Source organism: Pristiophorus japonicus, chromosome 13 (assembly GCF_044704955.1).
Source record: "Pristiophorus japonicus isolate sPriJap1 chromosome 13, sPriJap1.hap1, whole genome shotgun sequence".
Taxonomy (NCBI): domain Eukaryota; kingdom Metazoa; phylum Chordata; class Chondrichthyes; family Pristiophoridae; genus Pristiophorus; species Pristiophorus japonicus.
Genome location: NC_091989.1, coordinates 48,752,999 through 48,897,177, shown reverse-complemented (window position 1 = coordinate 48,897,177; position 144,179 = coordinate 48,752,999). Strand labels below are relative to the sequence as shown.

General features: G+C 43.7%; 1 protein-coding gene across 1 annotated transcript; it reads left to right on the top strand.

Annotated features, from left to right (window-relative positions):
- Positions 1–32,494: 32,494 nt before the first annotated feature.
- Positions 32,495–98,054, top strand: LOC139278090 (pendrin-like; the record flags this gene model as incomplete). Its single annotated transcript, XM_070896747.1, has 20 exons — positions 32,495–32,718; positions 42,190–42,329; positions 46,512–46,622; positions 47,368–47,549; positions 47,657–47,821; positions 66,645–66,797; positions 70,015–70,097; positions 70,261–70,408; positions 71,805–71,918; positions 73,469–73,546; positions 77,698–77,793; positions 78,664–78,770; positions 78,870–78,939; positions 79,038–79,130; positions 79,227–79,322; positions 81,305–81,535; positions 89,890–89,944; positions 90,590–90,735; positions 92,142–92,225; positions 97,966–98,054. Coding segments are annotated over 20 exons (2,400 nt in total), but the record flags the coding sequence as incomplete, so codon positions are not given.
- Positions 98,055–144,179: the final 46,125 nt, after the last annotated feature.

Sequence of the window (144,179 nt, the reverse complement as noted above, 5' to 3'; positions counted from 1 at the left end):
ACTTTGAGGCTGGTGTAGAACTTATGCAACGAGACTGCTAACTTAATAGTGTCTCTAGAAGCACACCTAACTGCCAGAACAGGTCTTCAATTATACTAAAACAGGCTTCCTTATCTTTGCGCCAAATCAGTTCTTGGGCTTTGTTTAAACTATTCTGTCCATTGATTTTCAAATGTCTCCTTTGTCAGTGTTTTTGGTGGGCTAGTCAGCAGTAACTCGATTAGGATGTGATAATGTGCTATCACTGGTTTTGCATTGTTTTAGGATTGTCCAGTTTCCTGGCCACCTAGTTGGGCCTATGATTTCCATTGTGCTTGATTGGGTAATTTGATTATCTCTGAGTGGGCGAATTGGTGTTGCATAGTTCCCCCAGACCGTCTGGGATCCTTAATACATGAATTTGCTTCACAGAGGTTAGCCCCACCTCCTGTATTCGGTAACTCTTTCTCGCAGCCAAAATGTTGTAGAATTTTAAAATTGATATCTCCTTCCCATAGATGTTTAGGGGAGTCTCAGGCTTCTGTAATTTAGGTCCATTTTGAATTCCCTTTCCTAAAAGTCCAAACGCTGGGGGAGGGGGGGGGGGTCTCCATGAATGCATCCCCTTTTATCCCCTGCAGGCTTCGTCTCCCCCTTTAAACCTCATTTTAGAAGTCCAGAAAGGGATTCTTCTCCTTTGCAGGGCAAAGGTACCAGGAATCTTTGCGAAATATTGGTAAATTCTACATTTCCCCCTGTGATATCATACCACTCATGGTATTATCTGCCAGGTGAGCAAAGTTCCTGACTCCCAAGAGATAACCTTCCCCGTAAATTAACTAAACTCATACCCAAAATATGCATTACACTTCTGCACCATCACCATAGATACACACTTCCCTTTACAGGTACAAACTTTTTACATTGAACCCCCCTCCAAGCTGGGAGGGTGTAAATCACTACAATTGTATTTCACCACAGTTACATTTCATTTCAATTACATTATATTCACCAGCATGTAGGCAACGTACAACCACATTACAGAAGGAAAAAACATAGATGAAAATTAAACATGAATTGGTCTCCTGAGGTTTGTCCATCACCCGGTAATGTCTGGATCCTGCCCTTGAAAACTGCTCTCAGGCTGGCTGACACACAAGACAAACTCAAAACAATCATCTAAACATTACTGCAACATTAACCTTAATTCTAAACTAAACTTAAAAAGTAAAACGGTGCAGTCAGCTGCCTTAAACTAAAAATTAGAGCTATGTACAACCGCCACCCGTCTCCAGGTGGCCTGGTTATTCTCTGTCAGGCCCATGCCTTGTGCGGCCTGATAGCCGCCTGGATGCTAGGGTTTCCCCGCAGCCGGTGAGCTGGAGACCCTTGTCTCTGGGACAGCTCGTTGCTACTGCTCCTGTGAGACCCTCACCGCTGGGGGTCCCTAGTCTGAGCGGCCTCTGTACTTCTGATCTTTGGCCTTCCCTGTCGGGCTGCCCTTCTCCTTGGGTAGAATCGCTGAGGCTCAGATGCCGGTGACAACTGTATCTTTGGCCGTGGTGTACGAAGGGTCCTTCTCAGGGCTTCGGTTACTGGGGGTGTGTCCGAATCCCAAACGATGGGTGGGATAGCCCCTCCAGTACTGTAATTCACTGCCCCTATAGGTACGGTTTCTGAGCCTGCCACATTCCCTGTGGGCTCTCCACCGTCGGGGGCGGCCAACGGAGGGTCCCGTCCTGAGGACGGTTTATCCCTCATGGCTGCCCTCTGTGCTTGGCTGACCCTGGGTTGTACAGCTTGCACTGGTTGATGTGGAACCATTTAGTACGGCGGGGCAGCTTTATGGCATAGACCATCGGGCTTGCCTTGTCGACAATGCTGTATGACCCCATATATAATGCTTCAAAAACCCCTACCCGAGCATAGTTCCTCACCATGACCTGGTCCCATTCGTGGTGTTTGCTGGGTTCTAGCAGCAATCGGTTACTCTGATGCTGTCTGCCCATGTTACTAGCAGCCTGCCAGTGAATCTGTCTGAGGTGTTCAAACAGGTTCCTGACAAACCGGTCCCGGTTCACCTCTCTGAGCTGACATTCTGTGAGCATCGGGCTAGGACATGGGTGGGGGTCCGCATGATCCGGCCAGTCATGAGCTCGTATGGGGAATACCCCGTGCTCTTTGACTGGCTGGCTCGGATCCCCATGAGGACCAACGGTAAGACCTCCACCCACTTTTGGGGTGAGTCTCCCGTCTCCTTCCGCAGCCTTTCTTTAATGGTGCGGTTTAAACGCTCCATAATACCCGATGACTGGGTTGTGGGCAACGTGCCATTTTCCCTCAATGCCGAGCACCTTAAGGGTTACCTGCATTACCTGCCCGGTGAAATGGCTCCCCTGGTCCAACTCCACATACTGTGGGAGTCCCCACCGGGAGAACATTTCCCTCACTAGAATCTTAGCTGTCCCTAGTGTGGTGGCGGTTCGGCAGGGGAAGGCTTCAACCCATTTTGAGAACATGTCCACAGGACTAGGCAGTATTTGTCGCCTCCCTGGACGGTGGGTAGGGGCCCGATGTAGCCAATTTGGATTGACTGCCATGGTCCCTCTACCCTCCTGACGTGTCCTAGGGACACCTTCCTTTTCTGGGGGTCAGGATTGTTCGCAGCACACACCAAGCAGTTTGCACAGAACTCGCGGACGTCCTCCCTGAGTCCCGGCCACCATCCTGCCTGTTCCACCCGTTGCTAGGTGGTCTCAGGCCCGGGGTGTCCTGCTCCTGGACCCTCATGGGCCAGTTTTAGGAATTCCCTCTGGTGCTGCTGTGGCACGACCCATTGTCCCTCTTTAAACAGCATGCCTTCCTTAACGGTAATGGCTGCTGTGCCGTACGGACCTTCTACTCTCTCCTCTAGCTAGCGCATTCAGGACAGCTTTCAGGACCGGGTCCTGTGTCTGAACTGTTTTTAAGTCTGGGGCCAAAGCTATCCCTGTACTCTCTGCTGCCCTGTTCTTATTCCTGACCGCTGCTATGCGGCCAGTGTCATGGGGGTCCCAGAACTTTCCCGTGCAGGCACCTTCTTTGGCCAGTTTGTCAACCTGTTGGTTTCCCTCTGCACGGGGTTCGGTTTTTGAATGGGCCTTCACCTTATGTATGTAAACCTTTCCCTCTTCCCCCACCGCTGTCATGATTTTCTCCAACAGGGGCTTGATTGCCAGGGTCTCCCGTCAGCGGATGTGTATCCGTGACGGGACCAGATAGCCAGGTACTCTGTACATGAATTGCAGGTGAACATACTGTCCGAGCAAATCATGTACGGGGTAGGGAATTCCTTGGGGTGGGTCACCACATACATTACGGTGGACAGTTCAGCATGCTGGGCGCTCATGGTGCTGGGGAGCTTGATTGCCAGGGCAATACCTGTCCTTGGGTCATAGACTCTGCACCTGATGAGTCGCTCGCCAGCAGATACCATGCTGGACCCGTCCACGTAGATGTCCCAGCCTGTAGGGTGCAACCCCACCCGAAGGCCAATGTTCACCTCCCATACCCCTTCTATGGAGCACCTGTGGGCTTTACCTGGGTAGAATAGGTTGGCTGCGAGCCTTGGCTCGCGGGGGCCTTCTATTCTGAGGTCCATCTGGGAGAGGAGCAGGGTCCTGCGGGCACTGCTCACCAGCCCGTCCTTAATCCTCCCATCTAGGAGCATCTGAATAGGTGTGTGGTGGGTTAGGAGTGTTAGAGGAGACCCTCCCGTGAAGATCAAGGACCTTTTCACTGCCCATTGTGTGGCTAGGAGGTGTCTCTCACAGTTGGAGTACCCCTTCTCCACATCTGTGAGGATCCTGGAGGAGAAAACCACTGGTCTCAGCTGGCTGTGCCGCTCTTGAAGCAGCACTGAGCTCAAACTGTCCCCGCTGGCTGCCACCTCCAGGAAAAACTCCTTTCCTACATCTATCGCTCCTAAGGCTGGAGCGGTCTGCAAGTCCTTCTTGAGCTGATTAAATGCTACCTCGCAACCCTCATCCCAGTCCCACTCGACACCCTTGTGTAAGAGCCTGAGCAGAGGGACTGCGGTGGCTGCATAATCCTCAATAAAATCTCCAGTATCCGGTGAGTCTTAGAAAGGATCTTATACCCCTGTCACTGTGTTGGGGGCTGTTAACTCCTGTACTGCCTCCCTTCTAGCCTTGTCTATGGCCCTTTCCCCAGCGCACACAGTCAGCCCCAGGAATTTGACTTCCTTCTGGCCGAGCTGTGCCTTCTTGGGGTTTACTTTAATCCCTTCTTCTTTTAGCAGCTCCAGCAGTTTGGCCAGCAGTGGGCCATGTTCCTCCCCCTGATCGGTAAACAGTAGCAGGTCATCCACATACTGCACCAACTGCTGGGGTCTACTAAAGCCCTTTAAACAGTTCGCCATGCATTGGTGAAAAATGCTGGGGCTGTTGTGGAAGCCTTGGGGAAGACAGTTCCATGTGTATTGTTGGCCCTTGAAGGTAAAGGTGAACTTGTACTTGTCCTCCCGTTTTAAAGGAATGGACTAGAACCCATTTGAAATGTCCAGCACCGTGAAAGTGGTTGCGGAGGCTGGAATACTCCCAATGAGGTCTGCTACGGCTGCTACCGTGGGTGCACAGGCAGGGATATTCTTATTTAGTACTCGATAGTCCACGGTGGCCATCCATGAGTTGTCCGGTTTCTTAACCGGCCACAGTGGAGAGTTCACATGGGTAGCTATCAGTCTTAACACCCCTTGCTCTACCAATGATTCCAGTGCCATTGTCAGGTCTGCCTCTGCCTCCCTGGGGAAGTTATATTGCTTTTGTGGTCGGGTCATGGGGTCCCCTTCTACACTAACTTCCACCCCCGTTACCCTGCCACAGTCATGTTTGTGGGTGGCGAATGCTGCAAGGTGTGCCCGTACATGTGCCTGGTACTCCACTGGGTGTTACTGACCAGTAATTCCAAGTCATAACCCTCCTTTGGCTTCACGGTACACAACGTTCCCTTGGCCCCTTTTTCTGGGATCACCACCACCTCACCTTCCCTGTCAGTCCCTATGGCTCCCAATAGACAGTGGTTCCTGAGATCCACTAGGATCTGGTGGCTAATGATAAAATCAGCTCCCAGGATCCCTTTTCCCTTCTGCTCCCATTTCATCAGGACACACTTCCATTTGGTTTTGAGTGTCCCTAACTGAATGGTGAGCAGGATGGAAAACGAACCAGTTTGTTCATTGCCTGTGAGCCCTACTAGACCCCGTTCGATAGAGGTGAGGTAGCTGGGTTATCTGCATATACAAGGGTGCTGGAAGCACCAGTATCTAGCAGGTAGGTCCCTTTCACTTTCTCCACCTCCATCGTAACGCACGGTCTCTTCCAGGCATCGTACTCTAGGGAACACAGGTACACAGGCTGCGCTGGCTCTAGTCATGCATCTGGGTGGGTTGGAGCAGAAGGTTTTACCGTACCGGCTACTGCACCGGTTGTGACAGCTACTACTCCCTGTCCGTTTATGAGCGTCTGATATGAGTCGGGTGTTCCAGGCCAGGGCTGGAGTGGTCTTTTCCTTAGTCTCTTTCCAGGGGTTCCTACAGTCCTTTCTCCAGTGCCCACTTTTCCCACACCCAAAACACTCGCCCCCTTTGTGGGGAGGGTTCCCACCTTCCTGATGCCACTTTCTTTTGCCTTGGCTGGGTTTAATCTCATGGACCCTCCCTTTAGAGGAGGGCTCCTCTGTCCCTCTAGCGTTCCGGTAAGCCAGGGTCAACTGTCTGTCCACTGTCTCCTCAGTGGTTCTGGGATCTCTTGAATCGAACCAGACCTCGGCTCTTGCCTTTACTCCAGGTAAGCTGTTTGCCACCAGGCTGCGGAGCCAGTGAGCCAGCTCGTTAGGGTTCAGGTGGGCCCGGTCAAGAACCCCACTACAGGCCCTTTCATATACCGGCCACAACCTGTCAGCGAAAGCCTTGTGGAGTCTCCCCATAGAGCTGCACTGTTTTCTCCACTCGGGAGAAAGTACTCCCGTCGTTCATACCCATGGCCTCTAGAACCTCCTCCTTAACCGTAGCATACGTGTTTCGCCCCTTTCTGCTGTCTGCAGAGAGGGAATGGCACAGCTTGGTACCTAACAAGCAGAGCAACAGCTTAGCCTGCTCCGAATCATCGCACCCGTTAATATCCCCTGTGTGTTCCACTTCCAGGAAGTGCACCGAGGGATCCCACTGTTGGGTGAGCTTACTTAGGTGGCCTATCATAGCCCTCAGTTTTTGGGTGTCGTGGGGGCTACGAAGTTGCTTTCTAGGGGTCCTGCTGCCCCATTGGCGTCAGGTGGGCCAAAATTCTGCCGCCGGACCGGGTGCATTGGCCCTGGTTCCGGCCCTTCTTGTATTGGCTCGCCCGCTTTCCCCTGCTGCCAAGCCGAGTTAAAACTCGGGGCTGCCGGTGTTGGTAGTTCGCAATCCTTGCCTGCCCCGCACTCTGGTTGACACCCCTGCTGCTCCGGGCCGTTCCCGGGAGCTGCCGGTGGTGACTGAGGGGTTTCTCCTTGCTCTATCAGGTGAACCTGAGCTAAATCCAGGTTTATCAGACACACCATGCCTTTAGCCCGGGATAGAGCAAGGTTCAAGCTTTGGATCTGCTGCTGGCAGGGGCCGTGGTCTCCTGCCTCAAATTCCCTGGTACTGGCTACCTTATAGGCTACCTGAATGTCTCTCACCCTCTCCCCGTACTCTTTAACTTGCTTGGCGAGGCAGGAATTCTCTTCCCGCAATGCTAGTTCGCTATTCTTGGCTTCAATAATCTGACACTGTAAAAGGTCCAATTGGGTTTTGTACCTTTCTTTAGTGAGCTCTCTACTTTCCTTTAACTGCCCCACCGCCGTCCACAGCCTTTCCCTGACTGTGGCCCTTGCACTGGACCTCTCTTCTGCCTGCCTTGATACTCCCTTTAATTTCTCATTCTCCTCATCTAGAAGCCAGATCTGTCGCTGAAGGCAAATTAGCCAAATGGCCTTCTCTATCGACTTTTTATGGTCCTTGCTCTAGATCCATTGAGCTGCAGCATCTTCTTAGGATGCTCAGCATACAACAGATCGAGTACCCACTCCTTAGCCACATTTACCCTCTTAAACACATACGAGGAAATCCCCTCTTCCATTTTGCTTCTTTTCCTGAAACCAGTCTCTCTCTTATCACGTCCCTTATATCAGTGTCCCATCTTGATCGCCATTATGTAAGGGGTGGTTTGCAGAGGGTCAGCTTTCCTTTCTGACCTTATATGAGCGGTTCCGAATCGCTCGCACACCTTTGGTTCTAGACTCTGGAATTATGAAGGGACTGTGACAGACTTGGACAGACAATCGGTTTCAAGGTAGGAAGCAGGTATGGCTTTATTGTGTTTAAAAAGAAGTAAAAAGGCACATCTTTAATAACACACACACAATTTTAATACCAATACACACTGAGGAGTACAACACATTGAATAAAATGTCAAATTACAGCCTGTGGGGAAAAGAATACAGCTTTAACTCTAAATGGGGTAAAGAGGAGAATGCAGATACATTTACACAAGTTATCCCACCCTCCCCAATTCCCCTAACTAACTAAGTTATAGCTCTGGGGTTTCAGGGGCCAGGCTCACCAATCCCCTTTTGACAGTTCCAACTCCAGGGTTCGCCTTCGTTATCCACGTTCTGTATTCTGTACCGCTTGGTAGCGTAGGACCAGCTTGTAGAGTGGAAAATCTTCGGTTTTGTCAGGTTGGTTCCGGTTGACTGTTTGGTTGGTCGCGATGACCCGCAACTTTCCGATAGTCGTTTTGACAGCCTGTTTGCTGTCGTGGTGCTGTCCTTCTGGGTTTTAGGGATTCCTTTCGCCGATGTTTCGGGGTCCCACTTTGAGGCTGGTGTAGAACTTATGCAACGAGACTGCTAACTTAATAGTGTCTCTAGAAGCACACCTAACTGCCAGAACAGGTCTTCAATTATACTAAAACAGGCTTCCTTATCTTTGCGCCAAATCAGTTCTTGGGCTTTGTTTAAACTGTTCTGTCCATTGATTTTCAAATGTCTCCTTTGTCAGTGTTTTTGGTGGGCTAGTCAGCAGTAACTCGATTAGGATGTGATAATGTGCTATCACTGGTTTTGCATTGTTTTAGGATTGTCCAGTTTCCTGGCCACCTAGTTGGGCCTATGATTTCCATTGTGCTTGATTGGGTAAGTTGATTATCTCTTAGGGGGTGAATTGGTGTTGCATAGTTCCCCCAGACCGTCTGGGATCCTTAATACACGAATTTGCTTCACAGAGGTTAGCCCCACCTCCTGTATTCGGTAACTCTTTCTCGCAGCCAAAATGTTGTAGAATTTTAAAATTGATATGCTGCGTCCCATAGATTTAGGGGAGTCTCAGGTTTCTGTAATTTAGGTCCATTTTGAATTCCCTTTCCTAAAAGTCCAAACACTGGGGGGGGGGGGGGGGGGGTCTCCATGAATGCATCCCCTTTTATCCCCTGTAGGCTTCGACTTCCCCTTTAAAACTCATTTTAAAAGTCCAGAAAGGGATTCTTTTCCTCTGCAAGGGAAAGGTACCAGGAATCTTTGTGAAATATTGGTAAATTCTACATTCATTCTGGATGGATAGGTTATTTGAGATGAATAGGGATTGTAGGACTACACAGCATGCATATAAAATCCTTAAGACAAGATTTAGGTAAGATAAGAACATAAGAAATAGGAGCAGGAGTAGGCCATTTGACCCCTCGAGCCTGCTCCGCCATTCAATAATGTCATGGCTGATCTGATCATGGACTCAGCTCCACTTCCCTGCCCGTTCCCCCTAACCCTTTACTCACTTATCGCTCAAAAGTCTATCTCCGCCTTAAATATCTTCAATGACACAGCCTCCACAGCTCCCTAGGGCAGAGAATTCCATAGATTTACAACCCTCAGAAGAAATTTCTCCTCATCTGTGTTTTAAATGGGCGGCCCCTTATTCTAAGACTATGTCCCCTAGTTTTAATTTCCCCTATGAGTGGAAATATTCTCTCTGCATCCACCTTGTCGAGCCCCCTCATTATCATATAAGTTTCAGTAAGATCACCTCTCATTCTTCTGAACTCCATTGTGGATAGGCTTAACCTACCCTCATAAGTGAACCCCCTCATCTCTGGAATCAACCTAGTGAACCTTCTCTAAACAGCCTCCAATGCAAGTATATCCTTCCTTAAATACGGAGACCAAAACTGTAGGCAGTGCTCCAGGTGTGGCCTCACCAATATCCTGTACAGTTATAGCAGGACTTCTTTGCTTTTATACTCTATCCCCCTTGCAATAAAGGCCAAGATTCCATTAGCCTTCCTGATTACTTGTTGTACCTGCATACTCACTTTTTGTGTTTCATGCACAAAGACCCCCAGGTCTCTCTGTACTGCAGCACTTTGCAATTTTTCTCCATTTTAAATTATAATTTGCTTTTTTATTTTTTCTGCCAAAGTGGATAACCTCACACTTTCCCACATTATACTCCATCTGCCAAATTTTTGCCCACTCACTTAGCCTGTCTATATCCCTTTGCAGATTTTTTGTGTCCTCCTCACAATTTTCTTTCCTACCTATCTTTGTATCATCAGCAAACTTCCCATCTTTGTATCATCAGCAAACTTGGCTACATTACACTCGGAAATGCCAGGAAATATTTATTTTTAACAGATTGAGGCCATGGAGAGATTTTGAATTCAATGCAATGGACAGAGCGTTGATGAGATTGTCAAGGAAGGGCATGATAGGTGATCAAGATTTTGGATTGATTATCATGTGGGCTGTGGAATTCTGAATGTTGGAACTTATGTAGGATGGAACTTGAGAGACTGGCGAGCTGATGAAGTTTAGCCTGGAGGGGAGAAAGGCACAAAGGTTTCTGCTGGGATGGGAGTGAGGTAGAGACAGCTATTGGCAATATTTCGTATCCAGGAGTAAGGCGTCCTGATATGGACTGCATGTGGGGTTTGAAATTCAGTTTGAACAGAATACTCGGGTACAGTAGCACAGAGGTTATGTTACTGGACTAGTAATCCAGAGGCCTAGACTAATGATCCAGTGATGTGAGTTCAAATCCCACCATGGCAGCTGGGGAATTTAAATTCAATTAATTAAATAATCTAACATGAATAAAAAAGCTAGTGTCAGTAATGGTGAACATGAAACTACCAGATTGTCATAAAAACCCATCTGGTTCACTAATGTCCTTTAGGGAAGGAAATCTGTCGTCCTTACATGGTCTGGCCTACATGTGACTCCAGACCCACAGCAATATGGTTGACTCTTAACTGCCCCTCTGAAATAGTCTAGCAAGCCACTCAGATGTACCAAACCGCTTCAAAGAAGTATCGTGGACTGCAGTGGTTCAAGAAGGCAGCTCACCATCACCTTCTGGAGGACAATTAGGGATGGGCAATAAATGTTGCCCTTGCCAGCGATGCCCACATCCTGTGAAGACTTTTTTTTTTTAAAGCCTGCTTGCAGTTGTAAAGAGGATGACATCAAGGGCTAACTAACAAAATTTCAGGCGAGATCCAAAGAGGATGGCTTAATTCTTTCCCCTGTTGCACTGCAGAAAGTTCTGGCTCAATCATGACTTATCGTCGTGCTGTCTGATTGCTTGGACAACAATTTGTGGAATTCAGGCTAATGTTGGAGAGATGACAGTGGGATGAGGGCAGAGTTGGCTAAAGTAGACTGGAAACACAGACTAAACGGTGGCACAATTGAGCAACAGTGGAGGACATTTAAGGGGCTCTTTCATAGTGCTCAACAAAAATATATTCCAGTGAAAAAGAAGGGCAGTAAGAGAAGGGATAACCAGCTGTGGATAACCAAGGAAATAAAGGAGAGTATCAAATTAAAAACCAAGGTTAGTGGGAAACTAGAAGATTGGGAAAATTTTAAACGACAGTAAAGAATGACTAAGAAAGCAATAACGAAAGGAAAGATAGATAACGAAAGGAAAGATAGATTACGAAAGTAAACTTGCGCAAAACATAAAAACAGATAGTAAAAGCTTTTACCGATATATAAAACGGAAAAGAGTGACTAAAGTAAATGTTGGTCCCTTAGAAGATGAGAAGGGGGATTTAATAATGGGAAATGTGGAAATGGCTGAGACCTTAAACAATTATTTTGCTTCGGTCTTCACAGTGGAAGACACAAAAACCATGCCAAAAATTGCTGGTCACGGGAATGTGGGAAGGGAGGACCTTGAGACAATCAATATCACTAGGGGGATAGTGCTGGACAGGCTAATGAGACTCAAGATAGACAAGTCCCCTGGTCCTGATGAAATGCATCCCAGAGTATTAAAAGAGATGGCGGAAGTTAAAGCAGATGCATTCGTTATAATCTACCAAAATTCTCTGGACTCGGGGAAGGTGCCATCGGATTGGAAAGCAGCTAATGTAACGCCTCTGTTTAAAAAAGGGGGCAGACAAAAGGCAGGTAGCTATAGGCCGGTTAGTTTAACATCTGTAGTGGGGAAAATGCTTGAAGCTATCATTAAGGAAGAAATAGCGGGACATCTAGATAGGAATAGTGCAATCAAGCAGACGCAACATGGATTCATGAAGGGGAAATCATGTTTAGCTAATTTACTGGAATTCTTTGAGGATATAATGAGCATGGTGGATAGAGGTGTACCGATGGATGTGGTGTATTTTGATTTTCAAAAGGCATTCGATAAAGTGCCACACAAAAGGTTAATGCAGAAGATAAAGGTACGCGGAGTCAGAGGAAATGTATTAGCATGGATCAAGAATTGGCTGGCTAACAGAAAGCAGAGAGTCGGGATAAATGGGTCCTTTTCGGGTTGGAAATCGGTGGTTAGTGGTGTGCCACAGGGATCGGTGCTGGGACCACAACTGTTTACAATATACATAGATGACCTGGAAGAAGGGACAGAGTGTAGTGTAACAAAATTTGTAGATGACACAAAGATTAGTGGGAAGGCGGGTTGTGTAGAGGACACAGAGAGGCTGCAAAGAGATTTAGATAGGTTAAGCGAATGGGCTAAGGTTTGGCAAATGGAATACAATGTCGGAAAATGTGAGGTCATCTACCTTGGGAAAAAAAACAGTAAAAGGGAATATTATTTGAATGGGGAGAAATTACAACATGCTGTGGTGCAGAGGGACCTGGGGGTCCTTGTGCATGAATCCCAAAAAGTTAGTTTGCAGGTGCAGCAGGTAATCAGGAAGGCGAATGGAATGTTGGCCTTCATTGCGAGAGGGATGGAATACAAAAGCAGGGAGCTCCTGCTGCAACTATACAGGATATTGGTGAGGCTGCACCTGGAGTACTGCGTGCAGTTTTGGTCACCTTACTTAAGGAAGGATATACTAGCTTTGGAAGGGGTACAGAGACGATTCACTAGGCTGATTCCGGAGATGAGGGGGTTACCTTATGATGATAGACTGAGTAGACTGGGTCTTTACTCGTTGGAGTTCAGAAGGATGAGGGGTGATCTTATAGAAACATTTAAAATAATGAAAGGGATAGACAAGATAGAGGCAGAGAGGTTGTTTCCACTGGTTGGGGAAACTAGAACTAGGGGGCACAGCCTCAAAATACGGGGGAGCCAATTTAAAACCGAGTTGAGAAGGAATTTCTTCTCCCAGAGGGTTGTGAATCTATGGAATTCTCTGCCCAAGGAAGCAGTTGAGGCTAGCTCATTGAATGTATTCAAATCACAGATAGATAGATTTTTAACCAATAAGGAAATTAAGGGTTATGGGGAGCGGGTGGGTAAGTGGAGCTGAGTCCACGGCCAGATCAGCCATGATCTTGTTGAATGGCAGAGCAGGCTCGAGGGGCTAGATGGCCTACTCCTGTTCCTAATTCTTATGTTCTTTTATGAAAGCTGTCCCCATGGATATTGTAACCAAGTGGCAGCATATAGATAAGAAATAGTAGGGGGCAATGATAGAAAGTTAGAATCTATCAAAGGTGACTGGGCACAAAAGAAAAATAATTGCAGGAGTTAAGTTCTGGCTACATGGGGGAGATAGGAAATTGAACTATCTGAAGATAGCACCATAGGGAGAGGTGGTGGAGAATAATGATGTGGTTAACGATCAAAAGGAGGGTAAAGTATTGCGATCACAATTACAAGTAATACTAGAGTGGTCTCCTTGAGGTGGGTGGAATGGAAATTTAAAAAATAATCAGCTCTAAGTGAATGATCCACCAGGAAATGTTTGTACATAATTAAGGATGTCAGCTTGTCGGTTTTGCTTAGTTGAAGAGCTGCCTTCGACATGAAAGAAAGCAACAACTTGAATTTATATAGCATCTTTTACAGGACATTCCAAAGCAATTCACAACCAATGAAGTATAGTCATTGCAATGTAGGCAAACAGCAGCCATTTTGTACATAGCAAGATCCCACAAATGGCAATGAGATAAATGACTAGTTGATTTGTTTTTGCTGGCCTTGATTAAGGAATATTGTTGGTTAGAACACCAGGAGAAATCCCCTATTCCTCTGAGTAGTGCTTTGGGATATTTTACATCAACTTCAATTTAATATTTTATCCGGAAGGCAGCACTCCCTTAATATGGAACTGGTGCCAACCTACATTACGTGAGGTTTGAACTCACAACCTTCTAACTCAGAGACAGGAATGCTACCACTGAGCCAAGGCTGACTGTTCAAACAAGCCTTGCTGCAGGAAACGTTGGACCATTAAGGAACGCAGTGTTGTTCATGTTACTTATCTGCATTTGGCTATGTCAAGTATTGTATCTGTATATACTTACCTTAATTCTTCCAAGTTAATCCAGACACATATTGCTGTGATTCACAGGAATAATTCAGGGATACTGGTGCATCCATTAAACACTCAACCAGTTTATGTAACTTCTTCTCTAACTGGTGTTACTGGAATAGGGGATTCACCAGCTCCATGATTCTCTGCTAGTGTGTGCCACTGTGAAGTACAAGAGTTACTGAGATATTGTGAAAATTAGACACATGTGATATACAGGACTTTTATTTTAACATTTTCCATTTAAATTTCCTGTATTTATGCCAGTCACTTTGAAAAGCTCAAGATTGACAAAACATATGGCCTAGAAATTCGATAGCCCCCGAAAACGGCCGCAGAGATCGTGATGCGATAGGAACCCCCGCCTGTTCAGAAGACTAAATGCAGCATGTAATTTTTTTTACTTTGCATGACCGTAGCATTCAGACGAGCGCTGAACATGCTGCTGAGTGTCTGAATACACAGGAGGGGGCCCCAAGTTCGTGCGAAGCTTGCTACAATTAAAACTAGCCGGCACAACTTAAAGGCAGTCTACAACTCTTAAAGGTCTGCAACAGGTGGTGGCACTGCTTGTGGAGGCTACTATCAGAAAAAGGGTGCGTAATGGCACAACAGGCTCGAGAAAGGGCTCCAAGATTCTCCATTGCAGCATGGAAGGTGTTGGTCCAGGAGGTCAACTCCAGGAGAGAGGTCCTTTTCCCACAGGAGGTCCTCCAGGCAACAGATGAGTACACAATGGAAGCAGATAGTCTATGTGGTCAATGCCAGCAATATAGCCATGAGGACATGGACTTGGTGCAGGAAGAAGTTTAATGGCCTCACACATGATCAATGTCAGTGAATGCATCTTCAAATGCCATATCCCATCACCTGCACCACTAGCCTCACACTACTCAATGCACCACACCTCCATTACTCACCTACCAACGATCTCTACCAAACACATACCTCAAATTCATAGCTTCACCTCACTTGCACACAATTACCACTGCTTGAACATACTGTCAGCTATTCAACCATGACAGGCACATCACCCAAACACATTACATTGCACTTACTGACACACCTCCCTTTCTCTTGCAGGAAAAGGTGGCGCATAACAAACGACAACAGAACTTAACTAGTGGGAAACAGGCTCGCCTGCATCACCTCATCCGCTTGGAGGAGGCGGTGCTGGCGATTCTTAGCAGGGGCATAGCTGAGCCCGTGGCCAGCAGCGAGGCTGAAGGAATAGAAGTTTCCTGTATTCTCCTTCTCACATCCCATTTCTGCCTCATCTCACAATCTCTTCTGATTTACAATCTGCACATGGTGTAAGTATGCAGCTCTTGCTTTGCCTCCTCACCACAACCCTACCCTTGTACCTTTCTCATTTCAGACCCCCAAGAAATGTAGCCTGCCCAGCCTGTGGTCAAACAAGAGGGAGAGGAAAGTCAAGAAGAAGAAACAGTCACTCGATTTCACACTCCCGGCCACCAGCTCACATACTGGCACTCCGCGTACTTTAGAGGATAGGTTAGACGTGGGATCTGCACAGGGTGAGACACCGGGCATGAGTGGCCTGCAGCCAGAGCAAGGGGAAAGGGTAGTTCAGGCACCAGCTCCCCGGAGGGCGAAGTTGCACATCAGTTCTGTTGCACAGGACTCAGATGAAGATCTCGATGGAGCAGCCTACAGAAGAATGCTGATGGGTATGCATAATGAAATGCTTGGTGCATTGACAGGCCTGCCAGAAAGCCTGAATGCAATTTCAAGGAGCCTTGTACAGGGCTTTGGGCAGAGCTTGGAGCTCATCCTTCCCAGCGTGGAAGGGCTAGGCAGATCCATTAACACACTTGTGGACCCAGCCATCATGCCACTTCTGATAGCCGAAGTCTCCACTTCCACTGCAGAACAGGCACAAGCCACTCAACATCTGACTGCTACAATGGAAGCTCAGATTGAAGTCATGACAGCACAGACTGCTGCCATCATGGTTGGGCTTACCAGTGTTGAAAGGAGCTTTCAGGGTGTCACAGCAGTCTATACTCCAGCAGATTACTAGGATTGCTGAGGCGCTGCCCCTGGGGAGTGGCAGTGAATCTGTGGAGACCGACCCTGCTGTCCTCCGTCAGGATGACAGCATACGTGCACCCACTATTTCCACTCTGCCAGTGCCTCTCAGCCCAGACTGCTGCCGACCATGCAGTGCAGACCGAAGCCGGGCCTGCTAGGTCTCGAACTCTTAAAGGTCATCCTGCAAGGCAACCTGCAGTCTCCTCCCCCCCAAAATTCAGCAGCCTTCCACCAGCCAGGCTGCAGCTACTGTGGTAGCATTACACAGGATAAGCAAAGGCACACGCAGTCAGTCATTAAGGGAATGCACAAGGGTGACTAATTAATTTTTGATGTAATATTGGATGGATATATGGATAAAGTTGGATTGGAAAGTTTGCTTTGTGGTGGCTTTTATTTCAGCATTGTGGCCAAGATGACACTGACGGTCAGTAACAGAGGGAAGGTAAGGTGTGAGATTGTTTTTAAATAGGAATTGGTGATGCATTCGATCGTACTTCGGGCAGATGATTCAATCCCAGCCAGAAAGGGGCAGTCTAGGTTGCCTCCTCTCTTCCGCTTCCTCAGCTCGTGCCATGCGCCTGGTGGCAAGAGTTTTAACCTCATGATGGCCATTTTGTGGAGGATGCAGCAGACCACAATGAACCGGGACACATGCTCCAGTGAGTATTGTAGGGCTCCTCCAGAGTGGTCCGGGCCACGGGAGCATTGTTTAAGGATGCCAACGGTCTGCTTTATGATGTTTTGTGTGGTGGCATGCTGGTCATGTGTGGTTGGGTTGCGAAGTGGAGTAATGAACCAGGTGCTCAAGGGATAGACCTCGTCACCCAGTAGCCACCCTCTTGTTTGTTGTGGTGGCTCAAAGACTAAGGGAGCAGTGGACTGGCGCAGAATAAATGCATAACGACTGCTGCCAGGATACTGAGCGTTCACCATCATGATATGCGACCATGCGCAGTACATCAGCTGCACATTCAACGTGGTAGCTTTTTAGAGTTATCTAAAGTTGGTGAGGTGGCAGGGAGTGGTGCTGTGTGCAGAAGGTCTTGCTTCTGAATTTTAGAGTGGTAAACTCTCTGTATTTATATATGGTGCCCGCACAGCTAAGTCCGTGCAGTCGGTGGTGCCCTGCACCACTACCCTGGCAAAGCCACATGCACACTCTGTCTGCTTCTCTCTAGTCAGAGAGGAGACCATGAAGTCTCCTCTCATGGCATAAAGAGCTTCTGTCACCCCTCTTATACAGCAGTGGACAGCAAACTGCAAGATGTTACAGATATCGCCTGCTCTAGCCTGGAAGGATCCTGACGCGAAGAAAATCAGAACCATGGTCACCTTCACAGCCATCGCTGTCCTTGCCCTGCAGTGAGGGTGAAGGTCTGGTTGCAAGAGGTGGCAGAGTTCTGCGATCACCTCCTTTGTAAATCGCAGGTGCCTCAGACTCTGTGGTAAGAGAATTGCTCAGGGAAGACCCTAGGTGGGTAGGGCCTCCTGCTGAGAGCCCTTCTCCCCATCCTTCTCCTCCCTCTGCAAGCAGCTTGTCCTTTTCTTTGCTATTCTGCTGCATCACCCTGTCATACTGCAGGCCAAGGAGGATAACAACTGGAGCACCCATGACTGGGAGCAAGTGGTCTGACCAGAACCCTTGAATTCAGAAACAAGGCCGTCTCCACTTACAACATCACTCCCTGCAAACTCACCAACTTTAAATAACTCTTAAAAAGCTCCAAACAGTTCCACAAACTTTCACAGAGCCAGTAGAAATCAAAAAGCAAGTTACCTGAAAATTGTTGATGATCCCTTTACATATTGCTGGTGGGGGTTCCTTCCTGCTGTTGAACGCAATTTCAGCTGTGTGAGTTTGGAGAGGGCATTAGCTCCAGAGACAATGACAAAAATGACAGCACTGGCGTCAAAGTACGCTGTTTGACGTCACGATCTGCCTTACCATACTTCTTGTGCACGCTCCTAACGGCCACAAAGATGGCGTCCGGCCTGGCCCGCACCTGAAGTATACATTCGCTGCTCAGAAGCCATTTTGGTCCCAATTAGGCACCCATAACACGCAAACAACTGGTGTTACGGAACCAAATTTATCGGCTATGCTAACCAAAATAGTAAAAACATATTTTCCTTTCATACAGCTTATTTGGACAGTACGTTAATGTTTCTATGACACTGAACCTATATGGCTCTCCAACAGATTTGGAAGTTCCCTGTGGCAAAGAAGTTCAAAGCAGCTATAATGTTAACTGCCACCTGTAGAGCTGTTGGACTGATCAAATCAGTGTGCAGATCTGCAGTAAACAAGCCACAGACCTTGATAATAACCTATCATTATTCATCCAGCCAGAAGGACTCTAAAGTTCCCATTGTAACATTCAATTGTTTTATTAATGATTCCAGTGAGTTTTCTTCTACTACTGTATCACATACTCCATATGTTTATTCCTTTTTTTTTGTAAAAAAAACAATTTCTTGATATAGCCTTAAATATAACATAAGAAATAGGAACAGGAGTAGGCCATTCGGCCCCTCAAGCCTGATCTGACATTCAATATCTTCTTTCTCAACTCCACTTTCCTGCACTTTCCCCATATCCCTCGATTCCCTTAATATCTAAAAATCTCTCGATCTCTGTCTCTAATATATTCAATGACTGAGCCTCCACAGCCCACTGGGGTAGAGAATTCCAAAGATTCACCACCCTCTGAGTGAAGAAGTTTCTCCTCATCTCAGTCCTAAATGGCCGACCCCTTATTCTGAGACTGTGACTCTTGGTTCTAGACTCCTCAGCCAGAGGAAACATCCTCCCTGCATCTACCCTGTCAAACCCTGTAAGAATGTTGTATGTTTCAATGAGATCACCTCTCATTCTTCTAAACTCTAGAGAATATAGGCCTAGTCTACTCAATCTCTCCTCATAGGACAATCCCTCCATCCCAAGAATCAGTCTGATGAACCTTCGTTGCACTCCCTCCATGGCAAGTATATCCTTCCTTAGGTAAGGAGACTAAAATTGTACACAATACTCCAGGTGCGGTCTCATCAGGGCCCTATATAATTGCAGTAAGACATCTTTCCTCTTATACTCAAATCCTCTTGTAATAAAGGCCAACAAACCATTTGCTTTCTTAATTGTTTGCTATACCTGCATGTTAACTTTCCGTGATTCGTGTACAAGGACACCCAGGTCCCTCTGAATACCAACATTTCCCAATCTCTCACCATTTAAAAAATACTCTGTATTTCTATTTTTTCTACCAAAGTGGATAACTTCACATTTCTCTACATTATATTCTATTTGCCATGTTCTTGCCCACTGTCTTTGTCCCCTTGAAGCCTCTTTGCATCCTCCTCATAATTTATATTTCCATCTAGTTTTGTATCATCAGCAAACTTGGATATATTACATTTGGTCCCCTCATCCAAATTATTGATATAGATTATGAATAGCTGGGGCCCCAAGCACTGATCCTTGCGGTACCCACTAATTACAGCTTGCCAACCCGAAAATGACCGGTTATTCCTATTCTCTGTTTTCTGTCCATTAACCAATCCTCAATCCATGCTAGTATATTACCCCCAATCCCGTAAGCCCTAATTTTGTTTAAGAACCTCTTGTGTGGCACCTGATCAAATGCCTTCTGAAAATCCAAATCACCACATCCACTGGTTCCCCCTTACCTATTCTGCTAGTTACAACTTCAAAAAATTCTTAATAGATTTGTCAAACATGATTTCCCTCTTATAAATCTGTGTTGACTCTGCCCAGTATATAAACTGTCCAATATTGGACTGGGTTTTGTCTGCTTGTAAATTTGAGAGGTTGCTTATTTTTCATTTAACATAACTTGGGTTACATCAAACAAGAATTACACTGGGCTGTGTAACGGCTTTATAATTCTTTTCTATATTTCTTGACACAAGCTTAAATATGCCGTTTCCTAGTTTGAACTTATGATTCCTCATAATTTAGATTAAAATAATTTTCTGGATTTACCTTTTCCACACCATTTACTGTCTTACATATCTGTATAAGATCACTTTTCAGATGCCTCCTTTCAATACCTGGTTCTCTTGTGTCTAAGTGGCCAGAATAGGGCACAGCACTGTACTCAAGTGTGCTCTGACAGAACACATGGTGGTCTGTTTCCTTTTGCTCCTTGCCAGACCTCATTGGTGTCCAAGACCAAATAATGTAGAAGATCAAATTCTGTCATTGGTATCTGACATGTGAAAATGTAAGCATCAGTAGACAGTGAAAGGTAACCTGTTACATTCTGTCTGAGGAGTATTTCATTAAAGGACTTCAAAACAGAAGTGGACACTAGTAGGCTTTTGCCTGATCCTATCCTCACCCAATGTCTGCACAGACATACCTCTAGCAGGGGCGACTGGATAGCAATCAGGAGCAGGAATTCTTGCCCAATTTTCACCTCTCTGACCCAGAAGCACTGGTGGCAATTGTAGCACTCTGACTTTCATCCTGATATTAGCGGATGGATAAACTAAGATGGCTGAATGTCCTTCCTCATCCATAATTATCTTCTGACCTTGTGTCAAAGTGAGTTGAAATTTTAATAGATTTGGTTTTGGAACTGAATTAGTAAACGATGTATCAGACTGCTTTTCACTTTCTCATGGACCTAAGGTGATAGATAGAAATAATTAATTCATTACCAAGCCATTGAGAAACAGTTTGGATTCTCTTCAAAGGCATTTATCTATTGTGACGGGAAGCCTGAATTCTAACACGCTGATCACCTGAAGTCATTCAACAATGTACAAGTTTGCATATTAAACACGGCTTAATTTGCATCCAATTTTATTGTTGAAGAAGATATTGCGCTCAGAACAATAGGGGATGAGGGTACAAAGTGGCTGCATTGCAAATTGAAGGAGGGGAGTGAATTTTCAAAATGTCCTGGGGCACTCTCGAGCCAACAAACTCTTGCAAAGCCGCATTACTGGTTAAGAAATCTGCATTCCAAGTCAGCAATTCAGCCTGTTGTGCCTTCCGCAATTTACTGTGGAAACACTCTCCCAACACACAAGAATGTTGCAGTCATGTCTCCCGCTCTGTTAAACCTCTCACAATATCACCAATGGGGAAAATTCCTGTATGTCCTGGAGTGGTTTGTAGGAAACAGTGAGTGGGGGAGGAAGACCTCAAACTAGCAGGTGCACGCACCCCTCTGGAACTACCCACTCTGATTTGTTACCCTGCAGAATATTTCCCATGGTTGGCTGGCTTGGAGCAGCTTCAGTGCAGTTTGATATCACCAGAATGGGCAAGCAGGGAGGGAGACTTGGCTTGGTGGTAGTCCACTGGTAAGGAAATTATTTGGGGGCTAATTTTTTCTTCTATAAAAAAGACAGAGTATTTTGAGGGGGAAAAATCATTCTAGACGTTTCTTCTGTTTAAGTATGTGGATACTGAAAGATTAGCCTGCTTTAACTGGACATTAGAAACAGCCTTTGGAAATTTGTGAACTTTGTCCCTAAATAACGAACATGTCAAACCAGCACAGTCACATCTATGTTTTATTCTAATTTCTGGTACTCAGAAACTGAACCTTCTTGTTCATCATCAAGTTATCAAGAGTAATCCATTAACTAAATCTGTTAACTGTGGTGATGTCCAAATTTGCCTTCTAATGAGCAAGCTCAAGCTCCTTTTATCTACCTGTACATTTAAGTGAAAGACAAAAGGAGGTTCTCATATTGGTAGAAGGGTTAATGGCTCAAAGGGGTCCAAGCCAAAGAATGTTGCTGAACTAGTTTAGGATACAGCAACTCAACTAGTTTAGGATACAGCGACTGCACAAGTGACATTCTTAAAATAGATCCACCCCTTCGTGAAAAAAAGCAAGATCCTATTATCTTTTTTAACTTTAAAAATGTGTAGAGTTAAGAGCTCCTTATTATTTTCGGACTTGGCTTGCTGAAGTAAAGAGTTGGAATCAATGAGCAGCCCCAGGCACATAAGGTTTATTTGTATAGGTCGACCCCAGGACAACTGAATACAGCAGGTCTAAACACACGAATTTCAGGTACGACACTCTATATTTTTGTAGTGATCCCTCCCCTCTACTTTCATGGTTAACTGAAGAGCATCATTAAACATGAAAAACAAAATTTGATGACAGTATATATATTCAGAGATCACACGGTTATGTGTTGCTGTCCAGGACTCTTGTTGCATTGCTGATTTGCAGTGTATAGGGTGCACAGAGAGGAAACGGCCTGTGTGTTCCAAATAAATAAGCTATTTGTTTCTGCCAAATCTTATTCCGTCCATCATTGAATTTCAGAGCAAATAGATACTACTCTGCAAGTTATATGGACCAGGCAGTCATTGCATTACATTACGGTGACTCTACAGACAGTCAAGGTACAGTCCTGTTATTTATATGGTGTGACAAAAGAGATTGCGCATATATGGTTACTTAATCTATTATGTAAACAACTAAAATAAAACTGATCACTAATCTTGTAATATCTAAATATTGTGCTAAAAAATTATAATGTAAATGAGAGAAATTGATGGATAATTCTGAAATTACATTGTTGGTATCCTGCAAAAAGCACATTAGGGAGATAGTGCACACATACAAGTATGTGTGCTTCAATTGTTTGATACTTTATGGTACATTTTCAGATATATTTAGTGCTGTGAATTAAGAATGTGTTTTTATTAAGGATTTATTGAAAGAAAAACAATTGCCGTGATAAGGCAATATAGCACGTGTCTCTATTTGTACAAAACAATAGGATTTAAGAAAAACTTTTGTATCCAAACTTTGTTCCTTCGACTCATGTGCTGGTTCTTGCTAGATTACAATTGTAAAGGCATAGATAGCCCCCAATATCTCACACAGGTGGCCATGGTCATTTGAGCTTTGACACTGAATTTGACAGGCTAGTTCACTGCTGAGCCTAATCCTATTCTCACCTCTATCCACAATTTTCAGTAAAGGTTACTGGATAGCAATCAGGAGTGGGAACTCACTGACTATTTTTTTCTCTTCCCCAATCTATTGACACTGAGACAAATTGCATCACCCCAACTGCTGTCCCTGCTAAGATCATTAAACGCTGAACGTGACAAGGATTCAAGCTGGGACCTTCTGATCTGAATGGTCTAATGCTACATGTGGAAATGCCCAAGGGCAGATTAATGTACTGGACTATGGGACCACGAACAGGGACTCCAGCCAAATATACAATTATGTTTCACTTCAGCGTAGTATATTGTGATATGCTTTGCTTTATTATTGTTGCACTGCGTAAATATTCTACAGGCCTATTTCTTCATGTATGTTAACTACATGTGTTTTAGTTGGTTGAGGGAAAGGTGTTGTGGGGGGGCATGTGGGAAGAGCCCCAAATGTTCTTGATGCCCAGGACTCCAAAAATTCTTAATCTGAAAATGCTCGTACCAACTAGACAATGTGGGCGCTTGTTTTATTTTAACCTGTCTATTCATGATAATCATTATTGTGCCCTATCTGGGTCAAAACAGCCACATCGTAACTTCAAAATAGGGGGGAAAAATGCAAATGCACAAATTATTGGCATTGTAAAATCTATAGTATGGATTTGTTTTTTAAAAACACAATCATACAACAACAGTGTACATTTATATCACACTCCACTTGAGCAGAAGTTGTCTCAGAGTGCTTTATAATAAGGCGAAATAGGATTTGATGGGCACTGAACTTGGAGCAAAGGGAGAAAAACGGAGAGGCTCGGAATGGGCACAAAAGGTATAGTCAAGGAGGAGAGTTTTGAGGAAGTTCTTTAAAGTAGGGCAAGAGGTGGTATGGCAGACGGGTCTGGGTAGAAAATCCCAGCAGGAATAGAGAAAATGAGCATAGTAGCTGCACAAATTTCAGTCTCAGATCTTTACTTTGGTGTCTCACTTATTGTGATACATTATGATTTAATATGATGAGCTATTGTTAAATTATAAAATTTAGCAACACTAGTTTTGCAATAAAATATATTTTAGTAGGCAGGGACATACATATTTAAAAAAAAAAAGAGTATTTCATAGGTTGAACATAAATAGGAATACCCTCATGCACCTTTCAGAATTTCAGTTTGCTTTTGTGTTTCTTCTCCAATCGACAGGCCTTGTGTATACATTGTGTGCTGCCCACCTGCCATTGTCAATTGCTGGTGTCAGGGTTTAAACTTCTCCCTCTCCCTCTTGTCAGCCAAAAAAGAAAGGGAAGCAATTAGGAAGAGGCAATGCCAACCTCCATACATGGGAGTGAAAGTTCTGTTAAATCTATGATATCTCCATACTGAATAAAACCTTATCCTCCTGCTGTGTAGAGTGCAATAAGTTGCCTCTTTGAAGAACAAGAGGGAACAGTTCTGGTAATTGACAATGGCAACTTTAATCTGGTCATTTATTTCAATTGTACTAGTCAATTAATGTTTTCCCATAAAAAAATTTAAATATTGCACCTATCCACAAGGGGAAATCTCAAAGGCAGTCAAATTCTAAAATCTATAGGCCAATACAGACACCAAGACCTATAAGGATATCAGTATTTCCAAGCAAGTTAAAACTTATGGGGGTCAATTTCTGGCATCATTGGTGGCCGTTTTTATCGTGCTCGGCAATTTTTTTGGTGTAATCGGTCATTTGAAATTTTCCCCAAAGTTTTGGCGCCGGCGCCGACTGTCAGCACCAGATTTTTGGGTGCCAGATATTTTGCCGCTGGTCTGCATTTAAAAGGGATTCCACGCCATTTCTGGCCATTTATACCAGTTTCCCCAGCAACGATTTTTTTCAAAATGGCGCAGAGAGACCTTAGGCACCGTTGTAAAAAAGCCTGCCTTAAGTTAAGGAAATCGGTGCTGGCCCACTGCAATCCCAGGCCAAATGTCCTCCCCGCTCCCGGAATAAGTGTCTAATATCCCTTATTGGTGATTAGTATTTTCAGTTAATTTTGTGTACAAAACTACTGAAAATGTAAAATTTCTAAGTGTTGATTTGTAGTTAATGAATTGAGAGTGGGGGTGGGGTGGGCAGTGCAATGGAGGGGAAGAGGAAAAAGGGGGTGAAAATAAAACATCTTAATGATGCATTGTCATTCGTGTTCGTATTACCTTGCACAATAACTCCTGCTGAATGTAAATAAGGGGCCCTCATCAGTGCCTTTTCCATTGCCACAGAAGAATTTAAAGCAGCCTTGCTCAAAAATGCATTACTTAAACTTTTCACATGGGCTCTAATTTGCTGACTTCATTGATGGAGAAGATCTTTCTGTTTTCTGTTGCCCTGAACAGAAATATTCATGACTGTGCAGCGCAGTGTTTTATTTTTTCCAGCGCATGCACAGTCATTTTTTTTCCCAGTGCATGCGCAGTAATTTTTCGGCACACACTACAAGCGCCACCCCCAGAATTGTCTTTGGTTAGCGTGGCACTAAAAATAACTTCTGCTTTGTGGAAAATGATGTTTTTTTGTGCAAACGGGGGGAAAAAAACATACGTTATCGTATGTGGGCGCCAGAAATCGTGAATGTGGAAAATCGGGGCCATGATACATTAGTGAATGAGAAATTGTTGCAATATCTCAGTCATAACAACCTGATATCTGATTGTCAATTTGGCTTCTGGCTAAATCACTCAATTTGTGACACTGTCAATCTCGAGGTCCACTTGTGAAGTAATTGCTTTGATGCCCAGCATAAACTGGATAACAAAAGCTTACATTTATATAGCACCTTTAATGTAGAAAATTGTCCCACGGTGTAATCAGTCAAGAATGTACACCGAGCCAGAGAAAGATAACTAAAGAGAAAGAACAAACATACTTTTGTATAGCTCCTTCATATCCTCTGGATGTCCTAAAGTGTTTCACAACCAAGCAAATAAGTTACATGACTAAATCATTTGTTTTGGTGGTGTTGGCCAGAACACCAGGATAACATCCCGCTCTTCTTTGAACAGTGTCATCAGATTTACGTCCACCCAAGCAGGCTCACAGGGCCTCCACGTAACATCTCATCCAAAAGGTGGCACCTCCAACAATGCAGTATTTCCTCAGTACTGCACTGAAGTTTTAACCTAGATTATGTGCTCAAGTCCTAGCCGGGTTGGGGGAGTAAAAGTGTTAGAAATGATAAGAGAGCAGTAGAAAGGTCGACTACAAATAATGCTTTTCCTCCACCCTACAACCTGTCCGTGTTGATATCAAAGCTTATTGCACTGTGCTTCAAAACCTTTGTTTGGGATAAACACAATCATTATTTTTTCCTTTACCTTGTCTTCCCTCCTATTCTTTTCAGCCACAGTGCTGCCCTGCACATTTGTGCTTTTGTCTTGGTCTCTCAATAAAAGAATAAACAACAATAGAAATCTAAAAATTATTTTTTGCTATAGCTAGTGTGATAGACCAGGTAGATTTTTAAGGAACTAAGTGGGAAAAGAGACAACCGAGCACAACCGAGCATCAAAAATGTGTCAGATGTGTTAAATATATATTTTTACACATCAGCCATCACAAATGACGACTGTATTATATTTCCAGATGCAGTCATATTGCCTCAAAAATCTCTTAACAAGAGTACACCAATAAAATATTTGTTATGAGGAAATTGATAAATAAAATGTCTACAAGTCATAAAAAGATACACTTTAGAATCTACAAAAAAACAGGAAGGAACTATGTGGATATATGTTAAATCGTTTTGGGAAAACCATAAACACTTGAGCTATACTGGAGGACTGGAGGATACTCAATATTATCCTGATATTTAAGAAAGAAGTGTTTTTAGGCCATCAGAAATAGTCTGCTTGGATTTAGAAGGATAGGTAATTCTTCATAAATTTATAAAGGTCTATCCTATGAAGATAATTTACTTGGGTTTTCAGATGCTATTGATAAAATCCCATATGTAACACTTTTGAGAGTGATTAAGACTCCTAAATTAATTGCAAATTAGCTAAGTAAATTGAAAACTGGCTTGGCAATAGTAAATTGAAAAAGCTCTGTCTCACTGATGAATGGACTTCCTCAGGAGTTTGGTCATGCTAATTGCAACAGTGTTAGAGGAGTGGAACATTTGCCAGTGATACCAAGCTATGTAACTGGGTGACAAATGTAACTGGGTGACAAATATAAAGGAATTAAACAGCAACAAAATGATCTTGTACTTCAGAATTTATTTTAAGCACAATTTATCAGTCTAATCTTGATTTATTAGGGACTGAATTCATTGAGGATCATTAAAAATGGCAACGTGTTTTATTACATTCCTAAGTCTCCTCTCTTGACACAGCCAGATCCACTTATTTTTATTCCGGTTTGTACGGTGCACTGGTGAGAGAAAACAAGTTTATTAATGCAATGGAACAGATAAAACAGCACAATATATAGGCTGTTAGTACCAGGCAGAGCTTACTAAAATAGGTCATCTAAAGACATTTTTACTGTAGCTGTCGACTGCATGCTTCTCCTACTGTTGATGGCACCTAAAAATATAAAGCAAATAATCTTTGAAGTTCGAACACTACGAGACACATGTTTTTAGGGGTCTTATGATCTGTCTTTGGATTATGTGCTTCTGTTCTTCCCATGAAATGCATAGAGGCTATTTTGGGCACTTGCATCATAGTGCCATGACACAAGCACACATACAAACAGAACCAGCTTCACATCAATTCAAGAGCCGCCTACTTTACAATCGGGATGGCACGGTTCACAATTGCTTTATGGAACCAAGTCTCTATTCCACGAATCAGCTTCCTACTGGGAGAGAGCAGAATCAGAGGAAGATTGATCATAATATAAATTGAAGCAAGGATAGTCGTTTGATGGTTGCTCCCCAGCGAGCTGATCGACAAGGTGTAAAGATCTTAAAATATACATATTACTGTTTGATCACGTCACAGGCAATACACATAATCAGGGAAATCACAGAATTTCAAATCCCAGTGACAACTGCTGACAAGGCCCCCTTTGAGCTGTACCCAATGTGTTTATATAATAGAAGAACATAAGAAATAGGAACAGGAGTAGGCCATAAAGCCCCTCGAGCCTGCTCCGCCATTCAATAAGATCATGGCTGATCTAATCATGGACTCAACTCCACGTCCCCGTCCGCTCCCCATAACCCTTTATCCCCTTATCATTTAAGAAACTATCTATTTCTGTCTTAAATTTATTCAATGTCACAGCTTTCACAGTTCTCTGAGGCACAGAATTCCACAGTAGAAATGTCTCCTCATCTCTGTTTTAAATGGGCAGCCCCTTATTCTAAGATCATGCCCTTTAGTTTTAGTCTCCCCCATCAATGGAAACATCCTCTCTCTATCCATCTTGTCAAGCCCCCTCATAATCTTTCGATAAGATAGCCTTTCATTTTTCTGAACTCCAATGAGTAGAGGCCCAATCTATTCAACCTTTCCTCATAAGTCAACCCCCTCATCCCTGGAATCAACCTATTGAACCTTTTCTGAACTGCCTCCAAAGCAAGTATATCCTTTCGTAAATATGGAAACCAAAACTGTTATGTCTTCAGATGCTCTAATAATGACTCCATGAGGCAATGTGTTGTGCTTGAACTGTAGTGACCTTAGTCCATTTAATGTAACTCCAGAGTGAGGATCACACATGGTGTCTTGCCTTTTATATTAGGCCTGGCACACCTGTACAGGTAACCTACAAGTCTCCCACTGCAGTGCCCTCTGGTGGCACACCTTGTAATAGTACAAGCAGCAACCATGTAGGATACATGATATCACTCTCTCCCAAGCCCTAAGTGCAAATCGCCTTTGCATTGACTGTGCTCTGGGCTTAGCTCTATCTGGTTGACCCTTGGAGGGTCGTTTCCAACTTGGGTGAGTAGGTGGTATTTCGTTGGTAGTAGAGGTGCTGGTGGTTTCTGTTTGTGCATCCATGACCACTCCATTCTCTTCCCCGCCCCCCCACATACAGATTGTGCCGTTGGCTCATTACATTCATATCCAAAAAAAAATTGCTTTTACAGTATTGCATTTATGGTACCGTGGTGAGATACATAGTTGGAATATACTTGGAGTCAGTGCTGGGGTCAGCACCGGTGCGTGAGGACAAATGGTGCCAGAACTGCTGGATGGTGTCCAGGTAGTCTGGTTGCAGCGCGATGCCCAGTGCTGGCAGTGGGAACCCGGTTGGCTCAAGTTGCCTACTCGCGGGGCTTTTGCCATTGCTTCTGTCGTTGGGCAGGTTCACAGATGCCTGTGACCTTCCTGTCCTCTCCTTGCGCCCCGGGTCGCTGCTGCTCCCTGAGGAGCAGTCGTCTAGCAGTGCACAGGATACTGCTGACTCACTTGCCTGGCCATTATTTGGTTTGTGATCCTGGCTGGTCCCAGTCCCATTTGCAAGAACCATTGCAGGTGACCCTTCGTTCCCGGGTGTAGGGTCTGGGGGCTGCGCCTTAGCGCAGTTTGCTCTTTCAGGCTTGTGGTGGTTGGTGCCATCGGGTGCCCGAGAGGTGGAGCCGATCAGGGGGAGGGTATCGATACTGATGCCGGTGCCTTCCTGAGATCGCTTGCTCTACAGCTTGTATATATTAGCTGCTTGTGGCCACACTCCGCGGTGCATCACTCTGGTCCCAGGGACGCAGGCTACAGCATTGGGTACCTCGCTGGACCTGGCACTAGGCCTGGCACACCTGTACAAGTAACCTACAAGTCTCCCACTGCAGTGCCCTCTGGTGGCACATCTTGTAATAGTACAAGCAGTAACCATGGAGGATACATGACAAAAACTGCACGCAGTATTCCAGGTGTGGCCTCACCAAAACCTTGTATAACTGTAGCAAGACTTCCCTGTTTTTATACTCCATCCCTTTGCAATAAAGGCCAAGATACCATTGGCCTTCCTGATCACTTGCTGTACCTGCATACTATTCTTTTGTGTTTCATGCACATGTATCCCCAGGTCCCGCTGGACTGCGGCACTTTACAATCTTTCTCCCTTTAAATAATAACTTGCTCTTTGATTTTTTTCTGCCAAAGTGCATGACTTCACACTTTCCAATATTATACTCCATCTGCCAAATTTTTGCCCACTCACTTAGCCTGTCTATGTCCTTTAGCAGATTTTTTGTATCCTCCTCACGCATTGCTTTTCCTCCCATCTTTGTATCGTCAGCTGCACCCCACTAGTTACTGGCAGTTCTTTGTCCTGCAGTTCTTTACATACAAACTAGAGTCAAATTTCTTAATTAAAGAAACAAAGAGTGGTGGCAAATTTTTGCTACAAACTGAACCTAAACAGACTACAAAGAATCAAAATGGAATATGAAATCATTTCATTGTCATTCAATTAAAAAAATTTGCTCTCTAGTCATCATATGAACTCTTATTTATGTAGGCTTCTCAGTCTTGTTTCTAAAATGTGATCCATTACTTTGTGCAGGAGAGAAATGCAACCCTGTGCCAATTGAAAGCCAGTGTTGTCTCTTCACAAGGATGTAAAATAAATAACTACTTTGATCTCTTCTAATGGGCAAATGAAGGTGCTGAAAATTGCTTTTTGAACAGAATTTTTTTGGGGAATAACTTGAGAATAAACTATCAGCAAGGGTTTGTCGTTGGAGCAGTTGCTCTTGAACAGAAGAATGGAAGTTCATTAACCATTGTTGGTTGATAGCTGCTCCTTGGAATTTAGAGTTCACAGGTCACTAAGACTATCGTTGTACATCGTGAAAGCTGCTCTCTGCATCCAAGGACAGTGAATCCTTGCAACAACAGAGATTTGAAGATACCATCCTAGCAGCCAATGCAGATTCAGTGAAGACATCTTCTCCAATGTCTGAATCAAATTGGCCAAAAGCATTTCTACATGTCAGCATATGCAAATTCTACCTACAATACAATCAATCAGTGCTAATTTGGAATGACAATGACCCCAACATATTGTGCAACCACTTCAAGTGGACATAGTTCCAGTGTATAGATTAGATATTAATGGCTGTCAATACCCCAAATTGAGATTGAGTCGTTTACTATAACCTTCTGCAATGTCCCATTACTGTCTATTTATAATGGCTAACAGTTTCATCAGACCATACTGACAATGCTCTATCTGGAATATCCAGTTGCCCTTTTAACCCTGTTATATCTATACCATTTATTCAGAACCTTACCTCTGTGTGCACTTTTCCCATTATAAGTTCATATGTCTACATTTGCCCATGTAAACTTATCAAACTGCAATTACTGGGTTTGTTGCCATTGAGGTGGACATAGTTCCAGATATTAAATTTTAGGAAAAAGGAAAAAACTGCAAATACTGAAACATACATGGGTCAGCATCTGAGAAGAGAAAAGACAGGTTTGTGTTTTGGGTGTGTCCTCTTCAGATTTTTAGCAACATGATTCTAACTGGATAGCAACTGGTCAGTCAGTAATTTGACGACATATCTGTTAATACTGTCACCATCTGCGTTTATTTGCGAGTGGTGCTGGACCTGACAATCTCTCCTGATCCGGAGCAGACTGCTCTGTGTATATAATATAAATAAAGCCCAGAATATAATGAGCATATATAAACCAGCGGGAGATTGTGCCCTCTCAATGAAAGCACGCAACACCCAGAGAGGTTCAAGATCGCAGCGGTAAAAATTTAGTTTAAGGTTTTGAATACATACAAACACATTCGGCTATTTACCACAGCCAGATAAAAGTTTTGACGAGTTTATAATAAGAGATTAGAAATGTTTTACTTCACATACTGTGTATTTCGAAAGCTGTAGCGGCTGTTCCTCGACTGCTATTTTCACATAACGTTTACTTGTGGGTTTTTAATCAGTAACTGCTCATGGTTGTACAGCCTCGGAGTGAATTGGGTCGATAATCTGTCAAAATTATGTTTTTTTTTGTTTCAAGTCTTCAAATGTAAGAAAAAAATGTGACCTGTCCGGGAAAAACAATGCCCTGAACTAAAAAGACGCGAATTCATGTTGTGTTTTTTTTTGCTATGAGGTGATAGGGTAGGGGGTCACGGGAAATGTCATTCACGTGTTCTGCTTATTGGAAGGTAGCGAGTTTGTTTTAAACCCCGTCCGTTATGTATGATTTTTATGGGCATCACTCCCCAGACCATGGGCTGGGAGGTTTTATGAAGTAACTCGGGCAAGCGGCGTGGACATGCTGGCCAGTGCCAGTGTGTCTGGTGCAGGAGCGGGCGAGCTGTCCTCTGGGATTCAGCCTCCCCGGCTGGCTCTGGGCTGGATTAGCCTGTTGATGTACAAACCTCCCGCTATTACGCGGTCTCTCGGGGTATTGCAGACTTTCAGCGTTCTCTCTCTCTCTATATATATATATATATATATATGCGTGTGTGTATTAATTGGGCTGGGAGCTGTTTATCCGGAAGTGCTACTGTCTGTAAACTACACCAGAGACGATGCCACTTTGAGAGTTTAAAATCTCCGCCCCTTCTTCCTCCGGTAAAAAGGCATTGCCTTAGTGAAGGAAGTCCGGCGGTACATGAATGGATTACAATATACCAAGTCCTGAGTAACTTTTTTTTGTAAACTGAAGATCAGACCTAAAGGAAGAATCCGAGTTGCAAATCCCTTGAATCGCTGCAGTCGAGGCGGGGTACAGTCAATGGGACCTCCCTGGGATGACCATGCACATGGTTTGTAACCAAAGACCATTCTCTTTCAGTATCCAGCCACCTGTTCGGTGAACAAGACAGCGTTGGAGCCGCCGAAATGCCGACAGCAGAAAATCACAACGACAACTATTTTGTGGCCCGTTCCGTTTATTCTGAAAATAGTTTCCTGGAGGAAAATGAAAGAAAGGAAAAGGTCCCCAAAACGATACGTGACCGACTGGCTAAGAGGTGCAGGTGAGTGTGAAGGTTTTCCGGGTCTCGAGGCATCCAGTAAGTCGCTCCTTTCTTAGCCTCTCGCTCCATATTTAAACTCTCAGCGAACACTTCCCCTTACATTCAGCATCAGCACTGCGACGTCATCAACATTTGCCAGCCATGAGGTGAACACATTTTAAAAAAAAAATGTCAACTGAAAACCATACTCGAAGAAAGAAAACTGTTCAACTTGGAGAGGGCATGTTTCCAATCATCCAACATTGCAAAGCAGTGATTGTAAAAACTTAAGAGAACAGAATTTAGTTAACATAAATATGTCCTTTTTGGTCTAACGTTATAAATGAGAACTGCTGATTAGAGTTAAGGGACATCTACCATTTCTGCTACTGTCAATCTCTGATAGGAATCAAGACAAGTCATCTGGTTTCATTCCACATAACCACTATTGTGCAAATACACATTTGGAATTTATCAGCAACAACATGTAGAAAAACATCCCTTGGCACTTCATAGAGGTATAAAAATGGTGCCAAACCAAAGGAGATATTAGGAAAGGTACCCAACAGCTTGGTGAAGGAGATGGGCAAAGTGGTGGAGGGAGGGAAGTACACAACACAAGTATTGCACAGCTACAAGTGGTGGAGTAGGGTACAAGAGGCCAGTCAGAGGAATGAGAGTATAACTGCAGAGCATGGAAATGAATACAACAGTTAGGGTGCAGAGTGTTCAGAGTACAGAGTAGATAGAATAGGGCACCGACAACTACAGACCCACTAGTCTTCCAGTCCATGTGAAGACCGATGCAAAATACTCATTTTGTACCTCAGCCATATCCTTCGGCTTCACAAGAGATCTCTTTTTGGTCCCTAACTGGCCCCACCCTTCCTTTGTCTACCCTTTTATTATTTATGTTTATAAAAAGTCTTTTGTTACCAACTAACCTATTCTCATACACCCTCTTTGCCCCTCTTGTTTTCTTTTGCAGTTCTCCCCTGTACTTATGTATTCATTTCTCTCCTGTATTATGAGCCTGACATTTATTATAAATCTCTTTTTTTTCCTGTTTGATTTTAATCTATATCTTCAATCACTTTGGATGTCCTTCCTTTCCCCCTCATGGGTATTCGTACCCCCTTCCTTTCCCCCTCGTGGGTATGTGTACCCAAGCTACCTCTTCTTTGAATACCCCCCATTGCTCATTTACTCTCTCACCTGGCAATCTTTGATTCCATTTCAACTCACTGAAATTAGCCATCCTCCAGTTGAGTGTTGTTACGTTTGATTGTTCCTTGTTTTTTCCATAACTACTTTAAACCTTGTATTGTGATCACTGTTTCCCAAATACTCTCCGATTGAAACATGCTCCACTTGCCCCTGTTCATTCCCAGCACTAGATCCAGCATTGCTTCCTTCCACGTTGGGTTGGAAATATACTGATTTTAAGAACATTTATTTGTACGCATTTCACGAATCCCTCCCCCTCTGTGTTGCTAGCAGATTCACCCAGGGATGCAAAGTGCTCTTCTCATCATTTTGCACATTGGCTAACTGATGATTGTATGGCGGTGAATACCCTCAAATAAGGTGTAATGGTCTTGCACACCTCGAGAGGACCTTGAAGGTATTGATTGGAAAATACAAGGGACATCTGTCCCAAATGTTGATTCATATCTGGTACCTATGGATATCAACTTCTGTTTGGATCTGGTTCTCTGGGACTGTGCTGGGAAAGGCCAATGATCACTTTGGTTTCCCTTGTCTTGCTTCAATGACAGGGTGGGGGGGCGGGCGGGATCTCTTAAGTCTTTGCTCTGCCAAGCTGTGCCTCAGCTCTCAGTACTTGAGTAAGTGGAATACACCCCTATGGGGAGAGTCTGCCTACACTCCATGTGGTTGCTACAGGTGGATGTAAATTTCTTAATAGTTTGAAATGGAAACTCTTCAATGTGTGGCTGGCCAAATGAGTAAACAGCCTACTTCTGTACCTAGGTTCTGAATGTAGTTATGAAAAAAGTAGCCAGAATTTTTTTTAAAAGAAAATGTAAAGAAATAAGCATTTTCCAGTTTATTAAATACAGGGACAGAAACAGGACGTTGGAAAATAGCTAAACATTTGTGCACCGCACTCATTACAAAAAGAAAAATGTCTGCATTTTCAGATAAGAACATTAAAACTAGGAGCAGGGATAGGCCTTTCGGCCCTTTGAGCCTGCACCACCATTCAATAAGATCATGACCGTCTACCTCAACTACACTTTCCCGCTCTATCCCCATATCCCTTAATAAGAACATAAGAAATAGGAGCAGGAGTAGGCCACCTGGCCCCTTGAGCCTGCTCCGCCATTTAATAAGATCATGGCTGATCTGATCATGAACTCAGCTCCACTTCCCCGCCCGCTCCCCATAGCCCCTTATCCTCTTATCAAAAAATCTGTCTATCCCCACCTTAAATATATTCAATGACCCAGCCTCCACAGCTCTCTCGGGCAGAGAATTCCATAGATTTAAAATCCTCTGAGAGAAAATTCCTCCGCTTCTCAGTTTTAACAGGGCGGCCCCTTATTCTGAGACTATGCCCCCTAGTTTTAGTTTCCCCTATGAGTGGAAACATCCTCTCTGCATCCACCTTGTTGAGCCCCCTCATTATCATATGTTTCGATAAGATCACCTCCCATTCTTCTGAACTTCAATGTGTATAGGCCCAACCTGCTCAACCTATCTTCACAAGTGAACCCCCTCATCTCCGGAATCAACCTAGTGAACCTTCTCTGAACAGCCTCCAATGCAAGTATATCCTTCCTTAGATACGGAGACCAAAACTGTATGCAGTACTCTTGGTGTGGCCTCACCAATACCCTGTGCAGTTGTAGCAGGACTTCTCTGCTTTTATATGCCATCCCCCTTGCAATAAAGGCCAACATTCCATTTGCCTTCCTGATCACTTGCTGTACCTGCATACTAACATATTGTGTTTCATGCACAAGGACCCCCAGGTCCCTCAGTACTGCAGCGCTTTGCAATTTTTCTCCATTTAAATTATAATTTGCTTTTCTGGTTTTTTTCTGTCAAAGTGGATAACCTCACATTTTCCCACATTATACTCCATCTGCCAAATTTTTGCTCACTCACTTAGCTTGTCTATATCCCTTTGCAGATTTTTTGTGTCCTCCTCACAATTTGCTTTTCCACCCGCCTATCTTTGTATCATCGACAAACTTGGCTACATTGCACTCGGTCCCTTCATCCAAGTCATTAATATAGATTGTAAATAGTTGAGGACCCAACACCAAATCCTGCAGCACCCCACTAGTTACTGTTTGTCAACCGGAAAATGACCCACACTCTGTTTTCTGTTAGTTAGCCAATCCTCCATCCATGCTAATATATTACCCCCAGCCCTGTGAACTTTTATCTTGTGCAGTAATCTTTTATGTGGCACCTTATCGAATGCCTTCTGGAAATCCAAATACACCACATCCACTGTTTTCTCCCTTATCCACCCTGCTCGTTACATCCTCAAAGAACTCCAGCAAATTTGTCAAACGTGATTTCCTTTTCATAAAATTATGCTGACCCTGCTTGATTGAATAATGCTTTTCCAAATGTCCCACTACTGCTCCCTTAATAATGGAATCCAGCATTTTCCCAACGACAGATGTTAGGCTAACTGGTTTATAGTTTCATGCTTTTTGTTTGCCTCCTTTTTTAACTAGGGGCGTTACATTTGGGGTTTTCCAATCCACTGGAATCGCCCCAGAATTCAGGGAATTTTGGTAGATTCACCAATGCATCCACTATCTCTGCAGCCACTTCTTTTAAGACCCTAGGATGTAAGTCATCGGGTACAGGGGACTTGTCTGCCTTCAGTCCCGTTATTTTACCGAGTACTACTTCATTAGTGTTAGTGATTGTATTAAGTTCCTCCCTCCCTATAGCCCCTTGATTATCCACTATTGGGATGTTTTTACTGTCTTCTACCGTGAAGACTGATACAAAATATTTGTTCAACGTCTCTGCCATTTCCCTGTTCTCCATTATTAATTCCCCAGTCTCATCCTCTAGGGGACCAACATTTACTTTAGCCACTATTTTCCTTTTTATGTACCTGTAGAAACTCTTACTTTCTGTTTTTATATTTCATGCTAGTTTACTTTCATAATCTATCTTCCCCCTCTCTCTTTTAGGCATTCTTTGCTGGCTTTTAAAAGTTTCCCAATCCTCTAGTCTCCCACTCGTCTTGGCCACATTGTATGCCCTTGTTTTCAATTTGATACCATCCCTTATTTCCTTAGTTAGCCATAGATGGTTAGTCCTTCTCTTACAGTCGTTCCTTCTCATTGGGATATATTTGTGTTGCGAGTTAGGAAATATCTCCTTTAATGTCGGCCACTGCTCATCAACCGTCCCATACTTTTAATCTATTTTCCCAGTCCACTTTAGCCAACTCTGTCTTCATACCTTTGTAGTCTCCTTTGTTTAAGCTTAGGACACTGATTTGAGAACCAACTTTCTCACCCTCCAACTGAATTTGAAATTTAACCATGTTGTGGTCACTCATTCCTAGAGGATCCTTTACTACAAGATCATTTATTAATCCTGTCTCTACACAGTACCAGATCTAAGATAGCCTACTCCCTGGTTGGTTCGCAACATACTATCCCTGATACACTCTATGAACTCTTCCTGAAGGCTACCCTGGTCAATTTGCTTTGTCCAATCAATATGAAGGTTAAAATCATCCATGATTATGTTGATCTATGTCTTGAATATACTCAACAACTGAGCATCCACAGCTCTCTGTGGCAGAGAATGCCAAAGATTCACAATCCTTTTGAGTGAAGAAATTTCTCCTCATCTCTGTGCTAAATGGCTGACTAGTTCTAGACCCCTTAGCCAGGGGAACATCCTCCCAGCATCTACCCTGTCCAGTCCCGTAAGAATTTTGTAAACTTTAATGAAACCACCTCCCATTCTTCTAAACTCTAGAGAATATAGGTCTAGTTTACTCAATCTCTTCGCATATGACAATCCTCCCCATCCCAGAAATCAGTCTAGTGAACCTTCGTTGCATTCCCTCTAAGGCAAGTATATCCTTCCTTGGGTAAGGAGACAAAAACTGTACACAATACTCCCAAGTGTGGACTCACCAGGGCCCTATATAATTGCAGTAAGACATCTTATAATAACGGCCAACATACCAGTTGCTTTCTTAATTGCTTGCTGTACCTGCATGTTAACTTTCCGTGAGTCATGTACAAGGACAAATACGTCCCTCTGAATACCAACATTTTCCAGTCTCTTTATTTAAAAAAAAATTCTGATTTTCTATTTTTACTATGAAAGTGGATAACTTGACATTTCTCCACATTATATTCTATCTGCCACCTTCTTGTCCACTCGCTTAATCTATCTATATCCCTTTATAGCCTCTTTGCGTCCTCCGCACAGCATATTTTCTAACCTAGCTTTGTATCGTCAGCAAACTTGGATACATTACACTCGGTCCCCTCATCTAAGTCGCTATATTGATTGTCAATAGCTGAGGCCCAAGCTCTGATCGTTGCGGTACCCCACTAGTTACAGCCTGCCAACCTGAAAATTACCGATTTATTCCTACTCTCTGTTTTCTGTCCGTTAACCAATCCTCAAACAAAGCTTCTATATTAGCCTCAGTCCCATGAGCCCTATTTTTGTTTAATAATCTCGTGTGGTACCTTATCAAATGCTTTTTGACAATTCATATACATCACATCCACTGGTTCCTCCTTATCTATTCTGCTAGTTACAACCTCAAAAAAAACAAATTTGTCAAACACTATTTTCCCTTCATAAATCCGTGTTGATTTTGCCCAATCCTATTATTTTTTTTTTTAAGTGCCCTGTTACCATGCCCTTGATAATAGATGCTATAATTTCCCCTACAACTTATGTCGGGCGAACTGGTCTGTAGTTCCCTGTTTCCCCTCTCCCTCCTTTCTTAAATAGTGGGGTCACACTTGCTTCCTTCCAATCAGTGGGAATCTTTCCAGAATCTATGGCATTTTGAAAGATGACAACCAGTGCATCCACTATCTCTATAGCTACCTCTTTCAAAACCCTGGGATGTAGGCCATTGGGTATAGGTGATTTGTCGGCTTTTAGTCCCATTAATTTCTCCAGTATTATTTTTTTACTTGTACTCATTTCTTTAAGTCCCTCATTCTCACTAGACCCCTTGGTTCCCCTCTATTTCCGGAATGTTTGTTGTGTCTTCTACTGTGAAGACAGATACAAAGTATTCATTTAATGTCTCTTCCATTTCCTTATTTCCCATTATCATTTCTCCTGTCTCTCCCTGTAAGGAACCACTTTTACTCTCCCAGTAAGGAACCCCCCATCATCATCATAGGCGGTCCCTCATATCTAGGATGACTTGCTTCCACGCCAAAAAGGGATGAGTTCAGAGGTGTTTCAATGAAGGACCCAATATTCCAGATCCTGAACTAGATGGTGAAGGGTGGAAGATGCCTGTGCGTGGAATTTTTTAATGTGTGGTGGCCATTGCACACCAGCCACCACATGGGCTTGACAGAGCTAGGTCTTGATCCAGTGACAAGGATTAACCAGGATGATTGGAGACCAGCTCTGCTGCACGGACCTAGTGCGCGCACACATTGCAGTGTGGGCTGGCCCGTGCTGCCCCTGGGCCCTCGCCTCTCCTGGGCCCCAATCCCATTGCTCCATGATCCACTGATACATAGAGATAGAGTGACTACATTACAAATTAATATAACAGGAATCAATGCGTGGTAAGACAAAGAACTATGATCTCAGTCACCTTGAAAATCCATAAAGAGAAAATAAAAATGTTGCTCTTTGACACAGAGCAAGAATGAATTGGCATTATTCTTCGGTTTGTGCACTGATTGAAAACAAATTGTTGTACAGGGTTTGTTATGATATTACCCATGTCAAAGATGCAAGACACAGGGCAAAGGTTTAATGTGTTGCAGAGAAAGTGTCACTGCAGCAAAGTGGAAATGAGTTTCAATGGTCAAATCTTCATCCTTGAGTACGCTGAAAGTCAGTGTCACACAGTAATCACATTGCCGTGGCAGTGGTTGATAGCAGAATAGGAACTGGTCTAAATTCAAAACGTTGCTCTACATTCTAGTCAAAGATACTTTAATACCTAGCTGCCAGTATACGTTAGGAAATATTCTGCACTACAACAGTACAGATTTACGTTTGATAAAGGTAACCCTACACAATTACACACTATCTTTGTACGGCAGCTCCTTTTATTTACATGGAATTCTAGAAGCAGATAGTATCAGCAATCCAATACAGGTGGCATTGAATACTATACAGTTCCTTAATTAAGGAATTCTATAAAGTAGTTAGTATCTTGGTTCCGTTTCATGCACAGAAAATTGAACTGCTCCAGAAGCAAAATAATTGGTCCCAAGATGCGATAGTCACAGACACAGCGGCCTCGATTTTAACCCCTTTTAACTCTATGTCAGGAAGACGCCCATACAGTCGGCAGCAGATGCGAGGTGGGAAGTGCTGACTGCCTGAGGTAAGTGCTGGAGATTGGCTCCTTTTAGCACTCCTTGTGGGCCAAGGGGAGCAGGAGTACTCCCACAGGACTCACAAGGAAGTCTTCCCGCATCCTGGCCCCTACGGCCTCCCTCAAGCCCCGATCAGAACCTTTTCCCCCGCACCCCCCCCCCCCCCCCCCCCCCCCCCCCCCACCCCTCGCATCTGACTGCCAGGGACCACCTTCACATTCCTGGCTAAGTTGCACTATATTGTATTGCAATTTCACCCAAAATTGTCTTTGATTAACATACTTTTGTAAATATTACATGTACTTCTGCTTGTAAAATGTAAACATTATTTGTACTTTATTTTTTAAAACTGTTGTAGAAGCCAGTTGATGCCAGACTGGGATTTTAAATGAAACGGTGGTCTTTAATGTCAAGGGGATTGATTGTCATCCCAAAAAGGGAAACAACCGATGAGAATCATATCTTAGAAATATATACAAGTGACAATTATATTCTTGTGATGTGATCTTTTTTTAAATCAAATTGCATCTTTGTGGCACTTGGGAAAACTATTTCAGGGACATTTGAACATTGAAATGTTGCTCAGGCTCGATGGGCTGAATGGCCTCTTTCTGTGCCGTAGCCATTCTATGATTGGTGATGCCCCTTTAAATGAATAGTGTTCTTGTGTTTGTGTGTGCACGCGGGGGGAAGGGGCGTCATTTCTGGTTGGAAGTATTGTGCCTAAAAGTGGTCAATTGGTCAATGGTGACGGACTGTAAAAGGGATTGTGGCTTTTGGATTATTAGGTCGCCATGTGACTGACTGACTGTCACATGCGGGCCCTGATATTAACCGGTGGGCGGGGGGGGGGGGGGGGCAGGGAGCAAATAACCCAGCAAGGCTGGGGACTTGGAACAATTTGGGGGCAAATTCTCACCCAATAGTTGGCCAGATTGACTGCCTGGTCGGCAGGCAGGAACAGTAAGTAAAGAACCATGTTTACTTTTGCTAACCTCTTTTTACATACCTATAGAAGCTTTTATAATCTGTTTTCATGTCTTTTGCTAGTTTACTCTTAATCTATTTTCTCTCTTTATCAATTTCTTGGTCATCCTTTGCTGAAATCTAAAATCCTCAGGCTTGTTACCTTTTTTGGCAACATTGTAAGCCTTTTCCTTTACTCCAATACTATCTTTAACTTCTCTTGTTGGCCACGGTGGGGTTTTTATTCCTTAAGGAAATGTATACTTGCAAATTATTTCTTCAAATGTTTGCCAATGCTTATCTACCATCATATCTTTTAATCTAATTTCGCAATACACCTGAACCAACTCACCCCTCATACCTTCATAGTTTGCTTTGTTCTGATTTAAAGACCTTGGTTTTGGACTTAACTCACTCAAACTGAATAAAATTCGATCATAAATTGGTTGTGAAAGCAGAATGTTCTGAAGCAAAATATAACATCCATAGAGACACCTGATCAACTAAATCACAAATGAAAAATCTTGTGTGGCCAAACAGGTAAACTTGTCATCTGTGTTTGGCAACAGTTGGAAGGGAAAATATTATCTTGGACAGTAAAAATTAAATCTGTCAAATGAGGAAATAATTCTGAAATGCTATAGAACATTAAAGAAATCATGCAAAGAGTATTGGATCTAATTGTGGTCATTGAACATTCGGAAAGGTATAGAGGATGTGCAAAGGATCTAAAATTTAGAACATTAAGCCACGGAAAGAAGTTAAAATTATTCTCTCATTGGATGAAAGAAGGTTTTAAGTGGCAAAGTTATTTAAATAATAAATCAAGGAATCAATTATGTGGATGTCGGAGACAGTTGCGAGAAGTTGGGATTGCCCTGTATTAATTGGACTGCAGTGGTTTTGATTTGTCTGCATGTATTATAGCTGGTTATTGATTTTGTGTTTTTTTTTCTTTCCCCCTCCCCAGTTGCTCAACTAAAAGGGTTCTGGGTATAATTAAAGGCTTTTTCCCCATATTGGATTGGTTGCCCAAGTACAAATTGAAAAAATGGCTGCCTGGTGACATTATTTCTGGTCTGAGCACTGGTCTGGTAGCAACATTACAAGGTGAGTTTCTATGAAGAATGACACATTTTCTTTTTAACTTTACATCTTATTAGAATCCAAAGGAATTAATAGCGCTCCTGGTCTACACTTTTGTAGTTTCTGCTGTCACTGGTTGTTCATTTGACTGCAAGTGATAAACAGGGCAAAATTGCCCCTTTCTTATGGCCCTGTGATTGCCTCCGGGGGGGGGGGGCGCTAACGGGGCACAATGGCGTTTTCACCCTGGGAGGGAGGTGCTATTGTCCCGGAGGTTTGGGAGGTGCTGTCCCGGCAGCGCCACGCCACGCGATTAACGCCCCGGGATGGCGCACTACCGCCAATGACATCATCATCATGCACGCCAACCCTCACTGCCCCTTTCCGCCCCACATGGGAAATTGCCCCGCGGGTTGCGAGGCTGGACAGGATGCCTCTTAAGGGGGGAGGCCTTTAGCGCCCCGGACTGCCATCTTTATTTGTCAGCCGTCTCTTGCGTCTGCTCGCCAATCGCATCGACCAGACTGCCATCATGCAGCTTGGCACTCCGTTTTGGGTGCTGGGCTGCTGGCCCGGTCGATCACATCCCTCGTGGCCCAGTGGCAGCCACCCATGGATCTGCACAGTGCGCAGCAACCCTCCCTTTAATGGACGGGGGAAGGGCGTTGTAGCGCATTAGCGTTATGTAGTGCAACCTCGTAGCACTGGCCTGCTCTGCGCGGCCCTGGGCTCTCAACTGTGCTACCGCCTCGGGAGAGCCCCTCAAAGGAAACTGAGAATCTCCCAGACCACGCTCCGCTTCCTTTGAGGGACATACGGCCCAATTTCACATCAGGGGCGGGACCTCCATTCTGGGAGTGGGAAGTCCCGGCCCCAGAAGGTTACTGCCCCCAATCTGGGTGAAGGGCAATTTCTAGCCCACAGAAATTTGCCCCTCTTCACTGAGTAGAATCCATTAGTAATTTCAAACTTGTGAACTAAGACCAAATTCTTTGCAGTACTTTCTATAATTGAACCTTTAGTTATTGTCTCATTCTCTATATGGCACTGTTAAATACATTTAGTAGCGTAATAATATGACCCTTCCCCACAATTAGCCAGTTTTAAAAAATATATATATCTATTCTCGCACCCCCCCCCCTTAACCATGATGTAGCAAGTCTATCATCTGCTACTGAAGAGGGGAATCCACATTTAAGTGTTGCATTAATCATTGCCGATTGGAATTTTATTAAAAAATTTGCCTAAGCTGACAGAAGGACCTTTTTTTATGAGCCAATAAAATTAAGCTGGTCTTATTATTTTTAAATTACTGTGCTCCCAAAAATGTAACACCAGGATCATTCTCACCAACCAGGTAGTACGGTGGATGACATTTATCATCGTAGTATTTTATGCACTTTTTACTTCTTACAATAGCCGCATGAAGGATGTTAGAGGAAACAGATGAGTTTTAAAAACTTACTGAGAAGTAGTTGACTGGTCACCTGTCACTTTAATTCTCCACTCCACTCCCACTCTGACCTCTCTATCCTCGGTCTCCTACACTGTTCCAACAAAGCTCAAGGAACAGCACCTCATCTTTCGTTTAGGCACTTTTCAGCCTTCTGGACTCAACATCGAGTTCAGCAATTTCAGAGTGTAACCGCTGACAATCTTTGGCTCCTTTCCCCCACCCCACCCCACCCCACCCCACCCCCCCCCCACCCCGAGCCTGTTTCTTTGTTTCTCCTTGTCTCTAATGCCAGTTGGTCATTATCCCACCATTCACACCCTATCTTGACTAATGTTTTTAACTCCTGACTTTACCATTTCAATTTGGCCCATCATCCCTTTTATCTCTCTATTCGCTCCAGCTTTCCGCCCTATCACTTGTTCTTTCTTCCCCTCCCCCTTTCAGTGCTTGTTGAGAATGTGTTCTTTCTGAACACTCTCCAGTTCTGACGAAGGGTTGTCGACCTGAAACGTTATCTCTACTTTCTCTCCACAGATGCTACCTGACCCGCTGAGATTTCCAGCATTTTCTGTTTTTAATCCATATTCCAGCATCCGCAGTATTTTGCTTTTGTGTTGTTGTAGTTGACTTTATGGTCTGTATCACAGGCCCAAGTATTCCTTGTTAACAAAGGGATCTGAATAAAGTGGATTCAAATTTGGGAACCTATTTTGGCTTATATACTGCATTGGGATCAAACCAGCCTTTCTTCATGGTGTCTGGTCGAAAAAAGGTGTACAACTTGAAGGTAATGCAGCTTATAGTAGCATCACAGGAGATGCTGAGTGGAGGCCATGTGCTTCCCCATCGTGAGGATAGAGGATTAGAGATTACTCACCATAGGTTGCTCCTTAGCAACTGTTGTTTGCAGGGCTGCATTTGCAGAACCTGAAATTCGGTCACTGAGAATTTTCAGATGGGGAATGATGGTTCCAGTCATAAAATAAAAGAGAGAGAAAGTAAACCAGTAATATTTGAGCAACATCCCTCCAGATGCTGCTTCCCTGATCACATCCCTCTTTCCAATCTCACTATCCTCTCTGACGCCGAATGATCAGTCCTCGACAAAAGCCTTCGCTTCGTTCCCTTTGTCCACTCTTCAATCTCCTCCCCCCCCCCCCCACAACAACCACTTCCCTTCCCATGGCACCTTCCTGTGCAAGCGCAGAACATGTAACGCCTACTCTTTCACCTCCATTCCCACTGTCCAGGGCCCTAAACACTCCTTCCAGGTGAAACTGCAATTTATTTGTATTTCTTTCAATTTAGTATCCTGTACTTACTGCCCACGATGCGGTCTCCTCTACATTGGGGAGGCAAAATGCAGATTGGGTGATCGCTTTGCTGAAAGTCTCCGTTCAATTCGCAAGCACGATCTTGACCTTCCGGTGGCTTGCCATTTTAATTCTCTGTCCCACTCTGACACTGTCCACGGCTCCTACACTGTTCCAATGAAGCTCAGCGAAAGCTTGAGGAACAGCTCTTTCGATAAGTCACTTTTTACAGCCTTCCGGACTGGACATAGAATTCAACAATTTCTGATCATAACCACAGCTCCCATTTTTTTTACGGACAGCAGGTGCCGGTAATGAATCTGTCTTGCCACTTACCTCTAGACTCATATTTTGGGCCCAGATTTGGCCCTCCAGTTTTTTCGGTGCACCTCCGAGCTCTCCGCCGACATTTTACATCAGAAGCAGTGCCAAAAAAAATCCTTGCGATCATGGCCGATTCTTGGGCCGTTTGTGGAGCTGGCATGGCACAGAACAAAGAGAGGGGGGCGGAGCTAGGTCTTGGTGCAGAAAACAATGCCGGGACCTCTGCACGTGCACGCTAGAGTCTGCGCAATTTAAATGGCCATATTTGCAACTTTTGTTTCCTTACTTGTCCCATGCCTTGTCCCATCATTCCTTTTGTCATTTAATCTCTTCTGCCTTCCACCCTATTGTTTTTTTGTTCTTTCATCCTCCTTTCTCCCCCCCCCCCCCCCCCCCCCCCACCCCCTTTCTCTGCTTTGTATTTGCTTAAATCCTATTAGATCTCTAACTTTTGCCAGTTCTGACGAAGGGTCACCGACCTGAAATGTGAACGCTGTTTCTCTTCACAGCTGCTGCCTGACCTGAGTATTTCCAGCATTTTCTGTTTTTATTAAAATAGTGATAATTGGAAAAACTAGGCTAGAAATTCATAACTTTTACCTGGAGAAAATTTTGGTTCCAAGCGCATCAGACCTGTAAAAATGGTGTCTAGTGGATTCAAGTGATGTGACAGCTTTGCAACAACAAATCTCTTAATTTGGAAAGCAAATTGTCTTCTGCTTTGCTCCATAGTCACATGTTATATGTTTTTTCATTGGTTATACCAGCAACTAAAATGTCTTCATTAAGGGAGAGAATAGTAAAACAGATGTTAACCTTTTGTTGTGAAATAGCCATAAATAAATAAACTAAATAGGAGGTATGTATTTCTCTAGACTTTTACCTGTCCTTGAGTCACGTTTTTTGGAAGATTTCCTGCAACTCTCCATCGCAAATTTTTTCACTGATCCAATCAGAAATGTCATTAAGCAGGAGCGGGCCTCAAACCTCAGGTCTCGGAGATGAATTCTTGATCAGAATTATTTTGTCGCTTGCTATGAGGTTATAATATTGCATATTAATGATAAAAGCTAGTAATATAGCAAATGTCTCATGTATTTTTTTGAACTTTAGGTCTGGCATTTGCTCTGTTGGCTGAAGTCCCTGTTGGCTTTGGTCTCTACGCGGCTTTTTTCCCCATTCTGCCCTATTTCTTCTTGGGAACTTCAAGGCACTTAGCTGTGGGTGAGTACACTTTGTCTGAGTCTTTGTGCTCTTTTTACTGTTGTTCATACCACTAGTATGGGTGTGTTGCAAATAAAGATTTAAATGTTTCCTACATTTGCTGATGCATTTGGGAAATTATTAATGGACACTCTGTTCATGAGAGTGTTTGATCTAAAGCTGCTCTTTATAGGTATAACCTACGGCTTCTGCTTTAAAGATACTTTGTAGGCGGTACTACAACTGAACTTTTATTGGTTTAGCAGAAGTATTTTGAATTTTACTCGGTCAAATGAAACTCAGGTCGTCAGTTTTATACCCAATCAGAATGAGTCCACATCTAATAAAAGCCTACTTTTAGAGTTAGATTCATTACATGAGTGTTTGTGCACTTTGTCAATCAAATCAATGCACATACCCGGTAATGACATTTCCTGCGCAAGAATAGAAACTGAAATGTGAACATTGGGATGAGGCTAGGATGGTGCTCAATTGTCCATATGTACTCTCGCCATCTAGATAGGTTCATGTATGAAGAATGACAATGTGGGTAAGGTACCAGAGGGCACGTGGCATGCGTGGAACCTTCGTCCAGCATGAACTAGCACCTCCTAAGAGGGAAGGAGTAAAAGTTATATGGGTAAAAGGGAACTGGTTTGCATGTTATGGGAATGTTTCTATTTAAAAGCTCCCATCGTACCATCTCCGTCATATGTAATTGTTGTGTTCTGCTCATTTATACATTTATTTGCTTGACTTTGCGTAGGACCTTTTCCAATTACTAGTTTGATGATCGGGTCTTTGATTCTAACGATGGCACCTGATGAAAATTTCCTGATTTCAAGCAACATGACCGAACTCAATAATACAGTTGTGGATATTGTTGCCAGAGATAGCCAGAGAGTCATAATTGCAACTTCAGTCACTGTTCTTGCTGGCATAATTCAAGTAATGCACTTTTAATTGTATTGATATTTCTATTCATCAATAATTACAACATTTCATTATTATTTAAATTGCTCATGGTGATAACTGCTGTTTTCTTCAAATTTTAGCTTCTGCTTGGGATTCTACAAGTTGGTTTCATTGTTCGGTACCTCTCCGTCCCATTAGTGGGAGGATTTACAACAGCGGCTGCATTTCATGTTTTTGTCTCCCAACTGAAAATAGTTTTAAGTGTCCCAACACAGAGTTACACTGGAGTCCTTTCCGTCATATATGTGAGTACTTTCTTGTGCTTGTTAAGAACAAAGTCCTGTTTTATGTAAAGACGTTTTGAATATTAAGATTACAATATCAATTTAAATTGTGATGGTAAACAGTTATTTTGTATTTGAGAGGTATGTTTGCTGCAGTCTGTTTTTCTCTAAGTAAATTAGTTATAAGATGTACAGGAGTCCGAAGAGAATAACCTGCTCATTTTTAAACTATTCAAATTGCAACCATCACCTTTTTTATAACAACATTGTGATTTAAAAGCAAATTTAAGGTAATTCGAACTAAGCAGCAGTCTGATGTTCCATTCCTCATTTCATAAAAGACATGCGTAAAGCCAAACAAAATTGCCATAACAAGACACTACTAAGTGATGACTGAGAAATATAAATTCATAAGCCACAACAACAACAAAAGTAGCAGTCCATCGTGCCTCGTGCAATAAAGAAGCTGCCAGGCAACCATATGATTTGCCTATGCATTTCAAAAATAATCTAGCTGTTGCATATAGACAAATGGTTGAAAATTGGTCCAATTGAACCAAGTTGAAGCCATTTTCAGCGAGGAGACTCGACAGTGCTGGTGAATGTGGTCATAGAGAGGCAGATCCACATTTTTTGTTGGAAAGGGCAATCCTCTGACATGCAGAAAATGTGCCAAAAATATCAATATGTCACTGATCACATCAACACTGTCTCTGCAGAGGACCTGACAGGAGGTCCAAATGAAGCAGAACACAGGTATGAACCAAATATTATAAAGTTGGATTGCAGAACAAGTGTGCACACAAAGGGGAAAAAGTGTAATTGTAAAAGATATGCAAAATAATTGTATTGACACACAAATGTTGACAGGAATGTAACATGGAAGGAATGTAACATGGAAGGTATGTGAAGAGAAAATAGCAGATGTAGGTAGATTATATTCTACACAGCAATACAGGAAAAGCAATATACTGCAGAAAGGAAATTCCATGGGCCAAATCACGGTGGGTTGATGATTTAATGCAAACCAGGACCATATCGTCTGCCAGCAGCCAGTGAAAGGTTGTTGATTGCCCGTTATACACTGGGCACTTTCCCAGTGTGGGGGTGTGACATATGCACAGGACAACGTGGGATAGGGGGCCATGACCAGGTCAGGCATTGGGGCACCATTGCCAGAGGGGCAAAGGATAGAGGTGCCCAATTTTGCTTCTAAATTTAAATGTCGCTTCCCTGCTCAAGTGCTCCAGCTACTTTATGGAGGTTACATAATTTACATAAAATGCGAGGTCGAATGAGTCTTGTGCACTGGCTTTTGATCCTGTTTACATTCATTGCCTGCACTGGGTCAGTTTGGTATGTTGTAGGCCTCAGGCTTCCATGCCCAATTTTCTAGGCACCTGCCACCACATTATCAGCCCGCATATCTCTGTGTCCACTGCACTTGTATCAAGAGTTTTACCTTTAGCCATAATAGAAGGGCATTGCATGCAGGAGGCAACGTGTTATATGAAGAAAACATCACAGATTTATTTGGCAGGAAGAGTCTGGAAAGGATTGAGTGTAGGGATTGGGATGTTACAAATAAATCCTGGTCTGTTCCATATTACGATCAGGTATTCTGTAACTCTCATATATCTTCTTGTCTGTCCATCCACATGATGGTACACAAACACTTAATGATGCATGTAATGACAATCAGTACCACATTGGTAAGTATGCTCCTGATGTTCCATTTGCTCTCGTCATAGATCAGGCCATCACCTGCTCTCTTCATAGATTATGCCATCACCAGCAACACCTAAGGAGCACCACATAACTGAGCACAAACTGGCATCACCTCCAGTTGAAATGGGCACCAGCACAAATGTACACTGGGAGGTGGGGGTCAGTTGGTACAGGAAGAAGACCCAGTACAGAGATACAGACCTTCGCGGGCATGCTTTCAAATGGAGGTTGTAATAGTAGCAGGATGGTATTGAGGAGTCCCTTACCTCCCTGCACAAGAAAGGTGGTTTGGGTAATTTAGCACAATTCAACAATGAGATATCACCACATTTAAATGTGCTTGGATGGGCACTTAAGGTGCCGTAACCTGCAAGGTTACGGACCTAGAGCTGGTAATTGGGATTAAACTGGATAACTTTTTGTTGGTTGGCGCAGATACGATGGTAAGTAGTGCAGGGAATCGAATATGGCCAGGGTGATCTGGACTAGTTTCGATCGCCTGGATGGGTTGGAGAGGAATTTTCCCAGATTTTTTTTTTTCTCCAATTGGCCTGGGTTTTTATCTAGTTTTTGCGCCTCCCAGGAGATCACATGGCTCCAGTTGGGGTAGAATGTAGAATGTTTTAGTGTAAGGGGTGTCGCAGTTGGGCTGGGTGCTCTTCACCTTTACTCCATTGTTCATAGGTTTATATGTAACCTTCAGGGCTGCTGACCGAGGGCCGTGCGGCTCTTTGTTGGCCGGCGCAGACATGATAGACCAAAATGGCCTCCTTTTGCGCAGTAAATTTCTGTTTCTGCTTGAGTGATGTCTTGGGGAAAATCAGTTGTTTACATTGCAGTAAGCTATTGAGTATATGCCAACACCAGAGTATGGGTAATCCGGACATACGACGCTATTGGTACAGTAGGATGCTCACACTACCATGGAGGCTTTGGGATCAAAACTCCAATATCTAGTTATGATTGAGGGATTCCAGCGTCTCCAATGACCACAATTCTTTACTTGCACAGATCAGTGTGCATCATGAGAATATATTTTCACTGGGAGTAGCTCGATTTGAGCCATTTTGTATTCTTGTCATGACAAATTCTGAGCCATCCTGTGCCCCTGTGCAAATGACAGTCGATACTTGACTCAGAACTGAGCACCATGCAAGTACTGATACCGTCATCATCATAGGCAATATCTCGAAATCGATAAAAGTGAGTTCTCAGGTGGCTGTATAGTCCAATGCGGGAATTACAGTCTCTGTCATAGGTGGGGCAGACAGTAGTTGAAGGAAAGGGTGGGTGGGGAGCCTGGTTTGCTGCATGCTCCTTCCGCTCTCTACGCTTGATTTCTGCATGCTCCCAGCGACAAGAGTCGAGGTGCTCAGTGCCCTCCCGGATGCTCTTCCTCCACTTTGGGCGGTCTTTGGCCAGGTGCCGGTGAAAGATTGCACTTTATCAGGGAGACTTTGAAGGTGTCCTTGAAACATTTCCTCTGCCCACCTGCGGCTCGTTGCAGTGTAGGACTTCCGAGTAGAGCGCTTGCTTAGGGAGTCTCGTGTCGGGCATGCGAACGCTATGGCCCGCCCAGCAGAACTGGTCGAGCGTGGTCAGTGCTCCGAAGCTGGGGAAGTTGGCCTGAGCGGGAACACTGACGTTGGTGCGACTATCCTCCCAGTGGATTTGCAGGATCTTGCGGAGGCAGCGCTGGTGGTACTTTTCCAGCGCTTTGAGATGTCTGCTGTATATGGTCCTCGTCTCTGAGCCATATAGGAGGGCGGGTATCACTACTGCCCTGTAGACCATAAGCTTGGTGCCAGATTTGAGGTCCTGGTCTTCAAACACTCTCTTCCTCAGGTGACCGAAGGCTGCGCAGGCGCACTGGAGGCGGTGTTGTATCTCGTCATCGATGTCTGCCCTTGCTGATAGTAGGCTCCTGAGGTATGGAAAATGGTCCACGTTGTCCAAGGTTGCGCTGTGGATTTTAATGACCGGGGGGGCAGTGCTGTGTGGCGGGGTCAGGTTGGTGGAGGACCTTTGTCTTTCGGATGTTTAGTGTAAGGCCCATGCTTGCATATGCCTCAGTGAAAGTGTTGACGATGGCTTGGAGTTCAGCTTGAGTGTGCACAGACGCAAGCGTCATCCGTGTACTGTAGTTCGATGACAGAGGATGGGATGACCTTGGATCTAGCCTGGAGGTGCTGAAGGTTGAACAGGTTCCATTGGTTCTATAGTTTAGTTCCACTCCAATGGGGAGCTTGTTGAGAGTGAGATGTAGCATTGCAGCGAGGAAGATCAAGAAGAGCGTTGGTGCGATGACTCAGCCATTCTTGACCCCGGTCCGGACGTGGATTGGGTCTGTGGTGGATTCCTTGGTCAGGATCATGGCTTGCATGCCATTGTGGAGCAGGTGGAGGATGATGACAAACTTTTGGAGGCAGAGAAACTGAGCTCCATAGTCCTTCTCTGTTAACCATGTCAAAGGCCTTTGTGAAGTCAAAGAAGGCCATATACAAGGGTTGATGCTGTTCCCTGCATTTCTTTTGCAGTTGCTGCACGGTGAAGATTATGTCCGTTGTACTCTTTAGTGGACGGAATCCGCATTGCGACTCTGGGAGGAGCTCTTCAGCCGCAGGGAGAAGACAATTGAGGCGGTTTCTTGTGATGACTTTCCCAGTGGCCGACAGCAGGGAGATTCCTCTGTAGTTACCACAGTCAGACTTGTCCTCTTTTTTGAAGATGGTCACGATTACGGCATATCTGAGATCTCCTAGCATGCTCTCCTCTTTCCAGATAAGAGAGATGAGGTCATGCATTTATGTCAGTAATGCTTCTCCACCATACTTTAGTGCCTCGGCGGGGATATCATCTGCTCCTGATGCCTTGTTCTTGAGTTGACGGATGGCCCCTTTTCTACCTCGTGCAGTGCTGGTGTTTTGCTGAGATGGTGGTGCGTAGCATGCTGCGGGATTGAGTCAAGGACACTCAAGTCGAAGGCAGAGTCTTGGTTAAGGAGATCTTCGAAGTGCTCCTTCCAGCGGTCACTGACTGCCTCGGTGTCCTTAATGAGTGCCTCTCCATTTTTGGCCAGCAGTGGGGTGGGGCCTTGGGGCCTTGGGTGCTTGGGCCGTAGATGGTCTTGACTGCGCTGAAGAATCCTCACACGTCATGGTTGTCAACCAGTATTGCGCAAGCGGCAATTTCGCTCGTTGTGTGACTAGTAGTTGCCTGCGACGGTTCATAGGTTAAATATCAAATTACACATGAGAGAAATGACAGTATCATTAATGTTCGTTTAATACAGGAAAAGTACAAGATTCACTACTTATACTCTAATTCTTTGATACAGAAAAAGTATAAGACTCAGCACTTCTACTCAAAAGTTACTCAATACAAAAGAAGTATAAGACTCACTATTTCTACTCTTTACCTCTGCTTAACTCTGCAGAAAGGCATTCCAAAGGGTGTTCCTCTCTGCTCCAAATACTCTGTCTGTTCAACTCTGCTTAACTCTGCAGAACAGGCATTCCAAAGGGTATTCCTCTCCACTCAAAATACTCTTGTTTAACTCAACACTCTCATAGTTACCCAATTCGTCCCGGGTGATCAATCGGTCCTGACACTGTTCCTTCAAGGGTCGCTCCCTGCTTCTGTTGAGTGTTGGTCCCGGGTTCTCGCTATGGACTGTCCAAACTTGTCCATTTTTATACCTTTTTTGACCCTTTGTTAGCTGTATAGGTTGATACTAATTGCCTGCTTGTTTCTACAAGATGCAGAGACATTCTGCTGTTATCTCAACTTGTCTCTCGCCTCCAAAAGTTATTACCAAGTTGGGAGTCTCCCCTCCCATGTGCGACCATTATTTTGATCCATGGGATTCTTTCTTATCACCCCCCCCTCCTGCTGTGGCCACAGCTAGTCCTGTAATGGTGGGTAACTCCCTCCTGTCCGTTGGTCTTCAAACTGTTATTCCTAGCCTGATGTTTTGTTCGGTCATTAGCTGTTGCTGGAACTTTGTTAATTGGCATTCAGTATTTGGCTTTATTATCCCGTTACTTTCCCTGATGGTTACAACTCTACCTCATCCCATATCTCATTGACCCTGAGGTTAACGCCTGCTTGTTTTTTGTGCAAGAGAGCTTGTTAGTTTTTTTAGACCCCAGGTCTGAGCTAACTTACTTAATCCTTTCTGATATTTCCATATATTATGGTCCCTTTTAGTCTATTTTGTAACGTTCCTACTTGTACACATCCCAATTGTAACTCCAATCTACGTACCAACTTTCTCACATATGCTACCATTATTATTAATGCTAGAAAAATTATTGCTATCAAGATGACTGTAAGATGAGAGAAAAGTCTGATCCAGGGGTGAATATTCACATTCTCTCCCCAATTCCAAATCTCGTCCCACCAACTAGCGATCTTAATTCGGGTAATTTTGGCTTCAATATCTCTGGTATTTATTTCCACTTTTTCATAAATTCTGTAGACCAAATCTAATTTATTTCTGATTTCCGTTAAGTGTTCCTTTTGTAACTGGATATTGATGTCACTTCGGGCGAAGTAAGTTTCCAACTGGGTTTCAAGGTTTCCTGTATCGTGATATTAACTTGTCCTCTTCTTTCGATATTAATAACTTCCTCGTTCCCAATTCTCATAGGTATCAACAGGTGAGTGCAGATGCTTGGTTTGGGTATCGGGCAAATTTGGGTTCCGTAATGGTATGTCTTTTCGGTGGCAGTGAAACAATAAATCCCATTTCCCAAATAAGCACTCCTGCCGAATGTTTGGGCCTTCACATTCTGCATGGTCAGAGTACAGTTCTTAGCAGTGCTGTTCTTGAAACCACACTGGGCCTCGTTGGTAGGATCGATCTTGTATGGGCAGAGCACAGACCGGGTAGTTTGTCTGCATTGGTGCAGACTGGTCCCAGTCATTCCCGTCGGTAGATTTACCGCATATAGTTTCATATTGGTCAGGCCTGTCCATATTCCGTCTTGTATGGTTCTGACATTCCTTACGTCAAACAGTCATGCCGGTTTGGTTATTGAATACTGGTATCCCAATATTATTCCAATTGCTGGCGTTCCTGTTGGCCCGGCACATTCCTCGTTGAACCACACCTTGCAGCGTTCTCGCAATTGGCATCCATCTAAAGGATGGTGTTCCTTATTCGAGATCAGAGTCTGAATTCGGGTATTGTTAATCCAGGTGGGGACTTTCCCCTCATTGGCTTCCTGCAGGTTTTCCCGTAATTATTCTATCATCCAGTTTCCATAAATACCACAAAAACTTGCGCCTGAGTTTGATTCTCTGCTGTCTTGGTAGTATTAATTAATTGGTTGATAGTCTGAGCGTGGCTTTCCAATACGGTGACCATTCTTTTCTCCAGCTTACTACCATCTTTTTCTGCCTCCGCTACCTGTCTCTGATTATCATTTAAACTATTTAAAACCTGTTTTATTTGTCCGGTCAATCCTTTTATCTTGGCGTTCAAATTAGTAATATCTAAAGTATTGACTGTGACCATTCCTGCCCCATACGCTATGTCATTTATAATGTCTCTTTTCCGCCGACTCTTACTTTCCGTTTCCTTCAGCCCTATTTCTTGTCTCAACAGTAGTGAAGTCAAGTCCTGATACAATTTCCTTAAATTGTACGGGCACCAGTTGGGTAACTGAATATTACATGTTAAGTACAACACGTATCAATTCATACTGTACATTGTTATACACAACCTGATTAGTTTCTCGTAACACCACACCTCCCTTTGGTCCTGGTTCAATATATGGACATTCCCACTTACAGGGATATTACAATGCAAATTACAGTAATAAACACACACAATTCAAAATCATTAGTCCATATTTCAGCTGATTACTCCATTCGTTAGGTAGGTTCCAAAAATGTTCTGATTCGTGGTATGGGATTACTTTTGGCATATAGGTCCACCCTGTAGGATAATCAAACATAGTATCAATTGCTCTCCTTACGGAGTAGGTCTTCTCAATTTCCTCGAACCCAGGGCAGAGCCAGGCAAGGGTATTGGATGGTTTCTAGTCCAAGCAACTGTATTCCTTTCTCTCTCTGGGAACCGTCATCCTCATTTCCTTTTCCTGGCCGGGGGGGTGGCTCGAGGTGTGAGACTCATAGCTTCGAAATTCTGTGACAAGCCATCTGTTGGACTTGGTGCCGTTTCATTGTGGGAGGCGTGGGCTTCGTCAGGTGTCCCTGGGGCGGGTACCTGGTTATCTTCTGAATTACTACCTCCTTCTGTGGTGGCTTCCTCTGAACTACTTGCGGCCTCTAAATTTTGGGTAGGTGGCAAGATGGGTATTATACCTTGGGCTGGGATCGGGTTAGCTGCTGGGTTGGGTGGGACGAACTCGGTCTCCCCTGCATCTAACATGATGTGGTGCACCTGACTGTTTATTTTCCCAAAGGGTTTTAGCTGGTTAAGGTGGTGCCACTTATACTTCCCTTGGCCATCCATGACCTTGAACACTGAGGCACTAGCCTTTTCCATTATACTAAATGGTCTGACATATTTAGGGGCAAGAAAGGTTCCTTCCTTCTGTACTTTTACCGTTACGATTTTTAGTTCCCGTGGGTGTACCTTTCCATCAAAATAGGCCTTACTTTCTATGTTTGTTTCCCAATTTCACTGCGGTAGCTATTCCAACTGCTTCCAAATACTTGATCAAGTCTGACATGTATTTCTGAGGACAGGGAAGTTTTCTGGATCACATTCAAATCTAATCCCATGAAGGCTTGAACACCTCTCGTGACCCTTCCGGACATTAGCTCGTGGGGTGAATAGCCTGTAGAGGCTACCACTGTGTTTTGGATGGCCATTAATACATAAGGGAGGACCTTGTTCCAGGACGTGTGGTTGTGTTGCACTAATTTTCGTAACATTGTTTTTAATGTTCGAGTCATGCGCTCTACCACTCCGCTTGATTCCGGATGGTAGGCGATATGGAATTTCTGTTTTACCCCTGCCAATTGCATGACTGCTGCATAACTTGTCCCGTGAAATGTGTTCCCTGGTCAGAATCGATGCCCTCTGGCAATCCCCATCTGGAGAACACTTCTTCCATGAGTATTTTTGCATTTGTGGCGGCCAAATTATTGTTAGTTGGAAATACTTCGATCCATTTGGAGAATACGTCCACCGCTACTCGGATGTATTTCTTGCCACCGGGGCAGATGGGTAAAGGTCCGACATAGTCTATCTGAATTTGAATCCAAGGGCCCTTGCCCTGTCTAGTATGTCCTAATTCTGCCTGGTTTTTGTTCTGTGTTGGATTGTTCTGAGCACATATCAGGCAGTTTTTGACATACCTTTCCACTTCTTGCTGTATTCCAGGCCATCAGCATAGCTCCTTCAATTTGGCCGTGGTCTTATCTATTCCTTGATGCCCATTGATATCCTGGCATTGGTAAATCAATTCTCCCCTTTCTATCACCGGGGCTACATATTTGTCGTCTTTAAGTACTACTCTGTCGTGGAGCTGTAAATTTTGTCCTAGGTATGGTTTGGGACTTGGGTTTCCTAATTGTATGTTTTTAAGATCAGGGTCTGTAGCCTGGCTGGCTGTCAAGTCCAGTATAGGGTGGGTAACAACAACTGGTGCCATTGGTGTGGTTTTTACGTTTTCCAAAGGGTCCCATAATAAATCTGTACAGGTTGCTTCTTTTGCTAGTTCGTCCGCCATTCAGTTCCTAAGGGGGTATTCTTAGTGTGTGCTTTGACTTTGGTTATGACGTACGGACCTTGGTTTGAGGTGGCTGTATCAAAAATCAATTTTAAAAGTAGGGCTGTAGCTAGCGGCCTTCTGTGTGCGGAGGTGAAAACTCTAGCTTGTCCGATGGGCAGGAAATCAGTCAGACTGTTACAGGTGTAACTGCTGTCGGAATAAATTTGGACAGGTGTAGGGTAGTCTTCTGGGTGTATGACTGTGTCGGCGATCGCGCTTAGTTCTGCAATTTGAGCTCCTTTACTCCCTTCTAATTTAATTGGCGTCTGTTCTAAAACCTGTTTGCTGTCTGGGGTCATTTTTATTACTGAGAATCCTGTGCACTGCTGTTTGTTTATAATTGCGGAAGAGCCGTCCACGTAAATGTGGGTTTTAAATTCGACTTCGTGACTGTTGTCTCCTCCTCCCTCCCTTTCTGACTGAAAGGGACCATCTAAGGTACCTGAAGTCAGAATCTCGCACTGATGTGGGTCGCCGGGGTACAACATATTTTGAGCTAGGTTAGTGATCTTGGGCTGATATTGGACTGTAATGACCCGTCCTTGGAGAAGGAGGGTCCATCATGCGATTCGCTGGGAACTGACTGAGCCTTCCTTGAGATTTCCATCCATCAGCATTTTGATGGGGGTGTGTGATAAGATAATAAGAGGCTAAGCTCAATTATGGGGAAGAATTTATGAACCGCCCAAAAGACACTGAGAAGGTTCGTCTCACAGGGTTGGAATGTCGCTTCCATTGGTGTTATGACGTGTGAGGCGTAAGCTACGGTTGGGAATTTGTCATGATGGTGCTGTAACAGTACCCCCGAGAGGCCTGTGTTGTCAGCTTAATTCCAAACATTTTTTAAAAGCAAAGGCTTCAGTTCAATTTTTGTCACCGTGCTGCAACACATCAGTAGTCGTGCTTAGAAGAAAAAAAACAAAATCCATTGTGGCTTTTTTGTGCCAGCCCAATGGGTTAATTCATCAATCCTGATCCTCTTTCTGTTACTGAGGGAAACATCCACTCAAATTCGAAACTTAAAATTTTCTTAATTTTAAAATGCTCAAAATATTTACATTCAACTCTGCAAAAAGGTGTTGCTTTCTGAAGTCTGGTGCAGAGAGTTATCTTCCTTTTTTCACATTTTAAAAGTTTGACAAACACAACAATGGTACCAACAATCTGTAAAGCAACACCACGCATACCAATAGCATTCATTGCAATCCTTCTGTTTTCCACGCATAATAGCATTCCCTCCCTTTTCTCCACTGGTCACAGATTCTGGAATTGGTCAGAACATTTTTTTATTTTAAAATACCCAATATATGTGATTACCTCATGTCCAGAACTAGAGGTTTTCACACAGTTTAAACCAACCAAAATTCCACCATGGCCATAATGAAAGATTGGTTTTCACAAGTTAATTAACCTCAAATTAATTCAAACCAATTTCAAACTAACCAGTGCCAGTTGAAAAACTACAGACAAATAAACATCTACGTGGTTTTTAACTTTACCGTTCACTCTGAAGCATCGCACACAATCCATTTCATAACTTTTCAAATATCCATAGTAGCAAATTCGATGTTCTATCTTCTTAGATTCATAGACATGCTTTTCTATTTTTTTCATCTCTTAAACAGACGGCTTATTACTGTAAACCACAAATATACATTGCCATGCTTTGTACTTCCTTTTGGATCCCGCAGGGTCCTTCTGCTCACCTTGATTCACTTTTTCCTGAAAACTCTTGCTGTCAGATTTCAGATTTTTAAAACTGTTTTTGCAGCTACTGAGGATCTGCTTCAAGTTCACATCCCCCAACTCCGGGTTACCCTTATTTTGTTGGAACACTTGAGGGCCATCTTCCCCAAAAGCATGCATACCACCCTTTTGCACGATCAGTTTATTTTCCGACTCATCTACTTGGTTTTGAGTCTCTGCACTTTTGCCTCATTTTCTCTTCATTTTGCTTGTTATTCTCTGCCATAGTCATACTAGAGGTCAGATTTAATGTATGGAGTTTTTAAAATCGTTTTGGAGAGTCTCAATTTGATTAACTTGCTCTGCCAATTGAAGCCTCAATCCCTTAACTTCGGCTGTCAATTTTCCTACGTCTGTCTGAAGTCCTGATTTTCATGCTCCCATTGATTTTTGTGAAGTTTTGTTAGTCTCTCTGCTTAAGTAATTCTGCATAACATGCTGCCATTAAGACACATTTAGATTCCCTCTTTTCTTTTTTAGTTTTGTCAAAGAATGAGTCTCCTCCGGGAAATCCGGGTGAGCTCATTGTTTCAAGCCACCTCCTGACATATTCGATCAGGGTCTGGTTAAACTGCTCTTCCCACGACTGGGAGCTTCCACCTTTTCCTGTCATTTCTCTTCTGTCTTTCTTAATTAAATTTATCTTAACTCAGCAAAGTCCCATCTGGGTCGTCAATGTTGGGCAAGCGGCAATTTCGCTAGTCGTGTGACGGTTCCTGAGTTAAATATCAAATTACACACCAGACAAATGACAGTATCGTTAATGTTCATTTAATACAGGATAAGTACAAGACTCACTAACTATAGAGTATACGTACTCAATACAAAAGAAGTATAAGACTCACTACTGACGTGGATAGAGAACTGGTTGGCAGACAGGAAGCAGAGAGTCGGAATAAACGGGTCCTTTTTTAGAATGGCAGGCAGTGACCAGTGGGGTGCCGAAGGGTTCAGTGCTGGGACCCCAGCTATTTACAATATACATTAATCATTTAGATGAAGGAATTGAATGTAATATCTCCAAGTTTGCAGATGACACTAAGCTGGGTGGCAGTGTGAGCTGTGAGGAAGATGCTAAGAGACTGCAGTGAGATTTGGACAGGTTAGGTGAGTGGGCAAATGCATGGCAGATGCAGTATAATGTAACTAAATGTGAGGTTATCCACTTTGGGGGCAAAAACAGGAAGACAGAAAATTATCTGAATGGTGACAGATTAGGAAAAGGGGAGGTGCAACGAGACCTGGGTGTCATGGTACATCAGTCATTGAAGTTTGGCATGCAGGTACAGCAGGCGGTGAAGACAAATGGCATGTTGGCCTCCATAGCTAGGGGATTTGAGTATAGGAGCAGGGAGGTCTTACTGCAGTTGTACAGAGCCTTGGTGAGGCCACACCTGGAATATTGTGTTCAGTTTTGGTCCCCTAATCTGAGGAAGGACGTTCTTGCTATTAAGGGAGTACAGTGAAGGTTCACCAGATTGATTCCTGGGATGGCAGGACTACATATGAGGAGAGACTGGATCGACTGGGCCTGTATCCACTGGAGTTTAGAAGAATGAGAGGGGATCTCATAGAAATATATAAAATTCTGACAGGATTGGACAGGTTAAAGGCAGGAAAAATGTTCCCGTTGCTGGGGAGTTCCAGAACTAGAGGTCACAGTCTAAGAATAAGGGGTAAGCCATTTAGGACCGAGATGAGGAGAAACTTCTTCACTCGGAGAGTAGTTAACCTGTTGAATTCTCTACCGCAGAAAGTTGTTGAGGCCAGTTCGTTAGATATATTCAAAAGGGAGTTAGATATAGCCCTTTCGGCCAAAGGGATCAAGCGGTATGGAGGGAAAGCAGGAAAGGGGTACTGAAGTTGAATGATCAGCCATGATCTTACTGAATGGTGGTGCAGGCTCGAAGGGCCAAATGGTCTGCTCCTGCACCTAATTTCTATGTTTCTATGTTTCTTTCTTATACTCTATTTAACTCTGTTCAACTCTGCAAACAAGGCGTTCCAAAAGGTGTTCCTTGCCGCTCAAAATATTCTATTTAACTCAACACTCTCATAATTACCCAATACGTCCCGAGTGATCAATCCGGTCCTGACACTGTTCCTTCAAGGGTCGTTCCCTGCTTCTGTTGAGTATTGGTCCTGGGTTCTCGCTATGGACTGTCCATACTTGTCCATTTTTATACCTTTTTTGTCCCTTTGTTAACCATATGGGTTGCTACTAATTGCCTGCTTGTTTGTACAAGATACAGAGACATTCTGCTGTTATCTCAACTTGTCTCTCGCTTCCAAAAGTTATTACCAAGTTGGGAGTCTCCCTTCCCATGTGTGACCATTATTTTGATCCATGGGATTCTTTCTTATCACCCCCCCTGTGGTCACAGCTGGTCCTGTGATGGTGGGAAACTCCCTCCTGTCTGTTGGTCTTCAAACTGTTATTCCTGGCCTGACCATTTGTTCGGTCATTAGCAATTGCTGGAACTTTGTTAATTGGCATTCAGTATTTGGCTTTATTATCCCGTGACTTTCCCTGATGGTTACAACTCTACCTCATCCCTGATCTCATTGACCCTGAGATTAACGCCTGCTTGTTTTTTGTGCAAGAGAGCTTGTTAGTTTTTTTAGACCCCAGGTCTGAACTAACTTCTTAATCCTTTCTGATATTTCCACAACCAGCTGTTGGATCTCCTGTGCTTTCTCCACCCACCATCTATTCTTTAGGTCACGGCTTTTTTGTTGGACCCTCTGCCTTTATCCGCCTGTAGAGCTGCTTTGCTGCTCCCATAGAAACATAGAAACATAGAAAATAGGTGCAGGAGTAGGCCATTCGGCCCTTCTAGCCTGCACCGCCATTCAATGAGTTCATGGCTGAACATTCAACTTCAGTACCCCATTCCTGCTTTCTCGCCATACTCCTTGATCCCCCTAGCAGTAAGGACCTCATCTAACTCCTTTTTGAATATATTTAGTGAATTGGCCTCAACAACTTTCTGTGGTAGAGAATTCCACAGGTTCACCACTCTCTGGGTGAAGAAGTTCCTCCGCATCTCGGTCCTAAATGGCTTACCCCTTATCCTTAGACTGTGACCTCTGGTTCTGGACTTCCCCAACATTGGGAACATTCTTCCTGCATCTAACCTGTCTAACCCCGTCAGAATTTTATATGTTTCTATGAGGTCCCCTCTCATTCTTCTGAACTCCAGTGAATACAAGCCCAGTTGATCCAGTCTTTCTTGATAGGTCAGTCCCGCCATCCCGGGAATCAGTCTGGTGAACCTTCGCTGCACTCCCTCAATAGCAAGAATGTCCTTCCTCAGGTTAGGTGACCAAAACTGTACACAATACTCCAGGTGTGGCCTCACCAATGCCCTGTACAACTGTAGCAACACCTCCCTGCCCCTGTACTCAAATCCCCTTGCTATGAAGGCCAACATGCCATTTGCTTTCTTAACCGCCTGCTGCACCTGCATGCCAACCTTCAATGACTGATGTACCATGACACCCAGGTCTCTTTGCACCTCCCCTTTTCCTAATCTGTCACCATTCAGATAATAGTCTGTCTCTCTGTTTTTACCACCAAAGTGGATAACCTCACATTTATCCACATTATACTTCATCTGCCATGCATTTGCCCATTCACCTAATCTATCCAAGTCGCTCTGCAGCCTCACAGCATCCTCCTCGCAGCCGAATTGGGTTGCTGCTTTAAGTTCAGAAATGCCTTGTGCTTGCGGCTTATTAGCTCCTGGATCTCCTGGTCCTTCTCGATTTAAACCGGTCTTGGTGTTTCTTGGTTGAGTGACCGAGCATCTCTTCGCAGGCGCTGATTATGGAGGCCTTGAGGGCAGACCAGGCATTGTGGGCACTCTGTGTCTCTGTCATCGAGGGTTGGCAGTGAGGCGCTGGCTGTATAGGGCTTTCTTAACTGGGTCTTTGAGTGCACCAGCGTTGATTTTCCTGCAGCATTGTTTCTGTTGCTGTTGCTGTTTTGGGGCTTTATTGATAATGACGGAGTGGATTAGACGGTGGTCCATCCAGCAATCGGCTCCTGTCATAGAGCGCGTGATGTGCACATCCTTGCGGTCCCTCACTCGGGACGATGACGTCGTCAAGCAGATGCCAGTGCTTGGAGCGAAGGTGTTGCCATGATGCCTTGTACCTGTCCCTCTGACGGAACAAGGTGTTGGTGATGACGAGGTCATGTTCTAGGCATTTTGTCAGGCGCAGGGTACCGCTGGAGTTGGTTTTCCCTACCCCATCTCTGCAGATCATGCCTCCCCAGAGGTCTGTGTCCTAACCGGCTCTGGCATTGAAGTCGTCGAGGAGGATCAGCTTGTCGTCCAAAGGGACTCGGGACAGGGATTGTTCGAGGCTGGAGTAGAATTCCTCTTTGGCCTCATCTGTTGCCTCGAGTATTGGGGCGTACGCGCTGATAACTGTGGCGCACTGGTTCCGGGCTAGGGTGAGCCGGAGAATCATGAGACAGCCCACCAGCTCATTCTTGATGGCGAAGCCAACTCCATGGAGGCTGTGATCTTCCTCTGGTTTGCCTTTCCAGAAGAAGGTGAAACTTCCACCTTGTTCTTTGAGTTGGCCTTCCCCTGCCCGCTGGGTCTCACTTAGGGCGGCGATGTCAACGTTGAAGTGTCTTGAGTTCCCGGACAATGATAGCGATGCAATGTTCCGATCTGTTGCTGTTGGGATTGTTCATGAGGATCCTGATGTTCCAGGTCCCAAACTTTATTTTGAAGGGTGGAAGATGCTGGTGCATGAGTTCTTTTAATGTGGGGTGGCCATTGCACACTGGCTACCACATGGGCTTAGCAGAGCAAGGTCTTTGTCCAATGGCAAGGGGGTCTGAGACGACTAGAGACCAGGCTCAACTGTGTGGGCCTAGTTGCCTACGGTGGGGTGTGAGCCGTAAACTCAGCCCTTTGCTAAGGTGGTGGGAGATCTGAGGTGTGACGAGGGGTGGGGATGAATGACCTGGAGCCCTGCTCCATTTTAGCTTCTCGAAGTGTCGTGAGAGAAGTCAGAGTACTGATAACCACAGCAAGTACACCACCTGAGATTCCTGGCATTGCTTGTTATCATAACTATAGGTAGTAGGCCTTTTGCATTTCCTGCAGCTCAACACTGGCTATTTACCTATTCACCAGCACTAGTCTGTCAATTAGGGGAATATTCCGGTTTGAAAGGCACTTGCACAACTAAAATAATAACATGACAGCAAAACGCATTAAATAGGTACATTACTAATACTGCACATTTTAATAAAAATTCACAGTTCCATTTATAGGCTGTCAAATTTCATTGTGCAAAAAAGAATGCATCAGTTATCTGAAAGCCAAACAAAATAAATGCATTAAAAGGGATTTCAAATTTGGCCAGAGGAAAAGAAAAAAAGGTCCAGTTTCAGAGCTGACTGAAAGAAATGTATAATGAAACCCCCATGCACCTGTCTCCCAGCTTACAATAATTGGTCTGTTGCTTCTTGCTAATGTCGATGTAGTGAAGTATGTGGCAATACACAGCTCCGTTACTTGCTTAATAGAATGGCAAAGTGGCTGACTTTATAAATGTCCCATCTGGATATCTGGATTTGGGATTCTCAATCCTGACTGCAAAGGATCTACCCCTCGAATGGTCAAATCCCCTACAACTAGGACATTCCATTTTCTCTCCCCATCCTCCCTGGTTCCTGCTCAATGGTGTTGTGGTTAGCATTCTGGCTAACCTCCCTGCAGCCTTTCATCCTCATCCTCACAGGTAGCAAGCACCTTGTACCTACAGAACCAGTGCCTACAGGACCTCCTTTTCTACCTCCCCAAGGATCGTCATGCCCTGCTGACTGACGGTCACATACTCCCCTTCCTGTACCTGTGCTTTCATCTGGGTGTGACTGTACTTTGGAATAAACTATCCCAATAAATCCTCCCCTTCCCTTGTGTGTCAGAGTAACTCGAACTTGAACTCCAGCTCGGAGTGCCTCGAGGCAGATATGTTTCTAATGGGAATAGTCATCCGGCACTTTCTCCGTGTCCATAAACTCACACTTACACTTACTGCTGTGCCAACATGTTGCCTGTACTGTCATTTCTAATTTATTTATTTTAATTTATTGTTAACAGTAATTTATTTCTTGAGCTAATTAGTTGGAGTTAATTTGATTTCAAATTAATTACACTCACATATTTATGCATATTCAATATTTAGGTTTATTTGCTCATCTAAGGGATATTATCCTCTTAATACTTAAGATAAATAATACATTAAGCACTTGGCTCGAATTCCTTGGGCTCTGCCAGTCCTTAGTTTTTGCTGACTGACGTCACTTTGAGTTTTTCTCTTTGTCTAGCAACTGCCCCTCTCTGCTGCCGCTCCTTTTAAACTATTACCACTGGGGGTTGCCGTACTTTTTAACTACTGCCTCTCTCTTATTTAAGACTTATTATCAAGGTAATTCTTAAGGTGTCAGCTTTTTGAAGCTGTTGGGTCAGCTTTTGCTGGTTTTTTAGGTTGTCATATTTGATTGATACTTGTCACTGAGCCCTGCCACATCCACGCACAATCAGAAGACCTCGTGGGGAACCAGGTGGATTTGCTATAGGAAGGCCTGTCTGGCACAGTTGTGACCTCTTCAGTTCAGCATAAGCTTGAAACGGTTGACTCATTATTTGCTTGTGCAATCTCCATGACTACATTTCACTCCCAATACAAGCAATCCACACTTGCGTACATAAATTGGGGCATTTCAGATTTCCCAGAAAAGCGAGGAAAACAGGTTTTGGAAGAATAATAAAAACACATCTATGACAGCATTCATTTTTTCTCCTCAAATTTTTGCTCCTTCCATCCATTCCTGGAGGCATCGACTCTGTCACTTTAAGAGTTCAGTGGCTAGCAGTTCTCCACCAGTACCATGCCCAACTCGCCATTATTCATGCATTAGCATTGACTGTGGTGAACATCACATCCCAGTCTAGATCTGTTATTGCCTGATGTCCATACATCAATGAAATTGCATATCTGCCACACTTTACAATGAATTAATTACTTGGAAAATTAGGATTTTTTTCTATTCCCTCCTCCCCCTTCCCCCCCCCCCCCCTGGAGATTGATGGGGGTGTGGGGGAGAGAGAAGAGATATGTTTAACCATGATGGTCCAGCCATTGTGGTGTGAGGTAGGCTTGATGGACCAGCTGCTCTTTTCCTGCCCATCATAATCATATGTTTGTATCTATTTTTGTTCATGTTGGTTAAGAGAGAAAGATTGGATAGTACATCAGGAGAACTCCCTGCTTTTCTTCAAAATACACCGTGGAATCTTGTATGACCAGCTGAATAGGCAAATAGGGTCTAGGTTTACATCTTAAAGACAACACTTTCAACAATGCAGGACACCCTTAGTGCAGCACTAAATATGTATCCAAGTCCATTGTGGGGTTAGAATCCATAACTTTCTGACTCTGATGAATGCTACCAACTGAAATGAGTTAGCATAGTACGCAAGCTTAGTCAATAGCCCCTTCCCTAACCCACGTGTAGGTTCCAAACTGCTATCCTGGCTGAGATGCAACCTTTGTTATAACTTCTGTTTTTAAAATTTATTTTGCAGACTCTTATTGACATATTCCGTAACATTCGACAAACCAATATTGCAGACTTGGTTGCTGGCTTGATCACCTTTGTCGTGTGTGTAATTGTGAAAGAAATCAACAATCGTTTCAAAGACAAGATTAAAGTGCCTATACCTATTGAAGTGATTGTGGTAAGTAAATTATCTATGGTGAAACCTAAAGTATTTTAAGGCAATCACATTGGTGATGGTGAAGCATCAGCCCTTTTTTTTTTCCCCTTTCTGGTTTTTGGTCTTCTCTCCTGAGGGCACTGATATTTGGTTTCTCTGCCACAGGCAGAATAAGAATGAATAAGAGGTGTATGGTATCCCAGCCACGTGCCTCTATTCATAGAGCCGGCATTGAATATCATATATCATCATCATAGACGGCCCCTCGAACGAGGATGACTTGCTTCCATGCGTTCACAGATGTTTTGATGAAGGACCCGATGTCCCAGTCCTGAACTCCAATTGAGGGGGTGGAAGATGCCTGTGCATGAATTTTTTTAACGTGTGGTGACCGTTGCACACCAGCCACCACACGGGCTTGACTGAGCTAGGCCTTTATCCAGTGGCAAGGGTAAACCAACACGACTGGAGACCTGCTCTGCTGCATGGATCTAGTGCGCATACATATTGCAGTGTGGGCTGGCCTGTGCTGCCCCTGGGCCCACTGCTCTTCTGGGCCCTGTACCCTCATCTGTCGCACCTCCGTCACGATCTCTCTCCGCTCCTCTGCCATAAACATTCACCGCATCTCGCCACAAGCACTCGCCGCTCATCCGCCTCAACCTTCCCACTCCTCTGTACCTGGGCCCTGCCGATGTTCCTGCCCACGCTCCAAAATGTCGATCAGGGTTTTGATGACGTCACCCAGTCGCCCATCTCAAAAACGTTGCACACTTGGAGCAGCTTGCTCTGGAGGTTGAAGTGGTATGCCGCTCCAGCTCTTTTATAGTCCGGCCTGCAGAGCTGTTCTAATTAGCGGGGATCTGATTGAGGTTTATAAGATAATGAAGGGAATAGACAGTGTTCCAGCTCACTGTTTATTTCAACTAAATAGGTTATCATTGAATGTCAGCAGACTATTTAGCTATAGAAGGGTTAATTGGGTAATCTAATGCTGTTCTCGCATGATCTTTATTGTGATCCAACTGCCCAAAAATGAACAGGCACATGCCTGATTTTTATTACTTCTAACCCAGGGGACAGTAGTGTCAATTTTATTGCCTCACCTGCTCTGTCAAATAAATTAAGTCCTTGGAATTGAGCCTGAAGGCTTGTGATCTGTTTGGTTTAGTACTACACATTGCCAGGGAAGCTTAAATATATGTTTCCTAAACCAATTATTTCAAGATTGAATTCAGTGTGTTCTTGCTGACTTGCTGCTACTGAGGGCAATGTGGTGTTGCAATGATCCACCGTTTATTTTGCAAGACAGTTTCCACTGCATGGACAGAGATAAAACACTTGCCTATTCATAAGTGTTGTTTAAAAGTTGCAATTCGTGCTTTTACCTTTTGGGTGGAAGATTTTTCCCATTGTTTGTGCAAGGCACATAAGGACAGAATTTACTTGCCTATATGACAGTTAAGCCTTCTGCCTTTCTGGGAAAAATAAGAACTTGCATTTATATAGCACCTTTCACAACCTCCGGATGTCCCAAAGCGCTTTACAGACAATGAAGTACTTTCGAAGTGTAGTCAACATTGTCATGTCGGAAATGCAGCAGCCCACTTGTGAACAGCAATGAGATAATGACCAGATAATTTGTTTGCTTTTAAGTGATGTTGGTTGAGGGATAAATTTTGGCCAGGACACCGGGGAGAATACCCTTGCTCTTCAAATAGTGCCATAGGATCTTTTACATCCACTTGAGAAGGCCAGTGGGGCCTCTGTTTAACATCTCATCCGAAAGATGGAACGTCCGACAGTGCAGTATTCCCTCGGTACAGCACTGGAGTGTCGGCTTCGTTTATATGTTCGAGTCTCTGGTATTGGACTTGGACCGTCTGACTTGAGACAGGAGTGCAACCACTGAGCCAAGGCTGACTCCTTCATAGTGGTTACCTTCACCAGAGATGTTACTTCTTGGTGTCTACACAATTCCAGAAACATTAACACACTTCTTTTGCCTTGGTGTTGTCCATACTTGGGGCTGACACCAGAAGCAGCTGAATAAAGTACACACACACTGACATTTCGCACTGGGATATTAGAATAGGGCATTCTACGATAGTCTGAAGGGAGCAAGGAAGGACAAGCTACCTTAGTTATTGCTGTCCATTGCTTCATCAACAGGGCAAGATTCTTAGCAGTCATGAAGAAATAGGTGGCTTTGAACCTTCAGTTGCCTTGACTGCTGATTATCAGATGTAAATAGATTCTTGTGGAAAAGAACAGAAAAAAGTTTGAAAAATATAGTGTGAAAATTTCCTTGGTCATTTTGCTGGATTCCTGCCGTAACTCCAGGAGGAGGCCAGTAGAATGGCTTGGAAAAGGACCGAATTTAAGAAACCCCTTACTAAACCAGCCATATCCGGAGGGGCATGACCTCCCAACATGGGATCCTGCTTCCCTCTCCATAAGGGATAGGGTAAGTAACACTGGAGGCTAATACGTGAGGTCAGTTAACACATGAAGGGCAGAAGTGAGTCCCATAGGGAGGGAAGGCTCCAAGATGGGGAAGTGGCTTGGACCTCCAAAGCTGGGTAAACTTTTTTTAACATTTCCGTATTGACTCCATTAACAGGGAGGCATGTGGGCATAGTGGTATGGGTGCCCATTGCCTCAATCTAATCAAGTGCCCTCCCACTGACCATGCAAATTCTGCTGGGGTCAGCACTGGTGGACCACAATCTAGGCATAACTATCATGATCTGGGTTTTTAAGCCTCATATATCTTTATTAATTAACTACCATGCAGGGCCAAGGCCCATAAGAAAAGAGTAAAATAGATTGTGTAAATCATCAAGTAGTGGTTATGTGGTACAAAAGCAAAAAATGCTTGAAATACTCAGCAGTTCAGCAGCATCTGTTCTGGCGAAGGGTCAGCGACCTGAAACGTTAACTCTGTTTCACTCTCCACAGATGCTGCCTGACCCGCTGAATATTTCCAGCATTTTCTGTTTGTTTCAGATTCCAGCATCTGCAGTGTTCCGCTTTAGTGGTTATGTGATGTCGGGCATGATTTTTAAGTCTGAAGATGTAGGAGAAAAGAAAGACTGAGGGACATTAGAAGTTTCACCGTTTTGAGATCCTGGTATAGAATGAGTTACAGATAGAATATGATTTAGTGAAGATGCAAGGAGGAGTAACAATCTATAAATGTGGTTGATTTTTAAATGCAAATGCTTGTTTGTTTCAGACTATTATAGCTACAGGGATCTCCTATGGTGCTAATTTGGAACAGAAATATAATGCTGGAATTATTAAAACCATTCCAACAGGGTAAGAAGATAGAATTCATGATTTCTACATCCTTTTTAAAAGTCACAATTCTTGTCTTAAATTTTAAGTATGCTGTTTGCGTTCTTTGTTACAGACTCTAGAATTTTTATCAGATTGAGTTCAAAAATACTTGAATGATTTCTTTTTACATTCATGTACACAGATTTTTAGCACCAATGTCACCAGATGTGAACTTGTTTGCTAAAATCGGAGCAACGGCATTTTCCATTGCATTAGTGGGATATGCAGTGGCTGTTTCAGTTGCTAAGGTATTTGGCGCCAAACACGACTATCCCATTGATGGAAACCAGGTAAGAGAAGGTTTAAATACACCATCAGTTAATATTTGGTGTCTGAGTCACATTATAAGTTAAAATGGCTATAGTTTGCATGCTATCTCATAAGCATTTAGCTCCACTTGGGTTGACTAGACAATGCCAAAATTAGTCAGCAAGATTCGACTGTGTTTCTATAGTTGAAAGTTTTGTTAAAGTTGAAAACTTGTATTTGACCAATGTGTCTACCTTTTTACTGAGTCAGAAATGAAAAAAAAATATTTTGACATTATTGCAGTTTTACAGAATGTAATTATTTTGGATAGTAAATCATAGTGAACCAATGTCCTGCATGATGGAAAGGAAATTCAGAAATCAAATGGCTCCTCTAACAGCAGTTTGTGACTTGAAAGTGATATTAAGATGATGCGTCACTCCCGCTAGACGAGTTAAATTGGGTAAAACTTAACGTTGGCAGGGGCATACAACGGACCAGCCACCTGTTATATTCCCTTCCCGATTATTTTTTTTTTTCCTTTCCGTTTACAGGTAGGGTGTATAATGGGCAGCAAATCCACTACTGGCAGTTTTATGCCCCAGCTCAGAGTTCCACCCATAATATTTTCATCTTGGAAAAAATAAGAAAATGGATTTGAGTGACAAACATAAATTTAATTAGAAAATAAGAACCGGGCTGAAATTCTACTGTTTCTGCTGCTATAACTCCAGCAGGAAATGGATGAAAACCCCAGATTTTTTAGCCCCTCCATATCCAGCAATTAGAGAGCAGTTGGCGGAAGGAACCAAAGCCCAAGCATCATGCTGGGGTAGGGGCTACAAGTTACACAGTGCCTCCATTCATCTTTGGGCTGCTCCTTGAGGCCTATAGACCCTCCGGTCTATGGAAGATCCTAGCACAGACTCCACCAGCAGCACTTTTTGGTTCCATCTCTATTTTGAGCACCTTTTATTGGTGGAGTGTCCTGAAATTGAGATAGGAGGCAAGAACACCCCACCCGTCTTATTTGCTCAGTTACATTTTCCTGCGTCTGCTCCGGGCCTGGGCCCAGTTATGAGTTAAATTTGGACCCCATGCAATGTCGTAGAACTTGAGGCCTGATGCAAAGGGTCTCTATCCCACTTCCTCTTCATTGCACCTGGGAATGAAGTCTTCCCCAAGTGCAACAAAGAATAGATTCTATCCGCACATCTCTTGCTGCAGATTTGGGAATAATTTAAGAATATTCCAACCAGAATGCAATAACTGAACAGTCATTTACTATATGCATTGACAAAACATATTCTTCAGAAAAGGAGAAAAATTTGCTTACAATTCAGTGTCCTTTTTGAATGTTGTATCAAAGTGGGGTATATGATTGTTGCTGCTGTATATCATTTGCATGTATATTTATATAATTGTGGACTCTTCCAGGAATTTATTGCTCTAGGAATATCCAACATTTTTTGTGGCTGTTTCTCAAGCTTTTTGGCAGGCACTGCTCTGTCCCGTACAGCAGTACAGGAAAGCACAGGTGGCAAAACTCAGGTAATAAATGAACGTGGATGCATGTGTATTTATATTAGGCCAGTGAATCTCATGGCCACTTTGCTCTTATAACAACAGTGATTTGCTGGGCCAGTTCAGAGGGCATTGAATTAACCACATGATGGAGTGAATGAAGAACTAACATAGCAAGTGAAGTAATGTGGTTGATGGGTATATGGACTTTTAATAGGTGTTTATAAAGTACCACACAATAGACTAGTTAGCAAAATTGAAGCACATGGGATTAAAGGGGCAGTGGCAATATGGATATGAAATTGGCTAAGAGACAGAAATCAGAGTGAAGTGGTGAATGTTTGTTTTTCCGACTGAAGGGAAGTATACAATGGTGACACCTCCCCCCCCCCCCCCCCCCCCCCCACCAGAGGTCGCTATTGGAGTCATTGCTCTCTTTGATATATATTAATGACCTGGACTTGGGTATACAGGGCATAATTTCAAAGTTTACAGATAACACGAAGCTCAAATATAATAAACAGTGAAGAGGATAGTAACCAATTTCAGGAGGACATAGACGGGCTGGTGAAATGGGCAGATATATGGCAGATGCAATTTAACACTGGTGTGAAGAATAGTCACACGAATGAGGAAAGGCAATATAAACTAAATGCTACAATTTTAAAGGAGGTGCCACAACAGAAAGACTTGGGGGTGCATATACTCAAATCTTTGGAAGGTGGCAGAACAAATTGAAATTGCTGTTAAAAATGCATATGGGATCCGCAGCTTTATAAACAGAGGCATAGATTACAAAAGCAAGGAAGTTATGCTGAACCTTTTATAAATCATTGGCTTGGAGAGGGTGCAGAAGAGAGTTACGAGAATGGTACCAGCGATGCAGGACTTCAATTACGTGGAGAGACTAGACAAACAAGGGTTGTTCTCCTTAAAGCATAGCGGCTTTAAGGAGAAAATAAGAGGAGATTTGATAGAGGCGTTCAAAATTATGAAGGGTATTGATAGAGTAAATAAGGAGTAACTGTTTTCAATGGCAGAAGTGTCGGTAACCAAAGGACACAGATTTCAACTACTTAGCAAAAGAATCTGAGGAGACGAGAATTATTTTTATGCAGCAAGTTTTTATGATCTGGAAGGGTGGTGGAAGCAGATGAAATAATAACTTTCAAAAGGAAATTGGATAAATACTTGAAGGGGAAAATCTTTCAGAGCTATATTGAAATGGAAGGGAAATGGGATCAATTCGATAGCTCTGTCAAAGAGCCAGTACAGGCTGGATGGGCCTAATGGCCGTCTTCTGTGCTGCATTATTCAATGATTCGATGAAAGGACTTGGAAAGAATGTCTGTCGATGATGGTGAAGCAAATGTTTGTGATTTTTGATTGGCTGTGCTTTGTGCCTTATGGACACGTCAGAAAAGTTCTTGTATCTTGTATACACATCTTGCCCTGTCAATGCTCTGTACCACCACAGGGCTTTTTTATACACACAGATGTTTTTATATATTACACTGCAACAGAAATTCTACCTGTTAACATCAATAATTCAAAATTCACACATACATTTATTGCAGATTGCTGGGATTTTAAGTGCGGTAATTGTGATGATTGCCATTTTGATAGTTGGACAGCTACTTCAACCTCTGCAAAAGGTAATCTTTATTCTTTCATGGCATGCTATGTATATAAACTATGGGGCTGATTCAGCAGTGGTCTGCTACGAGAGGACACCATTGCATTTCGGGAGTGCATCTCACTGAATCGAGCAAGCTGGCCAGCTTGCCTGATTTGTGAAGCTCTGAATTCAGCAATGTTAACATTTTCTGTGCTTTCTGCCAGTATGTGAGAGCGTCATTATTACCTCCCAACCCCCAAACTGACGTACTCTCATTCAAATTGGTCCCACAGTTCAGTCTGATTCTTTTGGTCTGCTCACACCATAAGGAGTGCACACCCACAGGCATTTGAATATCTAGCCTTTGACATTTGGCTTCTTTGTGGTTTGTTGCCTAAATTCCAGACACCTTCCACCACTAGCATAGCTCTAGACAACCTGTGGTTGTGAAGGTGACCACACTGTTAAATTTCTGTGTCACCAGATCCTTCCATGCCACTGCTAGAAACATTTGTCAAAGTGCACTGCTGCATTAAACAATTGACGGAAGCTTTGTGTGCCTGGGAAACAGTTTTATTATTTATTCATGAACTGGAGGAAGCAACATCAGAGGCCACAGCACTGATCGATCCGAGTATTTTCTGAATGGTGAGAAGCTAGGAACTGTGGATGAACTGAGAGATTTAGGGCTCCAAGTACAAGAATCACTAAAAACTAGTGGCACAAAAAATAATTAGAACGTTTAATGGCATGGTGGCCTTTATCTTAAGAGGGTTTGAATACAAATGGTGTTATGTTACAGCTGTACAGAGCTCTGGTTAGACCCCATCTGGAGAACAGTGTTCAGTTCTGGGCACAGCACCTCGGGAAGGATATATTGGCCTCGGAGGGGGTGCAGCTTAGATTCACCAGAATGACACGGGGGCTAAAAGGATTGAAATATGAGGACAGATTACATAGACTAGGCTTGTATTCCCTTGAATATGGAAGATTAAGGGGTGATCTAATTGAGATATTTAAAATGATTTAAAGATTTGATAGGGTAGATTGAGAAACTATTTCCTCTGGTGCGAGCATCCAGAACAAGGGGGCATAATCTTAAAATTAGAGCTAGGTTCTTGAAGGGTGATGTCAAAAAGCAATTTTTCACACAAAGCATTGTGGAAATCTAGAACTCTCTTGTCCCAAAAACCTGCTGATGCATGGTCAAATGAAAATGTTAAAACTGAGTTTTGATCGAGTTTAGTTAGGCAATGGTATTGAGGGTTACGGAACCAAGGAGAGAAGATAAAGTTAAGATACAGATCAGTCATGATCTAATTGATTGGCAGACAGACTCGAGGGGCTGAATGGCCGTCTCCTGGTCCTATCTTACAAGGTGGCTGTTTTCCTTAAAATGCTGAGCCTCAGAGTACACAACCCTATTGCATTAGTGAAGAGAAAAGGGTTCTATTCCATTCATGTCCAGGTGATTTTTGACCACAAGAACTGAAGCATACAAGTGAATATTTGCTGGCAGTCGCAAAGCCTCTTGTGTGCCCATAGTCCATCATGCCACCATTATGTAATAGAGCAGGCAAACTGGACAGGTGGCTGCTTGGGGATGAGGACATTCACTGCAGCCTGACCAATGACCCCATTGGGAAACCTAAGAACAGGCGCAGAATGCATTTACAGCGAAGCTTGTGCCTTAACCTGAATTCTGGTGGAGTATACCATTGACCTACTCAAGCAGATATTCCACTGTTCGGACAGGTCAGAGACTTCATGTGCTGTAACCATGGCAACATCTCCTAAATCATTAGACAACTGATGCAAAATTCAGAAACTTGCCATTCACAGAGGTGTAACCATGTAACCGAGGATCAAAAGGTGTAGGATTGGGTGGCAGAAAAGAGGAGGATGAAGAGAAAATGGCTGAAGGCATTTTGCAGCCAGTAAGACTTGGCGATCCACCTAGAACCCTAATCCATTTCCTGCATGAACAGTCCTAACATATTAAGCATAATACAGTTGTATGTCAACAACATGCCTTCTATTATAATCAACCCTAAATCAACTACTATGCATGCCTATAAACCTAATATGCCCTTCTCCGAGAACTCTCAGGATTACAGTGCAAGCAATTTATTTCCCCACTTGTTCTGTGTATTGCTATTACTGTGTGTTTTGCTGGTAGTTTGTATTTGTAAAAGGTACACTTGTACGCAAATCCTATCTAATTTACAGCTTCTGAGTGCTATCTTAGTGGGAGGTGGCAGCCTCCTACTCTTTAATGGGGGCCCTTGTGTGGTGGCTGTGATCCTGTACCTCTGATCCAGCACTGGCTAGCTGCTCCATCTCACTACCAAGCACTTCCGGAGTCCTTTGAGGGGGTTGGCTGGGTGTGGTGTTGACTGAAGAGAGAAATGCTTGCTCTATGCTACTTTTTCTCCCTGCCCTTTCTTCCCTTTTGTTAGCCAGCAGGCAATCCTTCAGGATGAGCAGGGAGCTGCATGAGAATAGAATGATTGTCGCCGCTGAGGAATGTGAAGCCCTCCATCAGGTTTCTTGCAATCTGATTCCCTACCCTGTCGAATTCGGAATGGATAGCCCTGTTAATTGGAACCCAGATCTCAACAGTTGCAATCACAGCTTTGGACCTCTGTCCTTCAATGCACCCCTGCGGAGGCCCGTAAAATAACCATCCACTCCATGATAGACTGTAGCTTTCTAAAACCTTCATGTCCATCTGCAGATTCTCTGACATACATGCAGAGCATTCTCGAAGGACGCATCAAATCCTTCTGCCCTTTAATGGTCTCTCTTCCACAGGCTGCCCCCATCTGTTATAAAATCCTGGTCCTTGCAACTAATGGGTGGGGGGGGGGGATTCCATTCAGCAGGTTCCTGCTCCTCTGTTGACATCTCCACTTGCTCCTCCTTTATGCTGTGTGTTTCATTAGTTGATTCCTCCTGACCTCCTAATCTGAATCTGCCGAGGTTAACTGGTAGCTGCAAGCTCAGTAATATGCTGATGAGATGGGCCAACTTCACAATTGTCTTTATAAAAAAAAACGACAAAATAGAAAAGGATATCCTTTCCCGTGAAAATCATTGTGTCCTTTGCAGTTGTGACATAAGCACCAGGGACTTATTCAAATTATATTCTTGAACAAATCTTGCAGATTCTGGTGAGCTCAAGTTTGATTTTATAAGTAATCAACTAACAATATTGTTCAGACTTGTGTTGCACAGATCTCGCAAAGTAATCCCAGCGCCAATTTCTATTCCAGGATCACTTTCTATTTGCTCTCGGACTATTATTGCATTGTTGAGAATGAATGAACATAACAATAAATTGGATTTTCATATTGGTAATTAGTTACTTCCATTTATTTGATATAAAACTTCATGTATACCTCTACTTTCGTTTCACCTAGCCATACTGGAAAGGTGTTGCTAAAAATAGACTGATCATAATTCAGCTTAATGGTTTTGTGTTTTGAAATGTACAAACGTAATGCGGGCAAAAGTGCCCCTTTTTTTTAGGTCTGTTAGCACCCCCCCGCCCCCCTCCTCGGAGGTACTAACGGGCTGGAGGAGATTTTTCGCCCGGGGGAGGGGGGCGCTACCGCTCCCGGAAAATAGTTTGGGAGTACGCCCCGTGGATAGCACCCTGGGCCACCGCACAGCTGCTGATGATGTTATTGCCGTGCGTGGTGACGCTTCACCGCTCTGCGCCGAGCCCTTGCTGCTCTGCGGGTCACTAAGCTGGCCAACATCTGCTTGGGGCGCTGGTTAAAGGGGAAGGTGCTGGTGCCCCGGACCGCTGTGTTTTGTGGATTGCCAACTCTCTGGCCAGCACAACGATGGTGGCTCTAGTATCTATTTTGAGTGTCAGGCTGCAGGCCCAGTCCAACGCTGCCTTGGTGGTCTAGTGGTGGCCATCAGAGACCTTGCAGAGTGCGCAGCGGCCCTCCCCTTTAAGCTTGACTGACTGCCCCGGGAACCACCCCCAAAGGAAGTGGAGCATGTGGGATTGCGCTCCGCTTCCTTTCAGGCGGTAAGTCGAATTCAGCGGCTGGGGCGGGACTTCTGTGCCGGGCGTAGAAAGTCCCGCTCTCAGATGGTAACCATCCCCAATCGGGACGCAGGACAATTTCACCCCCAATATTATTTCATCTGTTTTCTTAACTAATTTCTCAGGCCGTACTGGGAGCAATTGTCATTGCCAATTTGAAAGGAATGTTCTGGCAAACCTTTGATGTTCCAGGGTTGTGGAGACAAAATAAAGTTGACTGTGTAAGTAATTAACTAACAATACTGTTCTTGTAAAATACTGCTCATTAGAAAATGTACAACCTTCATGTTCAGTTTAAGAATGTGACAATACTGTTATGGAGGACATATTTTACTTATTATTTAATGGGAGTTGACATTTTGTGTAGAAGTTCCCCTTGTTGTGATACCATGATTAGGACATATTGCACATACACTTCGATTTGTGACATCACTGCAATAGAGCTTCAGGATATCCCATCTTCTTTCATATGGTAGTAGCAAATCAAATGTCAATATCCAAGTTGGATATCCAGGCCAAAGCTTCCGGTGTAACAGTGTGGATATCTTGTAAGCTGCCTGCAAATATCCTCTGAGGGCAGTGCTCAATGATGTGCTCCAGGGTCGGATAAGGAGCTCCACAATCGCATAATCTTCCATCTATGGCTGAAGGTGGCAGCGTCTGCCATGACCAGTTCTGAGGCGGTTGATGGTTGTCCACTGTTTGCAAGGAAGGTTTGATCCTTCAGTGTTGTACTGTGGGGTCATATGGAAAGATCTTGCACATGATTTTTCCACACCCAAGCTACATCTAACCAGCAGAAAACATGCCACAGAGAGGAATTAGTGAATTTACACTATTTGGAATAGTATTTTGAAATTATGGAGAAATTCAACTGCATATACCTTTTCTTTTAAGCATGTATTGTGCTGCAGAGTGAACCAGTAATGATGTATTTGTGTGTCTTTTCTATTGTGTATGTGTTACTGCAGTAGTAAAATGATTACAAGATTTGCAGCTCACTATTGACCAATTAAGCAGTGTTTCAAAAGCCAAGCCTGTAGTTCATTTAAAAAAAATATGCTTTAACTTACTGTCTTGCTTTTCTGTAGCTGATCTGGGTTGTAACATGGATTGCAGCCATCCTTCTAGGACTAGATTTTGGGCTTTTAGCTGGCGTGTGCTTTGAACTTCTCACTGTTGTGCTTAGAGCCCAGTTGTAAGTATTTGATTTGCATCTTACTAGAATGATACATTATTTTATTTATCACTTACCAAATGGAATCTTCATCTGTTCAATTCAATGATCATTTTCCAGCCCTGCTTCTGCTGCTCTAGGGAACGTACCAAACACTGACATTTACAAGAACTTGAAGAGATACAAAAATGTAAGAACAAGTCTGTTTTTAATTAGGTGTCCTAAAATAAAATTCACACTTTCCTCAGTCTAATGAAAAAATTTTTTTTTTTTCTGGCTATTGCACAGCTTGCTGAGCCATCTGGAGTGAAGATCTTCAAATTTTCTTCTCCCCTATTTTTTGGAAGTGTTGATTTTTTTAAAGAGAAACTGAATGCTGCCGTGAGTAAATTCTGCAATTGTGTAACACAAAACTGTTTGAATATTCATTTATTTTTATTTGTGTTGATTACTATTGTATGAATGGAATTGTTTCAGGTTGGATTTAATCCAGTTCGAGTCTTTCTTAAGCGAGCCAAAGCATTGAAGAAGATTCAGTTGCTTATAAAGAAGGGTCAGTTAAAAACAACAAAGGTGAAGACATGTACTTTGTGTTGTATTTACAGTTATAATCCATATCTAAAATAAGGGTCCATTGTAGCTGTACAATGACTTTCTATCTCTTCATTCTCCTCAATTTTGCTGCTGCTTTTGATGCTGTTGGCCATTCCATCCTTCCCTACTGCCTCTCCTCTGCAGTCTACCTCAGTGACATTACTTTCATCTAGTTTTGCTCATACTGTCATAATGTAGGCACTATATTAATTGTATATCAATTGGGTGTTAATTGTATTCAGGTCAGGTATTAATTGGGGAGGCTCAGGAAGTGGGTAGGTACAAGCTTATCTTAGGGGGTGCACAGTATATAATGTGCGTCTCTGCAAATAAAGGCTTGTAAGCAACTAAAGACTAGGCTCTAGTATTTGATCCTTCGCCACCTGGCTATCTGACTTTTACATACATTGCTTCCAATAACTTCTCATCATCTTCAGTCACCCTGCCATATATATGCTAATGACACCCAGCTCTTACTCCTCAGTCAACGACTCTAGCTATTCTATCTGGATGAGCCAGAATTCCCTCCTACTTCAAAATATTATAAAATTCCAAAGCCATCCTGACTGGCTCCCACCAGCACCTATGTGTCGCTGTCTCTGATTTTCACTTTGTCAACATCCAGAAGTATGGAACCTTAGTGTACTGTTTAACCCCAAGTTCAGATTCCCTTTCACACCTGCCCCATTACCACGATGACTTTCTTCCACCTCCACAACATTGCCTACTTCTAGCCAATGTTTCCTCTAATGGTGGCTGCACAGTAATGGGATAGGTCCCACACAGACCACTCACTGGCGTATCCATTGTTAGTACCGCACATGTGCAGAAATTTAAAGAGATTGTACAGTAAAAGAAACTGGCCACTTTGAACAAAAAGCAGCTTAGAGGGAACATTGCTTTCTCCAGCCCCACAACCCCTCCCCCTCCGCCCCCACACCGAGATGTCTGCACTCCTCTAATTCTGCCCTCCTGAGTATCTCTGATTATAATCGCTCAACCATTGGTGTCCGTGCTTCTGTTGCCTAGGTCCCAAGCTCCGGAACACTCTGCCTAAACCTCTCTGCCTCTCTACCTCTCTTTCCTCCTTCAAGACGCTCCTTAAAACATACCTTTTTGACCAAGCTTTTGATCACCTGTGCTAATTTCTACTTATGCGGCTCGGTGTCAAATGTTTTATCGCATAATACTCCTGTGAAGCAACTTGGGACGTTTCACTACGTTAAAGGAGCTATATAAATACAAGTTGCTATTGTTGTCTCCATTACCTCAACTTCGCTGGCACTTCCCTTGCTGACTTACCAATTCATTCAAAAAGCTGCAACCTCTTTTCTCAACTGCACAAAGTTTTGCAAGGCCAACCTCCACTGGCTTCCCAAAGTTGACTTAAAAATTATCTTCATTACTTCCAGATTTCTCCATAGCCTCACACTGCCGTACCTTAGTGATCACCTCCTGCTTTATGTACCACATGCACCCTCTGCTCCTCAAACACCGGGCTTCTACATGTCCTTGGTTTAGCATAGGTGGACACTCATTTAGCCATCCCTGCCCTCTTACCTCCACCTTGCCAGCTCCCTCCCAGCTTTGAACAACCTCCATAAAACTCCTATCCAGACGTGCCTTTGATTTACCCTCTATTTTTCCCCTGCCTCATTGGCATCTACTGCTTTTTGCGCGTGATCTTGAGCATCTTTTTTAGATGTCTCCTTGCAGGTGAAGAATGCGAGTTATTGCTGAATTCAAAAAATACCTGTGTTGTTTATATAGGTTATACAAAAAAGATGCTTAACTTAGTTAATCCATATTGAGTATATGCTAAAAAATAAACGTTCATGATATAGCAGTTTAAAGAAAACAATTTGTCTGTGTTTTTATGTGCTTGATACATGTCACAATGATCTAAGTCATTAGTTGTCCAGATGATATATCTTTTAAAAAAAATTGCTCATTATCTTTAGGATGGCATTGTAACTGATGGAAGTGTTTCTAATGAGGCGTTTGAAGATGACACGGAAGCTCAAGAAGAACATGAACAGGATGTTCCAACAAAGGAAGTGGAAATTAATGTCGACTGGAATTCAGATCTCCCTATCAAAATCCTGGTTCCCAAAGTTAACATACACAGCCTTATTTTTGATTTTAGTGCAGTGTCATTCATTGATATTGTAGGAGTCCGAATCCTTAAAATGGTGAGTAAATAGTTGTTGTAACTAGCGTTGATACAGAAGTAAAAACCAAAAATGCTGGAAATGCATCATAAATCAGTCAGCATTTCGAAGAGGAAAGCTTGGTGTAGAATCCAGCACCTTATGGAGACTACATCTGAAAAACATTTAAACCTTTCTCTCTCAGATGCTGGTGTGTAATTCAGTAATTTTTGTTTTAATGCAAATTTCCAGTGTTTGCTTTTTTTAACCATATTGTTATAGTAATGTTTTAGGAATAACCCAATGGATCGAATAGATGTTATTGGTGCATCACTCCATTTTCAAATTAGAATGTTTCATTGCTCATTATCTCCTTCCCCTCTTCATATATGGGTAGTTTAACTAAAAATATTTGAGAGGGAATCTTTTGACTTACTCCTAATATGCAGTCTCAGGCAGCCCAATACCTGCTCGCTCAAGTCTTCAACATGTGCTGCCAGCAGGTGAGGCTCGCTGGAAGTGAGAAGTCATTTTTATATTTATTCAGCAATCCAATGTTCACATTGTTGAGCCGTTGTGGAAAGGAGCCTGGCTCAGAGTTGGGGCTACAGCACTGATCCCCAATCCTCCGACCCACAACACTTCAAGCACAGCTCAACACTGAGACTTTATCATACACATTCTATTTCAGCATCTGCGTACAACTATATTTGTACTAATGGTAATCATTATCATGGAATAATCATCCTTTTGAACAATATTCTAATAGGAATATAAGCCCATGAAATAGGCCATTTGGCTTATTGAGCCTGCTCTGCTATATTGCTAGCCATAGCAGCTCTTAAATAATAATTTCCCTCATCCTTTCTACATATCCCTTATTAACCTAGAACAAAGAAAGAGGTTCTGCTAAGGGATTGTGAGCAGCTAGGGGCTAAATTAAAAAGTAGAACCATAAAGGTAATAATCTTTGGATTACTACCTGAGCTATGAGCAAATTTGCATAAGATAAATAAGATCAGAGAGATGAACACGTGGCCCAAAGACTGGTGTGGAAGAAATGTGCTTTGATTCATGGGGCACTGGCACCAGTACTGGGGTAAAAGAGAGCTGTTCCATTGGAACAGACTTCACCTGAACCAGGCTGGTGTTAGTGTCCTGCCGAATCAAATAACTAGGGCTTTAGAGAGGGCTTTAAACTAAACAGTGAGGAGGAGGGTTCAGGAGTGGAAATTAAAAAAAGTCAAAGAGCAAGGAGAAGGCAATAGAGCAGGGTAATGGTGGGGGAAATGATAACTAGAGTGTGACAGGAAGGGATAGAATGTATAAAAATAAGAGTGTATCAGAAAGTGGGGTCAAAGCAAGGAATATGGTAAAAGACAAAATTAAAAGCTCTTTATCGGAATGCACGCATCATTCGTAACAAGATAGATGAGTTGATGGCACAAATAGATATAAATGGGTATGATCTGATAGCCATTACAGAGATGTGGTTGCAAGGTGATCAAGGCTGGGAACTGAATATTCAGGGGTATTTGACAATTCAGAAGGATAGACAGAAAGAAAAAGGAGGTGGGGTAGCTGTTAATAAAGGATGCGATCAGTGCAGCAGTGAGAAATGATATTGGCTCAGAAAATCAAGATGTAGAATCAGTTTGGGTGGAGATGAGAAATAATAAGGGGAAGAAGTCACTGGTGGGCGTAGTCTATAGGCCCCCTAACAGTAGCTACACTGTTGGACAGAGTATAAATCAAGAAATAATGGAGGCTTGTAAGAAAGGTATGGCAATCATGGGTGATTTTAATCTTCATATTTATTGGGCAAATGAAATTGGCCAAGGTGACCTTGAGGAAGAGTTCATAGTGTATCCAGGTTGGTTTCCTTGAAGAGTACATTGTGGAACCAACCAGGGAGCAGACTATCTTAGATCTGGTACTGTGTAATGAGACAGGATTAATAAATGATCTCATAGTAAAGGATCCTCTAGGAAAGAGTGAATGGTTGAAATGGTTGAATTTCAAATTCAATTGGAGGGTGAGAAAGTCATCAGTGTCCTGATTCTAAATAAAGGCGATTACAAAGGTATGAAAGCAGAGTTGGCTAAAATAGGGAAATAGATTAAAGTGTAAGACAGTTGATAAGCAGTGGCAGACATTTAAGGAGATATTTCTTAACTTTCAACAAAAATATATTCCAGTGAGAAGGAAAGACTGTAAGAGGAGAGAGGATCATCCGTGGCTAACTAAGGAAGTAAAGGATGGTATCAAATTGAAAACAATGGCTTATAAAGTGGCCAAGATTAGTGGGAGACTAGAGAATTGGGAAATTTTTAAAAACCAGCAAAGGACAACTAAAAGAATAATAAAGAGAGGGAAGATAGATTATGAAAGCAAACTAGCACAAAATATAAAAACATAGTAAGAGCTTCTCCAGGTACATAAAAAGGAAAAGAGCGGCTAAAGTAAATGTTTGGTCCCTTTTATAGGATGAAACTGGGGAATTAATAATGGGGAACAGGGAAATGGCAGAGACTTTGAATAAATATTTTGTATCGGTCTTCACAATAGAAGACACTTAAAAACATTTCAATAATGGATAATCAAAAGGCTATAGGGAGGAAGGAACTTACAACTATCACTAAAGAAAAAGTACTCGGTAAAATAATGCGATTTAAAGGTGGACAAGCCTTCTGTACCTGTTGGCTTACATCCTAGTCTTAAAAGAAGTGGCTGCAGAGATAGTGGATGCATTGGTTGTAATCTACCAAAATTTCCTAGATTCTGGAGAGATTCCAGCAGATTGGAAAACCGCAAATGTAAAGCCCCTACTTAAAAAAAGGAGGTAGACAGAAAGCAGGAAACTATAGACCAGTTAGCCTAACATCTACATTGGGAAAATGCTGGAGTCCATTATTAAGGAAGCAGTAGCAGGATATTTGAAAAACATAATAGTCAAGCAGAGTCAGCATGGTTGTATGAAAGGAAAATGGGTAATTTTCCGGTTGGAAAACTGTAACTAGTAGGGTGCCCAGGGATCGATGCTGGGACTTCAACTATTTACAATCTATATTAATGACTTGGATGAAGGGACCGAGTGTAATGTAGCCAAGTTTGCTGATGATACAAAGATGGGTGGGAAAGCAAGTTGTGAGGACGACACACAAAATCTGCAAAGGGATATAGACAGGCTAAGTGAGTGGGTAAACATTTGGCAAATGGAGTATAATGTGGGAAAGTGTGAGGTTATCCATTTTGGCAGGAAAAATAAAAAAGCAAATTATTATTTAAATGGAGAGAAACTTACAAAATGCTGCAGTACAAAGGGACCTGGGGCATGAAACACAAAAAGTTAGCATGCAGGTACAGCAAGTAATCAGGAAGGCAAATGGAATGTTGGCCTTTATTGTAAGGGGGATTGAGTATAAAAGCAGGGTATTGGTGAGACCACACCTAGAGTACTATGTACAGTTTTGGTCACCTTATTTAAGGAGGGATATACTTGCATTGGTGGCAGTTCGGAGAAGGTTCACTAGGTTGATTCCTGCGATGAAGGGGTTGACTTATGAAGAAAGGTTGAGCAGGTTGGGCCTATACTCTTTGGCGTTTAGAAGAATAAGAGGTGATCTTAATGAAATATATAAAATACTAAGGGGGCTCGACCAGGTAGATGCAGAAAGGATGTTTCCCCTTGTGGGGGAATCTAAAACAAGGGGACATAGTTTCAGAATAAGTGGTCACCCATTTAGAACTGAGATGAGGAGAAATTTCTTCTGAAGGTCATAAATCTGTGGAATTCTCTGCCCCAGAGAGCTGTGGAGGCTGGGCCATTGAATATATTTAAGGTGGAGATACAGATTTTTGAGCGATAAGGCAATAAAGGGTTATGGGGAGAGGGCAGGGAAATGGAACTGAGCCCAAGATCAGACCAGCCATGATATTAAATGGCAGAGCAGGCTCAAGGGGCCAGATGGCCTACTCCTGCTCCTATTTCTGTTATGTTCCCAGGTAAGTATTCATCTTCCTTTTCAAACACTCTAAATTGATGCGATGTAGTTTCATCCTGGGTTAGTGCAATCCATATTCTCTCTAACACGAAGAGCCATAAATAGAAGATGGCCACTAATACATCCAATAAGTAATTCAGGTAAAATGTCTTTATCTAGAGAGTGGTTAGAATGTGGAACTTGCTACACATGGAATAGTTGAGGCGAATATCATAGACATATTTAAGGGGAAGCTATTAAGTTCATGAAGGAGAAAGGAATAGAAGGTAATTTATAGGCCCCCAAATAATAACTTCACGGTGGGGCGGGCAATAATCAAGGGAATAATGGAGGCATGTGAAAAAGAAATGGCAGTAGTCATGGGGGATTTTACCTACATATCGATTGGTCAACTCAAATCGCACGGGGTAGCCTGGAGGAGGAATTCACAGAATGCATACGGGATTGTTTCTTAGAACAGTATGTAACAGAACCTACAAGGGAGCAAGCTCTTAGATCTGGTCCTGTGTAATGAGACAGGAAAAATAAACGATCTCCGAGTAAAAGATCCTCTCGGAATGAGCGATCACAGTATGGTTGAATTTGTAATCCAGATTGAGGGTGAGGAAGTTGTGTCAGAAACGAGGGTACTATGCTTAAACAAAGGGGAGTACAGTGGGATGAGGGCAGAGTTGGCTAAAGTAGACTGGAAACACAGACTAAACGGTGGCACAATTGAGCAACAGTGGAGGACTTTTAAGGAGCTCTTTCATAGTGCGCAACAAAAATATATTCCAGTGAAAAAGAAGGGCGGTAAGAGAAGGGATAACCAGCCGTGGATAACCAAGGAAATAAAGGAGAGTATCAAATCAAAGACCAATGCGTATAAGGTGGCCAAGGTTAGTGGGAAACTAGAGGATTGGGAAAATTTTAAACAACAGCAAAGAATGACTAAAAAAGCATTAAAGAAAGGAAAGATAAATTTCGACGGTAAACTTGCGCAAAACATAAAAACAGATAGTAAAAGCTTTTACAGATATATAAAACGGGAAAGAGTGACTAAAGTAAATGTTGGTCCCTTAGAAAATGAGAAGGGGGATTTAATAATGGGAAATGTGGAAATGGCTGAGACCTTAAACAATTATTTTTCTTCGGTCTTCACAGTGGAAGACACAAAAACCATGCCAAAAATTGCTGGTCACAGGAATGTGGGAAGGGAGGACCTTGAGACAATCACTATCACTAGGGAGGTAGTGCTGGACAGGCTAATGGGACTCAAGGTAGACAAGTCCCCTGGTCCTGATGAAATGCATCCCAGGGTATTAAAAGAGATGGCGGAGGTTATAGCAGATGCATTTGTTATAATCTACCAAAATTCTCTGGACTCTGGGGAGGTACCAGCGGATTGGAAAGCAGCTAATGTAACGCCTCTGTTTTAAAAAAAAAAAAAGGGGCAGACAAAAGGCAGGAAACTATAGGCCGGTTAGTTTAACATCTGTAGTGGGGAAAATGCTTGAAACTATCATTCATTAAGGAAGAAATAGCGGGACATCTAGATAGGAATAGTGCAATCAAGCAGATGCAGCATGGTTTCACGAAGGGGAAATCATGTTTAACTCATTTACTAGAATTCTTTGAGGATATAATGAGCATGGTGGATAGAGGTGTACCGATGGATGTAGTGTATTTAGATTTCCAAAAGGCATTCGATAAGGTGCCACACAAAAGGTTACTGCAGAAGTTAGAGGTACGCGGAGTCAGAGGAAATGTATTAGCATGGATAGAGAATTGGCTGGCGAACAGAAAGCAGAGTCGGGATAAATGGGTCCTTTTTGGGTTGGAAATCGGTGATTAGTGGTGTGCCACAGGGATCGGTGCTGGGACCACAACTGTTTACAATATACATAGATGACCTGGAAGAGGAGACAGAGTGTAGTGTAACAAAATTTGTAGATGACAAAGATTAGTGGGAAAGCAGGTTGTGTAGAGGACACAGAGAGGCTGCAAAGAGATTTGGATAGGTTAAGCGAATGGGCTAAGTTTTGGCAGATGGCATACAATGTCGGAAAGTGTGAGGTCATCGACCTTGGGGAAAAAAAACAGTAAAAGGGAATATTATTTGAATGGGGAAAAATTACAACATGCTGAGATGCAGAGGGACCTGGGGGTCCTTGTGCATGAAACTCTTTTGAGTTTGAAACTCTTTTGAGCTCCTTGTGCATGAATCCCAAAAAAAAGTTAGTTTGCAGGTGCAGCAGGTAATCAGGAAGGCGAATGGAATGTTGGCCTTCATTGCAAGAGGGATGGAGTACAAAAGCAGGGAGGTCCTGCTGCAACTGTATAGGGCATTGGTAAGGCCGCACCTGGAGTACTGCATGCAGTTTTGGTCACCTTACTTAAGGAAGGATATACTGGCTTTGGAAGGGGTACAGAGACGATTCACTAGGCTGATTCCGGAGATGAGGGGGTTACCTTATGATGATAGATTGAGTAGACTGGGTCTTTACTTGTTGGAGTTCAGAAGGATGAGGGGTGATCTTGTAGAAACATTTAAAACCATGAAAGATATAGACAAGATAGAGGCAGATAGGTTGTTTCCATTGGTAGGGGAGGCTAGAACTAGGGGGCACAGCCTCAAAATACAGGGGAGCCAATTTAAAACCGAGTTGAGAAGGAATTTCTTCTCCCAGAGGGTTGTGAATCTGTGGAATTCTCTGCCCAAGGAAGCAGTTGAGGCTAGCTCGTTGAATGTATTCAAGTCACAGATAGATAGATTTTTAACCAATAAGGGAATTAAGGGTTACGAGGAGCGGGCGGGTGAATTCTATGTAATGTCATTCTTTGTGTGAAGAATTTTTACTGGATTTGCTTTTAATGGGTTTAGTTTTATATTATACGATTATGTTCCCTTGTTCTGGATATGTTTAAGGAAACAATCATTCCATATCTACAATTTTATTAGCTTCATTGGTTGCACACCTCCATCAGATTGCCTGTTAATTTCCTCATCTGCATGGATTATAACACACGTTTACCTAGTCTCTCGTAACGGCTCAGTCCTTTTCAGTCCTAGGTATAACTCCCCAAAAATTAATTGCTGTACCTTTTTCAAGGCCTATATACTTTCTGAACATAATCCAAATGAGATGTTTATATTCCATAACTCTTGTGATGAAGCTCAACATCCCATTAACCTTTTTGGTTAACATTTAATGCCTTATGTACCTGGTAATTCTCCATTTAGATTGTATTCCCATTTTCCACTCTTGCATCCAAAGTGTGTTTCTCACTCTTTTGTTCTGTTAAACTGCATCTGCTATCTTTCGACCTACTTGCTTAATCTAGGTCGCGTTTATTTCCAACACCAGATTTCTGATTGGTCATGTTAGAGGACAAGATTTGATTTCTGATTTGGTCCCCTGAAGGACAAGACACACCCGGCAGTTTATCTGGAATATGTAATTAGATCTTGACTGCCTAAGTAATCGACTACTTTGCAAAGTGTAATTCGAGCCATTCTGATTGCTTGACCTTAGACATCACCGAGCTCGCATAGAACAGACGGGGCTCACCCTCGCGGGTTAAGACCTCCCAACTTCCAAACAAGTTCCTTTCCCCTTCTCCCCCCACCCCTTAGCCAACAAGTTCCTGACCTTGTCCAGTCCAATGATATCACTTGCCACACATGCACCAAACTTTCTGAGAAATGAACCAGGTGTAGGGGAGGAGAGGGAGAACATGGTACAGGTGTAGAGGAAGTGGGATTGGAAAAACATGATCCGTCTTACCATCTGGATCACATTCTCGCTCTCAACTTCTCTTTCCCCTCCCCTCCCCCCCCCCCCCCCAAAAAGACCTGGATCATGTTCTTTCCCACTGTGCTCTCTGTGCTCTTCTCAATCCTCCGCACCCCCGAGTCTCTCTCTCTCTCTCTCTCTCTCTCTCTTTTTCTCTCTCTCTCTCTCTCTCTCTCTCTCTCTCGCCCCACCCCCTGAGTTCCTGATCCCTCTCTCTCCCCCCCCCCTCTCTCTCTCTCCCCCACCCCCCCCCCCCTCTCTCTCTCTCTCTCTCTCTCTCCATTTTTTCATCCCACCCCACTTCTTCGATCCTCTCTCTCCCTCTTTCTCTTTGTAGATTATTACAAACTGCTTTTCTATGCTGATCTATAGATATTAAGGAACTAATCTATAAAATCATCAGTGTTATACAATTTTATTTCTCTGGTGAATATAACAACGACTTGTATTTAGAGTGCCTTTAACGTAGTAAAACGTCCCAAGCCGCTTCACAGGAGTGTTATAAGACAAAAAAAAATTGGCATGAATACATGAATTTTTCCTTGGCAGTATTTAAAATGTATTATGTTTTCAGGTTGCCCCCTGCTGACCTGTTCCTGATTATTATTTATTGCAGGTTATCAGACAATTTGAACGAATAGGCATTAAGGTGTATCTGACAGCATATGACGGTAACTGATTTTCATAACTCTTTGTCACTTACTCTTAGTGTGTAAATATTAATATGAAAAAAATGTTTGATGGAAGAAAGCTTGTGATCAGCAAAAGAAATAACTTTTCAACAAATTAATGGCCGGGATTTGTGGTCAGCAGCGAAGCAAAGGCGTTTCCCACTAGCCCCAAAGAAAGCTTGTGATCTCTGTGGCAAGAAGTTTGCCTTTTTCAACGCACAAGTGATTTCCGTGCTGTTGTAGTGGGGATTCCCTGCTGCAATTTGCTGTGATGGCAACAAGCTGTCTCAGCAGCCAATCACAATGCAGAATTCTCACAGACCCAGAACCAGGAAATGAAGAAGCTGCTTTTATTCTGACACCAAGAAATGTTAGAGAGCAAAACAAAAATTGCAGCTCTCGCATGGGCATAAGGTAGAACCTGAAGAATCATGAACACAGTTTAAAAAAATTTTTTTTTAAGTTGATTTAAATTTTTATCATGGGAGGAAATTGACACGCCACAAATTTAAAATTAGTTTTTTAAAGGCTGTTAAAACACAGATTACACCTAATCCAACAAGGCCTAACATTTAACAAGGTATTTAACAGCGATATTATCACAGAAAAACCCAAGTTTAATATTTTTATCATTCTAAATTTCAGACCACATTGTGAAGAAAATGGAGAGCTGTGGCTTTTTTGATGACAATGTTAAAAAGGACATCTTGTACCTCACCATCCATGATGCTGTTGTTTACATACACACTCAGACAATGTTTAGAGATATACAAGATCCTATTTTTGAGAAGGTAGGAGAAAATTGTATTTTATTAACCGATGGAATTCTGGTTCTGTCAATAGGAAAACGTGTGGCAAATCAGAGAATGTGTTGTAGATCACATGAACTGTTTACTTCTGAAACCTATTGCATGCAAATCCTGATCAGAGTCTTCCATGATGTTGAGACTGCCTTTCCCCTTCTGTTGTCACAGAAATGCTCAGATGATACCATGCAGTCCCAAATTATGGCAGAAGGTCTCTTGATAGCACTGTAGGTGCAGAGGTATCTGAGTGCTGTTGTAGGTCACAGTTTTCCTCAGCCTCTTCTACAGTGTGAGAACAGTGAATGCTGAATATTTTCACCTCACAGGAGGGGTTGCAGTAATATTCCTTTACTGTTCTAATGGGAGCACATCCAGCAGGTATTTGGGGATATGGAGGCAAAGAATGGTTAGGTTGGGAGAGGGACAGGAAAGTATGTTGAACTGGAATTCTGCAGGGTCTGCGTTCATTATTCTTTTTGTGTTGTGCATTTTGGACCAAATCCTGCAAAATGCAGACATCCCTGTCGGGATCGGAGCAGTGCAGAATGTAGAGGAAGGAAAGCTGAAACCCAATGCAGAATTCAAACCAGCCAATAGCAGAATTCTTCCCGTGTCCCTGGTACCTGTGGAACTGTAACAAGTAAAGGAGGAGAAAAGTGAAAAAAGCAAGAGGTTATTCTATGTACTGGAGATTAATGTCAGAGAGTAAATGCTTAGGCTAAAGGGCTTATGATTCAGCAATCTGAGTCTAAACATGGGTATGTCAGGCATGGAGGCAATCCCATTAACCTTGTCTGAAGAGTAGCCAATCATTTTGTTTCAATTTCCCAGTATCATTCATAACTCATGCCACTTCTGATTAATCAGGAGCCCTTATCCATTCCTCGGAAGTTTTCTCATCAAGTGGAAAGGTTCTGTCCACATCCTGCCACTTCTTGCATTGTCTGAGACTATACGAATTTTGTAATGACATTGGGAAGTATTTACCATGATGTTGAGACTGCCTTTCCCCTTCTATTGTCACAGAAATGCTCAGATGATACCATACAGTCCCAAATTATGGCAGAAGGTCTCATGATAGCACTGTAGGTGCAGAGGTATCTGAGTGCTATTGTTAATTGAAGTGTATATGACCATTATTTTCTGGAACATAAATTCATATTATCTGTTGTGCTCACCAGGAAAAAATATTCTTGCTACGCTGAGTATGAGTTTAGTAAAAAGACACAAAATACTAAATATATTGTGCAGTGTTGGAAACAGTCTCATCATTTCCGTCTGGTGTAATAACCCTCCTTTGTTGTGACATAGATATCAAGATTTACTACCTTTGCTGTTCCATAATTATACAATTATGCTTTACTAATTTGTTAAATTATGTTCCTATTTAGATATCACTCATGCAAGAATCAAAGGAACCAATTCCATTATCGGGGCTGGAGGATGATGTGGAAGAATTAGAAGATCAGAATCAGGTAAATGTTTGGTTTTAAAATGTTTAGTTTATGGTGGCACATCAGTCTAATGTGACATGCTGGAAGAAATGTTGCAGTATATGGTTGCCAACCTGTGTCTCATGAGCTATATTTGTCTCTCTCGAGTGGGTTGTGTCATTTATTGAACTGTGGCTCTTTATGACTTTGAATGTGCCACCCTGTCAGTTGTCAGGGCCTGCAGTACACATTTGACTTCTAAGCAAGGTGGCCACAGAACAAGTAAGGTACCGTATTAATACTACCATGAGCACAGGCATGTACTTGTGATAATGAGTTCAACTGAGATCAATAGATTTTTGTTCGATAAGGATATCCATGGATAAAGGCTGGGAAATGGAGTTGAGGTACAGATCAGCCATGGTCTTAACAGATTAGCAAAACTGGCTCGAGGGCCTACATTGCCTCCTCCTGTTCCTAAACAGCAATAATGGCCTACGGATGCTGTTACCTCGATTATAGATGCTGCATGGTAATTATATGAGAATGAATGAGTCAGGAAACTGGGAGAAAGAGACCAAGTAATGAGAGACAGCGATTTGAGAGAGACCGATTTTAGAAGGTGAGGGGTGGAAAGAGGTGACTGAGAGATGGGGGAATGAAAGAAGGGAAAGTGAAGGAATGAGCAAGGAAGGGACTGGGGTACATAAGACACAAATTGAGGCAGGAAATGAGAAAGGGAAGGAAATAGAAAGAAAGTAAAGCATGACAGAATAAAATACAATTTCAAGAAAACAATTGGAAAAAAGCATACCGAGAGTCATATTCTTGTGCTGTCTTGCATGGTATATTTTTATTAATTGTAGTTACAATGAGAATATCTGAGAATACTGACTGCACTATATTTAAAACCTGTTGGGATAAATAGTGGTCATTTTGCAATGTCCACCCTCTTGTCAGAAGGTGGACATTGGAAATTAAGCCTTGCATGGCACATCATTTTCTGGCAATTTAAACAGAAGTTTATATGCAGTACATGACTGAATTTCTAACATTTTCTCTTGGCTGCCAGTGCCCGTCGCGAGCACAAAGTCAGATAAATGTGCCTAATATCTTTCTCTTGAACTTTGAAAGGTTGGCCAAGCTGATGTATGAATCATGCCAATTTCAGTAGGTTTCACTCTACATATTTAAGCAAGGTGATTTGAATCCAATAAGCACTTTGTTCAACAAGAATCCAGTTGTGGCAGTAGCCAGTTTTCTGATTGGCATTTGTCCATGGCTAGACTCAATTCATGGGTGGCTGAAAGCTGGAGCAGTATCTCGGTTATCTCTTAGATGAAGTAGAAGAAACAAACTACGCTTCATTAATTTATAAGATCTTAACCCAGGTGGCTTTCTGCTACATTACCAATCAGGAATGCGTGTCTCAAGATGGTTTTCCTGCATGCTTGGCTTCCAAGCCCCATTGTTACAGCAACAGTGGGGATCGAGTGCTGAGTTCTGAATTTCCCTAGTGGCTCCATGTATAAAGGCGACATACAACCACCACACAGACAGAGGTCCTTGATTAGATTCCTGATCTGTGATTGAGGTAGCTGATCTCAACCAAGGTAGTAGTAGATCTTACAATTGGCTTGTGTACCCTGGGCCAGGGAGAGGGAAATCATCCAGGATTCCTACTGCTGATTATTACTCTAGCCCCAAGTTTCGACATGATTTGCTCCTGATTTTTAGGAGCAACTGGTGTAGAACGGAGTATCTTAGAAATCGGAATTCTCGCCATTTAGTTTGCTCCAGTTCTAGTCAGTTAAAACAGTTTCACTTTGGAACAGAATTTTTTTTTCAAAAGGGGGCGTGTCTGGCTACTTACGCCTGTTTTCAAAGTTTCGTCAGTGAAAACTTACTCCAAACTAACTTGGAATGGAGTAAGTGAAGATTTTTGTACGCTCGAAAAAACCTTGTCTACACTTTAGAAAATCAGGCGTAGGGAATGGGGGGGGGGGGTTTAAAGGGAAGTTTACAAACATTAAACACTTCAGTTTTACAAAAAGAGTCATCATCAATAATAAATGATAAATACATCAATAAATCAACCAATAAATCAATCAAAAAAAATTAATCAGAAATAATTTATTTTTAAAAAAATCAATAAAACAAAACATTTTCTACTTACCGACTGCAGCACCGGGAGCCCTCCAACAGCGTGCTGGGATGCCCCCCTCAGTGTGTCTCTGTCAGTGTCTCTATCTCTCTGTCTGTGTGTGTGTGTGTGTGTGTCTCTCATTCTCTGTCTGTCAATGTCTGTGTTTCTGACAGCGAGAGGAGGGGGGTAGAGGGAGAGAGGGGGGGGAGCAGGGGGAGAGATGGGGGAGCAGGGGGAGGGGAGGGATGGGGGAGCAGGGGAGGAGAAGGGGGGGAGGAGGAGGAGGGGGGAGGAGGAGAAAGGGGGGAAAGGAGAGGGTGAGATGATGGTGGGGGTAAAGGAGAAGAGGGAGGGAGGCTGAACGGGCCGGGCCTGGCTGGGCCCGAGACTTCGGGCAGGGCCCATCCCCAGCACCAGATTTACAGGTAGGTGGCGTTGGGTTGGGTCGGGGGGAGCGCGGGTCGGGTGGTGGGAGGGAGGTCGGTTCGGGTCGGGGGGAGGGAGGGAGAGGGAGTTCAGGTCGGGTCCAGTTGGGGGGGGGGGTGGGGGGGGAGTCGGGTCGGTGTCTGGTCCGGTCCGGGGGTGTGGGGAAGCGGGTGTCGGGTCCGGTCCGGAGGCGGGGGGGGGGGAGCAGGAGTCGGGTCGGTGTTGGGTCCGGTCCAGAGGCGGGGGAGTCGGGTCCGGTCCGAGGGCGGGAAGCGGGAGTCGAGTTGGGTCGGGATGAAGCAGGAGCTAGGGGCTGCGTGCTTCGGCCCCTCCCACATAGTTTTGGGCGCCTGGAGCTACTGCACATGCGTGTCCACTGTAGCGCGCATGTACAGAGGTCCCGGCACTGTTTTCAGCGCAGGGACCTGGCTCCGCCCCCTACAGCTCCTGCTGCGCTGCGCCGAGCTGCAAACGACCTGCATGGAGCTGGAGAATCTGGAAGTTTTTTTTAGGCGCACTTTGTGGCACGAAAAACGGGCGTCCAGGTCGGGACTGCGCAGTTCTAGGCGCGGCTCGAAACTTGGGCCCTCTGACTCTGATAAATATATGTATCTGGACATTGGGTGAAGACGGGACCAGGTTTGTGTTCCCTAGAATTTAAAAGATTAAGGGGTGATTTGATCAAAGTTTTCAAGATATTCAGCAGAACTGATGGGATAGATTAAGAGAAATTATTTCTGCTGGTTGGGGAGTCTAGGACTAGGGAGGCATAGTCTAAAAAAAATTAGATTTAGACCTTTCGAGCATGAAATTAGAAAACCCTTCTACGCACAAAGGGTGATAGAAGGTTGCAACTCTTCTGCAAACAGCAACTGTTAATTTTAAATCTGAAATTGATAGATTTTTGTTAACCAAAGATATTAAGGGATATGGGACAAAGGCAGGTATACGAAGTTAGGTCACAGATCAGCCATGATCTCATTGAATGGCGGAACAGATTTGAGGGGCTAACTGGCCAACTCCTGTTCCTATATTCGACTGTGATGCCTTTAAAGTTGAACTGCGTAGTTTTACACATCACGAATGGCCTACTCCATCAGGTACAGATGGTATCTATGGAACCATACCCCTGTATGATTCAATGAGAAAAATGTTAAAGAATCTTTGCCAAATGCGCAGGAACTGCTGATTTAGCTGATATTATGCTGAGCTGGACTTTGGGGGCCTCAACGCCCCTCGGTAGGGCAGCTATTGCTGGACAGCAAACTGAATCGAGGTTTCTGCTTCAGTTGCTTATCCAGTGCTACCTGCAGGAAAGTGTGAGTTGGATTCAATCAAATGTGTAATGCCCTCTATAGTAGAATAGCTTGTCAAAACTCACATTTGAAGGACAACCACCCGAGTGAGTTATCAGCCTATCTTTGAAAGGAAAAAAAGTGAAGTGGCCCATACGATAAACTCCTAAGATATCTTCCAGTTAATGCACTAATAGAAACATAAAAACAAAGAAAATAGGTGCAGGAGCAGGCCATTCGGCCCTTCGAGCCTGCACCACCATTCAATATGATCATGGCTGATCATGCAACCACAGTACCCCACCCCTGCCTTCTCTCCATACCCCCTGATCCCTTTAGCCGTAAGGGCCACATCTAACTCCCTTTTGAATATGTCCAATGAACTGGACTCAACTTTCTGTGGCAGAGAATTCCACAGGTTCACAACTCTCTGGGTGAAAAGGTTTCTCCTCATCTCAGTCCTATATGGCGTACCCCTTATCTTTAGACTGTGACCCCTGGTTCTGGACTTCCCCAACATCGAGAACATTCTACCTGCATCTAACCTGTCCAGTCCCATCAGAATTTTATATGTTTCTATGAGATCCTCTCTCATTCATCTAAATTCCAGTGAGTATAAGCCTAGCCGATCCAGTCTTTCCTCATATGTCAGTCCTGCCATCCCGGGAATCAGTCTGGTGAACCTTCGCTGCACTCCCTCAATAGCAAGCACATCCTTCCTCAGATAAGACCAAAACTGCGCACAATACTCAAGGTGTGGTTCACCAAGGCCCTGTGCAACTGCTCCTATACTCAAATCCCCTCGCTATGAAGGCAAGCATGCCATTTGCTTTTTTTGCTGCCTGCTGTACCTGCATGCCTACCTTCAATGATTGATGTACCATGACACCCAGATCTCTTTGCACCTCCCCTTTTACTAATCTTTAGTAAAATTTAAATTAGTTTAGTGGATTAGGAATCTTTCTATGAACGTGTTGTCCAATAGAAATCGCTGATTATGTTTTAGTTACATGCTCCTATTTTAATAGAAAGCACTTTACACACAATACAAGTAAATGTTCTTCATGAAGTTCACGTGTAAGTTTAATTAGCAAACATCTACCACCATTATTTCTATACAGTCTTTCTCTTTCACCAAAGTTAGGAATTCTGCCGTGAATTTATCCGACACAACATATTTTAATGCAGCTTCTAAGTTTTTATCTAGTGGCTGCAATTGCTGCTTTGACTTCATCGAAGTGATTACTCTGAATGTTGATTTGTACAGTAAGAAGCGCCCGACCTGCCCCTGTTCTCCTCCTAGAATGCGATTGGATGCTGCTTGCCCTGTGCCGCGACATGCCTTGCTCGAGCTGCTTATTGTTGGTTGGGCTTTCTGTCTTTGATGGCCTGGAGCAGTAATTCCGATTGGTCGAGCTGACCATGATGACCGCTTCCCTCTCCATACAATGTTGCTGGTATTTCTGTGATGTTGAAGACCAGTGTTTTCACTCCTGTTGCACATTATTTTAGCAGATGACCAATAAGCAGTAACCAAGGAATGATCAAAAAACACTTGCACACTGATTTTTGCCTTACCATTTTACCAACAAACGCACAAAGATTAAAATACACATGCATTCGCTGTGTGAATCTGATTTACGATCACACGCCCAACAATGTTCTCTATTGCTCATATATTTTCTTTGCCAGATGTGGCAAACTGCATTTTTGGACTCCTCAGTAGCTACACATGGCTAACATTGGACGAGACTGTTCCAGGAAAGCAGTTAGCAGACATTAACACCTTAGACCATCGCGGCTCTGAATGTTCCATCTGTTCAAATTTTAATGTTTGCCATTTTTGGCTATTGCAGTTCAAATTACTGCTCTGAAATAGACTTGTAATGCTTTATTTCAAATTATTTCTCCACAGGGCCACAGTGGATTCAGCTATTAAACCACATCCATCCAGATGATCCTGAACAAATAGAATTCCCAGGGCACGTATACATGGCGGTTATTCAGCATGCTGTTGTTACGAATTACAGTTTCAATGCTGTTTTCCATACCATGCAGCTATTGTGCTATCATACAGTTAAAACATGAATGATCTTTGATAAAAATCTAAATTCTCAATCTATTTTTATATATACAAAATGCATGGAGATCTTACCTTATTATTCCTGCAATGGTGACTACAGATTTTTATCTGGGATTTAAAGCAATTCATTGTTTCTGGTGTTTTGGGCACCATTTTGTATTGATACTAGGGGCATGATGATAACAAGCTGGAGTAGTGCTACACCATAGGACAGCCTGAAATACCCGGGAGTCGTGTCTTACACTTCAGCTAGACCTAAAACATGCAAACCATTCACACATTGCCAGAGTCCAGTTTACATTGCTCATTTTCTGTCTACAGCATAGTAACTGCTTTATTTTCTCTCACATTCTGAACATAAACTAATACTGTATTTTTATTATTTTGTGATAATCGAACACTACTCCATATTTCCTCCACTATCTTTATTGCAGTACTTGTAGTAGCAGATCATTTTAGGCCTCACTATAACAAGGTGCCAAAATTAACCTTGCAGTGCCATTGGACCAACATTAACACTTAGTGTGACGTTTAACCAATCATATCTCACCAGACTGTCTGGAATCTTGCCCTCCAAAAGTTTTGTTATCTGCATATTATCTGTTTACATATACTATAAGCATCTGATTTTATAAATATAAAATAATTCCAAATCCTTTTCTACATTGCACATTCATTGGATTGTTCACACTTCAGACATTTTCTATCATAATAACTGAATTCAAAACTCCATAAAACACATATAAAAGATAATATATGTGCATTGCACATTGCTGGGTATTAGAAAAGAAAATTATGGAATTATTGAAACTTGACTATATAGCTGATATTTTTCTGATTACACCAAATATTTTATTTGTTAGAATTTTCAAAAAATACTTAGCAACCCTTGCAGGGTTAATGTGAATCTCAGTAATATTTGTAGTTCTCCTCAGTTCATCTTAAATAATAGAAATATCTCCTTAGTCATACTGCAGGTGAAAGATACAATAAAGACCTCGAAAATATTTTGGGAATAAAACTGTTAATTTGGGAACTTTTTTCTTTGTTACTGGTAATGGTTGTTGAGGGTGGAGGTAATGGTTAGTTTTCCTTTTTGATGGAAAGCCTAAATGTAGCAGCTGGTTAAAGAGGAACTGTATTGTGTTTGATTTTTTTAAATTTCAAGTTTACCCACACAATAGAATGCTAGATGTCCTGAATGTGCAGGAGCATCATAATCAAACCCAATACTTATTCTTGGCCAAATACTGTGAGAAGTTTTATAGCCAAGTTATGGAATAAGAGCCATCTAATTGGTTGCCATCTTTTTAAGAAGACTTTGTATAAAAGAAAAGATGTTTACTTTGTGGTATAAAAGAGTAATGTTTCAAGGCAGCTGCAAAGAACTTTATTTCTTGTGCACAACTTGGAACTTTTAGTAAGAGACAGTAATGTAATCCAAACTAAATATTACAACCAATATACACCTGCAGCAAGTTATGCACAGTTAATAGCTGGAAAAACAGATCACATGCTCCTAAGCCTGAAAAATGTAAAAGACAAGAATATGGTTTTTCAGTCTCGATGTGAAGGACCCATCAATCTGAAGTGTTAGCAGCAGATACACTGATCACATCGCAGGGCATTTAATTATAAAACCGGCTGTTTCAACGCTGTGTGACTCATTGTTAAGATATGATTTACAACATTATATGGAATTCTCGGCGCACCAACTTCCAAAGGACATTGTAGAGACGTCAAAGAACAGTATTTAGGCTTACGATAAGACCGAAAGCCTTAAGATATAAAGAGAAATTCAGAGAGCTGAACTTATTTTCATTCGAGATAAAAAAAATTGAGCAGGCATATGGGATATCTTGAAATGATGATGGGCATGGAATATAGATCGAAGCACGTTATTTAACGTGATTGCAGAATTGAAAGATAGGAGTACAACATTAACAAGTCTTGAACAAAGTTACAGAGTGGACAGTTTTTTTTTGTTGCATAGCATGATAGGTAGGTTGACTAAACTCCAGTAAAAGCAATTAGTGCCCTGTTTATTACCTTCTTTAAGACGATCAAATATACCGTGGAAAACAATGGGCAATATGTTGATGGGACCATGCATGGGTCAACTTTGGAGGAGTTGCGAGTGTGAGTTTTAAGATTGAATTCATATTCTGCACTTTTATTTGATTTGCCCTTGGGGCTTGGGAGAAATGTCAGAATATTGTCCACTTGGAGGTTTCTCCATTGTTTGGTTGGCTGGATAGAGTCCATGGTGGAGCAAACGGTACATGGCGGGCTGGACAGTTGAAAATCATTTCCTCCTTTGCTGTCCTTTTGTATTGAGTTTGGGGAAGTGGTTGCTATGACTTATCCAGCTTTGCCCCTTATTTCAGTAGCTAAGTTAATTCCTTACAGCAACCTCTGGTCTTCATTTCTGTAGCGGAACAATTGCATTTACTGTCAAATACCCTTTTAAAATGTTCTTATTAAAAAAAAATAAAGATGTTCTGATTCAAGATATGAAATGAATATCTTAATTTAATCATTTTGCAAGCAAGTTAAATAAATATTAAAAATTTCTGAAACTTAAATTTTTCTGATTTTAAACATTTTTTGGACAAAATATCTTTCTTGGGTTAAATTGGTTTGATTAAATTTAACATAATTAGTGCTATTATATATTACTTATTTTAAGATCCAGATCAGGTTTCATCAAATGTGCTGTTAGTGAGAATTTTCAGCATGAGGATCAAGCGATACCAAATAATCATTTGCATGCTCGGGGTAGTCAAGAAATGTTGGTAATGTTTGTTGATGAATGCTCTATGTATCCATTATACATCTGTCCACTTTCTTAGTGAAAGTGTTAATCTGTTTAAAATCGACTGGTTAACACCTATATTAAAACAGTGGACAGAGGAATGTCATAGTATGTGTTGAGCTTTGGTCTGTAATGTTACCAATTGTAATTTCTAGGCGTATATGAATTTTGTGCTCTGCAAGACGTTCAGTTCCCTCACATTGCTAAGCTCTTAATGTTGCGTAAACTTTTTTAGTTAGATCACTGTTGGAAATTTCTGCAGAGGAGTCCAGTAGGTAAAGGCCACAAAACTATCCATTATTTTAACACTTGTACCAACTTGGTTCATAAAATAGCACGTTTTACCTTTAATTGTAGTAAAATATTAGTCTACAGCTGATAATTCAAAGATAATTTTCATTGTAAAAATTTGAATTCTCCAATAATTTGAATTTAGTATCGTAAATAATAGCAACCTGGGAATTCAGTGCTAAATTTGAATCATCAGGTAATATGAATTAAGAGCAGAAGACTGTAATTGTATTGGCTGTGACCCTTCCAGGAACAATTTGATGTAATACTATGATTGGACACAATGGGTTCTATACATAAAATAATGCATATTAAAGTTTGCCAAATGTTTGATGTAAGTAAACATAACTATTTCAGTATGTTTTAATCACATATGACATGAATGGGACATTGCATATCTCTCTAAGATATAATAAATATTTCATTTTTGAAGTGTACAGCTAACAATCATTTCTGAATGATTTGCTCTGTCACTTATGGAGACCTGTGTTGTGTATCCCTGCTGCTAATGACATGTCCTCTGTTATTGGTATGAATACAAGTATGCAGTGCGATGCTTCTTATTAATGATGCTAGAGAATCCTGTTGTCAAAAGATTGATTGTAGGTTGTTAAGTACAAATGAATTGTCTTTTATAGTAAAAAAAACTGTTTTAAAAAGGTAAAGGATAATTTACAGAATTTGGGTCAATGTAAAAAAGGATTGCTATCCTTCACCTAGAATTATCAAAACTGTCTCCAAATCACACACTGTCCATTTCATGCCATATGTAATTAAAGCATTTTGAAATAAAATTATGTTTACTTACAGCAAACATTTGTCAAATTTAAATATGCATTATTTTATGTATTGAGCCCATTGTGTCTAATGGAAGTATTACATCACAAATTATTCCTGCAAGGGCTGCACCCAATTCAATTACCATCCTGATGGACACCTTTGGGCAGAGCTCACTTCCTGTTTTTATTACTGTCATAAAAATCTGTGCAATAAGATACTAAATTTAGGAACGTTCAAGAACAGGTGTCTTACTACAGAACTAAATGTCATCATTTCTACATTTGATGCCCTGAACTCCTTGATTAAGTATCTTTCATCTTAATGTTTTGATAAACAGATAAATCCTTGTGCTGTTATAACAAATTTGTTTGATGTATTTTTGTATAATCATGAATAAATCAGTTACACCGAGTTGAAAACATTGACTTATTGGTGTTTATTGAAAGTTTTGTATTGGATTAATTGCAAAAGTATTAACAATTCAGATGTAAATTTAGATTAATCTTTTTTTATCCAATTCCTGTCACTACTATGATCTCTTAATTATTTCATTACTTTGATGCTGACTCTTACTGATTCTGTCCTTTTTGTGGTTTCCCATCTTTTCATAATTTCACACACTGATCTGAAACACTTCCACCTATCCACATTTTATTTTCTAGTTTGTCAGCGATATGCTTAGGATTCAGCACAGTCAAGAGCAGCTGATTCATCAGCACACATACGTTTTACATACGGACAATGAGGGACAGGTAAAGACCCTCTGGTCCATCGAGCCTATCCTACACAATTGTGATTCTTGTGTATCACAATATATACGCTCCATCCCACCTGAAACCATGTGATTTCCTGGGAGAGGCACAATAACCCAGGCCAGTTTGCGGGGGGGGGGGGGGAGGATGATCTGGGAAATTCCTCTCCGATGTAATTGACATCACAGAGATATAGTTCCAAGGTGACCAAGGCTAGGAACTCAACATCCAGGGGTATTCAATATTTAGGAAGGATAGACAGAAAAGAAAAGGAGGTGGGGTGGCGCTGCTGGTTAAAGAGGAAATTAATGCAATAGTAAGGAAGGATATTAGCTTGGATGATGTGGAATCTATGGGTGGAGCTACGGAATGCCAAAGGGCAGAAAACGCTAGTGGGAGTTGCATACAGACCACCAAACAGTAGTAGTGAGGATGGGGACAGCATCAAAAAAGAAATTAGGGATGCGTGCAATAAAGGTACAGCAGTTATCAAGGGCGACTTTAATCTACATATTGACTGGGCTAACCAAACTGGTAGCAATGCGGTGGAGGAGGATTTCCTGGAGTGTATTAGGAATGGTTTTCTAGACCAACATGTCGAGGAACCAACTAGAGGGCTGGCCATCCTAGACTGGGTGATGTGTAATGAGAAAAGACTAATTAACAATCTTATTGTGCGAGGTCCCTTGGGGAAGAGTGACCATAATATGGTAAAATTCTTTATTAAGATGGAGAGTGACACAGTTAATTCAGAGACTAGGGTCCTGAATTTGGGGAAAGGTAACTTCGATGGTATGAGACGTGACTTGGCTAGAATAGACTGGCAAGTGATCCTTAAAGGGTTGACGGTGGATAGACAATGTCAAACATTTAAAGCTCACATGGCTGAACTTCAACAATTGTACATCCCTGTCTGGAGTAAAAATAAAACTGGAAAGGTGGCTCAACTGTGGCTAACAAGGGAAATTAAGGATAGTGTTAAATCCAAGGAAGAGGCATATAAATTGGCCAGAAAAAGCAGCAAACCTGAGGACTGGGAGAATTTTGTAATCCAGCAGAGGAGGACAAAGGGTTTAATTAGGAGGGGGAAAATAGAGTATGAGAGGTAGCTTGCTGGGAACATAAAAACTGACTGCAAAAGCTTCTATAGATATGTGAAGAGAAAAAGATTAGTGAAGACAAACATAAGTCCCTTGCAAACAGATTCAGGTGAATTTATAATGGGGAACAAAGAAATGGCAGACCAACTGAACAAATACTTCGGTTCTGTCTTCACGAAGGAAGACACAAATAACCTTCCGGAAATACTAGGGGACCGAGGGTCTAGTGAGAAGGAGGAACTGAAGGATATCCTTATAAAGCGGGAAATTGTGTTAGTGAAATTGATTGGATTGAAGGCCGATAAATCCCGGGGCCTGATAGTCTGCATCCTAGAGTTCTTAAGGAAGTGGCCATAGATATAGTGGATGCATTGGTGATCATTTTGCAACAGTCTGTCAACTGTGGATCAGGTCCTATGGACTGGAGGGTCGTTAATGTAACACCACTGTTTAAAAAAGGAGGGAGAGAGAAAATGGGTAATTATAGACCGGTTAACCTGACATCAGTAGTGGGGAAAATGTTGGAATCAATTATTAAAGATGATATAGCAGCGCATTTGGAAAGCAGTGACCGGATGTCCAAGTCAGCATAGATTTATGAAAGGGAAATCATGCTTGACAAATCTTCTGGAATTTTTTGAGAATGTAACTAGTAGAGTGGACAAGGGAGAACCAGTGGATGTGATGTATTTTAACTTTCAAAAGGCTTTTGACAAGGTCCCACACAAGAGATTGGTGTGCAAAATCAAAGCCCATGGTATTGGGGGTAATGTACTGACGTGGATAGAGAACTGGTTGGCAGACAGGAAGCAGAGAGTCGGGATAAACGGGTCCTTTTCAGAATGGCAGGCAGTGACTAGTGGAGTACCGCAGGGCTCAGTGCTCGGACCCCAGCTCTTTACAATATACATTAATGAATTAGATGAAGGAATTGAGTGTAATATCTCCAAGTTTGCAGATGACGCTAAGCTGGGTGGCGGTGTGAGCTGTGGGGAGGATGCTAAAAGGCTGCAGGGTGACTTGGACAAGTTAGGTGAGTGGGCAAATGCATGGCAGATGCAGTATAATGTGGATAAATGTGAGGTTATCCACTTTGGGGGCAAAAACATGAAGGCAGAATATTATCTGAATGGTGGCAGATTAGGAAAGGGGACAGGTGCAACGAGACCTGGGTGTCATGGTTCATCAGTCATTGAAAGTTGGCATGCAGGTACAGCAGGCGGTGAAGAAGGCAAATAGTATGTTGGCCTTCATAGCTCGGGGATTAGAGTATAGGAGCAGGGAGGTCTTACTGCAGTTGTACAGAGCCTTGGTGAGACCCCACCTGGAATATTGTGTTCAGTTTTGGTCTCCTAATCTGAGGAAGGACGTTCTTGCTATTGAGGGAGTGCAGCGAAGGTTCACCAGACTGATTCCCGGGATGGCGGCACTGACATATGAGGAGAGACTGGATCAACTGGGCCTTTATACACTGTTATTTAGAAGGATGAGAGGGGATCTCATAGAAACTTACAAGATTCTGAAGGGACTGGACAGGTTAGATACGGGAAGAATATTCCCGATGATGGGGAGTTCCAGAACCAGGGGACACAGTCTTAGGATAAGGGGTAGGCCATTTAGGACTGAGATGAGGAGAAACTTCTTCACTCAGAGTTGTTAACCTGAATTCCCTACCACAGAGAGTTGTTGATGCCAGTTCATTGGATATATTCAAGAGTGAGTTAGATATGGCCCTTGCGGCTAAAGGGATCAAGGGATATGGAGAGAAAGCAGGAAAGGGGTACTGAGGGAATGATCAGCCGTGATCTTATTGAATGATGGTGCAGGCTCGAAGGGCCGAATGGCCTACTCCTGCACCTATTTTCTATATTACTATGACCCATCTCGGTGATCAAACTAGTCCAGGAAATCACTCTGGCCTTTAATTCTCTATAGTACCTAACTTCTATGATAGATTGGGAAGATTCATTAAAAGGCATGATGGTGGATAGGCAATGGCTAATATTTAAGGAACGAATGCATGAATTGCAACAGTTATAGATTCCTTTCTGGCGTAAAAACACAAAAGAAAAAGTGGCCCAACCATGGCTAACAAAAGAAATTAAGAATAGTATTAGATCCAAAGAGGAATCATATAAAGTTGACAGAAAAAGTAGCAGGTCTGAGGATTGGGAGCAGTTTAGAATTCAGCAAAAAAAGGACCGAGATTGATTTAAGAGGGGAAAAATAGAGTATGACAGTAAACTTGTAAGGAACATAAAAACCGACTGCAAAAGTTTCTACAAGTACGGAAAAAGAAAAAGATTAGTGAAGACAAATGTAGGTCTTTTACAAGCAGAAACGGGGGAATTTGTAATGGGGAACAAAGAAATGGCAGAACAATTAAATAAATACTTCGGTTCTGTCTTCACGGAAGAGGACACAAATATCGTCCCAGAAATGCTCGGGAACCAAGGGTCGAGTGAGCAAGAAGAATTAAAGGAAATGATTAGTTTCTCCAACACTATTTTCTTACTAATAATGGGATTGAAGGCAGATAAATCCCCAGGGCCTGATGATCTGCATCCTAGAGTACCAAAAGAGGTCGCCATGGAAATAGTAGATGCATTGGTTGTCATCTTCCAAAATTCTATAGATTATGGAACAGTTCCTCCAGATTAGAGGGTGGCAAATGTAACCCCACTATTTAAAAAAGGAGGTGGAGAGAAAACGGGGAACTACAGACCAGTTAGCCTGACATCGGTAGTAGGAAAAATGCTGGAGTCTATTATAAAAGATGTGATAACGGCACACTTAGATAATAGCAACGGGATTAAACAAAGTCAACATGGATTTATGAAAGGAAAATCATGCTTGACAAACCTACTGGAGTTTTTTGAGGATGTAACTGATAGAATAGATAAGGGAGAACCAGTGGATATAGTGTATTTGGATTTTCAGAAGGCCTTTGATAAAATCCCACATAAGAAAAATTTGTGTGCAAAATTAAAGCACATAGTGTCATGTATCCTACATGGTTTCTGTTTATACTATTACAAGGTGTCACCAGAGGGCACCGCAGTGGGAGACTTGCAGGTTACCTGTACAGGTGTGCCTGGCCTAATATAATAGGCAGGCCATCAGGTGTGATCCTCACTCTGGAATTATCAATAAAGGACTAAGGTCACTACAGTTCAAGTACAACACATTGCCTCGTGGGGTCATTATCAGAGCATCCAAAGCCATAACAATTGGCGACGAGATTACAGACCTTCACGCGAAAATGGCTACCCTTGGTACGTTGCAGCAGTTCGCCGATGGTGATGATTGGGACGCCCTTGTGGAGAGGCTTGACCATTTCTTCACAACAAACGACCTGGCAGGCGACAATCCGGCCACACTGGCTGATAAGCGCAGAGCTATCCTGCGAACCAGTTGTGGGCCCACTGTCTATGGCCTCATCAGGGACTTGCTGGCACCAGCGAAGACATACGAGGAACTTGTAACGCTGATCCAAGAGCAACTCAAGTCCCAAGAGAGCATCTTCACAATCAGACACCGATTTTACACCCACCGATGGCCCGAAGATCGCGAAATATGCTGCAGACCTCAGGAGGCAGGCGGCACCGTGTGATTTCACCGACCTCCTCACCGAAGCACTGCGGGATATCTTTGTCATTGGAATTGGCCATGAGGGCCTTCTTCATAAGCTACTGTCTGTGGATACCACAGTCACACTGCAGAAAGCCATCTCCGTGAGCCAGGCATTCATGACCTCGACCTGCGACTCTAGGCAGATGACTCATCCTCAGGACTCAAACCTGGCAAGTACTGTGCACAGAATGGCACCTTTTAGAGGTTGGACTGTAGAACGTGAACCTTCTTAGGGAAGAGAGAACAGGTCCCCGAGTCCCTTAACTCAGAGTCCGCTGAGAGGGGCTAACCAAGTAGCTCCATGCTGGCGTTGCAGAGGGAATCACAGGGATCACCAGTGCCGCTTTAAAGACTATGCATGTAAAGGCTGCGGCACAAAAGGCCACCTCCAGTGAATGTGTAAAAGAAATATGACTCACTGTGTTGATGAAGAATCTGCAGATGGCCATGAATCCAGCGCGGATTATGAAGCGACAGTCAGAGAGGCAGCACAGCCCCACGATAAGGTATATGGCATGTTAACCTGCACCACCGAGTGTTCCCCGTTGAGGTTGGAAGTCGAGATAAATGGCGTTCCAGTCTTCATGGAAGTGGACACAGAGGCGAGCCAGTCAGTAATGAATCAAGAAGCCTTTGCGAGGCTATTGACAATCAAACTGAACGACCCAAGTTGGTCCCGGCTCAAGCAAAGCTGCGCACCTACACCAATGAACTTATCCCAGTCGTTGGTAGTACGGATGTTAATGTACTCCATGATGGGGCATTGCACAAGTTACCTTTATGGATTGTTGCAGGAGATGGACCAACACTACTCGGAAGAAGGTGGATGGAGAAGATCCATTGGAGTTGGGAAGATTTCACCCCTCCAGCGATCCGACGTCCTCCGCGCTCAGAGACAAAGCAAGCCCTCACCTGAGGGTGGATCAGCACAGCACCCGAGGCACAGACCACCCAGCACGACTGCGTGGAGGTGATCCAGCTGAGACAACCCGAACACACCTTCCAGGCTCCAGTGACAAGACTCCGGAGGAAAAAAATCAGATCCAAAGGCGACTTCCCAGCTTCGGTGGCAGAACCTGGAGAGAAGAGGGTCACCGCAGTCAACATCATGGATGGAGGAAAGATGGTGCCCAAACCATGAGGTGATGCGCTGAAGGAAAAGATGGCGGTGGCCAGATCACAAGGTGCAGCGCTGATGGAGCAACATGTGGGGCCAAACGGAGAAGAGGATTGGGGTAAAGGTAGCAAGGCTCTCTTAAGGGAGGCCTGCAACCCACCACACTTAAAGGGACAGTTCCACATTTTCAATCAATGTAAGAGCAACTGTGAGTTAAATGTAAAATGTGCAATTGATGATCAGAGTTGTGTAATGTAATAAGCAAAGAAATGTCATGCAATTGCGATCGGATCTGCAGGTTATTTACAATGAGTAATGAAACGTAGGATTTCAACTGCATTCTGTTAATGCAGCGGGTAGATACCCATCGGGAACACACAGGCCAGCAAGCAACCCAATGTAGTAACCTGCGTCCCTGGGACCAGAGTCATGCACCATGGAGTGTGGCCACAAGCAGCCAATACTTACAAGCTGCAGAGCAAACGATCTCAGGAGAGCAACGGCACCGGTATCTATACCTTGCCCCTGATCGGCTCCACTTCTCAGGCACCCGATGGCACCAACCGCCACGAGCCTGAAGGAGCAAACCGCGCTAAGGCATAGCCCCCAGACCCTATCGCCACCAAGGCCATACCCGGGAACGAAGGGTCACCCGCAACAGTTCTCCCAAATGGGACCGGGACTAACCAGGATCCCAAACCAAATAACGCCCAGGCAAGCAAGTCAGCAGTTCCTTGTGCACTGCTAGATGACTGCTCCTCAGGGTGCAAGGAAAGACAGGGAGGTCACAGGCATCTGTGAACCTGCCCAACGCTAGGAGCAACGGCAAAAGCCCCGAGAGCAGGCAACTTGAGCCAACCGGGTTCCCATGCCAGCACTGGGCACCGTGCTGCCACCAGCCTACCTGGACACCATCCACAGTTCTGGAACTAGCTCGTCCTCACGCACTGGTGCTGACACCAGTACCGACTCCAAGTAAGTATCAAGAATGTACCTCACCAGTCGAATGTACTTGCCTCACAACTGTACCACAGATGTAATGATGTAAATGCAAATTTTTTTTCTGGACATGAATGTACATGAATGTAATGAGCCATCGGCATCATCTATATGTGGGGATGTGTGTGGCGGGGGGGTGGGGGGGGGGAGAGAATGGAGTGGTCATGGACACACAAACAGAAATCACCAGCACTCTACTACCAACGAAACACCACCCACTCACCCAAGATAGAAATGACCCGCCAAGGGTCAACCAGATAGAGCTAAGCCCAAAGCACAGTCAATGCAGAGGCGATTTGCTCTAAAGGCTTAGGGGAGAGTGATGTCATGTATCCTACATGGTTACTGCTTGTACTATTAATAGGTGTTCCACCAGAGGGCACCGTAGTGGGAGACTTGCAGGTTACCTGTACAGGTGTGCCTGGCCTAGTATAAAAGGCAGGCCACCAGGTGTGATCCTCACTCTGGAGTTATCAATAAAGGATTAAGGTCACTACAGTTCAATCACAACACATTGCCTCATGGAGTCATTATCAGAGCATCTAAAGACAACACATAGGATTGAGGTAATGTATTGGCATGGATTGAAAATTGATTAACTAACAGGAAACAGAGAGTAGGAATAAACGGGTCTTTTTCAGGATGGCAGGCAGTGACTAGTGGGGTACCACAGGGATCAGTGCTTGGGCCCCAGCTATTCACAATATATATATATATATATATATATAAATGATTTGGATGAGGGTTCCAAAAGTAATATTTTCACGTTTGCTGACTACACAAAACTAGGTGGGATTGTGAGTTGTGAGGAGGATGCAAAGTTGCTGCAAGACGATTTAGATAGGTTGAGTGAGTGGACAAACACATGGCAGATGTAGTATAACATGGATAAATATGAAGTTATCCACTTTGGTAGGAAAAACAGAAGGACAAAGTATGATTTAAATGGTGATGGCTTGTGAAGTGTTGATATACAGAGGGACCTGGGTGTCCTTGTACACCAGTCATTGAAAGCAAACATGCAGGTGCAGCAAGCAGTTAGGAAGGCAAATGGTATGTTGGCCTTCATTGCAAGAAGATTTGAGTACAGGAGCAAGGATGTCTTACTACAGTTATACAGGGCCTTGGTGAGATCACACCTGGAGTATTGTGTGCAGTTTTGGTCTCCTTACCGAAGAAAGGATATACTTGCCATAGAGGGAGTGCACTGAAGGTTTAGCAGACTGATTTCTGGGATGGCAGGACTGTTGCATGAGAAGAGATTGGGTCGAATAGGCCTGTATTCACTAGAGTTTAGAAGAATGAGAAGGGATCTCATTGAAATCTATAAAATTCTGACTGGGTTGGATAGACTGGATGCGGGGAGGATGTTTCCCCTGGCTGGGAAGTCTAGAACAAGGGGTCACAGTCTCAAGATACGGGGTAGGAAATTTAGAACCGAGATGAGGAGAAATTTTTTCAATCAGAGGGTGGTGAACCTGTGGAATTCTCTACCACAGAAGGCTGTGGAGGCTAAGTCACTGAATATATTTAAGAGAGAGATAGATAGATTTCTAGAAACAAAAGGCATCAAGGGGTATGGGGAAAAAGCGGGAATACAGTGTTGAGATAGAGGATCAGCCATGATCATATTGAATGGCGGTGCAGGCTCGAATGGCCTATTACTGCTCCTATTTTCTATGTTTCTATGTTTCTGTAAGAGGTGATCGCCGCCCCAGCCAGAAACAGGTCCAGTAATCAGATCTTGAAGAACCATTCCCCAGCAAAGAGTGAAAGAAGGAAATTTAGTAAGACAAACTTTTGATTAATACTTCCCACTTTAATTTTCTTTAAACTCACCTGCTGGAGGTCCCAGCATTGCATATTATTCCCTGATGATTTGGAACGTGATTGCCATATTCCCAGACTTCTGACTATGTCACATTTCAGCTGCTTGCTAGGAGTACAGGTTTGATTTTTGCTCCCTCTCTGTCAGCAAAATCTCCCTCCACTCAGGGCTATAGTGTGGGGCATCACAGTGAAAACCTATGTCCTACCACATTGGTATAGAGTTGTATAAAAATACTCTGCTACTGGATTGTCAAGCAGTGCATCTATTTTATAAAAAGGAAAAATCTGCAAATGCTGGAAATCAGAACTAAAAAGAAAACATTGCTGGAAATGCAGGTTTGGCAGCGTCTGTAATGATGGAAAGTTAATGTTTTGGGTATGTTCCCTTCATCGGAACATGTTCCACTTTTTTTCTTTTACTCATCCTTTTTACTAAGATCTTTTATTTCTTTAACCTATCCTCCACGTTCAAAGGTATTGGCTCTGAAATTGCGGTCAGAGGCATACCTCCGGATTACGCCTCCGACCCCCAAAACATTTCCGAACTTATCCCCAGGCTGCGGAGAGTTCGGGTCTAGGCCTCCAGGTGTATGCCTGCATAAAGGCCCCTGATCCCAGGGACACAGGCGGTTCGATTCTCCAATCACATAGGAGGATTCCATTGCAATCCCCTAATGATATACAATGGAATCCCCAAATAATTAAACAATTTACACAATTCCAATAAATTCAAATGTTCTGATTTTCAAATTTAATTAAAAGTCCCTTCATTACTCCAAGTACAACAAAAATTTAACTTTAAAAAAATTATTTTTATCCAGGCCAATATTTGCATGAACTCTTGTGCATCATTTTTAATTTTTTAATTTTAATACATAAGATTTATAGTAACCCTTATGCTGATGAAAGCAGGCCCTATACCTGCTTTTATCAGCCATAAGAGTTTCTTGGGCAATTGCTGGGCAGTTGTTGAGCAAATAGTCCAACTCTGCGTCAGTGAAATAGACTTTACTTTTGGTTCGGTATACTCAGCGTACGCCAGCGAAGACTCCATAATTTCAGGGCCAAATATGTGCCCTTAAAGAAAAAAGGAGGGCTAACAAATCTAGAGCCGCTTGGATGTTGAGTGTCATACAGGGTAGGACAAAGATAAAAAGGGAAGCTTATGAGAGATGCCAAGGGCTAAATACTGCAGAATCGCCAGAGGAGCAGAGAAAGTCCAGGGGGTGAAATTAAAAAGGATATTGGGAAAGCAAAGGAGAGCATGAAAGATTCTTGGCAAATAAAATCAAGGAAACTCCAAAGATGTTTTATAAATATATTAAGAGCAAGAGGATAACTAAAGAAAGGGTTGTACCTATTAGAGACCATGAGGGTAATCTGTGTGTGGAGGCGGAAGATGTGGGTATGGTTCTTAATGAATACTTTGTGTCTGTTTTCACAAAAGAGAGGGATGATGCAGACATAAGAACATAAGAACATAAGAATTAGGAACAGGAGTAGGCCATCTAGCCCCTCGAGCCTGCTCTGCCATTCAACAAGATCATGGCTGATCTGGCTGTGGACTCAGCTCCACTTACCCGCCCGCTCCCCGTAATCCTTAATTCCCTTATTGGTTAAAAATCTATCTATCTGTGACTTGAATACTTTCAATGAGCTAGCCTCAACTGCTTCCTTGGGCAGAGAATTCCACAGATTCACAACCCTCTGTGTGAAGAAATTCCTTCTCAACTCGGTTTTAAATTGGCTCCCCCGTATTTTGAGGCTGTGCCCCCTAGTTCTAGTCTCCCAGACCAGTGGAAACAACCTCTCTGCCTCTATCTTGTCTATCCCTTTCATTATTTTAAATGTTTCTATAAGATCACCCCTCATCCTTCTGAACTCCAATGAGTAAAGACCCAGTCTACTCAATCTATCATCATAAGGTAACCCCCTCATCTCCAGAATCAGCCTAGTGAATTGTCTCTGTACCCCCTCCAAAGCTAGTATATCCTTTCTTAAGTAAGGTGACCAAAACTGCACGCAGTACTCCAGGTGCAGCCTCACCAATACCCTATACAGTTGCAGCAAAACCTCTCTGCTTTTGTACTCCATCCCTCTAGCAATGAAGGCCAACATTCCATTCGCCTTCCTGATTACCTGCTGCACCTGCAAACTAACTTTTTGGGATTCATGCACAAGGACCCCCAGGTCCCTCTGCACCGCAGCATGTTGTAATTTCTCCCCATTCAAATAATATTCACTTTTATTGTTTTTTTTCCCCAAGGTGGATGACCTCACACTTTCCGACATTGTATTCCATCTGCCAAACCTTAGCCCATTCGCTTAACTTATCTAAATCTCTTTGCAGCCTCTCTGTGTCCTCTACACAACCCGCTTCCCCACTAATCTTTGTGTCATCTGCAAATTTTGTTACACTACACTCTGTCCCCTCTTCCAGGTCATCTATGTATATTGTAAACAGTTGTGGTCCCAGCACCGATCCCTGTGGCACACCACTAACCACCGATTTCCAACCCGAAAAGGACCCATTTATCCCGACTCTCTGCTTTCTGTTAGCCAGCCAATTCTCTATCCATGCTAATACATTTCCTCTGACTCCGCGTATCTTTATCTTCTGCAGTAACCTTTTGTGTGGCACCTTATCGAATGCCTTTTGGAAATCTAAATACACCACATCCACCGGTACACCTCTATCCACTATGCTCGTTATATCCTCAAAGAATTCCAGTAAATGAGTTAAACATGATTTCCCCTTTATGAATCCATGCTGCGTCTGCTTGATTGCACTATTCCTATCTAGATGTCCCGCTATTTCTTCCTTAATGATAGTTTCAAGCATTTTCCCCACTACAGATGTTAAACTAACCGGCCTGTTGTCTGCCTCCCTTTTTTAAACAGAGGCGTTACATTAGCTGCTTTCCAATCCGCTGGTACCTCCCCAGAGTCCAGAGAATTTTGGTAGATTATAACGAATGCATCTGCTATAACTTCCGCCATCTCTTTTAATACCCTGGGATGCATTTCATCAGGACCAGGGGAATTATCTACCTTGAGTCCCATTAGCCTGTCCAGCACTACCCCCCTAGTGATAGTGATTGTCTCAAGGTCCTCCCTTCCCACATTCCTGTGACCAGCAATTTTTGGCATGGTTTTTGTGTCTTCCACTGTGAAGACCGAAGCAAAATAATTGTTTAAGGTCTCAGCCATTTCCACATTTCCCATTATTAAATCCCCCTTCTCATCTTCTAAGGGACCAACATTTACTTTAGTCACTCTTTTCCGTTTTATATATCGGTAAAAGCTTTTACTATCTGTTTTTATGTTTTGCGCAAGTTTTCTTTTTAATCTATCTTTCCTTTCTTTATTGCTTTCTTAGTCATTCTTTATTGTCGTTTAAAATTTTCCCAATCTTCTATTTTCCCACTAACCTTGGCCACCTTATACGCATTGGTTTTTAATTTGATACTCTCCTTTATTTCCTTGGTTATCCACGGCTGGTTATCCCTTCTCTTACCGCCCTTCTTTTTCACTGGAATATATTTTTGTTGAGCACTATGAAAGAGCTCCTTAAAAGTCCACCACTGTTCCTCAATTGTGCCACCATTTAGTCTGTGTTTCCAGTCTACTTTAGCCAACTCTGCCCTCATCCCACTGTAGTCCCCTTTGTTTAAGCATAGTACGCTCGTTTGAGACACTACTTCCTCACCCTCAATTTGTATTACAAATTCAACCATACTGTGATCACTCATTCCGAGAGGATCTTTTACTCTGAGATTGTTTATTATTCCTGTCTCATTACACAGGACCAGATCTAAGATAGCTTGCTCCCTTGTAGGTTCTGTAACATACTGTTGTAAGAAACAATCCCGTATGCATTCTATGAATTCCTCCTCCAGGCTACCCCGTGCAATTTGATTTGACCAATCGATATGTAGGTTAAAATCCCCCATGATTACTGCCGTTCCTTTTTCACATGCCTCCATTATTCCCTTGATTATTGCCCGCCCCACCGTGAAGTTATTATTTGACTACTATCGAGGAGAAGTGTGAAATATTAGATGAAATAAACATAGTGAGAGAGGAGGTATTAAGGGGTTTAGCAAGCTTTGAAAGTGAATAAATCCCCAGGCCCGGATGAAATATATCCCAGGCTGCTAAGTGAAGCAAAAGAGGAAATAGCAGAGGCTCTGACTATCATTTTCCAATCCTCTCTGGCTTCAGGTGTTGTGTCAGAGGACTGGAGAACTGTTAATGTGGTACCTTTGTTCAAGAAGGGAGAAAGGGATAGACCGAGTAATTACAGGCCAGTCAGCCTAACCTCAGTGGTGGGAAAATTATTGGAAAAAATCCTGAAGGACAGGATAATTCTTCACTTAGAAAGACACGGATTAATCAAGATCAGCACGGATTTGTTAAGGGAAGGTCGTGTCTGACTAACGATTGAATTTTTCGAGGAGGTAACCAGGAGGGTCGATGAAGGCAAAGCGTATGATGTAGTGTATATGGATTTTAGCAAAGCTAATACATTGTAATACAGTCATGATTAAGAAGTTTTCAAATGATACTAAAATCGACTGTGTGGTTGATAATGAAGAAGAAAGCTTCAGACTGCAGGAATATATCAATCAACTGGTCAGGTGGGCAAAACAGTGGCAAATGGAATTTAATTCAGAGAAGTGTGAGACAATGCATTTTGGGAGGGCTAACAAGGAAAGGGAATACACATTAAATGGCAGGATACTGAGAAGTGTAGAGGAACAAAGAGGCCTTGGAGTGCTTGTCCATAGATCACTGTAAGTAGCAGGCCAGGTGGTTAAGATAAGGTGGTTAAGAAGGCATACGGAATGCTTGCCTTTATTAGCCGAGGCATAGAATACAAGAGCAGGGGGGTTATGCTTGCATTGTATAAAACACTGGTTAGGCCACAGCTGGAGTATTGCATGCAGTTCTGGTCACCACATTACAGGAAGGACATGATTGCACTGGAGAGAGTACAGAGGAGATTTACGAGGATGTTGCTGGGAGTGAAGAATCTAAGCTATGAGGACAGATTAGATAGGCTGGATTTGCTTTCATTGGAACAGAGGAGGCTGAGGGGAGACCTCATTGAGGTGTATAAAATTATGAGAGGCCTAGATATAATGGATAGAAAGGGCCTATTTCCCTGAGCAGAGGGGTCAACAACTAGGAGGCATAAATTTAAAGTAATTGGTAGAAGGTTTAGAGGGGATTTGAGGGGAAATTTCTTCACACAGAGGGTTGTGGGGGTCGGGAACTCACTGCTTGAAAGGGTGGTAGAGGCAGAAACTCTCACCACATTTAAAAAGTAATTGGATGTGCACTTATGGGCCCAAGTTTCGGGCCGCGCCTAAAATGGCGCAGCCCGGACCTGGACGCCCGTTTTTCGCGCCACAAAGTGCGCCTAAAAAAAACTTACCTATTCTGAAGCTCTCAATGGTGGCTGTGGATGTGCTGGATGACATGATTACACATTCTATCCATTTGGAATACGTATCCACCACCACCAAAAACATTTTTCCCAGGAAAGGACCCACATAGTCGATGTGGATCCTCGACCATGGTTTGGATGGCCACGACCACAGACTTAGCAGAGATTCCACTGGTGCATTGCTTAATTGCATGCAAGTGTTGCACTGATGCACACATGACTCCAATCAGAGTCAATGCCAGGCCACCAAACATGAGACCTGGCAATGGTCTTCATCATCACAATACCACGATGGGTACTGTGTAAATCCCATACAAATCTTTCTTGGGCATAACAACACGATTACCCCACAGCAAACAATCAGATTGAATGGATAGTTCGTTTTTGCGACGGTTGTAAGGTTTGGTCTCATCACACACTTCCCTGGGAATGACCGACCAATCACCACTAAGGACACAATGTTTTACAACCGATAAGATCGGATCCTGGCTTGTCCAGGTCCTAATTTGTTGAGCAGTGACAGGCGACCCTTCACACTCAAAGGCATCCATGACCAACAGTAGGTTTATGAGCTGTGGCGTTTCCACCTCCGGCGTGGGCAATGGTAAACGGTTCAATGCATCGGCACAATTCACGGTGCCAGGTCTATGGCAAATGACATAATCATAGGCAGATAATGTCAGCGCCCACCTCTGGATGCGGGACGATGAGTTGGTATTGATACCTCTATGCTCTGAAAACAAAGATATGAGCGACTTGTGATCGGTTTCAACCTCGAAACGAAGCCCAAACAGATACTGGTGCATCTTTTTAACCCCATATATGCAGGCTAAAGCTTCTTTCACTACCATGCCGTAGGCTCTTTCCAGTTTAGACATGCTTCTCGATGCGTAAGCAACGGGTTGTAGTTTGCCCGACTCATTGGATTGTGGGAGCACGCAACCAACCCCATGTGATAAAGCGTCACAGGTCAATACTAAACGCTTGCACGGGTCGTACTGTACCAGCAATTTGTTGGAACAGAACAGATTTCTAGTCTTCTCGAAGGCCCTGTCTTGAGATACACCCCAAACCCAGTTGTCACCTTTTCTGAGCAGCATGTGCAGTGGCTCTAATAATGTGCTCAATTTAGGTAAGAAATTACCGAAGTAGTTGAGAAGACCAAGGAACGAACGCAGCTCGTCACATTCTGGGGTCTGGGTGCATTTTTGATGGCCTCTGTTTTCGAGTCCGTAGGCCTGATGCCGTTTGCAGCAATCTTCCTTCCCAGGAATTCGACTTCCAGTGCCATAAAGACGCACTTTGAATGTTTCAGCCTGAGCCCCACTTTGTCCAGACGACATAGAACCTCTTCCAGGTTGTGCAGGTGTTTGGCAGTGTCACGACCTGTGACCAGAATTTCGTCTTGGAACACCACGGTTCTCGGGACGGACTTCAGTAAATTCTTCATGTTTCTCTGAAATATGGCGGCAGCCGAGCGAATTCCGAAAGGACACCTGTTGTAAATGAACAGCCCTTTATGCGTATTGATGCACGTAAGTTTCTTCGATGATTTGACAAGCTCCTGTGTCATATAGGCCAACGTCAGATCCAATTTGGTGAATGACTTTCCCCCGGCTAGCGTTGCAAACAGGTCATCAGCCTTTGGTAACGGGTACTGATCCTGTTTGGAAACACGGTTGATCGTAACCTTGTAGTCTCCACAAATCCTGACAGTGCCATCATTCTTCAGCACAGGAACAATGGGACTAGCCCATTCATTAAATTCGACCGGTGAAATTACTCCTTTATGTTGGAGTCTGTCCAGTTCGATTTCGACCTTCTCCCTCATCATGTACGGGACCGCCCAGCTTTGTGATGGATGGGTCTTGCATCCGAGTCCAGGTGGCTCTGCACCTTGGCTTCCGTGAAGTTGCCGATGCCCGATTCAAACAGCGAGGGAAATTTGCTCAGCACTTGAGCACACGAAGCGTCATCCACCGATGACAAAGCTTTAATATTGTTCCAGTTCCACTTTATTTTTTCGAGCCAACTCCTGCCGAACAGCGATGGACCATTGCCTAGAACGATCCACAGCGATAGATCATGAACCGCCCCATCGTACGACATCTTGACTGCTGCACTGCCAATCACTGGTATGAGTTCTTTGGTGCAGGTATGCAATTTTGCATTTACTGGACTCAGCTTGGGTTTCACGGCCTTGGTGCCCCACAGCTTTTCGAAAGTCCTCTGGCTCATAATTGACTGACTCGTACCCGTGTCTAATTCCATAGATACCGGCACGCCGTTCAGTTTTACTTCAATCATTATCCGTTGGCTCTTTGTCAGGAATAAATGTACACTATACACTTCCTCCTCGGGTATCTCGCATTGCATTGCCGGATCCGCTCCGGATCAGTCATCATCATCCACGTGGTGTGTCGCAGCACGCTTGCTGAGCTGTGGACATATCCGCTGAAGGTGCCCCATTTTTGCACAGCTTCTACAAATATACTGCCTGAAACGGCACTGATGAGGCCGATGATTGCCCCCACAACGCCAACAGGGTGAAATCGGATTCGTGCCCAATGGCGGACTTCAAGCAGCTACAGGTTTCGCAAACTCTGTTGGGTAGGCCCTGCCAGGTGCAGCTCTGCCAAGCGACGACACAATCTGGTGCACAGTACTTGCCATGGAGTTCCGACTCTGCGAGGATGTCTGCTTTGTACTATCGACTGTGGTCAGGCAAGCCTGGGCGATCATGATGGCCCTGCTCAGATCCAGCATCTCCACTGCCAGCAGCTTCTGCAGGATTACCTTGTGGTTTATGCCTATTACAAAGACGTCGTGCAGCATGTCTTCCAACGCGGTTCCAAACTTACACGGCCCAGCGAGACGTCTCAGGTCGACAACAAATTCTGCCACGTCCTGGCCCTCAGAACGAACATGCTTGTGAAAGCGATATCTCGAAATAATGATGCCTTCTTTAGGTTTGAGATGGTCCTGAATCAGAGCACACAATTCCTCCTAGGTTTTTTCCGTTGGACGTGCAGGTGAGAGCAGATTCTTTATAAGGCCATAGATTTTTGGACCACAACCGCGAGGAAAACTGCCCCACGCCTAACCGTGTCAGTGTCTTCATCCATCTTGTTGGCCACGAAGTACTGGTCGAGGCGATCTGTAAAATCCTCCTAGTCTTCTCCCTCCACGAATCGCTCCCGGATTCCAACGGTGCTCATTTTTTTTTGTGCATGAAAGTTTGTATTGTGCCTCATCGCCAAATGTTGCGAATGCAATAACTCAATCGGCTTAGTACCGTGAACTCAATCAGGTGCGACCTGACTCTACTTTACATACATACATACATACATTACAGTTTTTAACAAACCTGTTCCATAGTTTAGAGCCTGAGTGTTTATTCTACCACTTTACAAAGTCCAGAAGGTCACAAGAGGGCTTGTTTCAAATCATTAAGCTTCATACAATGACACTGGTTTGTTTGTTTCCCAGACAAGATTATAATACCACTGCCACATATCAGATTGTAGGGAGTGAGCATTTGCTTTGTGGGTTGTTTCTTAATGTCTGACTTAATATCTCCTTGGGTGGCTCGGTGTCAAATTTTATTTTATATTGCTCCCATGAAGCGCCTTGGAATGTTTTGCGACGTTAAAGGAGCTATATAAATACAAGTTGTTATTGGATCCAACAAGTCAAAAACAAAGTGATGGTTAACTTGGGATCTGAACTTCTACCTACGAAGGCCAGAATTGCAGGTGATCACACTGTGTGGAAGAATTTTTCAGGCAAGGGAAAGTGTGACTGAAGCTTCATTGCTGATGGTTTGTGCAGACATTGCAGCTTTATGTGGATGAGAAGAGGGTTGGGGCGACGACGCAGCCCTGCTTGACCCCAGTCCAGACATGAATTGGGTCTGTGATGGATCCGTTGGTAAGGATCACGACTTCGATGTCATCGTGGAGCAGATGGAGTATGGTGACGTACTTTTGGGGGCATCCGAAACGGAGGAGGACGCTCCATCGCTGCCATGTTCCACCTCACAGTTGATAAGCTCCCCGCTGGAGTGGAGCTAAACTACAGAACCAGTGGGAAGATGTTCAACCTTCGCCATCTCCAGGCCAGGTCCAAGACCACTCCAACCTCTGTTGTCGAGCTACAGTACGCGGACAATGCCTGCGTCTGTGCACACACAGAGGCTGAACTCCAGGACATAATTGACGTATTCACCGAGGCGTATGAAAGCATGAGCCTTACGCTAAACATTAGTCAGACAAAGGTCCTACACCAGCCTGTCCTCAAACATCAAGATCCATGGCGTGGCCCTGGACAACGTGAACCACTTCCCCTATCTCGGGAGCCTCCTATTAACAAGAGCAGGCATTGATGATGAGATCCAACACCGCCTCCAGTGAGCCAGTGCAACCTTCGGCCGCCTAAGGAAAAGAGTGTTTGAAGATCAGTCCCTCAAAACTGTCACCAAGTTCATGGTCTACAGGGCCGTAGTAATACCCACCCTCCTGTATGGCTCAGAGACGTGGACTATGTACAGTAGACACCTCAAGTCGTTGGAGAAATACCACCAGCGATGTCTCCGCAAGATCTTGCAAATCCCCTGGGAGGACAGACGCACAAACATTAGCGTCCTCGTCCAGGCCAACATCCCCAGCATTGAAGCACTGACCACACTTGATCAGCTCCGCTGGGCAGGCCACATAGTTCGCATGCCAGACACGAGACCCCCAAAGCAAGCTCATGCCAGACACGAGACCCCCAAAGTAAGGAACTTGTCCACGGCAAATGAGCCAAAGGTGGGCAGAGGAAACTTTACCAAGACACCCTCAAAGCCTCCCTGATAAAGTGCGACATCCCTAGTGACATAGAAACATAGAAAATAGTTGCAGGAGTAGACCATTCGGCCCTTCGAGCCTTCGCTGACTCCCTCAATAGCAAGAACATCCTTCCTCAGATTAGGAGACCAAAACTGAACACAATATTCCAGGTGAGGCCTCACTAAGGCCCTGTACAACTGCAGTAAGACCTCCCTGCTCCTATACTCAAATCCCCTAGCTATGGAGGCCAACATACCATTTGCCTTCTTCACCGCCTGCTGTACCTGCATGCTCACTTTCAGTGACTGATGAACCATGACACCCAGGTCTCGTTGCACCTCCCCTTTTCCTAATCTGCCGCTATTTAGATAATATTCTACCCTTGTGCTTTTGCCCCCAAAATGGATAACCTCACATTTATCCACATTATACTGCATCTGCCATGCATTTGCCCACTCACCTAACCTGTCCAAGTCACCCTGCAGCCTCTTAGCGTCCTCCTCACAGCTCACAACACCACCCAGTTTAGTGTCATCCACAAACTTGGAGATATTACACTCAATTCCTTCATCTAAATCGTTAATGTATATTGTAAAGAGCTGGGGTCCCAGCACTGAGCCCTGCAGCACTCCACTAGTCACTGCCTGCCATTCTGAAAAGGACCCGTTTATCCCTACTCTCTGCTTCCTGTCTGCCAACCAGTTCTCTATCCATGTCAGTACATTACCCCCAATACCATGGGCTTTGATTTTGCACACCAATCTCTTGTGCGGGAACTTGGCAAAAGCCTTTTCAAAGTCCAAATACACCACATCCACTGGTTCTCCCTTGTCCATTCTGCTAGTTACATCCTCAAAAAATTCCAGAAGATTTGTCAAGCATGATTTCCCTTTCATAAATCCATGCTGACTTGGTCTGATCCTGTCACTGCTTTCCAAATGCGCTGCTATTTCATCCTTAATGATTGATTCCAACATTTTCACCACTACTGATGTCAGGCTAACCGGTCTATAATTACCCGTTTTCTCTTTCCCTCCTTTTTTAAAAAGTGGTGTTACATTAGCTACCCTCCAGTCCATAGGGACTGATTCAGAGTTGATAGACTGTTGGAAAATGACTACCAATGTATCCACTATTTCTAGGGCTACTTCCTTAAGTACTCTGGGATGCAGACTATCAGGCCCCAGGGATTTATTGGCCTTCAATCCCATTAATTTCCCTAACACAATTTCCCGCCTAATAAGGATATCCTTCAGTTCCTCCTTCTCACTAGACCAACTGTCCCCTAGTACATTCGGAAGGTTATTTGTGTCTTCCTTCATGAAGACAGAACCGAAGTATTTGTTCAATTGGTCTGCCATTTCTTTTTTCCCCATTATAAATTCACCTGAATCCGACTGCAAGGGACCTACGTTTGTCTTCACTAAATCTGGGAGTCCTTGGCCATAGACCGCCCTAAGTGGAGGAAGTGCATTCGGGAGGGCACTATGCTTCTCGAGTATCGTCGCCGAGAGCATGCAGAAATCAAGCGCAGGCAGCGGAAGGAGCGTACGGCAAACCAGGCTCCCTGCCCACCCTTTTCCTCAATGACTAGCTGTCCCACCTGTGACAGAAACTGTGGTTCTCGTATTGGACTGTACAGCTACCTAAGAACTCATGCTAAGAGTGGAAGCAAGCCTTCCTTGATCCCGAGGGACTGCCTATGATGATGATGATGTGGATGTTGAAGTATCGCTGTAGTAAATGTGAAGCTCTGGATAATACAATTACTGGTAGCTCCTGTGGCACTGCTCCAACCATAGGACTGATAGCTGTAGTCTCTAGCATTGAGTAGGCAATCTGCTTCCATTCTATTAATCTGCATTGCTTTTCATCTATAATTCCAGGAGAAAGAATTGGCTATTCCACCACAGCCTGAAAAACGTGGGTACCCCGTGCAACAGTCCATTACTAGGATTATGTATTTGAAGGATTTCAAATCACTTATCAGCGAAAAGGCATTCAACTAACCTACCTTGTCCACAGAATTGTGACTTAGAAATAGAAACATAGAAAGTAGGTGCAGGAGTAGGCCATTCAGCCCTTCGAGCCTGCACCACCATTCAATATGACCATGGCTGATCATGCAACTTCAGTACCCCATTCCTGCTTTCTCTCCATACCCCTTGATCCCTTTAGCCATAAGGGCCACATTTAACTCTCTTTTGAATATATCTAACGAACTGGCCTCAACTTTCAGAGAATTCCACAGCTTCACAATTCCCTGAGTGAAGAAATTTCTCCTCATCTCGGTCCTAAATGGCTTACCCCTTATCCTTAGACTGTGACCCCTGGTTCAGGACTTCCCCAACATTGGGAACATTGTTCCTACATCTAACCTGTCCAATCCCGTCATAATTTTATATGTTTCTATGAAATCCCCTCTTATTCTTCTAAATTCCAGTGACTATAAGCCTAGTCGATCCAGTCTTTCTTCATATGTCAGTCCTGCCATCCCGGGAATCAGTCTGGTGAACCTTCGCTTCACTCCCTCAATAGCAAGAATGTTCTTCCTCAGACTAAGAGACCAGAACTGCACACAATACTCACGGTATGGTCTAACCAAGGCCCTGTACAACTGCAGTAAGACCTCCCTGCTCCTATACTCAAATCCCCTTGCTATAAAGGCCAGCATGCCATTTGCTTTCTTTACTGCCTGCTGTACCTGCATGCCTACCTTCAGTGACTGATGTACCATGACACCCAGGTCTCGTTGCACTTCCCCTTTTACTAATCTGTCACCATTCAGATAATAATCTACCTTCCTGTTTTTGCACCCAAAGTGGATAACCTCACACTTATCCACATTATACTGCATCTGCCATGCATTTGCCCATTCACCTAACCTGTCCAAATACCCCTGCAACCTCCTAGCATCCTCCTCGCAGCTCGCACTGCCACCCAGTTTAGTGTCATCTGCAAACTTGGAAATATTACATTCAATTCCTTTGTCTAAATCATTACTGTATATTGTAAATAGCTGGGGTCCCAGCACTGAACCCTGTGGCACCCCACTAGTCACTGCCTGCCAATCTGAAAAGGACCCATTTATTCCCATTCTTTGCTTCCTGTCTGCCAACCAGTTCTCTATCCACGTCAATACATTACCCCCAATACCATATGCCTTAATTTTGCACACTAATCTCTTGTGTGGGACCTTGTCAAAAGTTTTTTGAAAGTCCAAATACACCACATCCACTGGTTCTCCTTTATCCACTTTACTAGTTACATCCTCAAAAAATTCCAGAAGATTTGTCAAGCATGATTTCACTTTCATAAATCCATGCTGACTTGGACCGATCCTGTCACTGCTTTCCAAATTCGTTGCTATTACATCTTTAATAATTGATTTCAACATTTTTCCCACTATCGATGTCAGGCTAACTGGTCTATAATTCCCTGTTTTCTCTCTCCCTCCTTTTTTAAAAAGTGGTGTTACATTAGCTACCCTCCAGTCCATAGGAACTGATCCAGAGTCGATAGACTGTTGGAAAATGATCACCAATGCATCCACTATTTCTAGGGCCACTTCCTTAAGTACACTGGGATGCAGACGATCAGGCCCTGGGGATTTATCGGCCTTCAGTCCCTTCAATTTCCCTAACACCATTTCCTGACTAATAAGGATTTCCCTCAGTTCCTCCTTCTCGCTAGACCCTCGGTCCCCTAGTATTATCGGGAGGTTATTCGTGTCTTCCTTAGTGAAGACAGAACTAAAGTATTTGTTCAATTGGTCTGCCATTTCCTTGTTCCCCATTATGAATTCCCCTGATTCTGAATGCAAGTCTTCAGTAATCTTCTTCTCTTCACATATCTATAGAAGCTTTTGAAGTCAGTTTTTATGTTCCCTGCAAGCTTACTCTCATTTTCTATTTTCCCCCTCCTAATTAAACCCTTAGTCCTCCTCTGCTGAATTCTAAATTTCTCCCAGTTCTCAGGTTTGCTGCTTTTTCTGGCCAATTTATATGCCTCTTCCTTGGATTTAACACTTTCCCCAATTTCCCTCGTTAGCCACGGTTGAGCCACCTTTCCTTTTTTATTCTTACGCCACACAGGGATGTACAATTGTTATAGTTCATCCATGAGATATTTAAATGTCTGTCATTGCCTATCCACCGTCAACCCTTTAAGTATCATTCTCCACTCTATCCTAACCAATTCACGTATCAAACCGTCAAAGTTTCCTTTCTTTAAGTTGAGGACCCTAGTCTCTGAATTAACTGTGTCACTCTCCATCTTAATGAAGAATTCTACCATATTATGGTCACTCTTCCCCAAGGGGCCCCGGGCGCACGACCAGATTGCTAATTAATCCTCTCTTGTTACCCAAAACCCATTCTAGTTGATTCTGTTATGTATGAAGAAAGAGTCTGACTGAATATGTGAGCTCAAAGTAAAGTGTGACCTTAGTCTTTTTTTTGCAGGTCTCCAGAGTGCCTCACTAGCCTGTGAGGCTTCCTTAAGTTCCTGTGCTCCCAAGGGATTATGGGATCCCTTGGGACTGCAGGGGATGAGCCCTCTGGTGGCTGTACAAGGTAAATACAAGTTTACATATATAACAACACTCCCCACCCCCCCCCAAGTCAACAGTGTAACTATTTACAAGGTGAGACGATCTGGGGCCCTTCTTTCCCTGGTTGATCGTCTCGGTGCAGATGCTGGTATTGATGAACCGTCTGTTGGACCCTCGCTGAGCTGCTGTGCAGCTGGCCTTGCTGGGCTGCCTGGTGTGGTGAGTCCTGCTGGGCTGCTGTGGATGGTGGGTTCTGCTTTGTGGCCAACCGTGGTGTTGGTTGCCACTGGTTTGTATGTTGGGGGGTCAAAGAAGGTAGGGCCTAAAGTGGGTTGCTCAGGATAGTCCGTGAATCTGAATTTGATTTGGTCCAAGTGTTTCCGGTGAATGAATCCATTTGAAAGTTTGACTCAAAACACCCTGCTCCCCTCTTTGGCCACAACAGTGCCGGGAAGCCACTTGGGACCTTGTCCATAATTCAATACAAATACAGGATAATTGATTTCAATTTTGCATGACACATTTGCACTATCATGATATGTACTTTGTTGAAGCCACCTGCTCTCTACCTGTTCATGTAGATCAGGATGAACTAACGAGAGCCTTGTCTTAAGTGTCCTTTTCATGAGCAGTTCAGCAGCTGGAATTCCAGTGAGCAAGTGGGGTCTCATGCGGTAACTAAGCAGGACTCAGGATAGGCGAGTCTGTCGTGAGCCTTCAGTTACCCTCTTCAAGCCCTGCTTGATGGTTTGCAATGCTCTCTCTGCCTGACCATTGGATGCTGGTTTGAACGGGGCAGATGTGACATGTTTGATCCCGTTAGGGGTCATGAATTCTTTGAACTCGGCACTGATAAAACACGGCCCGTTGTCGCTCACAAGGGCATCGGGTAGCCCATGCGTGGCAAACATGGCCCGCAGGCTTTCAGTGGTGACAGTGGACGTGCTTGTCGACATTATCTCACATTCAATCCATTTGGAGTATGCATCTACAACCACAAGGAACATTTTACCCAAGAACGGGCCTGCATAGTCGACATGGACCCTCGACCACAATTTGGAGAGCCAAGACCATAAACTTAGTGGCACCTCCCTGGGTGCATTACTTAACTGCGAGCATGTGTTGCATCTGTGCATGCAGAACTCTTAAAGTCCGCATCGATACCGGGCCACCACACATGGGATTTGCTATCACTTTCATCATTACGATGCCTGAGTGGATACTGTGGAGGTCACTGATGAAGGTGTCTTTGCCCTTCTTGTGAACCACTACCTGATTTCCCCACAGAAGGCAGTCTGCCTGAATAGACATTTCATCTTTGCGCCACTGGAACGGCTTTTTCTCTTCCTGCATTTCCACTGGGACACTGAACCAGCTCCCATGAAGCACACAGTTTTTAACTATGGACAGTAAGGGGTCCTGGCTCGTTCAAGTTCTAATCTAATCTGTCGGGCTGTGACGGGTGATTGCTCACTCTCAAATACTTCCATAACCATGACTAAATCTGCGGGCTGCGCCATTTCCACCCCCGTGGTGGGCAAAGACAGCCAGCTGAGAGCATCGGCACAGTTTTCTTTTCCTGGCCTGTGGCGGATGGTATAGTTGTATGCGGACAACATAAGCGCCCATCTCTGGATGCGGGCCGATGCATTAGTATTTATCCCCTTACTCTCGGAAAACAGGGTTATCAGTGGCTTATGGTCAGTTTCCATTTCAAATTTTAGCCCAAACAGGTATTGATGCATTTTCTTTACCCCATAGACACACGCTAATGCTTCTTTTACAATCATGCTGTAGGCTCTATCTGCCTTAGACAGACTCCTGGATGCATAAGCAACCGGTTGCAATTTCCCAAAATCATTAGCTTGTTGCAATACACACCCTACGCCATACGGCGATACATCACATGCTAGTACCAAATGCTTACATAGATCATACAACACAAGCAATTTGTTTGAGCATAACAATTTTCAAGCTTTTACTTGGCTTTTGCCCCATACCCATTCGTCTCCTTTACGCAGTAAGGCATGCAGAGGTTCTAACAGTGTGCTGAGATCCAGTAAGAAGTTACCAAAATAGTTCAAGAGTCCTAGAAACGACCGCAGCTCCGTCACATTCTGTGGCCTCGGTGCGTTCTCAATCTTTGAATCGATGGGCCTGATGCCGTCCGCTGCGATTCTTCTCCCAAGGAACTCCACTTTAGATGCCAGGAAAACGAGCGTTTTAACCTAAGCCCCACGCAGTTGAGTCGATTAAGAACCTCCTCTAGGTTCTGCAGATGCTCGCTTATGTCCCGACCTATGACCAAGATGTCGTCCTGGAAGACCACCATTTGCGGGACCGATTTCAGTAAGCTTTCCATGTTTCTTTGGAATATCGCTGCCGCTGATTGAAATCCAAACGGGTATCTGTTATAAATAAAGAGACCTTTGTGTGTGTTGATGCAGGTGAGGGCCTTCGATGATTCCTCCAACTCCTGCGTCATGTAGGCCGAGGTCAAGTCCAGTTTCATGAACATCTTTCCTCCCGCCAGCATAGCAGAAAGGTCGTCAGCCTTTGGTAGTGGGTATTGGTCCTGCAGGGAGAAACGATTGATAGTTACTTTGTAATCACCACAGATTCTGACGGTGCTGTCTCCCTTGAGGACAGGAACGATCGGACTGGCCCACTTGTTGAATTCGATCGGCAAAATTATGCCCTTCTCTTTGCAGCCAGTCTAGCTCGATCTCTACCCTTTCTCTCATCATGTACGATACTGCTCTCGCCTTGTGATGGATGGGTTGCGCCCCCGGAATTAGGTGGATCTGCACTTTTGCTCCTTGGAACTTCCCGATGCCTGGTTCGAACAGCGAAGGGAACTTGTTTAAGACCTGGGCACACACGAAGTGTCGTCAGCGGACAAGAGCGCTCAGACGTCGTCCCAGTTCCAGCGTATATTTCCCAGCCAGCTCCTGCCAAGCAGCGTGGGACCATCGTCCGGTACCACCCAGAGTGGTAGCTTGTGCACCGCTCCATCGTAGGAGACTTTTACAGTAGCACTACCGATTACGGGAATCAGTTCCTTTCAGTAAGTTCTCAGTTTTGTGCGAATTGGAGTCAAGACTGGCCTTGAGGCCTTGCTGCACCACAATGTTTCGAAAGTCTTTTTGCTCATAATGGACTGGCTAGCGCCCGTGTCCAACTCCATTGACACCGGGAGTTTATTTAGTTCAACCTTCAGCATTATCGGGGGACACATAGTGGTAAATGTGTGCACCCCATATACCTCTGCCTCCTCGGTCTGAGGCTCTGGTTCGTCGTGATCTGCCGTGGATCTGTCCTTCTCTGCAACATGGTGGTTTGCAGGATTAACAGGATTAGCAAATCGCCTGCACATACATTGGAGGTGTCCCATTGTTCCACAGCCCTTGCAAACGTATCCTTTGAAGCAGCATGAATGGAAACAATGATCACCACTGCAGCACCAACAAGGTGTTAATGGCCTTGCATTCATCACCCTTGACGGTGGACTCTGAGACATCTGCGGACGTGCAGCTGCAGGCATGGGGGGCCTGCTCTGTACGTTGCGATTTGAAAACAACATCACTTTGTTCACAGTACTTGTTGCAGCACTCGTGTGCTGAGAGATTTGCTTCATATTATCACTGGTGGCAATGAACGCCTGGGCTATCGCTATGGCCTTACTCAAGGTTGAGGTCTCTACAGTCAAAACTTTGCGAAGTATGGTTTCATGGCCAATGCCAAGTACGAAAAAGTCTCTGAACATGTTCTCCAAATGTCCTTCAAATTCGCAATGTCCTGCAAGGCGTCTTAGCTCGGTGACATAACTCGCCACTTTCTGGCCTTCAGACCTTTTGTAGGTGTAGAACCGGTACCTCGCCATCAGAACGCTTTCCTTTGGGTTCAGATGCTCCCAGACCAGTGTGCACAAATCATCGTACGATCTCTCTGTGGGTTTCGTTGGAGCAAGCAGATTTTTCATGAGGCCATACGTTGGTGCCCCGCAGATGGTGAGGAGAAACGCCTTTTGTTTGGCAGCGTTCGCTTCTCCTTCCAGCTCATTGGCCACGAAGTATTGGTCGAGTCGTTCCACGAAGGTTTCCCAATCATCTCCCTCTGAGAATTTCTCCAGGGTGCCCACTGTTCTCTGCATCGTTGGGTTCGTTATCTGTATCTCGTCGTCAGTTGTTATGTATGAAGAAAGAGTCTGACTGAATACTGTGAGCTCAAAGTAAAGTGTGACCATAGTCTTTTATTGCAGGTCTCCAGAGTGCCTCACCAGTCTGTGAGGCCTCCTTAATACCTGTGCTCCTAAGGGATTATAGGATCCCTTGGGACTCCAGGCGGTGAGCCCTCTGGTGGCTGCACAAGGTAAATACAAGTTTACATATATAACAGGTTCCTCGACATATTGGTTTAGAAAACCAGCCCTTATACACTCCAAGAAATCCTCCTCCATAGTATTGCTACCAGTTTGGTTAGCCCAATCAATATGCAGATTAAAGTCACCCATGATAACTGCTGTACCCTTTATGCACGCATCCCTAATTTCCTGTTTGATGCCATCCCCAACCTCCCTACTACTGTTTGGTGGTCTGCACACAACTCCCACTAATGTTTTCTGTCCATTGGTGTTTTGCAGCTCTACCCATATAGATTCTACATCATCTACGCTAATGTCCTTCCTTACTATTGCATTAATCTCCTCTTTAACCAGTAACGCTACCCCACCTCCTTTTCCTTCCTGTCTGTCCTTCCTGAATATTGAATACCCCAGGATGTTGAGTTCCCAGCCTTGGTCACCTTGGAGCCATGCCTCCGTAATCCCAATTACATCCTATCCGTTAACAGCTATCTGCTCAGTGAATTCATCCACCTTATTAATGCTTTTTCAAAAAGAGGGTTAATATAGCTTGGTTCAATGATCGAAGTAGATTTGACTATTTACATAGTATTTACAGCACAGAAACAGGCCCAACAGGTCCATGCCGGTGTTTATATTTCCCATCAGTTCATGGAATGATTCTCAGTCAGAGAATCACATATATCTGAACGTATCTGAGACTTACACTACATGTGGTCCCTTGTTAGGGTCTTTTCATATTGAAACTTAGAATGGAGATACTCTTTTGGGTTCCTAATCCTCTGCATCTACCAAAGCACCTTTGTCTAATGCCACAGCACACCCTTTATTAAACCAGAGCTATACCTGAATGACAGTCCTTTTCTGGTTCATTGCTTTACTGGGTAGGGCAACACAAAATATGATATTGTTGGTATGAAGTGAGACTGGTTTTTCACTCGTAGTGAGATTCCAATCCAAGATAGTACCTTCTTGCTTGGCATTGTTTAAATTTTGCCAGTCATCCAGCATTAAGAGTGTTTATCTTTCCTTTTATGATAATGAAAGGTGAGTGCAGATGAAGGGGCCAAAATTGACGTCAACTGCGCCTCCTGTTCGCGCCTCGGGGGAGAGCACAAATCAGTTTTCGCCCAGGTGATCGCTCCCAGCAAAATTGGCCTCAGGTCTTTTGGAGGCGCTACCAGGTGCTGCCCCGCTTGGGTGCGCCCGGTGATGATGATATCATCACTGTGCGCACCACCTCGTTACCACCCCCACCCATAAATTTGGCCTCTCCTCCTCAGGTACAGCCTGGCGCTAACAATGGGAGCTTCAGCTGTCGAGATGCAGGCAGAAGGTGGCTGGAGAAGCATTATTTAAAGGCACCATCTTGTCCAACTTTTCTGTCGCTCATTATTACTTCCAGCTTGCTGACAGATAGGCAGAGTGCCTGTTGCAAGGATTGCGGCGGTTTTCACCTCAAGGACTATTCTGGCTCTTAAGCATTACTTTGTTTAATTCAGGGCAGATTTGATTCTGCAACATTTATCTCATTTCATGGGGGCTGTGTTGGCACTAGACCTCCTGCTGCGACGGCACCGTCGGAGTTTCCTTCGGCGGAAACAAATACAGATTCAAAGGCAGAGAGGCAGCAATACAAGGAGAAAGGCAGAGAGATACAGGGAGAAAGACACAGAGAGAGAGGGGGAGAAAGACAATGAGAAAGGCAAGAAGAGAGGGAGAAAGACAAATACAAGGACAGCAGGATGTGGTCAGAGGGAGAACAACCACAACACAACAACTTGTATTTATATAGCACCTTTAACATAGTGAAACATCCCAAGGCGCTTCACAGGAGTATTATGAGAAAAGAATTTGACAACGAGCCGCATAAGTAGAAATTAGCACAGGTGGAGGTATGTTTTCAGGAGCTTCTTGAAGGAGGAACGAGGGGTGGAGAATTTTAGGGAGGAAGTTCCAGAGCTTGGGGCCTAGGCAACAGAAGGCACGACCACCAATGGTTGAGCGATTATAATCAGGGATGCTCAAGAGGGCAGAATTAGAGGAGTGCAGACATGTCGGGGTGGGGGAATTACAGATAGGGAGGGGCAAGGCCGTGGAGGAATTTGAAAATGAGGATGAGAATTTTGAAATCGAGTCAATGTAGGTCAGTGAGCACAGGGGTGATGGGTGAACGAGACTTGGTGCGAGTTAGCACATGGGCAGCCGAGTTTGGATCACCTCTCGTTTATGTAGGGTAGAATGTAGGAGGCCAGCCAGGAGTGCATTGGAATAGTCAAGTCTAGAGCATGGATGAGGGCTTCAGCAGCAGCGCAACAGGAGATCGTACCCTCCCAGGGTATTCCAGCAGCCGTTCTCATACATCATACTGAGAAACCGTGTGTTCGAAGGCTGTGTTTCAGCAAGGACGTGGTCACAGAGCTCTGCTATCTCCTGCAACCAGACCTCGAGCCTCAGACCAGGGTGAGGATGGCTCTCTCAGTGGCAGTCAAGATCACCTTCGCATTCAAGTTGTGTGCCAATAGATCCTTCCAGTGTGCAACAGGAGACATTTCCAACATCTCCCAGTTTGCCGTCCATTGCTCCATCCGCGAGGTCATAGATGCTTGGTACAGAAGGAGGAACTACATCCCCTTCCCCATGACCAAAGAGAAGCAGCACGAGCGTGCATGTGGCTTCGGCAGGATAGCTGTCTTCCCCATGGTGCAGGGTGCCATTGACTGCACCTATGTTGCTTTGAAGGCACCACAGCACAATCCTGAGATCTTCTGTAACTGCAAATGTGCAGCTGGTGTGCGACCATACACGCCGCATCCTCACCATCAATGCTCACTATCCTGGCAGCAGCCATGATGCCTTCATCCTGTGCCAGACTGGTGTGCCAGCTCTCTGCCAGCCACCACATCAAGCTGTCTGATTGGAGACGAGGGCTATCCACGCTCCGCCTGGTTCATCACTCCTCTCCGTAACCCCACCACTCCTGCCCAGCTCTCATACAATGAGAGCCACCAGGAACATCATTGAGCAGACTATCGGAGTGCTCAAACAACGGTTCCGCTTGGGAGGAGTCCTCCAGTACTCGCCTGAGTGGGTGTAACTATTCGTCGTCGTCTGCTGCACAACCTCGCCATCATGAGGGCACAGCCATTGCCACCAGGCATAGCCGCACCATCTCAGGAGGAGGATCAGGGGGACCATATCAAGGAACTACAGCAGGAGGACAAGGAGCAGCAACACACGCGACTGAGGAGGCAGCGACTCCATCATGATCCTGCAAGGGAGGTCCACAACCGTCTCATCAGAGCTCATTTCCATCCCACTTCCCGGGGGTTCCTCTTGACGTTCCCATCACTATATCAATTTGCCCTTCCATACCAAAGCCCCAAAACTGAAATGAGACAACAGCAAACATTAAACATTCCAATCAACATTTATCAAACAATAAAATGTATAAATGTGTAATTATAAGAACATAAGAACATAAGAAATAGGAACAGGAGTAGGCCATAGGGCCCCTCGAGCCTGCTCCACCATTCAATAAGATCATGGCTGATCTGACCATGGATTCAGGTCCACTTCCCCGCAAGCTCCCCATAAGCTCTTATCCCCTTATCGTTTAAGAAACAATTTCCGTCTTAAATGTATTCAATGTCCCAGGTTCCAAAGCTCACTGAGGCAGCAAATTCCACAGATTAACAACCCTCTGAGAGAAGAAATTTCTCCTCATCTCAGTTTTAAATGGGTGGCCCTTTATTCTAAGATCATGCCCCCTAGTTCTGGTCTCCCCAATCAGTGGAAACATCCTCTTTGCATCCAGCTTGTCAAGCGCCCCCATAATCTTATACATTTCGATAAGATCACCTGAATTCCAATGAGTAGAAGCCCAACCTACTCAACGTTTCCTCATAAGTCAATCCCCTTATCCCCGGAATCAACTTAGTGAACCTTCTCTGAACTGCCTCCAAAGCTTTTGTAAATATGGAAACCAAAACTGCATGCAGTATTCCAGGTGTGGCCTCACCAATACCTTATATAGCTGTAGCAAGACTTCCCTGCTTTTATACTCCATCCCCTTTGCAATAAAGGCCAAGATACTATTGACCTTCCTGATCACTTGCTGTACCGGCATTCTATCCTTTTGTGTTTCATGCACAAGTACCCCCAGGTCCCGCTGTACTGTGGAACTTTACAATCTTTCTCCATTTAAATAATAACTTGCTCTTTGATTTTTTTCTGCCAAAGTGCATGACCTCACACTTTCCAACATTATTCTCCATCTGCCAAATTTTTGTCCACTCACTTAGCCTGTCTATGTCCTTTTGCAGATTTTTCGTGACCTCCTCACACATTGCTTTTCCTCCGATCTTTGTATCATCAACAAACTTGGCTACGTTACACTCAGTCCCTTCTTCCAAGTCGTTTATATAGATTGTAAATAGTTGGGGTCCCAGCACTGATCCCTGCAGCACCCCACTAGTTACTGGTTGCCAACCAGAGAATGAACCATTTATCCCGACTATCTGTTTTCTGTTAGTTATCCAATCCTTTATCCATGCTAATATATTACCCCCAACCCCGTGAACTTTTGTCTTGTGCAGTAACCTTTGAAGGTCCACGATGAATGATAGCACATTGCATCAACCGGAGACATCTCCAGGAACCGAAGCATAGCTAGCCCGCGCAGTACTTAATATTTAGCAAAGCCAGACTGTGGAATTTGCAGGACTTACCCTCTCCCTCAAGTGTGGGCCCAGCTTGTGCAGTGTTGATTGCTTATTTTCAGGCAGGACCCATCAAAGCAACGACCCTCTCTTCCAAGGGTGTCAGTGGGTGCAGATTTGCCGGGCCTCCTCCTGTTTGAGTTCTCCCCCTTTTATAATGTGCCACCTTCCTCTGCAAAGATAAAAACATAACTTTTTAGAGAGCAGGTCTTTCTGCTGGGTGGCACATATAGATGGTCAACTTTACAATTGCAATTCCAGTGAATAAATGAAAATATTACTTACACTAACTACTTGACCAAGGTCCTGCCACTTCTTTTTGCATTGGCCTCCAGATTTCACGGTGGTCACTCTAGCGCAGTAATTTTCTGCAAGTTGATTCCAGCGTTTCTTCATTTCCTTGGGTGTAACTTTTATGTGACCTCTGCTGGTGTCCAGCTCCTGCCATCTGTTCTCAATCACAGGAACTAGTGCCTCCACTTCATCCTGTGAGAAATTCTTGGTCTTTGCACCGCGTTGCATCTTGTATTGCTTCAGCTGCAATTTTTCCAATGCTCTCATGCAGTACTTGTAACATACACAACTGGCTCTTTCAAAATGGCCAATTGCCAATTCGGAGCTGTACTGCGCGTGCGCGTCCATTGCAACAACGTCAGAAATGTAACTTTTTTTTCTCGCGCAGGTGCGGCATCATTTTTCGGCGCAGAGAGCAGGCTCCACCCCGAGACGACTGGACACGCTGCGTGGCGCCAGATTCGACTGATAGATCGGGGAAACTTTGGCAAATTATTTCTGGTGCATTTCTAGCCTAGAAAAATGGGCGTAACTCTGGCAATATTCCAGAAAATGGGCTTGGGCAAAATTGAGCCTTTGAAAGGAGTGGCAAACACAGGTTTATTGATATGACTGGAGCAATTGGATAATCTCAAGCAGGAAGTTGCTAACTTGGATTGAAATCAAATACCAATGAAAAATTTGCCTTGTCTCATGTGAAAGAGATTGTATCTAATGCTGTTTAACACACTAAAGCCAGCATTCAGTTATAGTTTAACAAAGGAAGTTCTACAACATTGGGCAAAAGCAAGTTGTGCTTTATCAGTGAAGAAAATGAGGTTTACCAGAAGGTTACCTCCAAGCTAAATGCCAATCCGAAAAGAGTCTGATAAGGACTTACATAGGTGTCAACGCTAAATTGTGAGATTCCCTGTTGGTTCTGAGAACTAATGCAAAATTATTAAATGTATTTGCAACACCCATTATCCAAACTTTGATAAGATTAGAGACATATGCCACTTCCCTATGTGTCAAGGATGTCATTGAACGGCTGCTGGACATTCTCAGGGGGTAGGGTGACAGCCAGAGGTCGTGGTCCATATCGATACCAGTGACATAGGTAGAAAGAGGGATGAGGTCTTGCAGGTAGATTTTAGGGACATCAAAGGTAGTAGTCTCCGGATTACTCCCAGTGCCACGTGCTAGTGAATACAGAAATAGGAGGATGGAGCAGAAAAATGCATGGCTGGAGAGATAGTGCACGTGGGAGGGCTTTAGATCCCTGAGGCATTGGGACCATTTCTGGGGGAGGTGGGACCTGTACAAGTTGGATGGGTTGCGCCTCAACAGGGCTGGGACTAATATCCTCGTGGGGCAGTTTGCTAGTGCTATTAGGGAGGGTTTAAACTAGCTTCGCAGGGGGATGGGAACCTTAGAATAGATTTAGAAGTGAGAGAAGCAAAGCAGGAAATGGAAGGCAGAAAATTACTAAGCGAGTTTGGAAGGCAGAGGAAACAAAGGCTAGGAAATAGACAACAAGACAGTTTTGTAATACTAAATGGTCTATACTTTAATGCAAGGTGTTATGTATGTAAAGTTTACTAGTGTGTAAGACTTGCCACCAGGGGGCGTACCTGTTGGAGACCCAAGGGTCACCTGCACACCCCGGGCAAGCAGGTTTAAAAGGCAGTCTACCATGCTGCTTCCTTACTCTAGAGTTACATTAAAGAGACCAAGACCACAACAGTTTGAGCTTACAGTATACAGTCTTGTGGAGTTATTCTGAACATAACACAAGGAGTCTAGGAAATAAGGCAGATGAGCTAAGGGCACAGATAGACACATGGCTGTTACTGAGACATGGCTGAAAGAAGGGCAGGAATGGCAGCTCAACATTCCTAGTTACAGAGTTTTCAGACGGGATAGAGAGGGGGTTAAAAAAGGAGCGGGTGGCAGTATTGGTTCAAGAAGCGATTATAGCTGTGAGAAGGGATGATATGTTAGAAGGATCATCAAATGAGGCGAGATGGGTTGAACTAAAGAACAAACAAGGGGCGATCACACTGCTGGGAGTGTATTATAGAATCCCAAACAGTCTGAGGGAGAAAGAAGAGCAAATTTGTAGGCAAATTTCTGACAAGTGCAAAAACAATAGGGCAGTAATAATGGGGCATTTCAATGATCCTAATATTAACTGGGATACTATCAGCGCAAAAGGTATAGAAGGCACAGAATTCCTAAATTGCATTCTGGAGAACTATTCTAGCCAATATGTAGCAAGCCCAACAATAGTGGGGGCGGGGGTGGGGTTGCAGTTCTGGATTTAGGTTTCGGGAATGAAGCTGGTCAGATGGAAGGAGTATCAGTGGGAGAGCATTTTTGTGGTAGTGATCATAATTTAGTTAGTTTTAGCATAATTATGGATAAGAACAAAGATAAAACAGGAAGTAAAGGTTCTAATTTTGGGGAAGGGAAATTTTACAAGATTAAGAAGTGATTTAGCAAAAGTGGACTGGAAACAGCTACTTGAAGGTAAATCAATGTTAGAGCAGTGGGAGGCATTGAAGAGAGATATACATGGAGTTCAGGGTAAACATGTTCCCACAAAGAAAAAGAGTAGAACTGCCAAATTTAGAGCCCCCTAGATGACAAGGTGCACACTGGTTAAGATATCGCAAGAATGGGAAGCTTATATCAGATATCGAGAGCTCAATACTGCAGAAAGCCTGGAAGAGTATAGAAAGTGTGGGGGTCTCAAAGTGCCTGAATTTGGTGGACTCAGTCATTAGTATGTTCCTGCCATGTCCCTAGCACTGACTTGCCCCCACCAAGGTCTTGTGTTGGGAAATGAGGGGCGGAACAGAACTGGAGGTGGAGGTCTAAGAAGACTTGGGACTCCTGACTACTATTGAAAAGCAGCAGCCTGCAGGCCACCAGGACCAAAGATCTAATGATAGTAAGGTAAGGTGACATTTACCTTTTCTGTCTTCCTTGCCCTCATGCTTGGCCCTCTCAGACTTTCCAACCTGAGGGGATCTCTAGTGCAAGACCCACCAGCAGCTTCTTGGGTTGGCACTGGAAATGAGCATCCCTCAGATGCAGGCTCTGAAAATAGAGGCAGGAGGACCAGGAACACTTCCTCTTGCCTCAGTGCAATGGCTGCTCTGTCTCTGCGTCTGCTCTGGGTGCAGACTGAGGACCATTTAGGTGGGGAAGCACAAGAAATCCGAGGCACGTAAAGGTGGCGAGACCTGACGCAATGGGTCTCCACCCCATTTTCTTCTTCATGGCATTTGGGAAAGTATTCCCCAGGCACCAGGGAGAGCAATTTTTGGGCCCATGTTTTCCTGAAATGTATTCTGAAATCCTTTAAAAGTTTAGACACAGTAATGTTTACCTGGCCGTGGCAGAAATAAACTTCTCTGTCTTGGACTCAGGTTGCCCAAAGCTATTTAGACCAGCGGACTGAATGCCAATGGCTTATCCCATGCCTGAGACCATCAGAGATGCAACCCATTATCAGTCCTTTAAGTCAGTGGTTCTCAAACTGGGGTCTGTCGAGACTTTCCAGGGGGTCCGCAAAACAAAAACCCAGTCGGTGATGGAGAGTGAGCCGGTGCGGAGCGGCCGGGCGCTGCTGAATGGGGCAGTGAATGGTCACCATGGCAGTGGCAACACTGGCTGTGCACTGCGGGAAGATGGGGAGAAGGAGGGAGGGAAAAAGACTGCGGGCCAGGAGCAGCCGCAATGCCACAGTCAGCAACAGGCGTCGGAGGCAGAATAGCGCAGGGAGAGGAACCGATCTCAGTAACAGTAAACAGATACAGCCCTTAAAAAGGCTGCAGCAACAGCATGCTGGAATTTGGTTTCTATTCTTTTGGCTCTGTGTGAAGTATATCAGAAAGAAGCCAAACAAGCCAAAATTGTTGATACTAACAGTAGCTGTTGGAAAAAAAACAATTAGCCAACAAACCCAAGATCTAAAAACAGTTAACATGTACCACAGGACTAATTATCAACAACAGAATCTAATCAGAAGAGCTACAGCATTTATCAAGCACCACAGTCGACCATCAGCATGCCATTCTTCATGTGTTATGCCATAATACTTTTATATTATGAGTATTGTATAGTATAATTTAGATGGGGTGGGGGGGGGGGGTGTGGCGTGATTACTAATCCATTTGAAAAGGGGTCCTTTAACCAAAAAAGTTTGAGAACCATTGCTTTAAGTGACGATAGCTGGCGCAGTACCATAGGAGCTTCCAGTTTATATCAGAGCTGCAAATTTGGGCCAATAATGCAGAAGGAGCAGTTACTTTATTCTCCCATGTGGTATATGTAGATACCTTTAGCAAATGTCTCCACGAGGCAGAGTATGATACTAAAACTATGTCGACCTATAGTCCTTTATTTGCAGCTCCTCAAGTCAGGAGCTGCTTTTTATACTGGGTTACTGCAGGTAACCCTTCGGTCTGCAGCAGCAGCACTCTCTGGTGTACAGGTAAGGTGTGTACAGTGTAAGGGTACATTCAGTGTTGCATAACAGTGTTACAGACATCACATTGTAAACAGGCATCCATATACAACAACCCACAAGGTTGTGTATTGAGTTGAAGAGATTGCAGAGTACCAATAATAAAGGTTCACTCATAGATCCCCTGACTGACCAACTCTGACTCATTGTAATTACATAGAGCTCTGCCCTTTCTTTGCAGAAACTCAAATGCAGAATATCATTTGCAGAGCCAAGACTTTTGAACAATGGGAAATTTGAGACTAATCCCCTTAAGCAAGATATGTGGCTGTGAGTACAGCCGGGTAATTTAAGATTTAGCACTCCCTTTTGAGAACTCCACCTGCTGAGAATGTGTATCGAAGATTCCAGCCCACATTGTGGACAATCTTCCAGCCATTTTAAATTGCACAGAGCACGCACTAGAATTTCGGATTTACATTGGTTAGTTCTGCGACTTTTACTCCAGAATTAATTGCTTTTCATGTGTTTGTTATGTCATGAATTTTATTATTTTTCTTTTTATTTTTAGAGATATATGGTGGAGTCGGTGAAAACTCAAGCTGGTCACTGAAAGTAGCCATAATGGTAAGAATCTTTAATAGTCAGAATTTACATTTTAATGGATATATAACATAGGATATTTATTATATAATTTCTATTTACTGTTAGGTCGGAATCTTCCCAGCGCTGTGAGTAAGGGGATTAGTCTCAGATTTCCCATTATTCAAAAGTCTTGGCTCTGCAAATGATATTCTGCATTTGAGTTTCTGCAAAGGACAGAGCTTGAGGTGATTACAATGAGTCAGAGTTGGTCAGTCAGGGGATCTGTGAGTGAACCTTTATTATTGGTACTCTGCAATCACTTCAACTCAATACACAAACTTGTGGGGGAATACAGTAACTGCTCCTTCTGCATTATTGGCACAAATTTGCAGCTCTGATATAAACTGGCAGCTCCTATGGTGCTGCGCCAGCTATCGTCACTTAAAGCAATGGTTCTCAAACTTTTTTGGTTGAAGGACCCCTGTTCAAATGGATTAGTAATCACGGACACCCCCCCCCCCCCACCCCATCTAAATTATACTATACAATACTCATAATATAAAAGTATTATGGCATAACACATGAAGAATGGCATGCTGATGGTCGACTGTGGTGCTTGATAAATGAAATAGCTCTTCTGATTAGATTCTGCTGTTGATAATTAGCCCTGTGGTACATGTTAACTGTTTTTAGCACTTGGGTTTGTTGGCTAATTGTTTTTTTTCCAAAAGCGTACTGTTAGTATCAACAATTTTGGCTTGTTTGGCTTCTTTCTGATATACTTCATGCGGAGCCAAAAGAATAGAAACCAAATTCCAGCATGCTGTTGCTGCAGCCTTTTTAAGGGCTGTATCTGTTTACTGTTACTGAGATCGGTTCCTCTCCCTGCGCTATTCTGCCTCCGACGCCTGTTGCTGACTGTGGCATTGCGGCTGCTCCTGGCCCGCAGTCTTTTTCCCTCCCTCCTTCTCCCCATCTTCCTGCAGTGCACAGCCAGTGTTGCCGCTGCCATGGTGACCATTCACTGCCCCGTTCAGCAGCGCCCGGCCGCTCCGCACCGGCTCACTCTCCATCACCGATTGGGTTTTTGTTTTGCGGACCCCCTGGAAAGTCTTGACAGACCCCAGTTTGAGAACCACTGACTTAAAGGACTGATAATGGGTTGCATCTCTGATGGTCTCAGACATGGGATAGGCCATTGGCATTCAGTCCGCTGGTCTAAATAGCTTTGGGCAACCTGAGTCCAAGACAGAGAAGTTTATTTCTGCCACGGCCAGGTAAACATTACTGCGTCTAAACTTTTAAAGGATTTCAAAATACATTTCAGGAAAACATGGGCCCAAAAATTGCTCTCCCTGGTGCCTGGGGAATACTTTCCCAAATGCCATGAAGAAGAAAATGGGGTGGAGACCCATTGCGTCAGGTCTCGCCACCTTTACATGCCTCGGATTTCTTGTGCTTCCCCACCTAAATGGTCCTCAGTCTGCACCCAGAGCAGACGCAGAGACAGAGCAGCCATTGCACTGAGGCAAGAGGAAGTGTTCCTGGTCCTCCTGCCTCTATTTTCAGAGCCTGCATCTGAGGGATGCTCATTTCCAGTGCCAACCCAAGAAGCTGCTGGTGGGTCTTGCACTAGAGATCCCCTCAGGTTGGAAAGTCTGAGAGGGCCAAGCATGAGGGCAAGGAAGACAGAAAAGGTAAATGTCACCTTACCTTACTATCATTAGATCTTTGGTCCTGGTGGCCTGCAGACTGCTGCTTTTCAATAGTAGTCAGGAGTCCCAAGTCTTCTTAGACCTCCACCTCCAGTTCTGTTCCGCCCCTCATTTCCCAACATAAGACCTTGGTGGGGGCAAGTCAGTGCTAGGGACATGGCAGGAACATACTAATGATTGAGTCCACCAAATTTATGCACTTTGAGACCCCCACACTTTCTATACTCTTCCAGGCTTTCTGCAGTATTGAGCTCTCGATATCTGATATGAGCTTCCCATTTTTGCCATATCGTACCCAGTGTGCACCTTGTCATCTAGGGGGCTCTAAATTTGGCAGTTCTACTCTTTTTCTTTGTGGGAACATGTTTACCCTGAACTCCATGTATATCTCTCTTCAATGCCTCCCACTGCTCTAACATTGATTTACCTTCAAGTAGCTGTTTCCAGTCCACTTTTGCGAAATCACTTCTTAACTTTGTAAAATTTCCCTTCCCCAAAATTAGAACCTTTACTCCTGTTTTATCTTTGTTCTTGTCCATAATTATACTAAAACTAACTGAATTATGATCACTATCACAAAAATGCTCTCCCACTGATACTCCTTCCATCTGACCAGCTTCATTCCCGAAACCTAAATCAAGAACTGCAACGCCACCCCCGCCCCCACTATTGTTGGGCTTGCTACATATTGGCTGGAATAGTTCTCCAGAATGCAATTTAAGAATTCTGTGCCTTCTATACCTTTTACGCTGATAGTATCCCAGTTAATATTAGGATCAGTGAAATGCCTCATTATTGCTGCCTTATTGTTTTTGCACTTGTCAGAAATTTGCCTACAAATTTGCTCTTCTTTCTCCCTCAGACTGTTTGGGATTCTATAATACACTCCCAGCAGTGTGATCGCCCCTTGTTTGTTCTTTAGTTCAACCCATCTCGCCTCATTTGATGATCCTTCTAACATATCATCCCTTCTCACAGCTATAATCGCTTCTTGAACCAATACTGCCACCCGCTCCTTTTTTAACCCCCTCTCTATCCCGTCTGAAAACTCTGTAACTAGGAATGTTGAGCTGCCATTCCTGCCCTTCTTTCAGCCATGTCTCAGTAACAGCCATGTGTCTATCTGTGCCCTTAGCTCATCTGCCTTATTTCCTAGACTCCGTGTATTATGTTCAGAATAACTCCACAAGACTGTATATTGTAAGCTCAAACTGTTGTGACCTTGGTCTCTTTAATGTAACTCCAGAGTAAGGAAGCAGCATGGTAGACTGCCTTTTATACCTGCTTGACCGGGGTGTGCAGGTGACCCTTGGGTCTCCAACAGGTGCGCCCCCTGGTGGCAAGTCTTACACACTAGTAAACTTTACATACATAACACCTTGCATTAAAGTATAGACCATTTAGTATTACAAAACTGTCTTGTTGTCTATTTCCTAGCCTTTGTTTCCTCTGCCTTCCAAACTCGCTTAGTAATTTTCTGCCTTCCATTTCCTGCTTTGCTTCTCTCACTTCTAAATCTATTCTCAGGTTCCCATCCCCCTGCGAAGCTAGTTTAAACCCTCCCTAATAGCACTAGCAATCTCCCTCACGAGGATATTAGTCCCAGCCCTGTTGAAGAGCAACCTGTCCGGCTTGTACAGGTCCCACCTCTCCCAGAAACGGTCGCAATGCCTCAGGAATCAAAAGCCCTCCAAAGTGCACTATCTCTCCAGCCATGCATTTTTCTGCTCCATCCTCCTATTTCTGTACTCACTAGCACGTG